General features: G+C 39.8%; 6 protein-coding genes across 17 annotated transcripts in view; all 6 read left to right on the top strand.

Annotated features, from left to right (window-relative positions):
* zfp64 (zinc finger protein 64 homolog (mouse)) overlaps positions 1-5,305 on the top strand; it is a 6,403-nt gene extending 1,098 nt beyond the window's left edge. The window contains exons 3-6 of the mRNA XM_077512809.1: positions 1-73; positions 1,381-1,443; positions 1,526-1,777; positions 3,170-5,305. The exon at positions 1-73 is cut by the window's left edge and continues 62 nt beyond it. Of these exons, the coding sequence (XP_077368935.1) occupies positions 1-73; positions 1,381-1,443; positions 1,526-1,777; positions 3,170-4,317 (1,536 nt within the window). The 3' untranslated portion in view covers positions 4,318-5,305. The remainder of the gene's footprint in view (positions 74-1,380; positions 1,444-1,525; positions 1,778-3,169) is intronic.
* Positions 5,306-43,312: 38,007 nt separating this feature from the next.
* On the top strand, positions 43,313-50,007 carry sall4 (spalt-like transcription factor 4). 2 transcript variants are annotated; one of them, XM_077512807.1, is made up of 5 exons: positions 43,313-43,453; positions 45,128-47,554; positions 47,630-47,766; positions 47,842-47,925; positions 48,211-50,007. In XM_077512807.1, the coding sequence occupies exons 1-5, from the start codon at positions 43,387-43,389 to the stop codon at positions 48,646-48,648; spliced, it is 3,153 nt and encodes a 1,050-aa protein (XP_077368933.1). In that variant the 5' UTR covers positions 43,313-43,386; the 3' UTR covers positions 48,649-50,007. The 2 variants fall into 2 exon arrangements, with proteins under 2 accessions (XP_077368933.1, XP_077368932.1); XM_077512806.1 differs by having other exon boundaries at positions 47,630-47,925.
* A 532-nt stretch (positions 50,008-50,539) lies between these two features.
* Positions 50,540-80,711, top strand: atp9a (ATPase phospholipid transporting 9A). The gene is made up of 28 exons (XM_077512808.1): positions 50,540-50,735; positions 53,042-53,186; positions 54,372-54,485; positions 54,612-54,720; positions 56,230-56,288; positions 57,662-57,713; positions 58,927-59,021; positions 59,286-59,366; positions 60,411-60,486; positions 60,617-60,693; positions 60,902-61,062; positions 61,189-61,331; positions 61,532-61,644; positions 63,372-63,581; positions 64,921-65,082; positions 65,417-65,509; positions 65,776-65,859; positions 66,949-67,119; positions 68,851-68,949; positions 70,588-70,677; positions 71,002-71,146; positions 71,729-71,793; positions 72,180-72,335; positions 74,250-74,314; positions 76,006-76,114; positions 76,201-76,258; positions 76,585-76,788; positions 79,666-80,711. The coding sequence occupies exons 1-28, from the start codon at positions 50,668-50,670 to the stop codon at positions 79,800-79,802; spliced, it is 3,141 nt and encodes a 1,046-aa protein (XP_077368934.1). The 5' UTR covers positions 50,540-50,667; the 3' UTR covers positions 79,803-80,711.
* Positions 80,712-84,315: 3,604 nt separating this feature from the next.
* nfatc2a (nuclear factor of activated T cells 2a) lies at positions 84,316-114,261 on the top strand. 4 transcript variants are annotated; one of them, XM_077512803.1, is made up of 11 exons: positions 84,316-84,456; positions 87,135-87,184; positions 90,442-91,360; positions 91,434-91,602; positions 95,468-95,670; positions 95,903-96,075; positions 97,323-97,463; positions 100,019-100,074; positions 100,158-100,290; positions 101,673-102,341; positions 113,165-114,261. In XM_077512803.1, the coding sequence occupies exons 1-11, from the start codon at positions 84,356-84,358 to the stop codon at positions 113,218-113,220; spliced, it is 2,670 nt and encodes an 889-aa protein (XP_077368929.1). In that variant the 5' UTR covers positions 84,316-84,355; the 3' UTR covers positions 113,221-114,261. The 4 variants fall into 4 exon arrangements, with proteins under 4 accessions (XP_077368929.1, XP_077368928.1, XP_077368930.1 ...); XM_077512802.1 differs by having other exon boundaries at positions 101,673-102,347; XM_077512804.1 differs by lacking the exons at positions 84,316-84,456; positions 87,135-87,184 and adding an exon at positions 88,815-89,134 and having other exon boundaries at positions 101,673-102,347.
* Positions 114,262-126,393: 12,132 nt separating this feature from the next.
* Positions 126,394-141,838, top strand: kcng1 (potassium voltage-gated channel, subfamily G, member 1). Its single transcript, XM_077515231.1, has 3 exons — positions 126,394-126,595; positions 138,344-139,175; positions 140,670-141,838. Exons 2-3 carry the CDS (start codon positions 138,399-138,401, stop codon positions 141,447-141,449), a joined length of 1,557 nt encoding a protein of 518 aa, XP_077371357.1. The 5' UTR covers positions 126,394-126,595; positions 138,344-138,398; the 3' UTR covers positions 141,450-141,838.
* Positions 141,839-143,884: 2,046 nt separating this feature from the next.
* The window catches only part of src (v-src avian sarcoma (Schmidt-Ruppin A-2) viral oncogene homolog), a 33,108-nt gene continuing 32,813 nt past the window's right edge, over positions 143,885-144,179 (top strand). For 4 of the 8 annotated variants that reach the window (XM_077512797.1, XM_077512798.1, XM_077512794.1 and 1 more), the window contains exon 1: positions 143,886-144,179. This exon is cut by the window's right edge and continues 144 nt beyond it. The gene's annotated coding sequence lies outside the window, so the exon portion shown is untranslated. The other 4 variants (XM_077512795.1, XM_077512796.1, XM_077512793.1 and 1 more) reach the window with 2 other exon arrangements.

Raw genomic sequence — 144,179 nt, 5'->3', positions numbered from 1 at the left:
CTGACCAAACCACAGAAGACCAAAAAACTAAAAGGCGCGCTGACATCCAAGAGGTACAGCTGTTGTTTCTCAGGTTAGTCATGTCTTATTCCAGTCAAACAAAACACAAACGTTACAAAAAATTTATTGCTACTTTCAATTCATTATAAAATTTGTAAGGATGTTCGATAGAGCTGTTTTTTGTCTTTTTCATAGCAATACCATTACGAGTATTTACGTAGGAGTCACTGATACCGATCAGCAATACAACTTGTACTTTTGATGCATAAAATTAAAGAAATGGGAAAAAAACAATGACATATAATTCTAAAAAAAAAAGACATATGTCACAAAATAGCATTTTCCCTTAAAATTGTATGAAATTAATGGAAATATTCTATTCTTGTAATTTCTAGTTTGTCATCATAAAACTGTCACAAGAGGGCATCCGCTGTCGCATGTCCTGATACTTGAAATAAGGCCTGGTATCGACCTGGTACATTTCGTTGGCACACTTTTTTAGGAGACCCAGAAAATGGCATGTTCATTCAGCCATTAACATTGCATCATGGAAGACACAAAGCCATTTTCAACACTTTTGATTGGTCATTAACACTTTGACCGCCAAAAATGTTTCATATCGATGATTAAAATCACCATGGATGCCGCCGTAAATGTTAAATGACGTCAATTAAGTTGTTTTATCAATGGGAAGTGCAACATCGAAGTGCAGCGCTGCCTGGTCAATGGGTTGTGGAATCAAAAACAGCCACTAACGATGGCCAGCAGATGGCAGCATTGTATCTCTAGTCAATGGGCTGCTTGGTGGGTACATACAGTTTTCGGGACAGTTTTAAACTCCCTCTTGATCACAATGGCATTTTTATATTCATATTTTTGTATACTGGATAATTTTATCACTATAAAAATCGGAATGTGTCAAATTTGCCACAAATCGTATTTAAAGTTCAGAATCTACTCATTGTGTTGACCCCTAACTCATTCAATGCCAGCCCAGTTCAAATGAATCGTTTGACGTCTATAGCCGTCAATGGCAGTCAATGAGTTAATTTGTAAATATAATACACACTGACTGACCAATAGTATCAATGTGAAAAAAAAAATATTAACTTGACTAAATTGTGACATAGGAGGATTCGGCCCTGGGCCAGTGATGTACTGTAATATACTTATTCTGTACTTACTGATTATGTATACTTAGTTGTAATGAAGATGGATCAAGTTTACTATTAGAAACATTCACTCTAATAAATGTAGTTTGTTGCACTTGCATGACAATTGGCTATGCAAACAGCAGCTTTTTAATGCTACATACAAATACAATAGCATAAACAATTGCAGAATTACATTGTGTCACATTGCATGTTTTATTTCCTTCAGGTTGCAACTTTAAGACACAGTATGGCCAAAAAGACATGGAGCGACACCTTAAAACTCACACCGGTACGTCCTTGACTCACAACTAGACTCCAATTAAAAGTTAGCGTAAAGCTTAGGCATACTGTGATCCTATTTGCCCCTACAGGTGAGAAGCCGTTCGAGTGCGAGCTCTGCCACAAACGCTTTAGCCGGCGGGACAAGCTCAACATGCACAGCCGCTCGCACACGGGCGAGAAGCCTCACAAGTGCAAACTGTGCCCGTATGCGGCGGCCGACAGCAGCAGCCTGAAGAAACATCTGCGAATCCACTATGACGAGCGGCCCTTCAAATGTCAGATCTGTCCCTACGCCAGCCGAAACTCCAGCCAGCTCACCGTGCACCTCCGCTCCCATACAGGTAGGTCGAGAGTCATCTCCACCATACATTTCGTCCTAATGTAGTGGAGTGATTATGCATCTGTGCCCCATGTTGAAGTTGATGGTATTGATGCATGCGTCAGATGTTCAGTGCAGTGTTTGACCTGCTGCCTCCATGAGTCAAAATCTTTTTATTGTCTTTTTGGGCATTTGCTCCCACTAAAAGAGTAGAAATTACTGAGAATATTTAATTAGCATCTTGGAAATAAATAAGTAAATGCTTCCACATACCTCTGCTCGTGCAATGTGCTTCGGTACCACTAGGGGATGCTGTTGTAGTGAATGAAGCTGGACCGCTTTATAGTGCGTTCACACTAGCACACTTGGCCCTTTTGAATTAAACTCTTAATTATTTTTTCCTTTCCTCTTGGTACAGTTCTTCGATCAAGTCACAGTGTAAACACAGTACCGGTAATAACATTTAGGTGCTGCTGCTTAATCCATTTACCATTAGGAAGGGCTCAGTTGTTGTCATCATGGTGATGCATATGCATGTAGTGGTAGTTGGCACACATTATTAAATGAAAATATCACAAAAAGTGTCGATACTGAAATATTGATGATCTCGTCTTAATTTACTCATAAATTTACTTATTTAGAATGAAATCTGGGCTTGTTAGCCAGAACACAAAACTATTATTTTGCTGCATGAATGCCCACAGCTGGTTACACGGGTTGAATGTACCATCCACTATCGAGTGGAAGAGAATTTAATAATAATTGGGGTGTGAATTGCCTAGTACCTGGTGATTTTTTTTAACTCAAATTTAGAAAATACTAATCAGTAAACTTGTACATGTTGCACACTGTAAGATTTGTATGAAAATATATTTATCTGAAAATTCAGGCTTAAAGCTGAGCCACTGTATTTAACAGTTAGCAGTCTGTTTGAACATCACTGAAATAAAATATTAAGGCTTAATATTCCATTAATATAACATTTTTCCATGTTTAGTGTGAACACTAACCCTAAATAAGACGTTTTGTTGAATATTTCCATCAAAAATTGATGTTTAAGCATTGATTTGCCCGCATATTGAATTGACTTGAGAATTGCGTGCTATAATATGACAATATATTGCCGAATCGATTTTTTTGAAACACTCCTATTTGTGAACAATTTTCGGATTAGTTAAGTGAAATGGGATAAAAAAAAAATTCACACATTATGGTGATATGTCATGGCAGCATAGTGGTTGGAATCACTGCACATGTCAACGCTGACATTTTTGTGACCAATAAGAGAAAAGAGCAATGTCACACGGTTCGTGATTTTTCCTGTTGAAGGAAGCATGATTGTGATTCGGACAGTCAAAGGACAAAGCAGTTGTGAGAGCGCCTTTTTGACTTGTTTTATTTTGTGTTCCCCAAGGAGACGCACCCTTCCAGTGCCAGCAGTGCGATGCCAAGTTCAAGATCAACTCCGACTTAAAGCGACACATTCGGGTCCACTCTGGAGAGAAACCTTACAAGTGCGACCTGTGCGAGTACCGCTGCGCCATGAAAGGTAACCTCAAGTCTCACGTTCAGATCAAACACGGCACCCAGAACGCCTTCCACTGCGCCCATTGCGAGTTCACGTGCGCCAACAAGATGGCGCTGCGGCAGCACTCGCGCCAGCACCGGCCCGCTCAGCCCATTCAGTGCCCGAAGTGCACGTACTCGTGCGCCAGTCGCGGGGCGCTCAAAGTCCACGAGAGGATCCACTCTGAGGAGCGTCCCTTTAAGTGCGACTCGTGCAACTATGCCTCCAAGCAGCGCAGCAATCTCGTCATCCACAAGAAGAGGTTCCACTCGGACACGCCCGAAAAGGGCAGCGGGAAAAGGGCGGGCGACGACCCCCCGAAACCCATCAGCTCGCGTTACCGTGCCAAGCTGGACGCCACTCGAGCCTTCAGCTGCGACTCGTGCAGCGCTTCGTTTGTGAGGGAAGACTCGCTGAGGAGTCACAGGAAGCAGCACAGAGAGACCCTGAATCCACAGCAGGGCCAAGTGGCCACCCCGTCGCCACATGACGGCGCTCAACTCGAACTCCCGGTTCACGTGGACTCATTGACCCCTTACAATTCCACGCAGCTCAAAATTCTCGTGTCTTCTGCGGAGAGTCCCAACAAGATGGTTCTGCTGAGTCCAGAACACCAGGACATGGTGGTGAACTCCATGATCCAGCAGGTTAATCTGCTGGCACCTGTGCAGTCACCCGGGTTGTGCCAAAGCGCAGAGGCCACCTTCGTACCCCAGACGGTCCTTTTGACACCGCTGCTCTCCGCCGACGACACAAACAGCCCTCTGGTCCACTCGGCAACGGGCGCTCCGGAGTCAAGCGTCGTCCCTCAAACTTTCATCACCACCTGCAGCGAACTGGAGGACTTGAGCGCCTTGGTTCAAGAGGGCGGAGCAGAGGTGACGGTCGTGACGGAAGGGAATGCCGCCACGGTGACCTCGAAGGATCCGGCCGACCCGGCCGCGGAATCCACTGTAGGTGTGGGGGAGGGTCGAGGGCAGTGCCTTAGCATGTGACCCATGTGACTCCGACCCAACCGGAACTTTTTAAATGGACACTTACTGCAACATAAGCTACATGTTTCCCTAGAAATAACTTTTTAGGGGTCTGGTGTTCATTTTAGTCAGGTACTTGCAATGATGCTAGATTTAAAAATATCTTTTTTCTTCTTCTTTTTAGAATTTAGAATATCTAATTGATTATGTGGTGCTGTACCAATAGAGCTTGGACTCATGTACTCTCATAAGCAGACCAAATTTAATATAATAATGTCATGTATTATTATTATTATTATTATGTTAGCAAACCATAACCCTGGATTGAAGATAAATTGATTCCGTATTCTGCAACTGTGTGTCATGTGACTACTTTTTCCGGTGACATCATCTAACATGAGTGAGTAAATCTACCACTAACGCATAAGGCTAATGCTAGTAAAAGCAATGTGACATAATGCTAATTCTGGCTGGGACGGCCACTCAATCCTGGGTGCAACACCAAGAATTATGAAAATTAGATGGCACATATACATCAACCTAAAGTTGTCGGTTGTGCTCCCAACAGTTTCCCAAAAGTGTTTTTATTCCAGCCAACAGTACATTTCTATAAACAAATAAAACCTTAGAGGAAGTTAACCCACAAATGCTCAACAATGGCTTTTCCCTATTTCCATAAATGCATTGTGGACCTACCTGCCCATTGTATGACGGAAGCAGCTGGACTGCAGTTCCTTAAAGGGTCCACAAGAAGGCAGCAGATGGATAGAATACAAGCTCGTGTTCACGCTACGTAATGCAGTCATTCAATACAGGCTTTCAATATCGACTCCCCCGCCCCTCCCCTTCTTTTAACCTTCAGATGAATCCATTCAGGTCCTTTTCATAGTGGTTCTTGGAAAGCGAAAATCTAATAATGCACATCAAGGTCTGACTTTCTTAAAAGCTCTGTCTCTTTCCACGGATTGATTTTTCAATAAAATGTTGTTCTTCGAGCTTTTATCATCTGGCCTCTTGTTCCTCTCTTGACTTCAGCAATTAGTGTTTTCTTTTTTTTTTCTTTTTTTTTTTTTTAAATAAGTGAAGGTTGCACTTGAACATATGGCCATTGATTTATTTATTTTTTTATTGTCATTTTTTTTTTTTTTTATACACATCTTAGTCCACATCTTATAGTTCTAGTGGACGATACTCTTTGGGCATCAGGAACCTGTGACTCAGAGCAAACAAAGTAATGAGCAACCAAACTACACTTGACATTAAATTGTTACATAAAACAATACAGTGTACAGTTATAGGCTTATGTTTTGGAAATATAACCACTTCAGCACGGTGCCACAGTGGTTCGCACGTCTGCCTCAGATTTCTGTGTGGTCTGGATTTGAGACTGCTCTGGCCGTTCTCTGTGAAGATGCATGTGCAAGTTCTTCCCATGCTTGTGTGGCTTCCTCCTACATCATTTTAACTGTGCAGGTTCATAACTGAAAACTCAATCAAGCTTGTGCAAGTAATATTTTAATCTGGGCTGCTGATATTTACATTTTAAAGAGCACTGTAGTATTTTTTTTTTTTTCATTGATTCAACATTACAAATTTTCCATTAATTTAATTTAATTAAAATTGATTTATTCCATTTTAAAAAATCATATAACTGGTTAGTTGAGTTAGTGTAAATAAAATAAATAGTAATCAGTGTACGGTGTATTCACTGTACTATTAATGTATGTTGTGCATTTTTATGAACAAATAGTTTGATTTAATGGATTCATAATAACCAGTAGAGATGTGACAAGAAGCACATGTTAATGCTTTAGCAAATAAAGTCACCAACATGGTCCACCGGGTTGTTCCCAAGGACCACATGAGTTGCCTGCAAGTCTCTTCAAAAAGTAGCCAACATGTGATGAGGCATTGTGATTTCCTAGAAACTTGCAGAGAGTTCTAGAAGTGTTGCCTATTGATATGTATGTTTCTTACCTTGTTAAATTGTTGGAAATCATTAGCATGCGATCAGTGTGTTCATATTATATGAATATCATTGATTATTCATAATCACAACTGGAAATTAGAGACTTTTTTTTTTTTTAATGTGTGCATGAAACTGGTAGTCCTACACTTGAATAAATACTAAAGAAGTTGCTCTCAGTTAAAAAAAAAAAGAAAAAAAAAGTTTGGTGAGTCCTGCTTTAGCATATTTATTACTTTGTCCTCAACTACTTCTGCCATCTTGTTATTCCTCCAAACCAGAGTTTTGACAGTTTAACAAGACAATTTATTACACTGTAAGATGGAGTAAAACGAGCACTAACAAGAAATGTGTATCCAGTGATCTAATCTTTTACATCTCTATGTCATATTTGGGTTTTGCTCAAGTAATCATTCTCAGTTTTTAAGATCAACTAACACATTTGAATGATGAAGTAGTACAACAAACAACATATATTTGCATTTTTCCCCCCCCCCTTTCTTTTTGATCTCATTTGATTGCGAGTATTCCGGATCAATCTTGAAAGATTCTGCGTGCGCATGTGCGTGTGTGCGCATGTGTGTTCCTCTTAGAGAGTGCAGTTTGATATTGTTTTGGCACGTCTTCACTTCCTTCCTTCCTGTGTTTGAGTGGGGTCATAAATGCCACCCCCTACCAAAAAAAAAAAAAAAAAAAGCCATTTCCACTCACCAGCTGCTTAAAGAAATCGTAAGTTTTGCGAGATGCATTCTTCCTGGACATAAAGAACAAAGTGTCAAGAATAGTGAATGATGATGTGTCAGCTTTAACGCCAGCATTATGACCTTTGCATTTGTTTGCATGCAATGCACCATCCAGACACTAATGAAATTAACTGATTGTTGACTTGATCAGATTGGTAAAGGGATACGACCCATGCTGCGTTTTTGTTTTTGTTTTGTTTTTTAAATGTGGCACAGTCTAAGTATGTACATTTGTAAGAGTCGTATAATATTTGTTGCATTCATTTTTGTTCCAAAAATATTGTTCAATTAAAATGTATTTTGTTTTGTGATATCTAAATGCAAATGTTTAATAAATACTGTCTCGGACAATTAGAATATTGGGATAAAGTCCATTATTTTCTATAATGCAATTAAATGAGCAAAAATGTCATACATTCTGGATTCATTACAAATCAACTGAAATATTGCAAGCCTTTTATTATTTTAATATTGCTGATTATGACTTACAGCTTAAGAAAACTCAGATATGCTATCTCAAAATATTAGATTACCTCAGACCAAGTAAAAAAATAAAATAAAAGACTTGCAATATTTCAGTTGATAACATAACATTTTTGCTTATTTAATTGCATTACAGAAAATAATGGACTTTATCACAATATTCTAATTTTCTGAGACAGTTGTATATGAATACTTTTACACCTCATCTATGAATGACCTGGCAAAATTAAACGTGGCCCTTGAGCACTAAACTTTAAATGTCACTCTACAGTACGTTGAACATATTTTTTGAGTACTATTATTTTGTACATTTATTTTAATGATAAAAACATAAGAGACACATGACGGGGTCATTTTGTTTGTTTGCAACGAATACAGTCGGACCGCTACTGTTGAACACAATCTGATGGTCTCCCTCCTGCATAGGTTTAACTCTTCCAGGGTTCAATTATCACTGTCACAAAACATTTTATTAACTCTACAGGCATAGTTCATAACATGTTAATATTTGGATCTGTCATAAAAGTATAGAAAGAAGTTAAACCCTGCTTGCTACAAACCCTGGGCTAGATGTTCATCCTGGTCACGAGAAAGTTAATATTAAATCCCATAAACAATAAAGCACTCAATCTTAACTTCAATTACAAAGGCGTAAATGTCAAGGCGATTTGCATCACAAATCCACGTCCTGCATCTCTCTTGCTGTCTTTTTAATGTGCGAATTGTAAGACAAACAAAAATAGGTCACTGCTATATGGTGAGAGTATAACAATCAACAAAGAAGTCTACTCTTCGTTGATGTAGAAATTTGAGAGGAAGATTTTTCAAAGTGAGGAAACGTCACATATCACTCTTTTAACATTCTTACCCAATACTAATAACTCATTCACTCCCAGCCATTTTTACAGAAGTCGTCCCGTTCGCTCCCGGCTGTTTTACTAGATTTTGACTGATTTTGCAAGGCCCACAGAATATTGTGTTTTATGGCTATAAAAGCATGGAACCTATCAAAAGAAAGATTAAAGTCTCTTCTTACATCAGTAAAAAAAAAAAGTATGTTTCTATCTGTTTCCGTTTTGCAGCAATTAGCATTAGAAGAGAGCTAAGTTTCATCAGTTTTCACAAATCTATTTAAAATTGTAAGTAATTTAGCTCTTTTTCTACATGGCCCTGGTTGATCTCCTTTGCTCTGCTGCCACCTGCTGGCCGTTTGTGTAATAACTACCATTTCTGCAACCGTTCTTTGCAGTTGAGAGGCTAAATCAAAGCCTTCTGTATGCTCTAGCATAAAAAAAACAAAAAAAAACGTATAAATACGTCTTTGGGACACTTAGAACATAAAAAAACGTATTTACACGTTATTGGGAGCAAATGAGATAATAGTGATGTAAAAAAGAAGTGAACCGCTGTGGAATAAAACGTGCATCCATTCTATTTCTTTTCGTGGTGTTCCTAATTAGGGTGTGGGGTGATCTGCACCCTCTCAAATCTAATTTGGGCCAGAGGAGGGGTACAATCCCATTCACAACTATGGAGAATGTGGAGTCTTCAGTCAACCTAACATGCATGCTTTTGGAATGTCGACGTTAAAAGTCACACAAGCACTGGGAGAGCATGTCAACTCAAGATAACGGAAGGTCCCAGGCAAGATTCAAACCCTGAACCTGAGAACTGTGACGCAGACGTGCTTACCACTATCCACTGTGCTACCATAGTACTTACAATTAATAAATTGTGACTAAAATGTACTCTCGTACTGCCAAATGTATACATTGTGTACCCGGGAGGTCAGTCTTTTCACAAAACATAGTCGACCTTGTATTGCACAGTCCATTGTCGCTTCGTCCTTGGTGTACTGAGCAGCCATGACAGATATGTACCACCTTCCTACTAGGGGTGTGCCAAAAAATCGATTCATAAAAGAATCGAGATTCTCATTCATTAATCAAATCGAATCGATATTAATATCCCAAAATTTTATTTAAATTAGAAATGAAGAAGGAGAAAAGGCAGTTGTAGCCGACATGCTGTTTTTGTGGGATAAGGCACTTACAATGCAAAATTAGCCATCCATCCATCCATTTTCTTGACCGCTTATTCCTCACAAGGGTCGCGGGGGGTGCTGGCGCCTATCTCAGCTGGCTCTGGGCAGTAGGCGGGGGACACCCTGGACTGGTTGCCAGCGAATTGCAGGGCACACAGAGACGAACAACCATCCACACTCACACGCACACCGAGGGACAATTCGGAGCGCCCAATTAACCTGCCATGCATGTCTTTGGAATGTGGGAGGAGACCGGAGTACCCGGAGAAGACCCACGCGGGCACGGGGAGAACATGCAAACTCCACCCAGGAAGGTCCGAGCCTGGACTCGAACCGGAGACCTCAGAACTGGGAATGGGAAGTGTGCTAACCACTCGACTACCGTGCCGCCCAATGCAAAATTAATAAATATAAAAAATAAAAAAAAAGAAGTTTTTATTTGTCATTTTGTCTTGCAAAGCAGACTGGAGTAGATCATGACAATGTTGTGCATATCTGTAAATTGAAGCAGAAATCATTTGTCAATCAAATAATTTTGGATCGAAAATCGTTTGAATCGAGAATCAAAAATCGATTCGGAATCGAATTGTAGACCCAAAAATCGTAATCGTAATCGAATCGTGAGACAGTCAAAGATTCCCAGCCCTACTTGCTACCCCATGTTGTCGTGCGACTTTTACGATGCGTACATGTCATTTCACAAAGCTACACAAATATGTGCAGTGGGTGTGCCACAGTTTTGCCTTTCTCTTAAAACCAATTGAATGTTCCACTTAATTTCCTCAAAAATGCACACTCCTGTTTTACTGTTCTTGAATATATTTTAATACAAAATGCCTTTTATCAGACATTTTAGTATTTCCAAAAGTACTCAACTTTCTCAATTGGGGCGATCTTGCAAGGTCGCTGGAAAAGCCATCAGCTGGGTGATACTGCCCTCTAATGGATTATCCATGCAATGCATGTATCAGATCATATACGTTTGGGTTTTAATGGGGAAAAAAAATATGATAGTCATTAGTGTTGTTCCGATACCGATACTGGTATCAGCAGAGGCGCCGATACTGCACTAAAACAGTGGTATCGGTATCGGTGAGTACCCACAAGTAACATGCTGATACCATTAATTTCAACGCTAATATATAATTTTGGGTGCAGCATCTTGTGTCTTTTTGTGCACGACATTCACTGATATGTGACATGTTCACCTCATGCCGATCTAAGATATCCTGTTGGCCCTTGAATGCGCTGAAACAATGGCAGGACAGCTTTTTCATGTTGAGGAAAAAAAAAACTCAGTTATCGGTATGGTATCGGTATCGGCCGATACTGAAAAGCTGGGTATCGGTATCGGTATCGGGGACCAAAAAACGGTATCGGAACAACACGAATACTCATAAAGTAGAGTGCTCAAAATGTCTTGTATTTAATATGATACATTTGGCGTTATATTCTAAAGGTTCTTTTTAAATCACATTAAAATTTGAGATAATTTGAGTACGAATTGTTATTCGACTACAGTGTAATCTGAGATTTTTGGTACAATCCATATCCATATGCAATATGCCTTTGATATGGTCAAACACCACATTTCTAATTTGACATTTTGAGCAGAAAAAGTTTGGCAAAGCCTGCTTTGAAGGTGTGGTCTTTTGTCTTTTTTTTTTTTTTAATCTCACCCAGCTTGTCAGGAAGCATTATCTTGACAAGCTGTCTTGTTATTGTTTCTGCTTTAAGACTAAAAACAGCAGTTGAGAAAGTACTGTGGGTGGGCAGAAAATTAAGTATAATGTTGAGCCAATAGGCAAGTGCTGTGGTGAGAGCAGAAAATGCCATAAAATGGACAAAGGAATGCTAAAGTATCTGGTATGTGCGCACACTAGTGCGCTTCATAATGACACACCATTATGTAACATTATGTAACATTCAATACAAATATATCAGGTTTGGTGCTTTACTAACAGACAATACGTCGTGAAGTTGGTCTGCTATTTCATATTTTGGAGGGACACAAATGGAGTGTTGCGGTATCAGGTGTCACCTAGATGTGTCATTGTCACTTGTCAGCATGTTGCTTTGTGTTTCCTGTGCCCACATTTGCAGGACAATTGACCCCCACCAACCCATTGCCTCAAACACCCCCCACCTCTCTGTTCTTTGACTTGATCATTCCTCTTTGAAAAAAAAAAATCCTGTTCTCATTAACACATTCACTGCCAATCCAGGAATAAAATATTGACATTGACGTCTTTTTCCGTCAATGGCAGTGAATGAGTTAACGTGGAGAGATGATCTGTTTTTCATAGTGTAAAACCACTGTTGAAATCAAATCTGCAAGCAGGAAATATACTCACGTTTTTTTTTTTTTTAAAGGTTATTTTAGTTAACTAAATCTAACGGAATAACTAAAACCTAAAATAAAAATAAAAACAAATTTGTTAAAGGGATACTTCACTTATTTAGCTCATTATAACAATAAAAGGTTAATATTTTGTCTATAATTAATTTGATACTTTCATTATTTTTCACGTACAATTAGTTTTAGAAAAAATACATTTTGCAACTTGCTGTCGACTGAAAATGACATCACAAGGCTTCAGGTAACCAATCACAGCTCACCTGTTTTCTAGGTTTGGTTATGTGATATTCACAAGTTGATTTGATTTATTATATGCAAAATATTAATGTTAGACTGCCAAAAATGGCTAAATAAGTAAAGTATCCCTTTAACCAAATAGAGTAAAAATGAAAATGCTTTTTAAAAAACGAAAACTAACTGAAACTTCATTTTATGTTTACAAAACTAACTAAAACTATTATTATAGCAAAAATGTACTTCGTTTTAGTCTGTGGTGTGATTTTTAGTAGATTTATTTTGATATCAACCGGAATAATGACGTTTGAAAGTATGTCACACAGGAGTGACGTCATCTAGCAACAGCCAATAGAAAAAACACCTTCAGATGATGTCGCTCGATGGTGTTTTTTTAAATATTGCGCAACAAGTAATACACATTTAAAAAAACAAAACAAAAAAAACTAATATTGAAACTAACTAAAACTAAACATTTATTAAAGAACTAAAACTAATCAAAAACAGAACCACACTGAAAACTAATAAAAACTAACTAAAATGAAAAATTCCAAAACTATAATAACCCTACTGCCATATTACAAATAAATTGGTTTATATACTGTAGCATTTTTCTAAATATGCAAAAGCACAAATAAATTATTTGTACAATTATTAGGACTAAACACAATTTCTCGTCATGACATTATGTGGCCCTTGCGTCCTTCTGATTTTCTGTATGTGGCCCTCAAATGAAAAAGTTTGGACACCCCTGTTGTATTGTATATGTAACGAGTACAATTGCTTTAAATGAACTTACTGTATGTCAATCTTATTTGTGGTAAACCTGACCAACAAAAAAAACCTTCTTCCTAAAACAATGCTAGGAATTCCTCTGGTTTCAACAGATGGCTATTAGCAAGTAAAAATATTGTCTTTGTTCACACATGCCTTATCCTAAGAAAACAAACATGATGGAAATCTGATCTTTACACATGCAAGCCATTGTGTGTGGGTGTGTGCGTGTGAGAGAGACAGAGATGCATGAGTATGCGCTTTAGTTGCTATTTACCTCGTCTTCTTTCTAAAGTGCTTCGATCACACAGCAGCTGCCTTATCCATTCTTTTATTATGAAGCATTCCCACGTTATTGTGATTTTTAATCTCCACACTTTTTTTGCCGCGAAACAACGCTCACATTAATACTTCTAATTTACACTGTTCAAATTTCAACTAGCTTAAAAAATTGACGCCTCATGGGATATATATATAGTCTGATTCCACATTACGTACAGTATTTGCTAAATTGAACGTTTAATATCAACTTTTCCCCCATTCATTTCCAATGTATCATTTTCCACACCCACCTCCGTACATACAACTTACCATCATTACCAGGTGTCTGATACTGCTTGGTGGCACAGTTGGTAAAGTGCATTTGTCCAGTAATCAGAAGGTCAGAATTTCTTTTCTTTTTTTTTTTTTCGTATGAAAAAAAAAAAAAAAAAAAAAAAAAAAAAAAAAAAAAGAAGGTCATAATTTCATAATTTATCTCTCAATTTACTTCATAAGCATTCCACATGCATTCAAATCTTAGCATTTAGCTATTAGCGTTCGGCTTTCAGCATTCCCACACAATTTCTCCAGAAATTGCACTTAGTCTAGTTGCTTATGCAATTTGATCATACCAGCTATAAAAGGCAGTTGTACATTCTCTTGCAAATGAATGTTGAGAAATGATGGATGCTAAAAAACAAAATGAGGAATTGAATGCATGAATGTTAATACAGCACTTCCTGTTCTAACAATCCCCACCATACAAATTCTTGTGACTGTGAGCGGTATAGCGATGACGTCAGAGCTGAATGGACTCTTTGTAACTACTTGGCCTTGGTTTCATCGGATCATAACAAGCATAGAATATGGACGGGTCAAAAATAAGGTTGAACATTTTGTCTGTAATTGTAAAAGATCCTTTTGGCGCAAACACAACTTTGCTCATCATACCTGTTGTGAAGTGTGATGGCGGCAGCATCATGCCTACTTTTCTTAAGCCGGAATAGAAAAGAAAAGAAAAAAAAAAAAGCCAGTAAAAGTCTACTAGAACAGCTGAATTTTATTCGGAGTTAATCAAAGGCACTTTGAACGCTGCCAAGTGTAAGCTGACTCCCATTTAACATAAGTAGAATGCGATTCTCAAGACAAGCACATCTGAGTTTTATGATTTGGACTTCGAATTGGGAGGGGGAATTATCTTGATCTCTTTTTTTTCATATCACAAAAACCAGACATATTAATGTGGTATGTAGACTTTTTATACCCACTTTATTTGTTATTGCCATGATTATGCTAAAGTGACAATTGGGTGAGTTTTGTAAAAGCTGCTAATAGAGAAGAATGTGACACCCCTGGGTTTGAGAAAGTCATCACATTAGCTGCTTCTTTGTTTGAGCTTCAAGGGATAAAGCTGGGGGAAATGTTGCAGTTTATAATCAGAACTTTCTGGTACTTTAGATAACTTGTTGGGGTTGCATGCTTGCCTGTTGTCATGCTTGGTTATTATTAGTGAGCCGTCACTAATAACATCCTTGTTTTCATTGCGATAGGCTCGTTTTCAGGAATGGGATGGTGATTAGATTAGGTTTTTCGTCTCTGGTCAGAAAGCTAAAATTGGGACATTTCATTATTTGCTGCAGAGTATCAAAGTCACAACAAATATTTTGCTCTCCTTATGACAAAGCAACAAAACATCAACATGATTTTGAGACGATGCTAAAGCTTCTACATTAAGTCAGTGTTGCATTTGTCATGGCTGCCATTGCCAAATATGTGTTTTGTTACCATGACAATCAGGGCTGACGGCCACTATAATAATGAAGGGGAAAAAATGAGCGTCCATGAAAAATGAATTGTATTTTCACTCATGAAGTCACTACTTCAACCCGCCAAATTACACCAATTAGTGTTGTGGGTTTGACATGATTTGGTTTCGGTGTAATTCTTGAGTTGCTTAAAAATATCGGATCTTTGCCCAGCCTAGCTGCCAAGTCATGGATGAAGAAACTCTCTGTGGGGACAGTTGGATGGAAATTAGTCAACTTGAGACATCACAATTTGGATAAATTATGAAATTGATTCCTTACAGACACATTTACAAAAAAAACACAGTAGCAAAATATGTACAGTGGCACCCCATTTTTTTGTCCCTTAAAAATAAAGCAAAAATCACAAAAAAAAAAAAAAAAAAAATCCTGTGACTGCTATTCATTGATGTACACTTTAGTCAATGTACCACTTAGGTGTGATAATATATCGATATCACGATAAATCGTGATACTTTGTGTCACGATAGATTATTGATACGCCAAGTATCGATATATTTAGTTAATATACACCCACTATAACGGCTCCATTGTTCATTACTTATTGAGCAATTACTTGGCGGGCCGCTAGGGGGAGCACCTCATAAGAGTGGCGGGGAAATGGACGGAAGTCTTCAGGCGAAGAAGACTCATGAGCTTACTTTTAAGATATTTATCTGTCCAGCAACTTAGTTTTGCATTCGTTTTTATGAAAAATGTGTATTATATCTTCAATTTTAAAGTTTTAAAATGTATTTAATAATTAATTTTATTTATTTATTTTTACTTTAGCAATGTTACACAAAAAATGGTGTCACACATTTATAAAATGTAACAATTGACTATGTGATTGACGGATACGTTGCATGACAATAGTGTTTAAGAAAGACACAAATTTGTTCACAGAAAATTGTCTGTTAAGAAGACATTTGTATTTGTTTAAAAAAAAAATACACTCAAGTACTCACTGAAGAAGACACCATTTTTAATATTGTGTTTCAGTGATGGTACAAAAAACTATTTTCTCATTGAAAAAATATCAGTTTATGTCTTGATTATTTTTATCGCGGATTTATTACCTGACTAATTGATCAATAATCGCAGTACCATAGTACCACTCCATTTGATTGTTTCAATTTACTCTTAAAAGCTGATAGCATGCAGTCCAGTCCAATTCATATATTGCTCCACAGTGCATACGTGATCTTAATACCAAAACGAGAACACTACCAGTATTATGCACACCAAAACGTGGCTAAAGCTAGGACATATACATGTTTCTTAACGGCCCTCACATGGGGCAAACTTTTATCCCACATCCGCCCAACCCCCTCCGCTGAGCCGAGTCATATTTGCTGTTTGTTTGACCCCGGCAGGGCACAAACGCCGGCTGATCCTTCATCGGAGGACAAAGCTTATGTTTGCAGTGACATCATAAAATGCCTGCGCTTGGAAAACAATGGCTGATGGATTCCGTGAGACTTCCAGCACAGTTAGTCAGTTGGTCAGACAGACAAACAGCCGAAACTTCAAGTTTAGTGGAAAGTTTCCGATAAGGACCACACCTTGGTCAAATACGCTTCCCAAAATGAGGGGGGCTTTCTGGTTGGACGGGATGCAGTGGCTGCTCTGTTTTGTAGATGTTAAATACTCAACTGTTTATCACAATATTTTTATCAACGACTTATAGCATGGTGTGACGATCAAAATCAGTTTTTGCAATTGAGCTTACATTTTTGGGAATAAAAAGATGAACAAATGAATAAATCATTATTTATTACAAAAACAGTCAACCTTTTTTAATATGAACAGTGCGATGAGTCATGAAGCATTGGGCAACAAAAGATAAATACTGCATACAGTACATTGATATTTTTTGTGGTGATTGAATCAACATTTCTTTGGAACTTAATCGTGGAGTTTTTAAACTATTTTCGCCAACTTTGAAAGTTCAGAAAACAAAATAAGAAGCAATTTTATTAGGACAAAAGTTCTGATTTAGAAAAAAAAACTGTTTTTAATTGTACTAGCATAAACCTCTGTTGAAAGAAGATGAGGTCCTTTTTTCAGGAAAAAAAAAAGAGATTAAAATTATTTGAGTAAAACCTTGGAATTATTGTAAAATCATCAAATACAAAGTATATTTTGATTGAAAGACCATTTTCAATAGCTTTCTTTGTCCTTGAATACAATTCTTCTGTAAAATAAAAAGCTGCTGAAGGGAGAAAAAAAAAAGATCAAAACTTGTTCAGCTTTAAAGGCATCCTTCTTATATTCTTCTCATAGAAACAGTTCTCCAAATATTTTGTGACAGGTTTCGATATGACTGCGAGCACCTGCACTCCACAACAGTGTTGATTTGCAAGGTCCATGGAGGTAACTTGAGCACGGGATTTTTCTCTGAGATGATACAGCATTTACGTACAACCGATATGATATTTGAGTTTGGCTTCGCAAAGTGTGCAAATTACTTTAGATTTGTCCAGCAAGCGTCAAGAATTTTTTTTTTTTAAACTACAATTTAAAAGATTATTAAACTCATTCGCTGCCAACCATTTTCACAGAAGCAATCCCGTTCGCTCCCGGCTGTTTTACTGGATTTTGACTGATTTTGAAAGGCCCACACAATATTGTGTTCTATTGGTATCAAAACATGGAACCTATCAAAAGAAAGATTATTAGAAGAGATTAGAATAGAGCTAAGTTTCATAATTCTTCACAAATCTATTTAGAATTGTAATTGAGCTTTTTTTAACATCACCCCGGTTGGTCTCCTTTGCTCTGCTGCCACCTGTTGGCCGTTTGTGTAATAACTACAATTTCTGCAACCGTTCTTTGCAGTTGAGAGGCTGCATCAAAGCCTTCTATATGCTTTAAAAATAAAAAAATACACGTATAAATATGTCTTTGGGACACTTAAAACATTTAAAATAAAACGTATTTATACGTTTTTGGGAGAAAATTAGTTAAAAAAAAAAAGCGTCCAGCATTTTTCTTGTATAATTTTTTTTTTCCTTGATTGATTTTTAACTTTGGGTGCCCTGATCGACCGGTCAGCCGATCAATCGGCCCCGATTTACTAGTGTTGGGGTATCGGCTGATCCCTTATCAATAAACGGATCTTTTGCACCAATCTCATCTCTCACCTTAGAGTTCTGAAAAGTCAGTCACTGTCTTCCTTCTAATAGGCTTTTCAATTTTATTTTAGAGAACACGCCATTTGTATGGTTTCAGAGTTATGTGTTTTGCAGTAAATCAAAATTGGAAAATTGAAGGTTTACTCCTATTTGTAATGTATATACAGTATGGTAATCAAATGGAAGATGCATTGTGCTTGGCTACAACCATCCATTTATGCTCTGATGAAAAAATACAGTATGTCACTTATGATGATTTTGCTACTGTAATACAGTGTGCCTGTCCTAGTACTTGTATGATTGATTAAGTCCAGACTGGATTTTGGGGTTCGGTGTCGAGGGTGAGAGTGTGAGAGGGTGGTACTTGTCTTTCAAGGCTGCCTGGAATGTGTCGCAGACATCTCTTTTATTAGCATTTGTATTTCCACCCCCAGCTATGAATCTGCTGGTGGTCTGATAATGGCCCTCAGATTGCATCAGTTTGCAAACTTGATGAATGGCTCCTAATCATATTTTCACACAAGCCAGTGGGTGCAAGGTGGGGGTGGCCGGCGGGGTCTGTCGGCGCAGGAAGCCGTCTTTCATAGGTGTGACGTTTGTGAATGTTCTATCTGGCCGGTATGAATGTGAGAGGCTTTCATTACACATGCATCCCACCCATGCTGGATTAGCATCGTCTTTGTTAGGCTTATTGCATCCTTGTGGGGGAGGTGATCTGTGTATGGCTGTACATTCATTTATTGGTGGGAGGCTTCAAATGGAAATGAGGGATTTTTTGGGGGGGAGGTGGAAGGTGTGGGTTAAATGTGATTATTCCTGGGGGGGGAATCATTTTACCTGGACTCTTTTGTCATGATTTGACCCTCAACACTTCCTGTTGTCACATCTCAACTCTAGATAATTAATTACTTCATGTATTTGATGTTATTATTATTATTATTATTATACTATTTCTCAAGTGACAATGATCACAATTGCAGACAGATGTCATCTAATAATTTCACCCCGAGTAACCTGACTCCTTTCAGGGAATGTTTTCAATCAGGCCAATTGTTTCTGCTCACTCTAGTTCCTCCCGGGAAGATAAATCTGGTCTGGCCTTGGAGATAAGAGCACAAATCCCAGAGACGAGACGAGACGTTCACTGTCGACACGTCTGCTCGGGATAATTCGAGTTGGTCCGCAGCAGCCGACCGCATTCTGGATATGAGGGAGGTGTGACTCAACATGTGAGCGTCTCGGAGGATGTGATTCAACTCATTTCGTCAGGAAGTTGCTTTTTGGGTCATTTCCAGTAGATTTCTCACTTTTAGGAAAAGGAATGGGTCTGTCTGGGTTGGCAGATTTTTCTTATATATATATATATATATATATATATATATATATATATATATATATAATTTTATTTTTATTTTATTTTTTAATGCTGAGATTGGTTGTAGCTGAGTAGAAATGCCAATGAAAAAAAAAAAGTAATTCCGAATTCTAACACTGCTAATACATACAGAGTAAAGCCCAGATACCGTGCAAATATGACCCCTGGTGGCTTCTCTTCCCTTTTACCATTTGTTGCGGCTACTGTGGAATTATTTTTTGCTCTGTCGCACACAAAAAAAAAGAGAAAAAAAAAGCAAATCACCCAAAGTTAATGATTGGACACACACTAAACTGAGCTTGGTTAACGTGTTGGCCTCGTGGTTAGGATGTCGGCCTGATAGTTGAGTGTGAATGTTGGCATGTTGCTAAAAAGTAGCCCCCATTAACTACAATATCTATAGTTATCCAAAAAAAGAAATACCTAAAAGATTGGTTCTAATGTTAACATTTTATTCACGGCAGCAATTTTTTTTTCCCCCCCTCTCACAATCTCACTACCATTACACTTATTAGCTTTTGTCCTGCTCACACTAGCATGTGAGAGTGCTGACTCATCTTAGTGCGCCTCCTGAAGGCGCACTAATCCTCCACTAGTGTGCTCTTGTTGCACTGCTGCTTGTTTTGATAAAATAAGTACCAACCCCCTCCCAAAGCCACGCCACCCCCGTTCTCTTCATCCTCCTCTGCTGTGCTTTTAAATGACCTCGCTGGCATTAGGTGTGGCTGCAAACATCCAAAAGGATAGATCACGATCACGACAGCATGACAGCGCACAATATAATACTAAATCCATCTACATTTTTTTTAAATTAATCTTTCTATTTATCCAACTGTCTTCTTTTTTTTTTGTCTTTTTGATGACAGCTGCTACATTTTGTCCAAAAGAAACTCAGTAGTCTCAAAGTGTATTCTGCCCCTCATTGGTGGCCTTTCCGCACGCAGCCACCGGGGTACGCCCCTTCCCGAGTGACCTCGAGTTGCGGCGACGGGCCGTCTGCCAAGTACATCCTTCTTAAGCCTACTCTTCCACTCTTGCCCCCCCCCAAAAAAAAAGAAGAAGAGTGAGATGGCGGAATAAGTTATATAAGTTATAAGTATATATAATTTAAAGCCTTAACTAATTATCACATTAATCATTTAATCAGATTAATTACACTATTAATTTTGACTGCAGATGGTTACGTTAAAGGTAGCGCAGGTTCTGTTTGGGCAATAAAAATAACTATATGTATTAAAGTAAAGCATTTTGTAACTTCAGAATATTTGTTCTAGTCAAAGTATTGGTGTCATTTTTTTCCCATTCTAAATTACCGTATTTTCCGCACTATAAGGCGCACCTTCAAGGAATGACATATTTTCAAACTTTTTCCATATATAAGGCGCACCACATTATAAGGCGCACCTTCAATGAATGACATATTTTCAAACTTTTTCCATATATATGGTGCTACAGTTGAGGCTGGGGTTACGTTGTGCATCCATTAGATGGTGCTGCGCTAAAGGGAATGTCAACAAAACAGCCAGATAGGTCAGTCAAACTTTATTAATAGATTACAAACCAGATTTCTGACAACTCCATTCACTCCCAAAACGAATAAACAGCTGTTTTATTATTTTCTCTGAGGCAAAGTATTAGTATTAGTTCACGATCCAAGATGGCGGGATCTTCTGCGCATGCGTGTCACCGATCGTGCAGGGTCACCGATAGCGCCTTGACAGCGAGACCTGTTGCGGCTCAATATTGATCCATATATAAGGTGCACTGGATTATAAGGCGCATGGTCAGCTTTTGAAAAAATTGAAGGCTCTTCGGTGCGGCTTATAGTGTTGAAAATACAGTATGCAAGTGATTAAAGGGATACTTTACTTATGTAGCCATTTTTGGCAGTCAAACATTATTTCTGTGATTGGCTGGCAACCAGTCCAGGGTGTACCCCGCCTACTGCCCAAAGCCAGCCTTAGATAGGCTCCAGCACCCCCCACGACCCTAGTGAGGAATAAGCGGCCAAGAAAATGGATGGATGGATGGATGGATGGAACATTAATATTTTGCCTATAATAAATTTGATATTTTCATTATTTTTCATGTACAATTAGTACCTTTAAAAACACGTTTTGCAACTTGCTGTTAACTGAAAATGACATCATAAGGGCTGAGGTAACCAATCACAGCTCAGCTTGTGAATGTCACATGACCAAACCTAGAAAATAGGTGAGCTGTGATTGGTTATCTGAGCCCTTGTGATGTAATTTTCAGTCGACAGCAAGTTGCAAAATGTGTTTTTAAAGGTACATGAAAAATAATGAAAATATTAAATTAAGTATAGGCAAAATATTCACTTTTTTATTGCTATAATGGGCTAAATAAGTGAAATATCCCTTTAACGTTTAGAAGTAAATAAAAGAGGAGGATGAGGGCATGCAGTGGCTCAAAAACTGTGGAAGACATCCTCATAACGTGAAAAGTAGAAAAAATTAACACATAACAGGTGCTCTATAAATTTGGCGGGCAAAAAATGTTGATGAATATGATTAATTATGATTAATCAAAATTCTAAAATGTGATTACTCTGATTAAAAATGTAATCATTTGACAGCTCTACAATAATATAATTTCTAAAATCTAATATATATATATATATATATATATATATATATATATATATATATATATATATATATATATATATATATATATATATATATATATATATATATATATATATATAGCTAAATACTAGATGGTTGAAATAATGTGTTTTAATGAAATAGATAAGCACGTGTAGTGTGACCTCTGTATGTAAATGCTTCCAGCAACTCCCAAATTCAGCCCTCCTAAAGTCAAACAAACCCCATCCCCCAATTCTCATGTTCTCTTGCCCCATGGGAGGAGGGGTGCTTGCACAGAGTGATCCCAAAGCATCTGAGTCCCTTTTAACTAAGTGGCCGGAGAGGAGTGAGAGGCCAATTATTCTCCCATGATGCATTCCTTCTTCCAAAGAGGATACCATCACTGACCACACCAGTTCGGCTCGCTCGCGCAACACAACCGGCGACCTTCTTTTCGTCACTTCCTGCCAGGCAGAGCAGGTGTTAGCCAAAGACAAATCCACAAGGGTTTTGATTTATTCCAGATCGAAATGTCACATTCATACTCGGTGGGAACCAAAAGGCTTTTGTGATGATTGGGGTGAAGTTCCTGGCAGTATAAACGCAGGCTTAGCGACCGTAAGTACAGCTGCAGGACGTCTGAATAGAAGAGGCCGCAATTAGCTGAGATTAATAACAGTGCGCTAAGATGAAGCCCCTCCCTAATGCAGACCCCCAGGCACAACTCTGTTTGTTTTCACCCTTTATAGTCATGTTGATTATGAGTCATTGGAGAACTTAACATTCTTTTTGGCATCCGGATGACCAAAAGTTGACTCCACAGAATATGACAAGCAATTCATTTTCCTTCTGTGTACTGTATTCTGTAAAGCATTTATGTCAACATTGGCAGGTTGTACACATTAAATATCACAATTTCCTCTACCTCCTCCACCATAAACAAGCGGTTTAAGTACACATGCTAAGTGGGGTTCATTCCAACGACATATTTAAGTTGATATAAATGTTGTAACCAATTTCACAAAGCTTCATATTCACAAATGTCCGAATCTGCTACTCTTGTGTCAATACATATTCTAACACACATAATAGTAGGGATGCACGATAATGCTATTTTCAACCGATACCGATAAACCAATAATTTAGAGGTGCCGATGTCGATAACCGATAAGTAAGCCGATAATTGTTTGTAAAATTAATTTGTATACAAATATGCTTTCAAGTGCTACTATAAGTCTAACAAATACATTGAAACATTGTATAAACTTTGCACAATGTTTCAATGTATGTGAAGCACCATGAAGCTGAATTTTATTGATATGAGCCACAAACACAACAGATGGACCAACGTTGCATGTCTATAATTATTGATGGATTTCTATCTTATCTGGTTTATCTGTATGAAATCAAATTGCCTGCCGATAATTATCGGCAGATTTCTCTATTATCTGGTTTATCTGTTTGACGTCAAAATGGTCGATAAGTGCCGATAATTATCGGCCACCGATATTATCGTGCATCACTACATAATAGTATATAAAAGTTAAAAACTGTTAATTGAACATCAACTTGAGTTTAACATTAAATTTAGTTATACATATTTTGTTAAAATTTGGGATCATTTGAGTGAGAATTGACTGTATTATTAGCCCATGAAATGTCATCACAGTTTTTGCAACACGCATTGTGTTCGACGGTATAGGTTACTTTAGACATATTTCCATAATTAAGATGGTTAATTATTTGCTTATTGGCAAATTTCATTTATGGTTATCATTTTTTTTTTCTTGCAATCTTGCAACATTAGCATTTTATTGCTATTGTGCATCCTGACTGACTGAATCTCAGCTTTTATTGTCCTAAATTGAATCAAGTACTGTACTAATTTTGAACAATTTGCTTTATTTGCCAAGCTCACAAATGCTCTTGTTTAAACTTTGAGGGACACTCACTCAACATAATTTTATTTATAGAGCAATTTAAAACAATGAATGAGTTAGCCTGCTTTTAAACACGGGATAGTACAGTAACTTGCTAACATTAGCTGTATATGATAAAAAGGATTGCTGATATTCAGGCATGGATTCTCAACCAAATACAAATATGGTTGTTTGCAGTGCAAAACAAGTTTTGATTGACACTCCGATACGAAACAATTTCTATAGTCGTGTTATGAAGTGGTCTTAAATGACATATTGGATAAATAAATTGTCTAATATCATTATCTGACCTTAATGGTCTCTCTCTTGAAGGAAAAAAACAAAAAACATAAGACTTGACTTTAGATAACCTTTGACTTGACTTGACCATGAAAAATGATTGCTTGAGACTTGAAGGTTCGGACTTGAGAGTTTTTTTTGTGTGACCTGATCATATATTTTTTTGAGTAATTCTGAGAAGACTACATTGAACCAAATATGACTTCTGTGAATATTTAATGTGAAATATATTTTGATTCCTCCCCAATTCTCGTGAAACTTCTGATTGATTCCCACCTGTGGCATATGCAGTATTGATGGCCTATCGCTGGGTCGACTTGTTCAGTCGTGTTCAATGGAGCTTTTTGTTCCCAACTATTGTCTCAGTGGTTCTACCTGAAATTGGACACTCGTGTCCATGTATCATCCAGCAGAACCTTTTCTCGGAAGCAAGTGGAGCAAGAGCATTTAATGTGTCTTCTCAAAGGTCACACAATGGTTGCAAGACAGATTTGCATCTGTGCAGTGCCAAACACTCGGCTTTGTCTCGCAGAGGCCGTCATATACCCACCGGCATTTAAATGGTTCTTTGAATGCACGTGCGCCGGAACCAAAGAGACTCGCGCACGTTGAAAGTCGACCTCTGACGAAGGATTCTGCTATTGTGTGTTTTTGCGCTCTTTCGTCCACGAAAGCTTGACTTGAAAAATTCATTTGACTGCTCGTTTGCATGCGTCCACGATAGGCGCTACTATGACTTTAGCATCATACACATTTTTTTTTATATTCTGGGTTTCAATATAGTTATGGGTTCTTTCAGAGGACCATTATGACAGTGAGATCATGTAAATGTGATTCGTCATTTGCCTCATCATGTTATTAAAAAAAATATAGAGTTTGGGATTTGTTCAGTTTACTTAAATAGGTTTGAGATGGACTCAGACACTGATTGGAGTGATGAAGATTCAGGTGTTCAAGTTCAAAAAGAAAATCTACCACCCGCTGTCTGTTCTGTGCAACTTATGACCAAATGTAAATTGAGTTGCAAATTACCAAACATGCTCTGTGACAGGAATCACTAGCTGAAAAAGCAGTTTTTCATTAGTGATAGACCGATATAGGTGTTACAATGCCGATACAGATTATTATTAGTCAAGGAGACTGATAACCGATATTTCAGGCCGATATTCATTTGCAGTAAAAGAGAAAATATATCCATCCATCCATTTTCTGAACTGTTTACTCCTCACAAGGGTCACAGGGGATGCTGGAGCCAATCCCAGCCAGCTCTGGCCAGTACGCGGGGTACACCCTGAACTGGTTGCCAGCCAATCGCAGGGCACACAGAGACGAACAACCTTCCACACCACAAGCACACCTAGGTACAATTTGGAGCGCCCAATTAACCTGCCCTCATGGAATGTGGGAGGAGACCGGAGTACCCGGAGAAGACCCACGCGGGCACGGGGAGAACATGCAAACTCCACCCAGGAAGGCCAGAGCCTGGACTCAATCTTGTGCCCTCAGTGCTGGGAGGCGGACGTGCTAACCACTCACCACCGTGCCGTAACTAGAAAATATAGTGTCAAAATAAAAAATAAATAAAACTTTTTCATTTAATTTTCAAAATATAAAGGATTGACAGCTTTGTTTAAAAAAATAAAAACTACAGGAATCGTACAGGGTCATCAGCTTGTGTTAAGTTAAATTAAAAACGAAGCAAGTAAATAGTTCCCTAAAGTTTTCTACTGTAAATAAAGTTTTCCAAATGGGAAATTTAAATAAATCCATACATGAAAAGTTGTGTGTTTCGATAAATAGTGATAAATACATGCAAATGTAGCTAATTTGGGATTTTCGTCAGGGATTTTAGAATGTTTCAGACAATCTTCGTAGACAGTGAAAAATTGTCTGAATATGTTTGATGTCTTTGTGACAAGTAAAAACTGTCTGTGAACATCTGGTGAAACCCCAAAATTTGCTACGTTCGCAAGCATTCACCTCTCAGTGAGATATCAGCTTTATCGGCCTTCAGATTCGTAAAAAGGCCGATGCCGTTATTTGTCAAAATGTCAAATATCTGCACCAATAATTCACCCGGGCGATAATCGGTCTATCCCTATTTGTCATTCCCAATACTGATTTTTCTTGTCCTGGTACCACGACTCCTGCCGTTTTCCTTTCTCACACCTCCTGGAGTACTTCCAGAAGTTATTGTCAGAAGACATGATTCAAGATCTGACACAAAACACAAAGGAGTACTGTTTTTAAAAGAACGGAGCATCTAAATTATTAACACAATAACAAAAGAAATTGAAAACGTGATTGTCATGTAGCTAAGGTTAAGCCTCGTGCAAATGGAGTCTGAATGTGTTGCGAGGCAGACACCCGGTATACGCCTCTTTCTAGATGTAATGCCACGCAACAGATTTTAAGATCTTCTGACATCACAACATTTATAAACAACTTGACAGTGTCAGAAAGAGACAAAATAAATACATAAATAAATAAATAGAAGACCATGGCTTAATTCATTCAGAGAAAAATGCCTGTCGGTGATACCCCACTGGATGGACCTAAATAAATAAATAAAATTTTCTGTGGTCAAATTGCAAATTGCATAGCTGAATAACTCTGTTTGTCCAGGTCTTTTCATCTTAGTGGGAATGTCACACTGTCTGTTAGCATGTCGAGTTTGTGCGCTGACACAGCCTGCAACCCTCTAAAGGGGTCTAAGAGATAAGTTGGGCAGTCGCCTTTCATCCTGTGGACATTGGGCCAAGAGACAAAGACGGGTCAGGGTTAATGACAGGCTGTCATTGAAACTTTAATGTACTACGTGTTAACTAAATGCTCTTTGTTGCATTTGTCTAACGGGAAAAAAAATGAAGTAAAACTAACATGGAGCGCTTAACTCATTCACTCCCAGCCATTTTCACAGAAACAGTCCCGTTCGCTCCCGGCTGTTTTACTGGATTTTGACTGATTTTGCAAGGCCCACAGAATATTGTGCTATAAAAGCATGGAACCTACTAAAAGAAAGATTAAAGTCTCCTTTCATCAGGGAAAAAAAAGTATGTTTCTATCTGTTTCCGTTTTGCAGCAATTAGCATTAGAAGAGAGTTAAGTTTCATCAGTTTTCACAAATCTATTCAAAATTGTAAGTAATTGAGCTTTTTTTCTAGATGGCTCTGGTTGATCTCCTTTGCTCTGTTGCCACCTGCTGGCCGTTTGTGTAATAACTACCATTTCTGCAACCGTTCTTTGCAGTTGAGAGGCTGCATCAAAGCCTTCTGTATGCTCTAGCATTAAAAAAAACAAAAAACAAAAAAAAACAAAAAAAAAACGTATACATACGTCTTTGGGACACTTAGAACTTTAAAAAACATATTTACACGTTATTGGGAGCAAATGAGTCAATTGCAAGGGAATCATGTTTGGTCACTTATGGGGACGTTTATGACCAACACGGTTCTACCACCATCACCATCACTTTGTATACAGCAATGTTTGTTTTAAAGTGATTTATAAATAAAGTTGAGTTGAGTCAATTTGATGTTCTCTTTGACTTTCCCCTCTGGAGATTAATAAAACATGGTCGTATTTTAGAACTGTCCAAAATCTCCATAATTGAAAGATGTGTTTGTAGTGGGAAGCGAAGTGTGAAGGGAAAGCAAACCTGTCTCTGTGATTTAAGGTTGTCGGATTGTTTGCTGCTTGCATGCCGGTTGGTTGAACTGGATTGCCAAAAACAAAACAGGGATGACATTTACAGCCATTTGGAAATTGAGATTGAGATTTTTTTGGTGCATTTATCGGATTTTAGAAAAGATCTCTTCAAATGTTGATCATAGTAATAACATATTAGCAATCAACTGATTAAGTAAGTTTATATCATAATTTTATCATTTCAGAAATATTTATTGATGAAACTTGATTGAAACTTTATTGATGTGTATTCAGTTTTTGTTGTTGTTTTATTAATTTCTGACTTCTCAAAGAACCCCTGTGAAATAACAGATTCTTCTTCACAATTGTCAGAAAAATCAAGTATTTATTTCAACTGAAATAATCTGCATTAAAGAGATTACTTTATCATTTTTGATGAATTTGCATATATTTGTATGTATTGTTAAAAAGGTTCTAAGGAGTGCAGATGCACAACTGTATGGTTTATGGGTGGAAAATGTGCACTTTGCGTGCTCGTAAAGCAATTTCCTCACTGTAAGGAAATACTTGTTAAAAGACAAGAATGTGCTTTAATTTGTCAAAAAGGATCTGAGCTGACAACTTTCGTAAAGTCCACTAGAACAATCTTCCAAGGCCCCTGACCTAGGGCGGGAGTGACCCCTGACCTTATTTAGGACTCTTTTATGAGGACCTTTTTTGCTGTTGGGCCAGATGGCTAAACTATCAAAGGGTTTGTTTATGAGAAAAATCTGCAGGCAAGAGAGTAGTATATTTATCTTATTGTGTGCGGGGGAAGGATTGGTGTAAGTGTGGGAGGAGGCTGGGGGGGGGGCGTCTTCTGATAATTCCAACCAGTATGTTAGGCAGTCCCCTCAACCCATCCACCCCACCAAAAAGTTCTTAATTAGAGATATAAAACAATAAATTCTTGCAAAAATACTTTTGGTGAATGTGTTATTTTTCTCCTACAGAATATTTGATTTGTAGGGAACTCAACTTTAAAACATTGAAATGTGCTGCTTTCAAATACTTTTAACCTCTTTCACCTCCGCTAGCCTCAATTCACGGGAAATCAAATCATGGGAAAAAGCATGACAGTCACATGTATGTTTTATTTGTCACATTCTGTCAATAAGTTCCTCATCGATAAATTGTAAATCTATTGAGCTTGTCCTTACTAGGGGCACTCTGGGTGATCTGCACCCCGTACATTCACACCTATGGACAATTTAATCCATTCCAATGACCCCTTTTTTTATTTTTTATTTTTTTTTAATGAAAAAAAGATCTGCGCTGACAACAACACAGATGAGAAGCTTCTGACAAAAGCATGTGCTGCAATAAACATGAGACAGTGGCACTTTCACTATTTTTTTCCAGTCCCACACAAAAGACCAAATGATTTTTTTTTCTAATCTGAAAAGATTGACAGGCCTAAGTGCAAGTTATGTGTCGGAGCATTTGGGGTAGAAGGGGTAAAAATTGTATGTCGCGGGGTCGCTGTAACTCGCTGGCCTGTCGTCTTTATGAGCAATGGCCTGCTCGCTTGGATTGAGGTTCTGGTGAGCTGTTCAGGGTCCTGATACGAGCGTAGCATCACCGAGGGTGATCAACTTCAACCGGGAACCTGGTGATGTTTTTTTGTTTTGTTTTGTTTTTATTACAGACACACACAGACAGCTGCTGCAACCATTCCCCATCATCAGCTCCCATTGAGCCCGTCCATCATGCCTTTTCCTCAAGCTTGCAGGAGAGCAGTACAGTAGAACTTTAGTGTGGTTATTGGAGGTAGAGGGGTGTTTTCCAACTCAACGTTGTGATCAATCAATCAGATTGCCCTTTGATTTTATCATATGTTATGTCCATGCATTCAATGAACACCACAGTGGCCTCCCTGACCAGTTTTTTTTTTCCTGGTCTAATCAATTTTGCAGGGATGTCCAGTTAATGATGTGCTCTATGTTTTCCACTTGATGATGAGCATTTGAACAGTTTTCCTTGGTAAACAAAAATAATCAATAGTCAACACACATTTTTCACTGGACTAAAACTAGACTAGACTAAATTAAAACACTCATTGATAAACAATAACTGGGACTAAATCAGTATACATTTTTGTAGACTAATGAAGACGCAACGAAAATGTACTTCACTTAATAAAAACTGGACAAAAACTATGGACATGAATAAAAACGAGATGAAAATGATGTAATTTTGTAAAATCTTGTCTCTGCTAGGAAGGTTTAAAAAAAAAAATAATAATAATCCGACGGCTATTACGTTCCAACAATAATGTTAATCCGACCGCTAACTAATGCTGGCTAATTTACTAGCTAATAGCATAGAGCTATAGTAGCCGCTTGTTGATATACTGTAATTGTGTGTGAAGATTTACCCCGGGTTTTCACCGGTTGCGGTTGCGGTGCGGTTGCGGTGCGGTCCGGCGACGCAAGCAATTAGATTCCATTCATTCGAATGGTGCAGTTTACACCGCTTGCGGGTGCGTTGCGTGTCGACTGCGGAAGGCCTGCGGCGTGCCGCAAGCCTTCCGCAAGGATAGACCTATTTTCTATTTTTGCCGGACGCCGCAGCGGTAGGCCTCCGGCAAATGGCAAGCTAGCACAAAACACATCGAGCGGGACAGGAAGACCAAGGCAGTTTCAAAATAAATTTCCGGTTACCTTTCAGAATAAAACACTCGCCAGCTCCTATTTCGCAAGTTTTTCAGCAAAACGTGACGTGGGCGTCGCCGGGCCATGTGCTCATTCACGGTTTAGACACCAGCGAACATGGACGAGGAGAGGTTTATATTGGAGGTGGAAAACCACAAAATAATATATGACACGGCACATCCTTTTTATAAGGACTGTAATGTATTGTGAGTTTGATGTTCGCGATTGCTTGTTGTGCCCGTCTCGCTTGCCGTACTGAGCGGCAGCCGGACGCGGAAGACAGAAATAAAGAGTGGACCCGCACTGACCCGACTCTCGTTATTAATATACTTTACAAGGACAACCAAAAAAAGGATGCTGCATGGAATCTCATAGCAGAAGAAGAAGAAAAGGTTAAATCAAAAGAAGTCCACCTCTCTTTCTGCTTCTCTGTTGAGCACAGACTTTCTGTATGTTTGTCGTTGTGAAATGCCACATGATCGCGCGCGCGCGGTCCCGCGAGACACGTTGGGAAGTGGGCGGCGACGCAGCTGTGCGGAGCTGGTGTGGATTGACAAAAAAATTGACCCGTCCGGAGCACGCAGTCAACACGCACCGCACCGCAACCGCACCGCAACCGCATCCGGTGAAAACCCGGGGTTATAGTCGGCTAAAAATAGACTAAATAAAAACGGGATGAGGTTGACTAACTATGATTAAAAACAAAATAAAACAAGCGTGATTGAAACTGGACTAAAACTGAGACTAAATTTAAAATGGAAAACATAAAATTAACACTACATAGAGAAGGGGTTTTTGTGCGTGTCCCACCCGCCACTGTGCAAGCACGAAGATGGGTGGCAGGATCAGAGGCTGTCGGCACGCTTAAACGAGCCAAAAGTCAGAGCGCAGGCCTGCATGGTGGTGGTGGGGTGGGGTGCAACCATGAATGGACTGTTTCCCCCGGCCTCTATAGCCCCCCGCCGGGCATTTGTAAAATGATTTGTGGCAAATTTGTTGAATCGAAATAGATGTGGAGGGTGAGGGTACCCCTTCCTCCATCAAGTCGGTGGCCCACGCGCACGCAAATGCTCACTGTTTGGCCCTCAGAGCTGACAGCAATGACGGTTATTGATCAGCCATTCAAACAAGTCACACAGGTTCAGAAATTCAAGTAAGGGAAGGACAAAAGACATGTTCTTCACTCAGTCCAGGAGGAGGGCTTTTTGCTTTTACTCCCTTCATTTGAAAATAGGTGTTTATAATTTCCCATGGCCTTATTTTACCAGTAGGCTACAAGAAATGTTTGATGTCAGCTTTAGGAAGGATTTGTGGCATATGCATACACCAGCCTAAAACCCACAAGCTTCTGGTGTTTAAAAACACTCAGTCTAATCAAAAAACAAACAAACATAAAAGTAAGGTGTATTTTTTTTTAAACAGTTATCATTAGCTATTAGCTAATGTTAGCAAGGCCTTATTTACCAGTAGGCTACGGGAAATGTTTGATGTCAGCTTTGAGAATGATTTGTGGCATATGCGTACATCAGCCTAAAAACCACAAGCTTCTGGTTTTAAAAATAGTCTGGAATCTGAAAAACCAACAAACAAAAAACATAAAAGTAAGGTGTATTTTATTTTTTGCAGCTATCATTAGCTATTTTAGCAAATGTTAGCAAGGCTAGCAAGTCGATACATTGTTTTGACTGCACAACAGAGACAACACTAGCTTGCTAACATGCTACATGTCACGTTTTTAAAAAAAAATGTTTTTGTTTTCTCAGTACGAGAAACAAGCGAAAAAGTAAAAGTGAAACTGTTTCGTGTGCAACAAGTTGTGTTTTGTTTTGTTTTGTTTTTTTGCTGTGCCAAGTTATTCAATTGGTATTGGTATTGTTGTATTCGTATTATGTTTTCCATTTTGTACTGAAGTACAAATATTTTTATTTTTATCATGACTTTAAATTTGTAACTTTTTTTTTTTTTTTTTTTTAATAACACAAGTTGCACTTGTATTCATATACAGTGTGAAACCTAGGACATAGGACCAAGGTATTCATATTTTAAATAATGTTAATATTTTTATTTTTATTTTTTGCACGTTTTTGCATTTGAATTGTTCAGCAGATTCACTCACTTCCTCGTCAGGGTTTACAGACAGATTTTGGCAGAATTCCTAATTCCTAAATCCTCTTCTTTGGTTTTCCTCCACCAACTTGTCAGCTCTAAAAAAAAGGGGAATGTGGGACAGGAAAAGTAATTGGCAGAATATCCCTATAAGTCCAGGTGTTGGGGTGGGGGCATTGTGGGTGCACAGCAGATGTTTATATTTGGTGGGTTGGTGATTTTGTCCCCCCCAGTCCTAACTATTGTTCCACTTTGAAGCCATTTCTGTAGTTACCATGACGGCCACAATACACTCACTTCATCTGCGTGGCTGAACCACACTCCCGCTCACATTGACTCTTTGAACTTGAGTGGAAAAAAGGGCAGAAAAATTCTTCTGGTGGCTTTCGTTGCCCCAACATGGAGATTCACAACATTTTGAGGATGTTGTTTTCATTTTTAAAGCAAGTGGAGCTGGTCTTGAATGATTTGAACTACAGTGGCAGGGATTAAAATTTGCTTTCAGGAGATTCTCAATGGTGGCTGCTGTAAAGCATTGAAGGGGCTGAAAACCCACCAGGTGTCTTTTTTTTTAAGCACATTGAGGGCCAAGTGCTTTATGTTGCTTTGTGTTGCTTTTGTATGGCAGGCAGGTTCACCCCCGACACACTTCAGCTGACAATAAAATTGGAGCCCAGCATTTTGCTCATGCTGGCCACTAAAACAAATCCCCGACCCCCATTGTTGATCACTATGTTTCAATAATTTTATTTCTATATTTTTCATTAATTCCTTCATTTTGATATTTAATTAGTTATTTTGTATTTAGATTTTTAATGTTTTTTATGTTTTGTTAAACATCTACAATTGCTGGAGAGTCTTTTTGCTGATGCTCACCTTTACAAGTAAATTTATCCCCCCTAAATGAATGAATGAATGAATGAATGAATGAATGAATGAATGAATGAATGAATGAGTTATTCAATATTTGGTAATAAACCGGCAATAAGTGTTTTCTAGAACTGGGGTTGGCACTTAAAAATAAATAAAATGCTCACGTGGGGGTGCATCTACTTCATAATACAGTTTTTGTTCAGTTGGCCTTTTTGGCGTCTTCAGTTGAAATGAAAGCATGGAAAGAACCCATCAAACGGCGTCCAGTGTGCATTCTGGTGAGCTAATTAGAAGGAGAGAACTGTGTTGTCTCCCCAGTTTTTCCCACCCTGTAAATGTTTATGACCCAGCAGCAGATTGCATCTCTGGATGGAGGGATTGCCCCCCTGTTGACTCACAGCTTGACAGGGACTGCCCAGTTCTTTCTATCTCTTTGTTTTATTGGGACTCCAATTCTGCCAGTTTCACCTCCACTCCGCTTATGACGCTCTCTAAACCATCACTTATTTTGTGTGCGTTTGTGTGTAGATTCTAAAACGCATCCTTCATAATATCCATATGACTCAAGCTTGTTGTGTGTTAAAATTGTGTAATATTATCATTACTTTAATTGTTCATCATTGTAATGGTTAGCATGCCTGCCTCATAGTTCTGGCTCGGAGTTTGAAACTTGGCTCTGGGCTTCCCATGTAGAAATTTCTTCCTGTCATGTGTGTTTTTTCTGCAGGTACTTCCTCCCATATTCCAAAAACATGCATGTTGTGTTCATTGAAAATTCTAGATAGCTATGCAAAAACGACAAATGAGAAGTTGGGATGCATTAAAACAAATGCCCGTACCGATGCTCTAAATCTTTACTAGTACCCTGACTTGGAAGAAATGCTCAGATACGACATAATTTTAAGATATTTTAAAGGGATACTTGACTCATTGAGCCCTTTTCAGCAGTAAAAAGCTAATATTTTGCCCATAATTAATTAGGGATGTAACGATAAGCGCGATATCGTGACATTAAAACTGCCACAATATCGTCATCACGTTCACGATATTTAAATGCAACACATCTGTTAAAAAAGTCGGGTTGATTTCCATTTGTGCGGTTCTAGCACCCTTTGGTGGCTAGTTTTTTGTTAGTATAATTGAATTTTCACAAGGCATGTTTTGGCCCTTCTATGTTTAAAATCTACACTAATTGTCAGATGATGGGGAACATAATATGCCTGTGAAGCAAGTCAATATGTGGAGGAACTCAATGTGTGCATGCATTAACAACATAACATAATAATAATAATAATAATAATAATAATAATAATAAAACATAACATTGATGTTATGTACAAAAGTACAATATTGTGCTTTTTTTTTAGTATGAGCTTTTTTTTTTTTTTTTACAATATTGTGACCTTTTTTAAATATCGCAAACATCACCACAATATCGTGATAATTATCGTGTCGTGAGCTTCATATCGTGATAATATCGTATTGTGACGGTTGGATATCGTTACATCCCTATAATTAATGTGATAACGTAATTATTTTTCTTGTACAGTGAAAACTAATTTTTCCATTTGCTGTCGACTGAAGATGACCACCTGTTTTCTGGGTTTGATCAGCAAACTGAGCCATGATTGGTCGTTACCTACTTCCTCAGCACAGGTGATGTCATCGTCAGTCAACAGCAAGTGGAAAAATTTGTGTTTAAAGGTATTAATTGCACGTAAAAAATAGAATAGAAATTGTTTTATTGTCTAACGAAATTGAGAAATCAATTTAATTAATTTAATTTCGGATTTAATGGATGACAAAACTTTTAGGAAATAAAAATTGCAGTTGGCTGTTAAGTTGTTACTGCAAAACATACAATTTTTGAGAACATGGTATAAACAGTATTCAATTACAATACAACACTTTATCATTACAATTGCACGATGTAATGGCATTACTAAGTATCAGCACTCAGTATCGGTGAATGATCAAATTTAAGAATGTGTACTCGTTCTGAAAGTAGCGGCATATGTACAATAGTGGCCCGTCGCTAGTAATTAGAAGCTTACTTGACCGATGAATAAACAGCTCATTACATCAAACAAACGTCTCGATTAGGTTAGGCCACCTGTTATTCATTTATTTATTTATTTATTTAAATGATTAATTATTATTATTACACTTTAACATGACTTCATGGTCCCCCTCTACACTGCTTACCACCAATCAGGGCCATGTTTTTTTTTTCGCGGTATCTTAGGAATGATAATGCTGTGCTCAACAGCCACATAAACTTGCTGGAATCGGGCTAATTAAACGCAGCAGATTGGAGGCGGTTGTTGAATTTTGAAACAATGTCGAATGCGAGTGTGACCATAAGTGAAAGCGAGAGGCGGACACAGGTGACTTCTCTTCATACAGTGACTCTTTGTGCCCTTGCCCCACAACACAACACTCTATTGTTTATTGATGGAGGCAGTTGTCATAGTCCTGCAATAACAAAAGGCTGACTATTGGTGTGTTTACCTCTGCACAGGAACCGCTAGGCAATTCTCCATTAAATTACAGCCATGTGTGGCCCGCTGATGTCTCACCCGCCCCTCACCCGCCCGCGCAAAACCTCCAGCAGTGACAACAGACTTTTTCAGCTGAAGTGCCAGATTAGAAATGTGGCTCCTCCCTCGACCCACATTTCATGAAATAGATATTGCCATAATGTTGACGTGCACACAAATCAGTCAAAAAAAATTGCATTTTATATACAGTAAATGTACATATGCTTAATTTTTTTTGGGGGGGGGGCACAGCACATCAAAGGTTTTCACTAAAAAGATGTGAAACTTTTATTAGAATGGTACAAAAGACCTCAAATGATAATCAGTGAAATGGCTAAAACAGACCAATTTTGGCCCCAAACTTTAGTTTGGCTGCTGTTAAGCTTCCTGCGCTACAGCTATGCAAGAGCTTGGAGCAGTGTATCAATAATTAGAGGAGCGCAGTAAAAGTTATGTTGTGGAATGCCTCAGCACACCAATTCCACCCATCCCAACCCCCTTCTCTCCCCCACCAAGGCTCTCAGTTAACGGCGTGAGACAAATAAGCAGTCATCTTGTTATCTCAAAGGGCTCAGATCTGGTTTAAAGACGCGCACATTTCATACTTCCTGTTTCAAGCCAAGTGTGAGCAGCATTTCAGCCATGCAAATTCTTCAGCTGCATACACCAAAGTAAATACGGTACTGCGTAAAAAGTATTGGGCCACAATTTCAACTTGTCTGAATGTTATAATGAGCATATATAACACGGGAGAGTGCACACATTAATCAAGGTTTACTTCTGTTTTTAACTTTCAATAAGTGTGTTTCCATTACCCTCAGTTTTGCGCAAAAGGCAAGTTTCGCAAAAGCAGGCTGATAATGAAACACTGGATTTGTGGGGGGGGAAAAACCCTCTCAAATATCGCAAAAAAGTTTGTTGCGCTCTCATGAGGTGTTTTTTGAGACGTGTTGAAATAGAAGTATTTTGCCAAAGTGTAATGGAAATGGTTTGCGCATTTCCAGTCATGTGACCCCGGTCAGTCACGTTTGTCTGAAGTCACATGACGAGCATTTCTCTTGTTTTTGGAGTCATGGCGGCTGCACAACGCTACACGTGGACCGACGAAGAGACGGAAGTCTTTATAAACCTCATTAGAAGTTCTATAAATAAAACTTTCGTCCATCTTCGCAAACTTCTACCTCTTCTCCCTCCGCTACTATTTATACTATTTCTTCTTCTTCCACTATTTATTCTTCTTGTACTACTTCTTCGTCTTTCTATTATTGTCGGGCGGTAAGCCGCTCACGAGAACATTTGAGATTTTACGAGAATTGTCAGATCCCGTGAGACGGGACGTTACGAAAATTGCGCCCGAAGCAAAAAACACTCTGCAATGGAAACACTGACCATTTCGAAATTGTAGAAATGCCGCTTTCATTTTGCGAAAAACTGTAACGGAAACGCACTTTATGGTCAATAAAAGACATAGTCATGTCACTCACCATACTAATAAAATAGTCGGTTTACTCCTCACTCCAAAGTGTGGTTCTTCCCTGCGTCGCCATATTTGTGTTTGTTCGCCATACAGACAGAAAATAGTGTGAAAGCCATGGAGAAATCATCGTATTCAAGTGGAGCTTGTTTAGCGAGAGGCAACCTAAGATGGCCGCCTCACATTCAAGTAGTTTAGGCTACGTTTCCTTGTGAATAGTACATACAAACAACACAAACGAAAGGTGATGTTCTATTCAAAGGAAGTGCCCTGGTTGCGTTTATTTGACCAAGTATTCTGGTTAGAACAGGAGTAACCGAGGGGTCTTATTCAGGATTTAAAAAAAATATGAGCATATTTGGGTTTTGTGCGTGTTTACATGGCTTTTCAAAACCTCAATTTAGCCAGTATTCGTGTTTTGAAAGGGTTATTGACTGCATGTAAATGTAGTCTGTGTCAAGAAGCTGTTGAAATGTTTTTCATCCTCTAAAGCCAAACGTATCATATTAAATACAAGACATTTTGAGCCCTCTATTTCATGAGTATATTTTTTTCCCCCCGTTATAACCACGTGACAAACATTGAACAGCTTCCGACAAATCAGCGATGCCCTCTCGCTGCACAAGAGCAGAAGCTTGTGAAAAGCGGAACATTTGATAAAAGGCAGCTCACCGATCAATTGCCATAACAATCTGACCATATTGTTGTCCATCCATCCATTTTCTGAACCGCTTATTTTGCTGGAAAATATCTTTCAATGCTCAAACCCCTTTCCAAAGAAAAGAAACAACAACAAGCCAACGAGCTGCATGGACAATCATTATACTAACCTGAACTTGTCCAAACTGTTTATGCATATCAGGACTCAAAAAGTATAAAATGTTCCTTTCTGACCCATAGTAGTGAAAATAAATACTTGAAATTTGTCGCTTAAACAGCGAAAGGAAAAAAAAAACTGGTTACGCAAGTGTTTAACAAATAAATGCAATGCACATACAGGACCTAAATTCGCATCTTACTTTGGCGACTTCTCACGTCAACGTGAAGTTGTTCATCCTTTCATCTTTTACGGTCTTCAAAAAAAAAACATGTTACCTCCACAAGTGGATGACTGTCATTGGGTTTTTTTTATTTTAAGCCAGTGTTGTTCTCCAATCTTTCCTCACAGTCAATGTGAATTGAACATTGTAAGGATGGGTGACCTTGTCAAGGTGTCCGTGAGATGTTTCTTTCTCAGCTTTGCACCACTTTTAAGTGTTGTTCTTGGTTTTTTGGGGGTTTTTTTTCTTGTAATATGTTGTAACAAAATAGCTTTTATAGGTGACAAAAGACAGGTGATTTATGGTTATTGCTTGATACCTCTGACAAGTTTTCATCACTGTCCCTGTATTTGTTAGCGGCATTCGGTAGAAACTATTTTGAAGAGGCGCGGCTTTAAGCAAGAATCCATATATATTTTGGTGAGGAACTGGATATACAGGAATGTATTTCAAGCAACCAGATGGACAAACAAACACCTGTTGAACAATCCTACCTGGGCGGAGGTCTACATGGCTGAGTGACATTCTATTACAGCATTGCTAAAATAACAAATCCAATGGTGGACTACGAATTTTGCTCCAAGGCGGCGGTGGTGGGTGTGGCTGCAAAAGTTTTTGTGCTCAATTCCATCCATTTCATGACTCTATGTGCTGGTCCTCATGGGAAATGTGGGTTTTTGTCCACATGGCGCCACCATGTTCAACAAAAAAAAACAAATGTTCTTGAGTAGTGCTTTAATGTTGTGTTTATGTAATATGAATTAAGCAGCAAAATCCACTTGTTTTTATCCATCTCAGTGGGCGGCCATTTTGCCACTTGCTGTCGACTGAAAATCACATCCAAGCTTGCAAACGTAACAGAACTAAGCCCAGAAAACAGGTGAGCCATGATGGTCGTTACCTACCCCTTTAAGGGGAAGTCAAGTCAAAAATGCTTTTTGCAAGAATGTTCTACACACCCACACTAGTCTATATATCGCATTCTGATTATTATTGTGTTTGTGGAATGTGAATGAATGTCAAATTATACTCAGATCAGACTGTTACTGTTTGATTTTGTGCATATGCAAAACTACCAACACTCGGTCTAACCCGCCTCCTTGCAGATACTCACCGTATCGGACTTTGCGCCACTCACAAAAATAGAACCCTTTGGCCTCTATTTTCATAGACAGGCGCTCATGTGCTCAGCATAAAAACTGCCGCATCTTCATTTTCACCACAACTGCTGTGTATGTCTGTGTGCAAGGAGGGGTGGATTGCCACACGACAGGGGGTGAAGGTGGTCAAGTGGCTACTTTACAGCGGTCAACATCATCTGCTAGTTCAGGTCTTCTTGCAGTTCTTTCTAAACATACTTTGTGCATGCTGATCTCCTCAATGGACATCAGCAGGTCCGTTTCTACTTACGCAATGTAAGCTGCAAGCCGCACCTGTACTGAATTAAGAGAGATTAAGAGGAGCCACTTCGATTGGCCGTTAATCAAGTTGGCTGTGTGAACTCCTACAACAGCGCAAATGTACATTTCTAACTGGGGCCATTTACAATAAAAATACAAAAAGAGAGAAAACTCTACCCGTGCACACGATTAGACTGCAATTTGCGCTCAACTTTTGCTGAGCATGAAAATAGGCTCTATGGTCTTAATTTGATCATCAAAGATGTAGTTTGAGGGGAACTGCCATTGCCAGAAGCTTGAAAATAAGTTATTAAAATTGTACAAAGTAAAATAATAGAAATTGATAAGTGATGACACTGGTGTCCACAAATAACTTACTGTGTTTGTTCTTCTAATGTTCTTAGCCTTGGGAGGCCATTCTTTACTTTGGAAAACTGTAAGTGTTGCAAAAAAAAAAAAGATACAAAGTAAAACAGGCAGAAAGTTAATCATTTGTCGCTGACTGAGCTGATGCAGTCCAATTGATGCCATACAAGACAGCGGCTTAGGCTTTAGTAAAAGGTAACTTTTCCCAGAATTAAAAAAAAAAAAAATGCTTTTGTCCAATTCTGAACAACAGACAGCATTCCGCTTTATAGGTTCCACTTTTTATAAATGTAGATCAAGAAGTGTTTGGGAACTGACAGAGTTTCTAGCATATTGCATTTTGCACACAACTGCAATATATTACTGACTAAAAGGTTCGGGTGAAATTTTAGGATGAACATAAATTGCACTATAACCCTTACAGGTGAACTTTATTTGACCTTTTGAAATGGTTTCACAAAAATGTCTTTTGTATCATTTCCAAATGACCCCCATTTTATGAGGCTCAAAAGTATTTGCACAATTGATATATTTGCAAATACATCTATAATTTGTAGTATCTGGATGAAAATGATTTGCATTTTACTATACATAAAATTTCATGAGAACATTTTGTTGCTGTGGACATTAAGTATTCCCTATGGGTGGTAAGGGGGCACGGTTGTATGAGTGCACACAGACGCAGAAGAAGAAACAAAACAGCGTATTCAAGCATACTTTCTTATTGGGGCCATAAAGCGTCTAGACAGCACTCCCTTCTTTTTCACCTTCAGCCGAGACCCTCAAAGAGCATTTGGTCGTCCGTGTGTTTGGGCCACTCTTTGTCTGCAGGGTCATTATGTACCACTTATAGGACTCACGTTTGAGTCCTTGCATGTTAAATGTAATTTGTTCATGTTTTTTTTGTTTTGTTTTTGTTTTGTTTTGTTTTTTTAGCATACACTATCAGAACTACAAAGATATGCAAAAATAAAAACAATGTGTTCGAAGTTGCTCACTGTTGACCATATTCTGACTGACACAAACCACAGGAGTCATTCCATTCCTATCGAAACGTTGTCTTGTGTTGAAAGGTAAACACAACACCGTACTGTAGGTCCTGGAGAATCTTCTCCCTCTCCTGCAGCTCATCTTACAACAATGGCCGTTCCCTAAAAGTTCCCACGCAACGCGTTTGTTCACAGCTGACCCCTCGAGTGTCTGCGCAGCTTGGAATGTCACTGGTATGCCAAAAATAAATTCCTGTCTATATGCATGGGCAGATTGGGAGACCGTGCATGAAAAAGTTAGTGTTTGACGCAATTGTGAAGAACAAGTCATTTTGTGTGTCACTGATTTTTCAGATGGGCAGTGTGCTTATTACAAGTAGTCAAATGATTTTAATTGTTTATATTCAATTGAATGTTTGTGCTATTGGGTGATTGTTGTGCACCACTTGATATGGATAACACTTGAACAACAACATTTCTTTTTGAGGAACTTATATAAAGTTGTTCCCTTCTCTCCAGTTCTGTGTGGTAAATTTCTGGGAATTCTTTTTTTTTCTCTTTTGGTGGATGGTCGTCTATGCCCACAAGGTGAATGCTAATGAGGTGCAGCAGCATATTAGCTCCATTCCAGTATTGTGTATTATTGCATGTTGTTGTAATGGTAATACTTTTTGTTTTAGTTTGCAATTTATACCCTGTTCAACTGAGGGAATTCATTCTATGTTTATTGTGGTTTCAGTGCTCTAATGACCATATAAAACTAGAATGACAGTAAGTAGAGCGAATCCTCCTGCCAAGGCCAAACTGTTAAGTGAACAGAAAAACTGAAGATTGTGTGGCTTCATCTTTGTGTTTAAACAGTTTTACTATTTCAATATAACTGCTGTAAAATATGACATCAAAAATTATTAAACTGATTTTTGCACAATACTGTTTGTCAAGTTATTTTATATTCTAAAGTTACTTTTCATGAATAGGTAATACCACAAAGCCAAACTAGACCTGTTTCTACTGCATGTTTTAAGTATTTGTCACTATTCTGGTAAACCAGTAGTATTAGTCGTCTCAAGGTTTCATGAGAAAAACAGACAATCAGACATCTTCTCCAACGTTGTGTGTACGCATATCCTTCGCAATAAAGCTGATTCAGATTTCCTTTACTTCTGCGGTAGGCTGTATTCCAACAAAGCCCCAAAACTCCTCAAAAAGTGCCTCGTGGTATGTATGAAGTAATCCCTTAAAATTAATCAAAAACAGTACAGTATTTGGTCATCTCAGAATAATGCATATTTATTGTTTAAAATATTTAATCATAATTAATAAACCAATTGTTTAATTTAAAAAGTTGAATGCATGTGTAAGTTTTTGTTATTTTATGAAATAATGTTTTGTTATTTATAAATAAAATATGTGAAGATCATAATCTGTTTAAAATTAAATAGGGCCAAGTAATTTGGTACTTTGCCATTAGAGAGAAATAAAGCATCCAGTTAATATGATGGGGGGCTTCATTGTGTATGTGTGTGTGTTTGTGTGTGGGGGGGGGGGGGGGTGATTTGGTGTGAATTTTGTGGACTACTGTATTTACTTTTACGATGCAGGAGTTGGCCAATGAGCTGGGCGTCATTAAGCCGGCCTCCGTGCCCCGGGCCGGACCACTGGCAGGCCTCCTCCCGCCCCCTTCATCGATGAGGTAGTGGGCTTGCTCATTTGAATAATGTGAGACTACTTGGACTGGAGCCAATCAGCTGTCGGAGCACCACGATAACTCGCAATGCATTATTGATAATAATAATTACGTTGACATGCGCATTTGAGGAGGTAGGAGAGTGGTGGTGGTGGGGGGGTGTGAGTATTTTTTTTTTTTTTTTTTTTTTTTGGCCAAAAGAATTTGTAGAAGAAGAGGAGAATAATTGTGCGGAACTCTTTTTAGCCCAGATGGTTGCAGCATGTCGAGGCGCAAGCAAGCCAACCCGCAGCACATCAACTCGGACGAGCCCGCGTCTACACAAAATGGTGAGTTTTACATGGGATTAATAGTTTTAATGGTTCCGCTCCAGCACTTTGACCTATTTGACGGTGCTGATCTGGTCGAAACTCGACAAATGTTACTCAGTTGTGGGTCTAAATATGAGGTAACTTGAAGTCGAAGCCACTCAAGCTTATTTCATTCAAAATAGAAAATACCTGTTGCTTTTTCTTCCACCCTTGGAGGTGGTTGTGTTGAATTAAGTCACCCGGACGTGAAATTAAACTTTTAACACTTAGAAGCCGGTTCATCCGTAAAATAAGTCATTAAAAAAAAATATATTGATAGCTTGTTTGATGTCGCCGCTTCGTGACGAATCTGCTCTCACGAGTAATAAATCGTCTTTTAATTTGATTTATTTACTCTTACTCAATCTAATGAAATTGAACTTAAAAAAAAAAAAAAGGATTTTCACATTCACTTGCCAAACGTTCCAACTTCGAAACAAATGTAACTACTACCTGAACAACAACCCCAAAATGTATGAAATGGGACTCGGCGTAAGCTGACCCAAGGCAATAAATCCCCCAGTTTAATGCATGACTGTTTCCTTTGGTACGTAAGTGGGGGGTGGGGGATGAAGCAGTGGCCCTTTTAGTGGAGCCTGTTGGGTGGGAAGGGCTGGGGGGGTCTCTCTCCCTCTCGCCCCCTACCTCCACCTCCAATAGAGGAGTGCTCACCCTTTTCTGTGAATGAAAAACTTCGAAAAGCTTTATTGGACTCTGTCGTTTCGCGGTTTTAATATATCAAAGAGGGCATGAGTAGGTGGAAAACTGGTAATCTGCTGCCTCAGTTTAGGAACTGCAGCCATGGGGGCGGGAGCGCACTGAGAATGTATTTGTGATAAGAGGTCATGCGTCGTATTGTGCGCAAATGTTCGCAGTTTCCCCCCTCGGATGAGTATGGTAATGCAACGAGTGCGTATGTGTGTGTATTTGTGCTGTGACACCGTTCCAGTACCTCCTGCCGAGCAATTATCAAGTCCAACAGTTTCTTTGGGCAAATGCAAACAGGTGGTCTGCCCCCTTTCCCCTACTCTCAAGGTATTAGCATTTAACAAATACACCCAGTTGTTGTGAAATGGAGATAAATTAAAATGCACATTTGTTGATGCTTGAGCAATCACACTGGCCTCGTTTTTTTTTTTAGTTAGTTAGTTTAGCGACCTGAAAATAAAAATGTACACTTTTTTTTTTCTGACAGTGGTTCCACTACACTCCTGTTAAGTGCTCATTGTTGTCATGTGTTTGTTCTATAGCAGCGTGATTAATTTTAAATACCAATGCTTCCTTGTGCTTTTACACATTGTTCAGATTCATGTTAAAAGTAGTTGGTTGCCCCCTGCTGGCCTTAGGGACAAAAGGTCAATTCAAATTGCCAAGGGCTCTTAATAGTGGAAAATAATCCAGAAGTTTTACAATGTTGTATAAGTGCCATTGTGTGTAGTCTGTTGTAAATCTATTTTTTGCAAATTTTTACAATTATATGACAATCCCATATTTTTATGATTTAAAGTTGGTTCAATGGATTTGTACAGGCCTCACTGTTTAAAAAAACCAAACAACAACAAAAAAAAAACATGCACACAATCGTTGATTGCTACATTGCTATGATCAGCAGAAACTATTATTTAAAGTCTTATATCTTCCAACCCTCACCAGGCATTCTACGAGATGATCCAGCCCAGGAGATTGATGAAGTGAAAAGGTTAAGAATGGACCAGACCCGGATCTGCAACAAGTGCTGTGCCGAATTCTTCGACGAAGCTGAATTTTTGGAGCATGAAAAGAACTGTATTAAGAGCCACCAAGTGCTCATTATGAGAGATGCTGATGGCAGTGAGGTTACAGAGGAATATTCCCAAGGTTCTCCCGAAGGACCCGCCAGTGACCATGATGACAGCCGGTCCAGCAGCCATTCCCTAACTGCTGCCAATTCTGACCAAATAGAAAGACCTGAAGATGAGTCTAACATACACACGGAGGAACAAGAAGATATGTCTGTCAGTCCTGAGACACACTTCCAACGTTCCCCAGAGATGCAGGATCCAAACACTTTTGAAGCAACAACTACTGACACTCAACTTTCCGTCTCCCAGACTTCTTCAAATACAACAGCTTTGTCATCGCAGGACGCCCTCCAGGTCATCCCCGTGATCTTGGAGCAGTTGGTGTGCCTCCAGCAGCAACAGCTACAGCAAATCCAGATCACAGAACAGATCAGAATCCAAGTGGCTATGATGACTCCACAAGGTCTCCGGTCATCTGTGGGTGCAGCCATGGACCCCCTGAAAGCCCTTGGTGCGCATCTTTCCCAGCAGCTTTCTGCTGCCGCAGCATTGATAGGAAAAAGGACCGGTAGTCAGAGCCTGTCAATGGAGGCAGTGAAGCAAGGTAAAGTGCCTCTACCCAGTGGCACACCAACCTCTGTGCCTGCAGGACTGAGTGCAATGACCTCTAAAATGGACATTTTGAAGGGCATTCCGGATCTGGCTGGCCGTTTACCAGCACTACTACCAGAGTCACCAGCCGTTGTAGGTTTCCCAGGCACCTTCAGCGGCATCCAAGCAGGGATTGATTCGAAAAAAGCAAAGGGGAAGCTGTTGAATCTTCCAGTAGAGATAAAGACTGGGGAATTGTACAAGCACAGGTGTAAGTACTGTGGAAAGACCTTTGGTAATGACAGCGCTCTCCAGATTCACCTGCGTTCGCACACCGGTGAAAGGCCCTTCAAATGCAACATCTGCGGAAACCGCTTCACCACCAAAGGGAACCTCAAAGTGCATTTCCAAAGGCACAAAGACAAGTATCCCAACATCACCATGAATCCTCATCCGGTTCCCGAACACCTTGACAGCATTCCCACCAGCAGCGGTATTCCCTTTGGTATGTCTGTGCCCATGGAAGAGTCAAATGAAATTAAGCCGATACTTGGTCATCCTGCTGCGCCTGGTTTCCATTCTTCATCACTCTCTGGATTCAAGACATTTGATGGCTTTAGCGGTGGAGACCCATTTCCCCAGAGACCCTCGCCATCAACAAGTGACGGCTCCCCATCCGTTTCGAATGTCTTTGTCCACGAGACCGGTATGGATCACCCCCAGAAGGATGCTAAGGAGCTCCTGGGAACACTGCATCACATGAATGGGAATGCCATGCCTGGAGAGCAAAGCTCTGGCACTGCAAAGCTTCAGCAGATGGTGGACTGCTTGGAAAAGAAGACAAACGATCCCAACGAGTGTGTCATCTGCCACAGAATTCTCAGCTGCCAGAGCTCGCTTAAGATGCATTACCGCACACACACCGGGGAGAGGCCATACAAATGTAAGATCTGTGGCCGTGCCTTCTCCACCAAAGGCAACCTGAAGGCCCATTACGGGGTGCACAGGGCCAACACACCTCTTAAAATGCAGCACTCCTGTCCCATTTGCCAGAAGAAGTTTACCAATGCTGTGGTTCTGCAGCAGCACATTCGCATGCACATGGGCGGCCAAATCCCCAACACCCCAGTGCCGGAAAACCACTTTGAGGCCAATGACACAATAGAGTCCTCCAACTCAAAAGAAAAGGCTTTGGACCTCAATGGTTTTGAAGCAAACAACATGGAAGCTCGAGAACCCGAGGTGAACTCTCAGAAGCCAAACGAGAATTCTGACTCTCTCCTGTCTGCCACAGATGACCAGAAGCATGCTGGCCCCGCCATCTTTTCCAGCCTTGATGTCTTGAAGAATCTCACTTCTGCTCTTGCACTAAAAGGACAGGGTAGCACTCCGTCTGACAGCGAGCGGACACCCAAAGAATCCCCGTCTGTTCCCAGAGAGCAGGAATATCAGAACGGTCGTAGCCCGGGTGTTTCTGACGCTACCATGTCATTTCATTGCACCTCTCCTATGAACAACACTAGTAGCCTCAGGTCTCCAGAATCTGCTGTGGAAGAGTTTGCCCGTAACGGGTACAAAGCAGACCTTGAAGGACCAACTCATGATGGAACAGAATCAAGTGGAGCTCTCGACCTCACAGCTTCAAGCAGCTTTATCCCAAAAGTTATCAAAGAAGAACCTAGTGTGCCGTTCACAAGTGGAGAATACGGTGAGCTACTCAATCTAGGAAATATTGTAGTTGTATTGATTTTTAATGGATATAATTCCTTTTTTGTATCAACAGCTGCAAGTAATATGTCTTTCATGAGGATCCCATCAAGTCTGGAGATGAAGCTTCCTCAAGAGAACCCAATCGGCACCCATGGTTTGTTTACATCTCCAATACCCCCGGGGACAGTCATACCCTCGCCAGTCCCCACGGTACCTCGTCGGTCCTCCAAACAGCATGTTTGTAACGTGTGCGGGAAGAACTTCTCATCTGCTAGCGCCTTGCAGATTCATGAGCGCACCCACACTGGGGAGAAGCCGTTTGCCTGCAACATCTGCGGCCGGGCGTTCACCACCAAGGGAAATCTAAAGGTATATTTGCCATGAGTGTCAATACTGCCGACTTCTAAATGCCAAATATCACTCTCTGATGACAACTTTGTATTTCCAGTCAAACCTAACTATATGTGTTTTTCTTAACCCCAATGACTGAAAATTGTCTTTGGCCTTATCTACTGTATGTGTTAAAAACACTTCAGTGAACATAACGATTGCTCTGGCAAAGCACATTTTCATTGATTGTTTATCATCAAATACTCACATATACTGTACTACATGTATGGGTTTGTCATTTACTTAGTTTTTTTTCCCCTTCAGGTACATATTGGTACCCACATGTGGAACAACTCCTCGAGACGTGGTCAGCGTCTATCCCTGGATAATCCCATGGCTCTTATGGCAATGAGCTCTGAGCCGAAGATGTTACCAGAAATGTTGCAAGCCCCCAAAGAGCTTGCTGCTCCCCCCATGAACTTTGACCCATCTATGTGGACCCAGTACACTCCGGCCTTTAGTGGCGGTCTGACCATGAAGACCAACGAGATCTCTGTCATCCAGGGGGGGGGTATCCCCCTCCCCGGGAGCCCTGCTGGCGGCGCCCCGCTGATTGGATCCACCGGAGGCCTCATGAAGATGGACGGATCCCACTCTGGCTTGCCTGGCTCCATGGCCGAAATTGAGAAAAACAGCTCTGACAGTGTACCAAAATCCCAGTTTCCACATTTCATGGAGGAGGGGAAAATTGCAGTTAATTAATCACCTGAACTCTGACCCTGAATGTCTTCTCACAGATGAGGTACATTTGTTGAATTCAGCATAGGTATTTTCCCCAGCAAACTTGTCACATCACTCATTCAATTGATTCTATAGTATTGCTTTTTAGTTGACTTAATGTAACTACTGTAGTTGTATTTTATATGAATATATACGGGTATTCCCCCTCCCCCCACTCAAAAGTTTGAATGTAAAACTTTACTTGAAACTGCTTTAATTTCAACTGTCTTTTTTTTTTTTTTTTTTTTTTTTTTTTTTAAATATATATATCTATTTTTTTTTGTGAAGGATTTGGACTTTAAGGGCTTGACTTTTCAGGTCAGTTTCTCAGTGCTCATAACTTTGGCGTAGTTAACCGTATTGGTCCATAATGACTACTTTCCCTCCTCTTGTGTGCCAGTTATTTTATGACATAGTATGTTTTTGTAGTGTAGTAGTTGACATTGAATGGGCATTTGGACTGGTTACTCTAATATCCTGCCTGTTGCATACATATTAGTTTTGAACGATGTAAGTAACAGATAAATGTCTAATGGGTTTACTTGCCAAGTGCCTAACTTGAATTGCGTGTGTTGCTGTTGTCTTTCAATGCACCAGAGGGTTAATTTAACAGTTCTGGTAGAATTAATTATTATTTGTAGCATTGCTTGTGTATGAGATTTACATCCAGAACTCTGTCTGCTGCCTTTGTGTTTTCTTGTAAAGCAGTGTCATAATATAGTTGGCTGAGCTCCAAATGCAGAATATTGTCCAGCCTGCACTTTATTTGAGGTTTATACGGTTACATTTATTGTTGCATCTCAGTCTCACTGCTTAAGCTGTCTTAGTGGGACAAAGGGCAGAATTACAATGTTGTCTCAGAGGTTTGCCAGCGCTCAGATGAAATGGTCTTCAAATTGTAGCATTTTAATTTATTGATAATACACAAGGCTTGAGTTTTGCGGGTTAGATCTACCTCATTTAGATTTTAGTTCTCTAACATCTCCTTTTTCTCAGCGTTAACTACATTTCTCCCACAATACATTCTTCAGTACATATATATATTTTCTACTCTAAATCTGCTGTGTTGAACTCCAATGAATGTATCACAGGACACTTTACACAAGTCAGAATGCTCAGAGTTCCATTGAAGGTCCCTGCTGTACATTCCTTAGTAATTTTACATTTGCCAAGTTGTGCCTTTTTTGTTAGCATGTCAAAACTGCTTTTCAAAGATGTCTCTACAATTCAACGTTGAGCCAGTGTGGCTTGTTTACAGTTGTGCATTGTTTTGTTTTTTCCAAATGTTTCCTTCAACTGTGTTTACTGGTTTTGAACAATAAAGTCCTCACTTTTTTTTTTCAGACAGACATTGTCCTTCACTAATGATTGAAAATACACACATATTGAAGTCCCAGCAATGGGGTTGTCTGTACCGGTAGCGCGTTTAAATTAATGTCACCTGGTAAATCAACTGTAAAGTACACTTTTCAATTAATATTATAAAAAGAAAAAATCATGTTGCATCTTGGGTGTGATTTTTGCATCCTCATTTGTTATTCAATTTCAGTGCGTCTTAGTTTCCCAATATTGACTGAGCTAAGGCATATTATTTACATATGAAAAATCATAAAGTGACCACCAAACAAACAAAAAAAATGTCACAAAAGTATGCACGGGTTAATTCGCCGATGTAAATATGTACCTTCGGCCATTTTGTTTAAAGGGCATATAATTGTTCTGATCAAAAGTACATTATATTTGTATTAGTCTAATATACTTTTTGAAAGAGTTAGGTGAAACTTGATCATTTGCAGTGATTGCCAATTCAGTTCTAAAAAGTAATGAAGCAACAGTACCGCATCTTTCAAAGAGGGAGTCTCCCCCACCCCATTTTCTCTTTAGTGTGTCCCACTCGGCTCTCTGTCAGCCGCACGGTGTGAGAAGTGAAGTGACAGCCTCCGCCCAGAACATCAGAAACGCCCCAGCCAGGCTGCGTGCCCGCGGCGGCTTTTCTTCGGAATGACCGACAACATCCCCCTGCAGCCCGTCCGACGGCCAAAGAGAAACAACAGCAAACACAGACATGGGTAAGGCTCGTAGAAATGAGGCGCACTCATTCATTTTAGCAGCCCTGACGCTTTCGTTCTTCAGCCATCTTCATTCCACACAAACGGCTGCTTTGTTTTGAAACGTCAACGGGGAGGAGAATGTGCACACTGGCTGGATAAACAATTGGTCATATACAGTACTCTTTGTTTATTTTGTTTTTTAATTTAAAAGGGAGTGTTGTTCTAATGTGACTGTTTAGCAGCTAGCTTTAGCTTTAGCTTACATCCTTGTTCCGGGGAGAGCGTGCAGCAAGTGCACGAGAAGACTACGTCAATATTTGCCTCTTCGTACTCATGTCGCAGTACAAAGAGCAGCAACATGCGGGCCTCGAGCGATTATTATTAAAAATAAAAAAGCTGCCTAAGAATATGATTTTTACGCTAACCGTTTTAAAAAAAGGGGTGAAGGCCTTGTTCAGATGTCGTTTGTCTCTCAAAGTGATGGCATCTAATGCAGCAGCATGACATCGAACGATGTAATGACATCCGATACTGATACAATCCAGATGGCTACACTTAGATTAGATTTACAATTGCACTTTATTTGTGGCCATTTTTATTATCTACTACTACTAAAACAATGATACACGTCCATGGTTAAATTAAATTAGACTGTCATGAATTATTAGTTTAATTTGTTCGATTTACCATGCGCAGAACTCAATGTATTTGTATATCTGAGCAATTTTTGCCATTAAAATGTGAACATTCTTGTGTTAATTCTTATTAGTGAGTCACAGTGTCCCATCACTGATGAGCTATTTTTAGGACAGTACCATACTTACTGATGTTGTCCTTGGGGCTAACTAGTATCCACTGGCACCATTTTGCAGCCAATTTGGAGATATACAGCCATATCATATTGTCCCTGCTTAGAAGTCCTCTCACCCTTACTGGTGACAGCCAATATTGGTGCATTTGACACTGGTAGAAACTTTGGCTTTTTTTTTTTTTTTTTTTTTTTTTAAAAGGTAAACAGTTAAACCTTTAATCAAGCCATGACTAATCTCCACAATTGAGTACTAGTTCTTTTCAGCAATTATCGTCAAACATACAACATCTTTAGATACAGATCTTTGAATTAAAATTACAGGATCTTTATAAAAATGCAATAAGACAAAGAACACTATCTTCGCTATGCCCAGTTATCTAAAGCTGCTGGACTGTGATGATCCACATGGTACTAATCAACAAGTGATCAACGAACTACCGGAAAGAATCTTTTGACATGATCTATATGCGATCAAATCACTGGTGAAGAGGATCTGATTGACTTTCAATAATCCATTGGCCTAATCAAAAGTCTCCGAAAGTAATCATCTCGACAACTTGCTACTTGGACTTGATGAACTGAGTGAACTTTTAATAATCCACCTGCTTGAATCAAAAGTCTCCGAATGAAATCAACTGGAAATCGAACTTCATGGACTTGATGAACTGAGGGAAATTTTATCATCTCTGTTGATTTTTATTTTTATTGCTTGATCTTTTGCGTCCTAGTTTTGTATGGGGGCGGGAATTTATAAGCTTTATGCTTCTTCCTGCCAGGCCTTTTTCTTTTCGGTTATTATATGTCTAAACTGTATGATGTAATGTTTGATTGTCATCAATGCTGTCCGAAAGGAAAAATGAACAAATAAATCAAATCAATCAACACTCAGTTAATTCTATGGTGCTCGGTGACCTGAGCTATGTACGTGATGGCTCACACGACCTACAGGTTTTTGTGCTGTTTAATAGCCTATATTTCCTAGATATTTTGTTCAAATTCTAAATTTGGTTACACTGTATTTTTTTCCCCAGGTTTATAACTCACAATGTAGTTATTAATTAATCTTGAGGTCACTGAGTTCATTCATGTGGAACGTTGGCTTGAACTTTAGTAGTGGTCACCCATTTCCTGATGAAATTACTTTTTTTATTCACTTTATGGACATGCAGTTGAACCCTCTGTGTTGTTTTTGTTTGTGGCAACACATTAACTCAAGATGTGACGGTGAATTAATTAGCAGCAAGTCTTGAGTTGAACCATGTACACAGCCATACAAGTAAAAAAATTTTTTTAATTTAAAATTTGAGTTATTCTATAGTATTTTATGTGTCTGAGTTTGTGTATTTGCTTTAAAGACGCATATTAAATTCAGTGTAGTGGTTATCATTCTACATTATACATTTTGCAGTGTCTCAAATGCATGAAAATCAAGTTTATTTATAGCTGTTTGAAATTTGACATGTTGTGTGTGAATTATTGACAGGAAAGTTATTAACTGGCTCCTTCGTCTCAGGTGCTGCCCATGGTCCAAATGCTGCGGCATGTGCGACTTCCGTCCCCGCACTGTGTGGCTCGGCCATCCAGAAAAGCGGGAGCAGAGGTACCCCCGGAATGTCATTAACAACCAGAAGTACAACTTCTTCACCTTCCTGCCTGGGGTTAGTTTCACTCAACGGTCACCACACGATTCCACCTCCCAAAAAACACTTGTATATTTCCATCCATATGATTCAGAAGTCGGACACATACTGTATTACAACAACAAACCAGCTTAGGAGGGTACCTTGTGCCTTAGTATAGTGATAGTCAAAAACCGATGTGCCTGAGTAGGAGTGAAAGTAGGGACTCTAGGATGGGGTTGCTGTGCTGTTTGTTCTTGTGATTCGTTTGTGTGATTTGCATAAACATTTGCTTTCTAGATATGCTCAGTTGTCTTAAGAACTTCAGTAAGATAGTGAAAGTTGCTATTGTTTTTGTTTGCCAAAGAAAGAGACAAGAGCAAATTGTTTTTTTGCAATGCAAAATGGTGCCTTTTTTTTCTTTTTTTTCTTTCCTCTAGTTTGTTATTGTTGTCTGTGTTTTAGCATTTGGCCTCTTTGCCTGCACTCAGATCTCAACTTTGTCATGCTAGTAATCTCTCACATTGGTGTCAATCGAACTGAGTGAGGTTGTAACTTTAGTGTTAATTGTTGTTTTTAGTTCACTGTGAATTGTGTGTTCCTCGGGGTCTTTTTATGTTTTTGTTTTTTTCAATTATTTATTTATGTATTTATTTATTTGACCTATTCTATTTTAGTATTTTTAGTGACTTTTTTTTTTTTTTCTAATTGTTTTTACTAGACTTTATGTGTATGGTCAGTGTGCAGATCTCAATGTGCAGTACTTTGGAAACATTTGTTTATAAAATCCATCCATCCATTTTCTTGACCGCTTATTCTTCACAAGGGTCGCGGGGGGTGCTGGAGCCTATCTCAGCTGGCTTTGGACAGTAGGCGGGGTACACCCTGGACTGGTTGCCAGCCATTCGCGTTTGTTTATAAAATGCGCTATAGAAATAAAGTGGATGCCTGTGTGAGTGTGATACTGGTGGAAGATGATGCTCTAGTTCCTAGATAGGGAGACACATTTTAGTAGTCTACTCTGGTCATTTCTGCAATTAATGTTAGTTGAACCTCTGAGCACAATGCATTTCAGTAAGCTGTTTTGCGTATTGAAATCATTTAATGTATTTTCAGTTTGAATAATAAGTGTGAAAGCAACCCCACTTTATTGTCTCATTTAGAGCTGTCAAAATTAATCAACAACTATTTTAATAATCGAGTACCGTAATTGTTTCCCTACAGGTGCTCTTCAATCAGTTCAAGTACTTCTTCAACTTGTACTTCTTGCTGCTGGCTTGCTCTCAGTTTGTGGATGAGCTACGCTTGGGTGACCTGTACACCTACTGGGTCCCTTTGGTTTGTAGCCTTTCGTCAACTCTTTTGGTCAATTAGTCACTTTTCCGTCAATGTGATGATTCTTTCTTTTCTTTTAACAACAGTTGATGTCCATGAGTCATCTTGGAAGTGTGATTTTCATTTCAGGGTCTGGTCTTGACCATCACCATCATTCGAGAGGCCGTTGATGAAATAAGATGCTACATCCGAGACAAAGAAGTGAACTCGCAGATCTACAGCAAGCTATCGACAAGAGGTGGGCAAAAAAACATTTCAGTAAAATACTCTCATAAACACAACTGAAATGCTCTTATAAACAGTACGGAAATAGTCAGTAGTGTGTGTGTGAGCAAAAAACATTTCAGTAAAATACTCTCAGAACAACTGAAATGCTCTTATAAACAGTACTGAAATGTTCACTAGTGTGTTTGTGACCAAAAAAAAAATCAGTGAAATACTCTCATAAACACAACTGAAATGCTCTTATAAACAGAACTGAAATGCTCACTAGTGTGTGTAAACAAAAAACATTTCAGTAAAATATAACAACTGAAATGCTCTTATAAACAGAACTGAAATGCTCACTAGTGTGTGTGAACAAAAACATTTCAGTAAAATATAACAACTGAAATGCTCTTATATACAGTACTGAAATGTTCACTAGTGTGTGTGAGCAAAAAACATTTCAGTACTGTTTATAAGAGCATTTCAGTTGCGTTTATGAGAGTATTTTACTTGTATATATGATTGTATTTCACTAGTGTGTATGAGAGCATCTCAGTGGTGACTGTGAGACTATTTTACCTGTGCGTATGAGAGAGTTTCAATGGTGTTTATGAGCATATTTCACTAGTACGTATGAACACATTTTACTAGCGTGTATGAGCAAAAAACATTTCAGTGGTGTTTTTAAAAGAGCTTTTCAGTTATATGTGTGAGAGCTAATCCTGAAATATGGCCCAGACGGCACCTCATACTTTTAAGTCTGCTCTCATGAGAGTCGACAGGAAAGTTGTCTTATAATATATATCGGACTGTAAGAATGCTTATTTCTGCACCCATGCTGCCACCTGAGCCGCCTTTCCTACTTTTCAAGTGGCCCCGTTTAAACTTATTGGGGCGGAGGGTGTGTAATTCAAAGCAGAGACATAAAAGTGAGCATACACGGTATAAAGTGCGAGCAACAGTAAAAAAGCAGAAGACCTCTTGTGGTTTCCATCACTCGGCCACTTTGATGTGGCAGCTTGTTTTAGCCATAAACACAATGACTGCCCGCCCCTTGCACACTTGTTTTGCTCCAGTCACCATAATGTGTGCAACACATCGCCATCAAACCTTTATGATGATAATCTTAAATTATTTTAATTTCTGATTGAATGCAATTGTGTGCACACGTCTTAGCATAACTCTGGTGTCACAATGAGACAAAGAAGAAATGTGAATTCCCATGAACCCCGACGCATAGTGATATTATATGTGCCTTAATGTCTTGCATATGCATTGGCCAGAGGTCACGACAGAGGTCAGGGGTCAGTGATCTCCTCCAAACAAATTTGCCTGTTAATTCCAAATGGAATGAGAGAGAAAAGCTCAACTCCCCCAGCATTCCTTCAGATCTGCATGGAAAATTACTTCCCCCAAACTTCAGTGGGGTGACCGTTGAAGCATGCGGGAAAGCAGCTGGCACTACTACTATTTGATTTCCGAGATATGGTTTATACGTTTTACCGCTTAATGAGTTCTCTATTTTTTTTCCCCCTATTAGGCACAGCAAAGATCAAAAGCAGCAACATTCAAGTGGGAGATCTTATAATCGTGGAAAAGGTTTGTTAAAAATACTTGCACATGGTCACATTCTCACATAATGCCTACAATCAAATTCGCCACTTGATTTACATTCAACCAGATTTTTTTTGGTAGGGTTAGTATATCTTAAATTGGAATAGATTTTCAGTGGAGATGTGTGGCTGTTCCTGTCGCAGTTGAAATATGAGAAGCACACTTCTGTCTTCAGTTTCCAATGGCAGGCGTCTTTCTGAAACACTGGTCGCAACACGGCCGAAGGAAAGGTCACACATGTCGACCGCCACATCTCATCAACATGTTTGACTGATTGTGAGCTGTCTGGAAATATTAGGTCGCTGAATGTATCCTTCTGCGATCCAGAAGAACTATGTTGGGATTTTAGGGTTGTGGGGTCACCTGCGATTAGTGTTGATTTCATCAGCCATTTTGAAATTTAGTCTTAGTTTTCGTCCACTTTCAGTAACACTTGTTAATTTTTAACTTTTAGTGAACTATAAGTTGATCATTTTAGTCATTATTTTAGTCCACGAAAACAATTTCATTCATCTACAACTGTCTACATTTTAGTCTTATTTTAGTGAGGACAATAATTTTTCACCCTTTTACGTTTTTGTTGTCAGAATATAATTTTGAAATTTCCATCTAATCTAAAACTGCATCACATAAAATGTTCTGTCATCTTTTTATTTAAAACAGCTTCACACACAATAACAGCGACAAGCTAGTAAGTTAGCTAGCATTAGTTAGCGGTCTAGTTTGAATGTTAGCCTATAGCTGTTGCATTAATGATACATTGTACTCGCTAGCTTTTTCATCTCATCTTAGGTTCGTGAACTAAATTTGGGTTAAATTTTCATCTTGTCTTTATTAGTTGACGAAAATGCATACTGATTTAGTCCTAATTATTGTTTATTAATGGAGTTGTAGTCTAATCAAGTCAAATTTTCGTCCGATGAAAAATGTGTGATGACGAAAATATTTTTATTTAGTTTTCGTTAGCAAACTTAACACTACCTGTGATAAAAAAATTTAAAATTTATATATATATATATATATATATATATGTATGTATGTATATATATATATATATATATATATATATATATATGTATGTATGTATGTATGTATATATGTGTGTGTGTATATATAAATATATATATATATATATATATATATGTATATATGTGTGTGTGTGTGTGTGTGTGTGTGTGTATATATATATATATATATATATATATATGTGTGTGTGTATTTTATTTTATTTTTTCAATGAGTGTTACTAATGTGCACGCAACGAGATAAGTCAAACATTTTAAGAGCAGGAGGAGGGTGGGGCGCAGGAGCAGGAAGTGATGCTGAAGTGATGTTTTTCTTTCTGCCTGTCTTTGTAGAACCAGCGTGTTCCTGCTGACATGATCTTTTTAAGGACCTCGGAGAGAAATGGTAAACATCTGCTGGTCATTCATCCAGATCTGGCTGGGGAAATGACTTGTTTAAAAAAGGCGCTGAGGTGCAGGGATTAGCCCTGAGCCTGGACAGGAAGTCTTATAATGTCTGAATTGTAATTGGGTCCAGTACTATACTATCAGTCAAAGTTGCTGTGGTTGGAGGGGAGGGGAGGGGTTGCTGCCGTGCTGCTTCCAGTTATACATACACGCAATGTAGACCAAACACTGACCTCTCTTCCTCATGCTGGTTTAGCAGATGAAATTATGCAACACAATAAAAGTTATAAGTCACAAACAATGGAACTGCTAAGGTTGAACACAATACATTCTCCAGTTGACCGTAACTATTCAGATTTAGCTGTTTTCCAATAATGTAAAGGCTAAGTATCTGTTCCGTGATCAAACTAGTCAGCATCATACACAGTAACTACACCAACAATGTTAGTATTGGTTAATGTTAAAATGAAAACATACCAACACGCTATTAATTTTTCTGATGCTGGTGCTTCTCTGAATACCCATTACTAAGGTTAGTCATTTTGGAATAGTTGTCACAAGAAAGCCAAAGAAAAAGCAAATACATCTACATTTTGTTATATAATCGAATTAGGGAAAACCATTGTTCAGGCAACCTCTATCTTTCTGTAAACATAAACTTTAGAAGTTTCACTATACAAAGGCATCTCACATGATTGATCACATGGGGGATTAAGTTTCACTAATGCAACAGCTGCATTGCTTTGTTATTGCATATGGAGTGCAACATAAGTGTCTTTAACTATGTTTGAGCATGTATGTTGTTGTTGTGACTACTTTATGCCTAAGGGAAAACGAATGCAGCAGCTTTGTTTTACTGGAAATAGTGTATGGTTATCTCCATTCCATGTGGAGGCCATTAGGTCAATTATGAAGAGCCTGAGCCCAGACTGAGACTTTTTTTTGGGGGGGCACATGACTCATGTAGGCTAAATGTGAATTTAGTGGGAGTAGGGTCAGGTTTCCGGTTAATGTGGCTAAATCAAATGACCAAAACTGCCAATGTTATTCAAACGATGGCTGATAGAATAAACCTTGCACATCTGCTAGTGTCGCATGCATCGGCTCACAGATCATGAATAGAGATGTCACTTTATTGACACATGCGGCTTGACCTGTTGTCACCCCCTGGTGGTGCAAGTGTGTGGCATAAGCTTTTTTCTTCTGCTCAGGCTCCTGTTTCCTGCGCACTGACCAGCTGGACGGGGAGACGGACTGGAAACTGCGCCTCCCAGTGGCATGCACACAGAGGCTGCCGACTGCTGCAGTGAGTACATAATGGCATACAATAGGCCTACATTTACACATCTTCAATCAGTTAGTCAATCAGTGAAGAAAGCAAGGTCCAGAAAGGCATGTTTGGATGAGTTTGGTGTGAAAAATAAGATCATCAAACAACTTTGGGATGAACTTGAAGGGAGATGGACAAAAATGTACTCACAGTGAACTATAGTGTTGAAATGAGTCTTGATTGAAATTCATTCTTCTAACTCAAGAACAAATCCTAAGTAATGTTGTTGATGTTTCTTAGGACCTTCTACAGATTCGATCCTACGTATACGCAGAAGAGCCAAACATCGACATTCATAACTTTATTGGAACTTTCACCAGGGTGAGTGTGTAACAATAAGGTCTCATTTTTGTATTGGATTTGTGTTAACTCATGACTTCTTGCCTCATGGAAATATTCTGTTTAAGAAATAACCCTTAAGATAAATTCCTCCCTGTGGTGGTCGGCTGTCATCCCTCTGAGTGTGGATGAACTCCTCCTGGGTGCCTTTCCTCACAGGGTTCTTCTGTGCCCTGCCGTGCTGTGGTTTGCGTGTGTGTCTGTGGGTACGATCGTGGGGATATGGGAGGGAGGGATGGCCTTTTCTTTTTATTGTATTATGGATGTTTTAATTGTTCACCTCTTTGAGTTGCATTTGAATGTATGAAAGGTGCCATATAAATAAAGCTTGATTTGATTTGATAAACTAACTGAAATTAATGTAGGTTGTTTTGCTTCTGAAGTTTAGTATGATGCATCCTGGACCGAATGTGTTCCACTCAGATGTAAACATAAACATGGCTAACAATCACAATAAGGTAGTACTGTACTGTTTTGCTTTTGTTTTTTTTCTGAAGAGTTTATTTGTCTGTAGGCCGGTTGGCAAAAGGTAACAATTTAAGAGCACATGGATAATAATGACTTAGCTAGCAGGCTGACTGCAGTGCGAATATATTCTGAATTTTATAAAAGTTTTTTTAATGAATTCAAGTGTCAAGCTTGACATCTAAATACACACATAATATGAGGGAAATTATGAAAATTAAGTGTAAACATTTACTTAGCAACCAGCCTCTATCGGCCTCCATTGAAGAAAGATGTAATTCTGGTAGTAAAATAGCAGAGGGTATTTTCAAGGGGCAGCGACCCAATTTCAATGTGGTCAGCAATTTCAGGAACAAGAATACTCATCATCAAATGACTTGTTTTATCAAATAACTTGAGCTCGATAATAATATTGATATAAAAAGGGTTGATCTTTGTATAATTTTAACTACTTTACACACACTGTAGTGAGTGAGTGATTGCATACATCCAATGGAAAAATTGTATTAAATAAAGGAAATGTATGCAAATGGTTGGCTACTTCTCTGTTGTCTTTCACAGGAGGATGGTGACCCTCCCATCAACGAAAGTCTTAGCATTGAGAATACACTGTGGGCCAGCACGGTGGTCGCCTCAGGTGATTACATAACATGCTGGTCAATGTACTGAACAGTTGTGTATGGAATGCTGATCTTTATTGGTTGTTGGCATGCGTTGTTTTACATGGTGTGTCGAGATAGTGTTTAAATGTGTTTCCCTTGTAATAGGCACGGTAGTGGGGCTGGTGATTTATACTGGCAAGGAGCTGCGCAGCGTCATGAACACATCCAACCCAAGGCACAAGGTACGGAGGCTGAAACCAGGCATGCATATTAGTGTTTTCAGGACTTTATGGGCAAGCATCGTTCTGACAAAGTTCTTGTTGTATATGTTTAACAATACCAGGTTAACATTATGCAAATTGGAATACTTGAAAATATCAAATGACCATATACAGTCCAATCATGTTTGCCAATTTGAATACAGACATCAATTTGTTGTGTTTATGTCAGGTGGGCTTGTTTGACTTGGAGGTGAACTGCTTGACCAAGATCCTGTTTGGGGCGTTGGTGGTCGTGTCTCTGGTCATGGTGGCCCTGCAGCACTTTGCAGGACGCTGGTACCTGCAGATCCTGCGCTTCCTACTGCTCTTCTCCAACATTGTGCCTATCAGGTGGGACATAAAATGCTCCCTGCGGTCATGCCAGCCTCATGGCTTTGTTAATTTAGATTTTTTTGCTTTTCGTCTTTAAGATTGTGTGTACTCTCTGAGTCTCTTGTTTTCATTCATTTGATCTAGCCTACGCGTCAATCTGGATATGGGAAAGATGGTTTTCAGTTGGATGATCAAGAAGGACTCCAAGATACCTGGCACGGTGGTGAGAGCCAGCACCATACCCGAGCAGCTGGGCCGCATCTCCTACCTGCTGACTGACAAAACAGGTTTGACTGGATAAGCTACAACAACACAAACATTCAAATCAGATCAACAACAGATACAAATAGCAAAGCAAAAAAAAATAAAAAATACTGATTTTATTTATTTTTTTATTTATTTCATGCTTTATTCAGTTATTCAAATGTGACACATTTAGCAGAATTGTACTATAAGTAAGTAAGCTGTATCACTATTTAAATGGCAGGAACTCTCACCCAAAATGAGATGGTGTTCCGGCGCCTCCACCTTGGGACTGTGGCGTACGGGATGGACTCTATGGATGAAGTGCAAAGCCATGTGTTCAGTGCCTACACACAGGTACAAACATAAACAAGGGGTAGAATCTTATCACTCAAATTTCCTGAACAAACTGACTGCTGAAAAGCTGAGAAAGAAAAAGCAGCCTGAATGTTTAAAAACAACAACAACAAAAAACATCAATTTGTGATTGCTTCCCTCAATTCTTCCTGACCTCTGATCATAGGCTTTGTCCCCCTTGACACCATAGGTTAGTGAAGCAGGAAACAGGATTAACCCAAACGCCAGGCGCTGCCCCAACATGTTTAATGACTTTGCCATTAACCTCTGCAACATGCAGACGGCTATTATTAGAAAGGCTTCAGTGCAATATTATTCATTTTTAGTTGAAAACATCTGGTTATTCTTGTGTAACGCTCTGACTCCAATGATTATAGGTTGCGTTTTTGAGATGTCTCGTGACCTAAGTGATAGAATGAGTCAAATGGTTGATTGATTTGCTTAAATAGGCTACAGATTTGCGTTTGAAGCTCGGAGATAAACATCTGCATATTCAGTGCAATGTAAAAGCCATCTGTAACATTAGGAGTTGTTTACATCGTGTGAAACAATCAGCCAGATATAATCAAATGCTTCCAATAAACCACAATTGTGTGAATTTATTGAACAAATTTTTTTTCTTGCAATTTCTACAGTTCAGTTTAGTCACCTGGATGTTTGCTGTTACATTGTGACATCATCTATTATGCCTTCAAATCACAGATTCAACATACTGTAACATCATTGATATGAACTTTAGAGCCACTAAATTTCCTTTTCACAATCAGTCAAAAAAAAAAAAAATCATGTCCATCTCTTGGGTGATACTGGTGTTAATTGTATCCGCCATTTTGAAATTTAGTCTGTTTTAGTCCAATTTCAATCACGCTTGTTAGTTTTTATCATAGTTATTCAACCTCATCCCGTTTTTTATTTAGTCCATTTTTAGTCGACTATAAATCGAGCATTTTAGTCTTTATTTTAGTCCAAGAAAAGATCATTTTATTCATCTCAATTTAGTCAACAAAAAACGGTCTCGTTTTAGTCAGGACAATCATTTAAACCCAGTATTTATTTATTTATTTATTTTTGTCAGCATATGATATTGAACATTTCGGATCTAAAACTATTTCACATCAAATTTTCCCTCATCTTTTTGATGAAAAACAACTTGCCGCACAATTAGAGTACAGTATATCAACAAGTGGCTACTATGGCGCCATGCTAGTGGTCGGATTAACATTATTGTTGGAAAATTATAGCCATTATATTAATGTTGTATTATAAATACAATTTCTTTTTTTTTTAAACCGTTCATCGTGAACCCACCTCCTGCTGTCCCATGTGTTTTTGCATGTTACACTCACTAGCTGCAGATTTGAAAAGTGTGCGTCACATGATGGTGTCACATGACAGATTAGCAGAGACAAGATTTTATGAAATCATATTTTTCGTCTTGTTTTTGTTCCTGAACTAAAATGTCCATAAATTTTAGTCCAGTTTTTATGAAGTGAAGTACATTTTCGTCTCGTCTTCATTAGTTGACGAAAATGCAGACTGATTTAGTCCAAGTTATTGTTTATAAATGAGGGTTTTAGTCTAGTCTAGATTTAGTCCGGTGAGAAATGTGTTGACGAAATGATTGTTGTTTAGTTTTTGACGACGAAATTAACACTAGGTAATACTATACATGGAAATCGCCTTCATTCCCCATCTGTCCTCATCTGTGGCCTGTGTGTCCTCCCCAGCCCACTCATGACCTCCCGGCCTCCAGGACCCCAGCGGCCACGAAGGTTCGTAAGACCATCAGCAGTAGAGTTCATGAGGCGGTGAAAGCCATCGCATTAGTGCACAACGTGACGCCGACGTACGAGTCCAACGGTGTGACGGACCAGGCCGAGGCTGAGCAGCACTACGAAGACACCTGCAGGGTGTACCAGGCCGCCAGTCCCGATGAGGTACTGACACACCATCATAGAACTATTCCATCTGTTCTCGGTGGATTTCCTTTATATCCTGTGAAGATGTCTACCCTTTGATCTACACAGGGTCTTATCAGTCTAGATGTCAGGTCATGTCATTCACTCCAAATTTCACGACTTCCCAGAGTTGAGGTTCCACTTTGTGTTTGCACTTCATTGTGTACCTTGGGGGGGGCACACAAGTTGGACATTGTCACACATCCAGCCATGATGACTGATTTGCTTGCATGTTTCCCCTCATTAATTTGATAACACCATCAGATGATCCCAACATGGACCGTTCTGTGCTTGTCACTGCGGGTCTTTCACTCGGCTGCTTTCCTCCTTGAAGTGTCACAAGCCAAAAGTCATCTCACATTTACGTCCTCGATGGTGCGCATTCTTTGAACACCAGGAAGAGGTCTGCTGAATTCAACGTGATCCACATCCTGCAGCGTAAATACGGATTTCCTTTATGTGCTCCCCAGCCTCTTGCACTTATCCCCTTTTGGGTTTCCTCTGAGCATGTTTCACGGGTCAGTGCTTTTGTCATTGAAAAAGCCACCTACATTTGTTGTTTGCAGGAAATGACTGCTCTTGTCTCTTTGTATGTGACGCTAATGAGGACTTTGTTGCACGGTGCACATTCCAGAACTCGACAAGCTGGACTGCCTTCGCTTTCTCTCCTTCCAGAAGGAAGTCTTAATATAGTGCCGATTCACGTCATTGACTGTTGAATGTACATTTTAACTCGCACGGTTTGGTCCCGCTCAACCGCTAGATAAAGGTCGATGATGTCACATTCCGGCCATGTGGTTTCACTATTAAGGTCACCTCATGATCCAAGAATTGAAGATTTATTTCTTTCATGAGCACAGGAATTCCAACTAATAACAATAATACTAATAATAAAAAAATATGATAATGAGAACATTAACTTGATCGTGTGTCTATCATGTATTGTTTCTCTGTGCAAGAATCCTATTCATCCTGAAGGATTTCTTTTTAAATTCATTACAATGCATTATACGCCTGCGCTGATCAGGTTTACTACTTTTGGGTCCTACAAAAGTTGTTGGGATTTTTAAAATGTCTACCGGTTCACAATTCCATTTTCCTCTGAAGTTTATCAATCGATGCTGTTGAGTGCTCTTAATGCTTCAGACATTGATTAATGTTGAATGTGACTGAAATCTCAGGGAGCCTATTCAGGCTACGGCTCCCATTCCCTTTGAAATTCAAGTAATGGAGCATTGATGTGACACAATGGCATTCAGATCAATAGTCTTCTGTCAGTCCAACCGCTTTCAGTGTCTCTCCCACTCGCTGCCTGCAGGTGTCGCTGGTGCAGTGGACTGAGAGCGTCGGCCTGACACTGGTGGGGAGAGACCAATCCTCCATGCAACTCAGGACCCCTACTGGCCAAATAATGAACTTCAGCATCCTGCAAATTTTCCCCTTCACCTATGAGAGCAAGAGGATGGGCATCATCGTGCGGGTGAGTGCCAATATAGTTGTTGTTCTTCCATGAATGTTTCCTGAATGCAAGTTCAGAAACAGATGAAAGTTTTAGTGTCAGTTTGGGCTGTTTTAGTTGCTAGGGGATACATTGGGGTTGGCTTTAGAGGAAAACGTCAGTTTAATATAAGTCCGTACATGGTGACAAAGGCACAGTTTGGGAACTTATAATTTGCATATAGGTCAGATGACTAATATTGTTTTTGACACAGGATGCACATGCATTTGTCTGCCCATGATAAAAGTTTACTTGACTACAAAACATATTTTTAGTGGGTACTCCTGTTAAATTAAACATATTGATTTAATTTCAGGATGAATCAACTGGAGAGATCACGTTCTACATGAAGGGTGCCGATGTGGTGATGGCCGGTATCGTCCAGTATAATGATTGGCTGGAAGAAGAGGTAATCACTTTTTTGTTTCTTTTGCCATTCTTTTATTCCTCAACAAATAGCCAGTTTACAGATTTGTTCCTACTGTACTACCATTTCTTTAAATATGGATATGATTTTATTTTACCATCTTACATCAGCCCCCGTTGGTCTTAGTTCCTGTTGGTAGGATCTTGCATTGGCTGGCATGTTCTACTTTTTTTATATGATGTGTGTTTGTAGTAGAATTGATGTTGGAAAATAGTGTCTGACTCTGAAATCTGCTGAATGTTTTTCAGTGTGGGAACATGGCGAGAGAAGGTCTTCGTGTCCTGGTTGTTTCCAAAAAGTCCCTGACTGAGGAACAGTATCAGGATTTTGAGGTACATTTGTGAGTGTGAAACACGGACTCCCTGCAGTTAACTGTTTGGTCTTGTGTTTATGGTCCAAAGCTAGCTTCGGTTACATTCTTCTGCTACTTCTGCTACATTTGTACTTTGCCTGAAAACACAAACATTTTAAAACGGGTGGGTATTTTTTCAAATATTGTTGTTTCTGTGTGGGCGGGGCGGGGCTGCTTATCTCCCATTTGTAACCCGAATCCATTTTAGGTCCTTCATAACAGACTTTTTGAAAGGTTCTCTTTCCATGACCATTGGCATAATATGTCAATTTGTCCCATTGGAGCAACCTAAAGTAAATGATTCTGATCCATAAAGTACAGTGAGGCTATAGTGTTATTATCAAGCAACTGGTTGCAGCTGTAATGTTGTAACAACACAGACGCCAAAGTGAAGCGGCAAACAGGCGATTGAGTGTACGCGGCTAATCATGTACAAAATGTGCTTTTGTATATGTACACTCCAGAAACTGCATTTCAAACGTTTATGGTACAACACAACAAAGATGAATACTGTAGTTTTCTTTTGCAATGGTTGCCATGGGAACTGCAGCTCAAAATACAAGTGTCACATTTTTGTCTTGGGATGTTCAGTCCTAATAAATACGATTGTTGTTGGGTGATTAGATTAACCTTTGAACCCTCTAGTGACCCCACACCCCGCTCATTGTTTGAGAAGGGCGGGGTCGCTCCCCCGCAGGCTTCACATACTGAACTGTATAATTGTGTGTTTGAGGCTGGTGGGCAGCAGTGAGTCACAAACACACGCGCACACACACACACTTTGTGTTTCCTGTATGAGTCACCGGCGGATTGTTTTTGCGTTATCTCATTGGCGAGTGACCCCGGAGCCGGAGCGGCAAAAAGCCGACACACAACACACTCATTGAAGTAGTTTTGGAGGCTACTTGAAAGAACAGGCTTGTAGTTTATTTAATTATAGCTGAAATATGTTGAATGTTTTCTCAGTTCAGCCTACTGCCTTCATGTGTTTTTTATGCATCTCATCTCACCCTCCCAAAAAAACAAAATCACTCCATCTGCCTCTGTCTGTCCCCTTCACTCCCTCCAGGCACGATACGTCCAGGCCAAGCTCAGCGTGCACGACCGCTCCCTTAAGGTTGCCACTGTGATTGAAAGTCTGGAAATGGAGATGGAACTCCTGTGTTTGACTGGCGTGGAGGACCAGCTGCAGGCCGACGTCAGGCCCACGTTGGAGATCCTTCGCAATGCAGGCATCAAGGTGGACGCCCTTTTCACATTAACTACAAAACATCACCAACATAACATAAAAGAGTGGCCGGAGGCCTTTATGTACTCAACTGTTGTTCCATAGGTGTGAGGCCTTGACTTGTGAAAATTTTAAAAGAACTCAACACTTTGAAAAACTAACCCTATTTTGTGAAACGGTTCATTTAAACTCTTCCCATAAAAAAAAATTGTCAATTAATGTTGAGTGAGAGGCCAACCCACACGGAATGACATGAAACCTGACACGCTGATGATTACACTGATCAGAATTGGCGCAGTATTTGGGGTAGAAGACGGACATCTTCTTGCCCAATACGTCAGCAAACTCCCATTCAAATGAACGAAGGCTGCTGTCGTTTATGCACGAGATACGTCATCACGATTATGTGACCAGGATAATGGTGTATTTTCTTATTTTGAAACTTAATCGGTTTAAAAAAAAAAAAAAAAATCAGGGAATAAGATGCCAGATATATTTGCACTTTTTTTCTTTATACACAATGACTAATCAAATACTGGCAAATGAGTAATACGTCTTGTGTTGCTTTAAAAGTAAAGGAAAAGAAAAAAATCATACAATTATAATTAATGTAACTTTTAATATTTCAATTGAAATGCAAAATATGTTAATATTTAATCTGTATACTGCTACTAGCATGGACCGATATTAGATTCGATGAGCAAAAATATTGCGGTATCATGGTATTAAAATTTACAGCTCAAAAATTAAAATTTTGGGAATATTTAGGTAAATGCAAACATTTTTTCCCCATTTAACCCTAACTTATTTAAAAAAAAAACAGGAAATATTTGGTAGAGGAGAAAAACGTGTACCATGTTATGTTTAAAGAGTAACAGGAAATCATACTCTTGCTCCACCCCTCACTAAGATTTGAACTCGGTGCTCAAAGAGGGTGTTGTATTTTTTAGACCAGACCATGTGGGCTACTCATGTTGTCCTTGGGGCTAAATAGTACCTGCTGGCCTTGTTCTTTGTTGTTGTTGTTGTTGTTGTTGTTGTTGTTGTTTTTGTATATTTTTCTTTTCTTTTTATGACAATGTACATTAATCATTGGAGCAAAAAGGAGAGAGGAGAAAGAAGAGGAGAAAGAAAAGATAATTAAAAAAAAAAAAAAAAAAAAAGTTGATTGGAGGCATCTACCTTCAAAGAGATGGCTGTTTACTGAACTCTGCAAGCAGCCAATCATATTGTGTCCTGCTTGGAATTCCCCTCACACAAAAGAATTGCTCATTACCAGTGACAGACACTGGTAGCAGTTATTTAAACCTTTACTTTTTAAAACCGCAGTTAGCTGTCAAATCGGTAAAGAGACCATGCTCAACTAGTAGATTATCCAACTCCTCACTAATCTTCCTTCTCCTGTGCCAGCAAGGGCATGATAACTTTTTGCTTTGTTTTTTTTTCCCAGTCAGCTTTAAAATGTTTCGATTTTGTTTTTTTGGGTCCCGAATGATCCATACTGCATACCGCAGTAAGTTCTCTTTAAACTCCATATCATACGTCAACTTTACAGATGCCTTCAGGCAGTGTGTACTGTATTGTAGAAATTACCAATATTTTATGTTGCAATTGTACTGCCTTTAAATTTGGTCTTGAGAGTGCTTGCTTCTTTGAAGTTATTTGACCCTTGCTACCGATTTGTAGCACGGTCTTGGTTTGTATGTCAATAAATGACATAATGATTATTTGCCCCCTGCAAAGGTTTGGATGCTGACAGGAGACAAGCTGGAAACGGCCACGTGTACCGCCAAGAATGCCCATCTGATCACCCGCAACCACGACATCCACATCTTCAGACCAGTAAGTGTGCAGATTCTGCTAGCTCGGGTCATCCTAGGTCAGACGTCAACCCATGGCCCCCTCCAAAGCCCGGTTAGCGAGCGCTCTGCTGCTTGCGCGGGCCCAGCCAGCATCCACAAAGCATCAATCACTCCCCACTGCCGACCGCATCCAAGCCACTGTCAGGGAGAGCAAATTGAAGGAGAAAACGAGCAAAGCGCTCCCGCCGGGAACATGCTGAGGCCTCGTTTCCTAATTTGTTTTTCAGCTTTTGGGCTTTGATGGTCCCTTTGCAGCGCTATGCCTGGCGCCGAGCCACCTCAGGCAGCGGGCCGGCCACTTAAGGTTACCGTTTGCGTACAACCGTGCTTACTGGAAGAGAATAACAATGGTTGGCACGCCTTGAAAACCTGACTCCCAGTGGACACTGTGGGAGTGCTGACTGGGCCTGTGACACGCACATCTGGATTAGTTTCCTGGTCGCCACCAAAGTCCTGATGCGCGCTGACGTCTGAGGAGTCAGCGGCTGGCGGATGTTCTGGCCTGAGCGTAACGTTTCATGACAGATTCACTCCACGCGCTGTCAGGGATGAATCTTTGCTCTTTTTCTGTCTCAATTGGAAGCTGACACAGTTTCCTCAGTCAAACTGGCCAACGTCCAGGTTTACAAGCTGTAAATTTTAAGGTGGAATGAAGTCCAGAGAATGTGTTTGTTTACAGCGCTTATGCAACATAACTTCTTTTTATGTTTGTTTGTTTTTTCTGCAAAGCCAGAATATCAGGATGCTTATTTTATCGTTTTCAAATCTATTATGTGTTAAAATTTGACAGTATGGCGGAATTTGTGGTTGGCACTTCTGCCTCTGTTGCATATGTGGAGTTTGCATGTTCTTCCCCGCAATACAAATAGATGCATTTTAAGATAATTGAATTGATCGCCCACAGGTGTAAGTGTGAATGATTGATTTCTCTATATGTGCTGTGCACCTTCTAGCTACAGTCAACTAGGATGGGGTTAAGTAAGCAGTTGACCCTATTAGACACAAGCATGGAAAATCGATGGATGGCTATTTTTTATTTTTTATTATTATTATATATTAGCAACAATATTATTTTGTTAAATGATTTAAATATAACTTTACTTTTTTAACTTTTTAAAACATTTTATTCAATTTGAAAGCCAATATATTTTATATAAGTCGAGGAGTTGTGTTTTAGTTTTTTGGTCAGTGCAAACTCTTCACGCTCTTCCAAAATTCTTAAAACGTAGGGAATAAGTTTTTAAGAAGAGCAACTATTGTAATGGTTTGTACTGACTCGATGTTGGTGATGAAGCATTGGTCCGATCATTACTCGACCTGGTACAAGCTTAAACCACACATTGAATGACTTTCATCCGAAAGCAAATCAAGAGAAGGTTCAAGTAGCAAAAGCCAATACTGTAGAATATTATACATGTTACACAAACCATTCTTTGTCAATTTTAATTTTACCACAAAGGTACAATTAATGAATAATAATAATAATAATAATAATAATAATAAACACCAAAAATTACACAATTGGAAATTTCCCAGACTAACAAACAGCAAGGACCGCCAATTTTTGTGTATGTATGCACTCAAGTATAGGTGTTAATCTGGTTGCCATGACTTACAGGTAACCACACGAGGAGAGGCCCATTTGGAACTGAATGCCTTCAGGAGGAAACACGACTGTGCCCTGGTGATATCAGGGGACTCGCTCGAGGTAATCTAATTTCTTGACAGCAGATGTTAGGGCATGCATTAGTGCTATCTGGCAATGAAAATTTTTTTCCTGGTTGACAGGTTTGATCATAGGGTAGCAGAGGTAGACAAACCTTGGCCAATTTCATTCCTCTCTTATGCATGTATGTTAGAACAACACAAGTAGTCGTAGTAGATGTCATAGTTGATTTATAGCGGCAGCTCCACTATGCTGTTGATTTAAAAAAAAAAAAAAAAAAAAAAAAGCAATCCTCATTGTGATGGTATCAAGGTAACATATCTGACAAACCTATTCAACACTTTGCGTCTCTCCTCTCCACTGCAGGTTTGTCTCAAATACTACGAATACGAGTTCATGGAGCTGGCGTGTCAGTGTCCCGCTGTGGTATGCTGCCGCTGCGCCCCCACCCAGAAGGCCCAGATTATCCGGCTGCTGCAGGAGCGGACGGGCAAGCTCACCTGTGCTGTAGGTATGTAGCGAACAGAACTAGACAAGCTGATGTGATTGATCGCACGTGGGCTCTGGCAAAGCTTTTAACTGACAATCACAATACCAAATTTGATATTTCATACTGAGCATCTGGAAAGTATTTACAGAGCTAGACTTTTTCCACATTTTGATATGTTGCAACGTTATTCCAATATGAACTTAGATCCATTTCTTTTCCTCACAATCCTTCATACAACTGTCTCTGTATTTTTGTTATTCTTGTATTAAAAAGACAAAATACTGTCAATATAAACAGATGTAAAACCTCATAAGGTTGGATGCAAAGTGTTGTTTTGTATTCATTTGGTGATGATAAAACAATTCAGAAATACATATCTTCCTCTTCTTTTTTGAAAACATTGGCACACGGATTAGGCTTAGAGTAATTTTAATATGTAGCAGGTTTTGTGAGCATGTGAGAATCGGGTGCCTTCATCACATTGTACTCTCCATGACTGGGGTTCTGATCTCAAATTAAGGGCGTGTCTTGAGAAGCAGCCGCTGTACTGGAGCGCCGACGATGTGAATCCTGACACCTCTATGGCTTTTTGTTTTCTCTTAGGAGACGGAGGAAACGATGTCAGCATGATCCAGGAAGCCGACTGTGGCGTGGGAGTGGAAGGAAAAGTGAGATTCAAACCAATCAAACCTCTCTCACAGCTCGCCTTTCCTGTCAAAACCCCTTGCGCGTTCACGTAATATGGAGTCTTGTGCACACGCATGAGTCCATTTTCATTGTCTGTTATTGGAGAAAATAGTTTCTGTTAAAAATCTCTTTTAATGGCAGTCTTATGAATCGCATGTGATTTTTATCCACTTAATTTGAAGGTGTCATTGCTGAGGTTAGACTTTTCATGTGATTTCATGTTTTTTAACTGCAGCAAGTCAGATGTTTTTCAATTACTGTTTTTTGTGCACAAAAAAGGTGATTGTTTTCGAGTACGATCCACTTGGCGGTGCCTCAGGTGGACAGAATCCTCACTGGCCTGCCTGTTGTTGCTTATGTGTGACAGGAAGGCAAACAGGCCTCGCTGGCCGCAGACTTCTCTGTGACTCAGTTCAAACATTTGGGTCGTCTTCTGATGGTTCACGGACGGAACAGCTACAAGAGGTCTGCAGCCCTCAGCCAGTTTGTCATCCATAGGAGCCTTTGCATCAGCACCATGCAGGTATCAACGCCCTATGATAGTCCACATGTTCGAATTTGACCTTTTGAATGCTTCCATTCATCCATTTTGGAGCAACCGCTGCTCCAAGGTTATTTTAGTTGACTCATTCACTCCCGGCCATTTTCACTGAAGCAACCCCCTTCGCTCCCTGATGTTCTACTGGATTTGGACTGATTTTGCAAGGCCCACAGAATATTGTGTTCTATTGCTCTAAAAACATGGAACCTACCAAAAGAAAGATTTAGTCGCGTCTTGCATCAGGAAACAAAGTATGTTTGTATCTGTTTACGTTTTGCAGCAATTAGCATTAGAATATAGCTACGTTTCTTCATCATTCACTTTCCTGGTGAAAACACAGGCAAAAAGAGCTTGTTGCAACATAGCCCTGACTGATCTCTTATACTCTGCTGCCACCTGATCGCCGTTTTTTGTAACAAGTACAATTGCTTTAAGCCACCTCTTCATGGCAGAAGCTGCAGCGAAGTCTTCTGTACGCTCTTGAATTAAAAAAAAAACAAAACAAAAAAACATCTAAATATGTTTTTGGGAGTGAAGGCCAAAGTATTAAAAAATGTGTATAGAAAAATTAAACAAAAACTGAAATCCAAAAACAATTTTGTGAACAAAATAAAAACGAAAATGCTGTTTAAAATTTTATGTCTACAAAACTAACTAAAACTAACCGTAATTCTTGTGAAAATGTCCGTGAAAATGTCCGTTTTAGTCTTTGGTAATTAATTTAATACATGAGCTTTGGGATGATTTTAAATGTGTTTTTAAGTAGATTTATGTCAATATTAACCGAAATGAGGACGTTTGAAAATGTGTCACACAGAAGTGATGTCATTTAGAAGCAGCCTATAGAAAAGCACCTTCAGATGACGTCGCTCCTTGGCGACAAATTCGACTCGCTTGCTTTTTCTTTTAACTCAATGAAAATGCAAGGCTAGGTAAGAAACCATGGTCTTTATTAAATATTACACATAAGTAATACACTTAAAAAACTAAAACTAATACTGAAACTAAGATTAAGCATTTTTTTAAATAACTAAAATTAAAAAAAATAACAAAACCACTTTGAAAACTAATTATAACTAACTAAATAAAAAAAATAAAAAAATAAAAACTCCAAACGAAATCAAAACTAACTGAAAGGAAAATTCCAAAACTATAATACCCCTGTGCTGCTCAAATGCTTTTATTTGTCAGACTAGAATAAGCATCCGATGTGGGGTCAGAAGGCGTGTTCGTGAGTCAGAGCGCCCCCACACCGCCGCTACTGTATCCCAGTCCAACCTTGGGGCCGCCACGGAGGGCGAGCCCATGACTCACCGCCTCAAGGGGGAGTTGGGGGGGGTGGGGGTGCTCCTCCACATGTCTGGACAACCACAACCACAGCTGGGAGCAGCCCGGCGTGGCGCTTGACAGCTCAATGCTGCATCAGCCGTGCCAACCCCGCACGCCGAAATTAGTTGCAGGGGCTTGGCGGTCAAAGTGCCGCGACTCAGCCAAGAATGTTCACGTGGAAGATTTAGCTTCTTGTTCACTTTCAGGATTTGTCTTCTTACATACCTCGCCTCGCACACAGACTACGCACTTTTTGGTTTTGTTCATGTTCCTTGTGGGTTGGATTCAGAATAACGCAGCTATCCCAGTTGATGTTAGGAGAGGGGCGGGGCGCTGTACGTACACCCTGGACTGGTCGCCAGACAATCACAGGGCACATATAGACTAACAAGCAGTCACATTCACATCTATGGACAAATAAGAGCCTTTTATCAACCCATGTCTCAAAATCAACAATGGAAAACTGAGCAAATGTATAGAACTGAACTGATTGTTATTGAATGTCATGACTTGAATGATTATAATATTGATGCTCTTAAACAACAACTTCTTTCTCCCGTTACACAGGCCGTCTTTTCATCTGTCTTCTATTTTGCTTCGGTGCCGCTCTACCAAGGATTTCTCATTATTGGGTGAGTGCACATGTGGCCGCCATGTTTCTTCTGCCCGAGTGGCAGCATGTACCGATGGGCCTGACCATACACTTAACTCCTTCACTGCCTTTCTCAAGTACGGTCTAGGGCCCGACCGATTAATCGGCTGATTATTGGCCTTCAAACGTCGGTCCAAAACAATCGGCCAGAGGTCCAAATGGACGATTATTTTCCCCTTAAACCGCCGTTTCTGACGCTCTGAAAGTACCCTGATTGCATTTTGCTTACTAGCAGTAGCAACTAACAAGTGTGTAGCTGTTGATTTTTTTTTATTATTATTATTTTTTTTTTTATTATTTTTTTTTAACACACATTTCCACATGACATAGCACGGAATACAATCCCGAGATCCCAGGTTAGCCCAGTAAGTCTCAAGACTTGGGAAAAATAACACAAGATAAAATATATATAAAAGAAAATGTCAATGCTTTATAGCAGTTGTAAACAAGTAAGAATGGTTTTATAATTGACACATATCTATACAATAGCCTTGTCTACTTCATGATTTTTTTTTTAATATGGACTTGTCATTCAAAGCAGAGAATCTTAATAGCTAAAGTTTGTGCATAAGTGGCACCCATTGAAAAAGGAATTGGGGAAAGGGTTAATTTTATGCATTATATATATTTTTAAATAATCGTCAGCTTAATCGGCAATCAGTATTTTTCTATGCCAATAATCGGTATCGGAATCGGCCTCAAAAAAATGAATACAGTACCGGTCGGGCCCTAGTATATTGGTCAATTACATTCTTTGCAATGGGACTAGGTGGGTTAGAATCTGATATTCTCCACTTTTAATGTTAAACTTTACTTATGCACAACCACTAGTAGATGACATATTTGTCTCATTTTATACAAAATGAACAGTTTGAGAGTCCATGGGAGTAATGACAGCATTATGTGCAACCTACATTTTTCTACAGTTGATTATAAAAGAAAGGAACAAGGCGGAAAGGAGAGAGTCTATTCTGTCATTTGGCAGATTCGGTTTATATATAATTTAGGGGTGTCAAGCGATTTAAAATTTTTAATTGTAATCAATCGCTTGGCTCATGATTAATCGCAATTTTTATATCTGTTCTAAAATTTACATTAGATTTTTTTTTTTACTAAGTTTTCATGCTTTTAACATAAAAGTGGGGAAAAATGTTAAAGTTAGAGAAATATGGCTGCATCTTTTAGTCAGTGATATAGTAATTTAATAATGATTCATAAAATTTAGTTAAAATTAAAAGATGTACTGTAAAAACGAGTGTGATTGATTTCTGTTGAAGTCATTTTCTGCCACTAGATGGCATAATTGCATTGTACATTGGTGACAGCTCATTTTTCTTTTCATATTAAGAGCGATCTAATCTTTAACGTGAAGTAACTTGTGAAATTCTACACATTTTTAAAATACAACTTGACGCCAGTCTCCACAAATATATGCATTATTATTAAATTCATTACTGCTAAATTTTGACGTGGACTTGTCTGCTGACTGTAATTCGCCCAGTACAGCCTTTCCAAGTAAGGCGGTCATTAATCGTGCGTTAAAGGAACTATAAATTTACTTAGAATTAATGCACTAATTTTGACACCCCTAATTTAATTATTGAACATAATGTGTGGATATTGAAATTTTTTAAATTGTCTAAAATGTCTGTCATGTTGCACATGTTTCAGCTACTCATCCATCTACACAATGTTCCCCGTCTTCTCCCTCGTGTTGGACAAAGACGTCAAGTCTGAGGTGGCCATGTTGTATCCCGAGTTATACAAAGACCTGTTGAAGGTATTTAACGAATTTTTACGCAAATGTGATATTTATATTATAAAAATCAAGGTAAAAAAATGTTTTCCCATGCTTTCTTTTTACAGGGTAGACCTCTGTCCTTTAAGACTTTTCTAATATGGGTTTTAATAAGTATTTATCAAGGTAAGTTCTCACCAAGCCAATGTTATTTTATTAAACTAGTTTGACTTTCAGTCTCTTTTGCCACATCACATCTTTAATAAATAGGGAATGTTCTTGTTGGAGAGATGCTAACCTGCTACTGGCGACCAGCGAGATTCCCTTGAGCAAGGCACTGTATCTGTTAACTGATGATACCTTCTTACGTGGCGTGATGAATGTACATCAACGCCACTGTGCAAACTAGCTTACTGCAAGACATTTGTAACCACAGAACCGCATATGTTGGAACCATTGTAAGATTGAGGACCCCCGACATGACTCCCAACACTCAACTTGCTTCCTCACAGGCAGCATCATCATGTACGGGGCGCTGCTTCTCTTCGAGTCGGAGTTCGTCCACATCGTGGCCATCTCCTTCACGTCGCTGATCCTCACCGAGCTGCTCATGGTGGCGCTGACCATCCAGACGTGGCACTGGCTCATGATGGTCGCCGAGCTCCTCAGCTTGGCCTGTTACGTGGCCTCGCTCGTCTTCCTGCACGACTTCATCGGTGAGCCGTCCTCAGTGGGCAACAAATTGAAAAACACCAAGAATCAAGTTGCCTTGATACAACCTTTGCAAATTAGTTTGACTGAAATCTACACAGACATATATAAAAAAAATAAAAATAAATAAAAAACTTTGATAAACAACAAACTGAACTAGACTTAAGTGCAATTTCTGGAGAAATTGCGTGGGAATGCTGAAAGCTGAATGCCAATAGCTTATGCTAAGATGAATGCTTCTGGCGTAAATTGAAAGATAAATTATGTAAAAATTACATTTTAATGGAAGATGAAAGATAAATGAATAAAAAGAACTGAGCAGAAACCACAGCTGGTAATGAGGAAGTGGGCGTGGCAAGTGGGACTTAGAAAAAGTTCAATGTCAGTCCCATTGAAATGAATGGCGAAAAGTTGATATTTAACGTCAAATTGTGCGACTACTGTAAGTAACATGGAATCAGACGATATATACCCCGGAATGCGTTAATTTTTTAAGCAAGTTGAAAATTGAACAGAGTAAATCGGAAGTATTATGTGGGAGTTGTTTTTCGTCAAAAAAGTGAGGAGAATAAACATCCGAATAACATATGTGGGATGCTTTCAGCATTCCCACAATAATGAAATTGTTGACTTTTTTTAACGATATGGAAGAGGGTGTCCGTACAGTAATGTTACCAAGGAGTTTCAAACAAACGAGCAAACAATAGTTGCTTCCTGATGAGATGACACGCTGAGTTGTATTGACCAGTAACACCCAAAACGTTACTCGACTTTATTTTGGGGTTTATGTGGGCTGCGCAGCTCCATTTTCAGCCCGCGATCTCGACCACTGCAAGTCATGACTGGCATGCGGTCAAGTGTACCCTTTTTGGATGCTTTTCTTCGTTGAGGTGCACAAAAATAGATTTTAAAGGTTAGCCTTCACGCGCCGTTTCAACTAGACATTGTGCTTACTTACCCAGGAGGTTTGGGTTTTCTTGATTGTTGGATGGATGGATTAAGCTACAAAAAGGCAAAACATTTTGATGGCTTTTTATGTCTATAGTACATCATGGAAATAGAAATGTATTCCACAATGGAAAGTTTGGCATCATGTAACGCTTTATTATTGCATAAAAGGGATGAAATGTATGGAGGACCAAAACTGCCAAAATTCAAAATAAATAAATGAATTAGTTAATTATATTTTTCCTACTTGTTTTTATTTTCACTTTTAGTAATTTATTTATGTATTTAGTCATTTATTTATTGATTTATTTAGTCATTTATTTATTTTGAATTTTGGCAGTTTTGGTCCACTATCCACTGTCACCTCAACTTGCGACTTGAGTTGCTAGACAACAATTCGAGGTGACAGTGAACAAGATGGTCGTCCATTGCTTGAGCTCTCCACTGCGAGCCGGCGAGACTTCCTTGTTCACAGAGCTGCTCACTCGACCAATGACAGGCAGTTTGCAACGGCAGAGTCCAACCCAAGACACGCTTAGCACCGCCCCCCTCATTTGAATAACATTTTGACTTGGCAGTACGGACCAAAACTGCCAAAATTCTAAATAAATAAATGACTAAATAAACAAATAAAAGTGAAAATATAATAAATAATAGGGATGTTCGATACCACTTTTTTTCAGACCGATAGCGATACTCACCGATACCGATACCAACTGCCGATACCAGTAGTACATTTTGACAAATAAAAAAAAAAAAATCACAAAAAGATATTTTTAACCAAATATATTTCCTTTAATTTTGACAAAAAAAAACAGCACAGTCACGCTTCAATAGTATTAACGCTCAAAATAAAACACAAAAATGCTCTTTTCGTTTAAGATTCACAATTTTGAAGTATTTCCAAACCGGTGAAGTTTTGGTGAAAAACTGCTGCAAGCTAGCGCCAGTTACAGGCAAGGAGGACTCACTTAACGTCTTCCCCCTCTGCCATCGGTCACTTGTACTCGTCTGCGTCTCGAGTACTTGAAAAAAGGCTGGTATCGGTACTCGCCAATCCCTAATAAATAATAAATATAATATAATATAATAAATAAAAGTGAAGATAAATACCGATATAAAAAATATAATTCAAAAATGAAATACAAATTTTTTAATTAGAATTTTTTTATATCAGTTTTTATTTTCACTTTTAGTAATGTATTTATTTATTTAGTCATTTATTTATTTTAAATTTTGGCAAAACTGGCAAAATTAAAAATAAAACATAATACGGATATAAAAAAATAGAATTAAAAAATTAAATAAAAATTTTCGAATTATATATTTTTTTTTTTATATCTGTTTTTATTTTCACTTTTAGTCATTTATTTATTTAGTTAGTTAGTTATTTTGAATTTTGGCAGTTTTGGTCCTCCGTAGAAATGTGTTTTGTATTTATTGTTAATACCAGAATGAGTGTAATGTGCATTTCTCGTGTGCACGTCCCTTTAAGGTCAAGCAGGCAAGAGAGAGTGTGTGAGTGAGGAAGCTGCACTTGGGTAACCGTGTGTGCGCAACATGTTGCACGTAAACAACAAAGAAAAAGTGAATTCCATGGAGAAAATAGCAACCACTCATTCCTTCTGTAACCTGAGGGAAACTGGGCAGTTAGCCCTGAAGTGCAGGTATCGCCTAACAATTCACTAGAAAGAGCTCCGCTAAGATAGATAAATACGTCACTTAATCAGCACAGTGATTTGCAGATGACTTGTTTTGGGGGAGTGTATCTGCAGTTTTGTATGTGCTTATTTTTTGTGTAATATTGTGATAATACTGATAATTTTGATCATTTTATCACAACCCACAGTATTTCAGCATCACAACTCAACATTATACACTGAATATGTTAGTTTTCTTTTGATGCAATCATCCCCCTCCTCATCGTTCTCCAGACGTGTACTTCATCACCACGCCGTCGTTCCTGTGGAAGGTGACGTCCATCACGCTGGTCAGCTGCCTGCCCCTCTACATCCTCAAGTACCTGCGTAGGCGGTTTTCCCCGCCCAACTACTCCAAGCTCACCTCCTAGGGGGCGCCGCCACCTGACGGGCGCCCGCCATCATCCAGACCAGTGCAGATCTACATCATGTGACATGGACACGTTTAACAGCAATGTCAAATCCGAAGTTCTAAACAGTTGTGGGTGTTTTGCCTGTATGTAATGACTACGACACATCTTGCTAGTTACTTTATGCTTATGACATTTGTTTAAAAAAAAAATAACCCAGTGAAGTCAATTGCCTTTTAATGCATTCTCCACCGCTAGTAGCACTACCAGTTTTATTGCTGGCCTTGGGACTTGATTCACACTCCGCAAACTGCGATTTCTAAAAGGAGTTCCAGAATTATACACTTGGAAACCAGTTGAGTGGTCATAAAAGTCACGTTTGTTTATGCGTCAGGCAGTGGAGGCGGCCGATGTCAGCGGGCCCGCAGCGTCTGGGGCTAAATTGGACCTAGCGTCTTTCTATACAGCCCCCGCACCCCCAGGACTGATGGTTATTTTGGGCCGCTTGCCACCTTTCATGTGGTACTAGTGACCTAAAACCATTTAAAAAAAAAAAAAAGAAAAGAAATACCTAGCAGCCCTTTTAGTGGCTTCAACAAGAAGGGATAACTACATGAAATATTGTGAATATTGTCAATATGTTTGTCTACTTTCTCCTGGTGATGCAGTGAATCTTGTGTCTGACCTGTTTTCTGAAATTATATATATATATATATATATATATAAAATACTAATAACAATGTTATTACGTTGCCATTAAAGTGGAAAGCATGATTTGGGTGCTTGTAAATAATTTTTTTTTATTTTAATGTATTAACTTTTGGTTTTGTTTTTGTTTTTTTAACGTTTTTACCAGGAGTTGGAAAGGGAAAAGCCAAACAAAAATGTGTCGTTATTGTGTTGATGGTTAATAAATTTCTTGCTTTGTTATCCTGGGACAATTTTTTGCCTCCCATGCTAGTTTGTGTATTACAAAAGAGTCTCCAAGTACGAGCAGTCATTTCCCTCAAAGTTGATGGTGAGTGTGCAGTTTATCAGTTTGAAGATGTAATGTCTTGCCATTAACACTTTTTTTTTTTTTTTTAATTATCCGACACTTCCCAGACTCAGCAATCCTCGGCTCCCTCTCGCCACATAAGGAGTTCACGTATGACATCAAAGGGTGAGAAATTTTGTTTCAGTTTTAACATTACCAGTGGAGTTACCAAAATATTAATGATGGTGATAGTTATCTATTTTTTATTAGGAAAATAACGAGCTGTGTCCCTGAATACATTGTAATCGTTGGAGGTTCCACTGTATAGAACAGAGTCAAAAAAAAAAAAAGTAGCTAGCAGGCCCTTGGTCATCATCATCATCATCATCATCAGTCACTTCTGATCTCACAAATGCTTCGAAATTCCCATAGACGCACTCCAAAATCATGCAGAAAGTCTTCCCCCGGGAGTGGAAACTCTTCTAGCAGCACACGAGGGGGACACTTTGTCCAAGATGTGGACGAAGTGTGGACTCGCACGAGGAGCTTATTACATAACATCCCGTCAAATAAAGAAGGTTGGTCCGTTTCATGTCTGGGGCCTCAAGTCAAAACGAGCGAGTTTTCCATCCGGCTCGGAAACATCTGCATTCCCAGTGGCAGTGAACAAGCCTACGCACCGCAAACTGTCCCGTGGTCGTGATTGGAGTTCCTACGGATGATGGCATGGAACCATGTTGGATTTGCACCTGATGCCAAGTGTTTACATTCAAATTGCATTCAAGCCCTGCTGTGGTGTACAAGTTGAATAAGGCAGTACTATAGGAAGTAATTGGCTTCTTCGAGTTATGATCTGCGAGGGGCGGCATGGCTCAGTGGTAGAGTGATTGTCTCCCATACGTGAGGTTGTAGGTTCAATCCTGAGCCCAATGTGTCGCAACCTTATTGAAGATAACAGAGATGAATGGATGGTAAATAAGTAAAAGACCCATTTTACCTTTGACATCCACCACGTAAGCTAACGTTAGCATCGACACTTATGCTAACACATTAGAAGCGTCCACGAAGTAACACTAATAGGAACTTTTAGTTTGCAGTGATTATGGCAGCGCCATACGGACAAAAGCGGTAATGTTATTCCTGAAGGACGACCTCATTTCCCATAAGGACAAGCGCATTGCTTTGTTTTTTAGCTCACGCCAGCAAGTGAAAGCTTGATCCTTGACTCTGCTTTTATCCGGCTAGCTTCCCTTTTTCTTTTTTGTCTCCTCAGACAAAACTTTTCCGTTGTTTTGCAGCTTCTGCCAGGAAGGTAGTAATCGTGCGTCGACATTCTAATTGACGTCCGTCTTTGTAATGAAAAAGAAACTAGGAAGTGACGTATGCCATAAAGCAGTCAGCACATTTGCAGTTTTTTGTGTGGCTGTGTAGCTACCATCCTCCTCGAAGTTGTTTAGTGCCTATAAAAATAATACTGACGCCCTCAGGTCATTGTAAAGCTAACATTCAACTAGTTTTAAGTCGATGTTTCATCAGTTAGGAAAATATTTTATCAAGGTTGAAAAGTTCCCAAGTGCTACTTTAATATTACTTGTAGAAGCCATGTGGTCCCAATGTAATTTCAAGGCTAAGCTAACGCTATCATATATTGTGCGCAATGAATGACGCTCTTACTAGCTTAACGTGCGTTAAGCTAACGTGCAAGTCAGTTTCATTGTCACCGCGGGTGCCAATGAGTTTTTAACAGGTTGTTGTCACAAGTCACATCAGCATAACCTATATTGTTAGCAAGACGGGCTAACATTTGTATCAGACAAGAAAAAAACAGTGAAACCCACGTTGCATTGTGGTTCGCTCTCCTCAAATTCACATTTGCAGTTTACGTTATGTCTTTGTTTATTCGCTGAAAACCTCACAGACCCCCCTCCCCCCAACCACTTGTATATAAGACATTATTTTGTAGGTTAGCGTAAAATGCTAAAATATTTTTGGGATCATTGTTTGTGGTATATCTACTGTTTTAAACTATTAATATAGGCCAATTACTCCTGCTTTTTCACTTGTGGTTGGGCTCGAACGTCAGAACACACCCTCCACTTCCTATTTATAACTCCGCACTTTTAACAGCCGCAACCATTGGGGAAGACCTCCAGATGTGTTTGATTTCCAGTTCTCAGAGGAGTGCAATTGAACAAAAGACCTGCGTTTGTGTGTGTATGATTCATTGTGAATGAGTGTAAGCATTAATGAGGTTGTTCCACGTTGTTTTGACAACCAAATACCTTTTTGCTTCCTTACCAAGATAACGTGTCAAAGTTATGAAATAGTTGTGGATGGAGGTGGAAACCTGGAGCAGCCATCTTCAAAGGGGGCGGGGGGGAATAGTGGATGGATATTGTCCTCCGAAGAAGGAAAATCCACAAGCGAGGCTGCCACTTTTCCACTGGAAGCGCGGACACTTGAATTCTTTTCGCCGACATGTGAGGATCGATCAGAATCCAGTTACATAAGCAGGCGAGTTCCATCAGGATGTATGGAGTTTCCATGTTGATGGAACATCTGACCTCACACACTTTGGAAACAAACAAAAAAAGGAAGAAAATGTTCTCAGAGGATCTCAAGTTGTGGCAGGAAGGGAATTAGATTCCTTCTTGTACCAGGACATGCCAGCGCAACAAGCTTGGGATTGCTTTGTTAGCATGTCATGACCACTGAACAAAGACTATCAGCATTGCTTGAAGCTCAGTGGCCAACTTGAAGGGATATATGCTTTGTTAATATGACAACCGAGTACAAACCTGAAGTTTTTTCCCTTTCATTCTTGAAAAGCAATCCCTGTTCATGAATACTATCTGAAAACACTGTTACATGCCTGCCAAGCCTGTAATTGGTGATATCACTAAAGTGAAAAGGGTAAAGAAAGTAAAGCAACGTATTTTCAATATTCTTTGTTGATGTATATGCTCTGCTCCAAAAGTATTAAAACAATGACACTAGCTCCTTTGGGTTGGCAAACATTTGGTTCATCATGAAAAGCTGAATATGTGAAAAGAGATCAAAGTTTCATCTTTTATTTCCAGGCATTTACATCTGAATCTGATACGCAACACCTTTTATTTGAACCCATCTATTTTTCATAAAAAATAAAAGCATTTCAATATCTGACTGAGGGGTCCTATTATATTTATTATTCAAATAATAAATTGCACTGTGTCATGTTTGGGTTGATTTTATTACTTCTGTCATGGCTCGGGTTCGAATTTTGTTTAGTTTGATTTTGTCCTCATGTTTCTTTAAGGTCTTGTCATGATTTGTGTTTTGTCATATATTGTCCTTGCCTGTGTCCAAACTCACAAAATGGGATCCTCTGAAGGCAGAATTTGTCGGCTGCATGACGTCACTTCCGCCACGACTCGACAGCACGCACTGACTTACATATGAATGGATTGTCAATGTTGCTTGTCGGTAGTGCGTTAACTGACAATCCATTCATGTGTAAGTCTGTGCGTGTTGTCGAGTCGTGGCGGAAGTGACGTCATGCAGCCGATAACTTCGGCATTTGGAGGACCCACCCTTGTGAATTTGGACACAAGCCTTCATGGTTCCCCGTCTCTTCAAGCCTGATTATGTCCACCTGTGTTTGCCTGTCCCTCCTCGAGTCTACCAATCAGTGCACTCAGCCACTTGTGTGTCGCCTAGGTGTGTCTCGTTATGTCATTAGTGTATAGTCTGTTGTCTCCCCACTGTGTAGATTTATTATAATTATAATAATAATTAATTAATATAATAATTATAATTATGATTTATAATAATTCCATAAGACAGGAGTTCCGTATCCTTGTCTCACCGATTGGATTTAAGAGCGAAGGGCCACATGTTACACTAGGAAAAGTCAAAGAGGCCAATTCTGTAACCCAGACAAGTCGACCTCAGTTTGAGTGAGTTTTACAGTGATGGAAAGTGCCACATCAGACAGAGTTCTTTGAGACAGAGTTTAAGAAAAAAAAAAGGCGGGTGAAAGCGGAAGTGCAAACTGGGCCGTCTGGACACCAGCATTTTTCCTCTCTTAAGCGTGTGCCATATTCATTTAGTCATTCATAGTGTGAGTTGTATAACCGTGCAGGACAAGTTCATTTGGATGCTTGTTTGGTCAACACGTCAGCTCGTTTCTGGAGGTTAAGTCTGGCCTTTTGGATTTAAAACATCCAGTTAGAGGAAGTTTTTGTTTTTCGTGAAGGCAATATTGCAAATGGCTGCATACACACTGACAAGGACTATCTATGAGTCAGGTTAACCTTACACTGGATAAGACTAAGTACTTGTAGGCCCGATCTACGACTGACAAGTAGCTAGAAGTGATCGGGCTAATTTGGGCTATACGACTGACTGACACATTACAAGAATAACTAGAAAGGCTGAATGAATGTAACTGGGACTGGCTAAAAGTGACCTAGACTCAAGCAGCATGTACCTGTGGCCTAATGGCATGTCCATAGACCATAGCCCTACATGTTCTGGCTATAAAGCTAGTTCGAATTGACTAGAAGTATCTTGTACTAGATAGGTTTGATTAGCGCATATGAATAATTATTAATAATTTTGACTAGAAGCACCAGTTGCATTGAATTGGACTGAGAAGATCAGAATATCTGACTAGGACTAGATAGGATCCAACTCTTGGATAAACTTCGAACCAATTCTGACCAAATAGGTATTTTTGGTTTGACTAACATGACAAACTAGCACAGTGATTCTCAACCTTTTTTCATTGACATACCTCTGTGAAATATTTTTTGGGGCCAAGTAACCCCTAACCAGCGCAAAGAATTTTTCGTTGAAAAACAGAAAAGGCTTAAAATAGTGTTTAGCCATCATTGTATGTTTTATCAAACTTTGGATCTTGGAACTCTCTCTCTCTCTCTCTTGAGAGAGAGAGAGAGAGAGAGAGAGAGAGAGAGAGAGAGAGAGAGAGAATAAATTACTGTATTTATAAATATTTGTGCATACTGTATTTATAAATATTTGTGCACATTCAAATTATCACCACAAACTAACTTTATTTGTGATCATATCAAAGATCTATTCTCAAACAGAAATCACAAATTTCATTTTAAATTAAGTTTTGAAATAATTGACAGCTGATACTAGGTGGCATATAACAGGTTGGGTCAAACCATTGTCAAACCATAACCGGCATCTAGTTTCAACTGGTCTTAAGCTATGTGATGTCAGGAGCTATGTGATGTCAAGAATCTTTAATCTCTTTATTTGTATCTGTGCTTTTGGGATCCAACCTCAGAACATAACAACATCCCCCCTAGATATAGACTTGAGTAGGACTAGACGGGATCTAATTGAGAATAGAACTGATTTAGAACTCTGGCCGTCACAAATTAGAACAATATCAACAAGCTATAGCAAACTAACTTTTCCTGAATAGTGTTGAATTAGGACTAAATAGGTCTAGCTATCACATTCACTTCCACATTACGACAGATGAGCAAAGTAGGCACTAAATCTGCCTGAATATGATTGATTTAGGACTAAATGGGTCTGACTATCATCACATAGTTGGATAAATTAAATTGCAAAGTATGTACTAACTCTTCCTGAATAAGTTTCATTTAGCATTAAAAAGCTGTGGCTCGCACATATAGTACTGACGAGACCTGCCTATCAATGCCTGAATAGGACTGAGGACTAACTGTACAATTGACGGCAGGACTGTACTTTGTTGCGTATGTTTCTGTTCAAAAGGAAGTGGTTAAAGTAACTCTCAGCCGCGCAACATCCAAAGACTAGATTGACCATTCCATGATGAGTATCTTGTAATCAAAGAGCTCGTCCCTCTTTTGTCACTCACTGGTGTCGCTCCTGAGCAGAGTTCTGGGGTGCCACAATGGGGTTCTTGTGCGCTACTGTCTGAGAGAAAGCCACAGAAATGCTTTGGCTCAGGAACGGGAGACGTCATGGATTCCTGAGTGTGGGTCTTTGCAGGAAAAGCCCTGAGTCTCCCAACATGGAGCGGCTCCAGGTTTCCATGGCGAGGGCGCCCAAACAGGAGGAAACACTGAGGGAATCCCGTTATTTTACAGCATTGCACCATTATAAACACTCAGAGCAGGGCAGGGAAGCCGCTCTCGCTACTCCAAAGGAACAACTGGCCGGCTCAAACTCCGCCGATGCAACTCGGACCAGACTTTTTACAACTTGGACTTTTTCTTTGCCTTCCCTTTCAGCATTTTTTAACTGAGAAACTAGTTTGCCATGCTTGTTAGACCTGAGTGACTTGAATTTGATATTTTGTTTCAACATTTTTTTTTTTTCACTTTCTTACTTTTTTTTTGTTTTTGTTTTTTTGATATCCTGATGTTTAGAGGAACTTGGAGGCTGGCCCAGTACCACGCCATGAGGTCCATGGATCAAGGTACTGCTCAAGTGTTGTGATATCTATGGTAATCAAAACATTTTGATTATTTATTACACGTTGCTGAATCAATGCAAGTCTGTAATGTTTTGACTAACAGTCCACTAGTGAACTTATTAGACAAAACGTTTCGATACATGTCCATGTTTTGGGCCAGAGACAAATGCTTTAGAAACATTGTCATGTTGAAGTGATATAAATGTATAATTCTTGTATTGTTATAAATGTTGATACTATATGTGAGTATTTTGTTGAAAACGTATAAATCTTGTATTATTATTTTATTGTCAAGTGAAACACCTTGGATTATTTTAGAGTTTTGTTTCCACATTGTATGTAATACAACACATGATGCACTTATTGAAAGCAGTTTTCTGACAGAGGGCAGTCCTGGTGCATTTATTCCCAAGAAACCAGAGGGTCTGTTTGACCAGGATTTTGGGGGTTTATTCCAAATGCAGTTTTATTTTATGCTGGAGAAATTACAGTACTATACTGCACTGAATGTTGCTATGTTGCAAGCTTGTGTCAATGCAGCATTTCAGACACCAGGGTGCAGCAGAACAATGCAAAGCCTGTTTCCAATATCAAAACAGCCAGGGCTGTCACGTTGCAAAATGATTTTTGTTGTTATTATATTCAAAACCTCTACCAATTCTCTTCTTTATATAAGCTTGACTTTATTTATGTGTGCATTTAAAGTAGCTCACTCGCCATAGTTTTTATATATTTCAACCAAGATTTTGGCCAGAATCCAAAGCATTGTAGTTTTTGTATTGCTTATTATTGATGATGATGATGATGATGATAATAATAATAATAATACTGCGATTAGCTGTCAACCAGTCCAGGGTGTCCCCCACCTACTGCCCAAAGCCATCTGAAATAGGCTCCAGCACCCCCTTGGGAGGAAGAAGCGGTTCAGAAAATGGATGGATGGATGGATAATAATAATGATAATAATAATAATAATAATAAGAAGAAGAAGAAGAATTTATAGTGCCCTGCGATTGGCTGGCGACCAGTCCAGGGTATTCCCCGCCTACTCCCCAAAGCCAGCTGAGATAGGCTCCAGCACCCCCCAAGCGACCCTTATGAGGAAGAAGCGGTCAAGAAAATGGATGGATGGATGAATAATTTATAGTACGTACAACGAATGGCCAAAAAAAGGTCGTCACTGTCATTGTCGAATGATGAGATTGTTATTAAATGTAAGGTATGTAGAGTCTATTATATTCACGTACGTTATAACTGGGTATATGTTAATTAAATATAATCTTAAATAGCCTCCTTGTATTGGCTTAATCTAGCCAGACCCACATGAATAAAAAAAAAGAAAAAAAGAAGCAAATATTGTGTGTCGGTACTGAAAAAACGTGGATTGATATTTATTTCAAAACACCTAGTAGAGTATTTTCCACATTAGACATTCTAGTTAAATTTCTTGTGAGTGCATCAAGCTTTACTAGTTTTTTTTTTTTTTTTTTTAAAGTATCTCTCCGCATTTTTTCAGTACCCCAAGGCATATGCTAATATATACTACACGCCACTATATGGCGTATGTTATGTAAGCCTTGGCGGAGGTACCAAAATACTAGAGAGGCGGGGACGGGCGTTGTGCGTTGTGCGTTGTGACAATAGTTCCGCCGTCACACGCAAACAACCGAGACAGGAAACATGCGCACTCCTCCTCCCCGCTGAGACTTGTTTTATTTATTTATTTATTTTTTATTTTTGGACTCCTGAGTGCGCGCTCAACTTGCTCGCACCCCCCACCCCCTTTTCGTGCCGAACCCGGAGTAGACGTAAGACAGATGAGCTCCTTGTACGACCAGAACCGCTTGGAGGAGGAGCTGAGCCGGGTCAACTGCCCCGACGAGGACCTGGACTTTGAGTACTTGTTTGAATATGAAGCACCTTGCAGCAGCGAGGCTGAGGGAGGACGTCAAGGTTTGTGAGACGATTTTGGCGCCATTGCGAGCGCCCCCTCCTCCTCCTTCACACCATGACTTGGGGTTTATGGGCCCCAATGTGCGGGGTGATCGATTGTAAGAGGTTGTTTGAGCCGCTAAAAGGACACTCAGACGCAAAAAAAAAAAAAAAAAGTCAAGTGTGCATTTCCTTGCCAAAGAAATAATAGCAAAAAACAAACATTTCTTGAAATGCAAATGTGTTGCACTTAAAAGTTAAATTCAACTGATTGTTACTTGTCATTAATTTCCATGTGTTTGCTTGTAAGATGGCGCTTGAGATGCAAAGTTTTCATGCAGTCATTGCTAAGAACTTTACCACAGACCAAACACAGTAACATAAGAGTGAGGCCGCCTATCACACTTGGAGAATCGCTGTGCATAGAAAATGTCTCAAAATTCGGGAGCAGCTTGGGGTGACTGCTCTACCACTGAGCCATGCCGCCCAGTGGCATAGTAGTTTAGATAAACAATGGATATTTGTCACTCCTCGCCAGTCTGCCACCTGGCACCTACACTACTGTCTAGCCAGGCATTGTTTTGGTTGCTAGCCAATCACAGGGTACATCTAGTCAAGCATTGGATTTGTTGCTAGACATTTACAGGGCACATGTAGTCAGACAATAGATTGGTCGCAAGATATTTTGCTTATCAATCACAAATAAACGATGGATTTGGTCCCTTCTAGCCCACTGGTTCTCAACCCCGGTCCTCGAGTACCACTATCCAGCCTGTTTTCCATGTCTCTCTCAGCCAACACACCTGAACATCGTTATCAGGCTACATGCGGAGCTTGCTGATTAGCTAATTGTTTGAAATCCCTGTATTGGCTGTGGGAGACATGAAAAATAGGCTGGATAGAGGTACTTGAGGACCGCGGTTGAGAAGCTCTGTTCTAGCCAATCACAGGGTACATCTAGACCAGGATTCACCAATTCTGGTCCTCGAGGTCCTGATAACTGCAGGTTTTAGATGTACACACCTGATACTAAAGATCAGGATTGTTTTCAGGCATGCTGATGATCTGTTTATATGAATTGGGTGATAGTGGGCGGAAACATCTAAAACCTGCAGGACTCCGTACCTCGAGGACCGGAATTGGTGAATCCTGATCTCGACAATACATTTGTTGCTAGTCAATTTCAAGGCATGTACATAGCCAGACAATGGATTGTTGTCAGTCTGGCAGAGAAAGAGCATCCTGTAAAGGTGTAGGTACTTTTAAACGCATCACGATTGTAATATTGTACACATAAAATGTGATATTTGTCTTCCCCTCCTGTGCAGATGACCCAAATCTTGCGTCTCACAAAGTCCTCAGTCCCGAGTCGGAGCAAGCCTTCCCCCTGGAGGAGGTCTCCCCGTATGCGATCAAATCCTGCAGTCGCGCCTACATTGAACACCAGACAGAGGTTCTGACAGGATATGATGCCCAGGAAGCTCGGAACTACCTGGACAGCACGCGGCCCCCCGGCTTGGCCTTGAGCCCGCGCATCGAAATCACGCCGTCCCGGGAGCACTACAGCCACTCTCGCGACTCCCTGCAAAACCACCACACGAGCGTCAACAGCCCTCGACCCACCCTGACCGTGCCCGGACATGAGAACCTCTCCTACCGCGAGCCCCAGTGTCTGAGCCCTGCCAGCAGCAACTCGTCCACCAGCTGGCACTCGGAGAACTACTCGCCCTGGGCGTCCCCCTGCGTGTCCCCCAGTAGCGGCCACAACCCTGGAGACCTGTGCCCCCGATTACAGAACATCCACACTGGCTCGCCGCGCACCTCGCCGGGCACATCGCCGAGCGCCGGCCTAACGGAGGACGGCTACCTGGGAACGTGCTCGCCCTCCCCGCGCCCCGGCTCCCGCTCCACCTCTCCGCAGGGCAAACGTACCTACGACATGTACAGGAATCCCGCTCTGGTGCCCGGCATCCGCTCCCGCAGCCCTTCCCCGCAAGGTGGCCATGTGGATCCCAACATGGGGGCCCACTATTCACACAGCGCCTTGCCAGAAGCCACGAATGGTTTCAGTTTGCCCACTAAACTAGTCAAGACTTCCAACCAGGTCTACACTCTGTATCCGGAGCATCACGCCGAGGGGAACTACTTGGTGTCCTGTGACCAGGACTTAAAAAGCAAACCTGCTCCGGAACCGTTCTTTGTCATCCCTCCCATCTGGTCTAAGCCGCTAGTCTCCAGCATCTGCAGGTTAATTAGAGAAAACGCCGCAAACGGTATGTGTAATTCCAATCTTCTAATCCGTGCCCTTTGTGTCCCATAGTATCCCGTTGGCGTCTCTCCCCCCTCTGGAATGGCCCATGCCCAGCCGCACAGACCACTATGAGCTCCATATTGAGGTGCAGCCAAAGCCGCACCACAGAGCTCACTACGAGACGGAGGGAAGTAGAGGCGCCGTCAAGGCCCACACAGGAGGACACCCTGTGGTGCAGGTACCGCCGCGAGCGCCAGTTTACCTTTTAATCAGCCTTCGCGCGAAGCGGCGCAGATGATTTGAATCGTAAATAAACCAAACCCTCCTCCATCACGGGGGTTACCATCCAGACCACCCCCGCAATCAGTGAAATCCATGATATAGAAACACTCCCTTTAAATACTCGAGCTCAGACTCGCACCCAAATCTCAGTTCGTCATTCAATGTTAACGTCAGCGAATGACATTCGATCAGTCCGCATCTTGCACTGTTTCGAAAACAAAACATCATAGTCCAACAAATGAAAAGTACAATTTCATATAAATGATGAATGGAGTGCTCTTATATAGCGCTTTATTTTCATCATCTCATTCAAACGTATCGGAGTATAGCCCACACCAGCGGGTTGACACAGCGTATCAACTGTCAACCCATGGAAAGTTTTTTTTTCCTTTTTAGTTTAAAATAATTTACCTTCATCCCCAGGATTCTGCACCATTCCCTGGCCAATGGCAGAAGCCAGGATGTTTTTTGTTTTTTTTCCATCTCCGTTGTGTTTTACTAGTCTCGTCCGAGCTAGCGCTAAGCTAGCTCATCCCTCAGGTCCAACGTCCAAGTTTGCAAACTCCTTTTCATTTGTTGCGAGGATTGTGTGAGAGGCGAACAGCGACGTGTTCATACGCTGCATACAGTATTTGGTCTATTGACTGACGGCTTAACAGTTGAATTTAAATACTCATTAGCCAGCCAAATGTTCCTATACACACGTAGGCCTAACTACTTCTGGGCATCCGCTGAACGTATGTTCCGCAAATGTAGCTTTCACGCATGTATACTTCTCACGTACACACATAACGCATACAGAGACGTGAAAAAACAAATCTGATTCGGCATTTGTTTTCAACAACAGCCAATTCACAACTCAATTCAAATTGTGCACAGGGCACTTCATTTTTTTTCTGGTCTTTAAACACACTTAATCGGCACATTTAAACACATATAATAAGACACAATCCAACAAACTTATCATCTCACACTCACAGTACACATCATCAATAATTATCGCCAAAGATGTACATTATAAAATAAATTTATAGCTTTATAGCATAAAAATGAGCATTACCACAAATGACGTTCAATAATTTTCAAGAAAAGCTAGGCTATGATGAAATACAGTACAGGGAGTCCCCGAGTTACGACGCACTCGACCGACGACATTTCGACTTTACGACGGCCGTGTGTCATCCGCCATCTTGTCTCTCGTCCGCCATTTTCTCCCTCGTGATTCTGCTTAGCTAGTGCTAGCGCTTGTCTGTGTTTGTGCACCGGGACTAACTTTGGCTTTTCCATCCACCTCGAAGCAGTAATAGTGTGTACAACCACATCCTATTTTTTAGTTTTGATTTTAATGTATTTTAGAAACCATTATTACAACAGACCTCACAACACATCATTTTGCAACATCCGAAAAGAAAAAGGGGTTGAAGCCGTGGCTTATAAAACCCCATCCCCGGGGTTATCATTCTCTTCTCAGAAGTATTTTCTAGGGTGGACTCGTAACTTCAAATGCACATATTCTTTTTTTGAATATCCGTCACGCAGCTTTCAAGTGGTTCAACCACACAAACAAGCTGACTTCCTCTGCCACTGCTTTTTGGGTCACATTTCTCTTGATATGTCAAGAAATGTTGATAGCGGGCCTCACAGTTTCAACTCTACTTTTTAGCTCAGGTTTAAACTGCAAATTGGTGAAAGTGGCATTTTATGGAGTTGCGTTTTATATATATATTTCTTTTTACGGACGGTCGTAATTAATTGATTGCTAAAAACTCAGTCGATTGTGTGCTACAGTATTGATTGATTACAGTGCAAGATTGAGCTCTGCCATAAATAGTAAAAACAGTCCTAAAATTGTCGATGTTAGTAGTTGAAACCGAAGCTACACCACAATTATTCCAACAGTTTTTTTTTGTTTTGTTTTTTTAATCATTTCAAACTCATTTTGAAATAGCAACCTTTAAACATAAATGGCTTACAGATGATTTGATTTCCGTCACTGATGACTTCTGTGCAGGCAGCATAAGTTCAATTTCAAAACTTTGCACACAGTAATGGTGTGAATGTGAGTGTGAATGTTTGTCTAGCGACCAATCCAGGTTGTAATCTGCCTATCGCCTAAAGTCATCTGGGATAGGCTCCAGCTCACAGCCGCATTGAACAGGAGAACCGGGATAGGAAATAGACGGGGATAATTTGGTTTTGAAATTTTGATTCAAAATTGCATTGCTGGGCCTGTGCTCCACCGAGTCCCATTCCCGTTTTCACAGTGTAGACTGTTTATGTTGTTCTTGCATCTTTTCCACACTGGCCAAAGGCCTCAGGTGGGTTCTGCCTGGCTGGACACGGCTGCACTCCACGTTGTTACTCCTTCCTCCTGTCGTCCTTGTACCCTTCCCTCCATGTGACCACCCCTCGTGCTTTACTTTTCCTACCCCCGTGCTCAGTCATGACTCACTGCTCCTGGATGTCGCCGTGACAACCGCCCGACTGCTCATGTTTGCGCTTGGTTTCTCCTCTGTCCACTCCCTGCTGTTGCCATAGTTACTGGCCGTCGTCAAAGATGTTACAAAGATGTGAAATGTCATTCTCCCGGGAGGAAAAAGTACATTCTCCTGTCTTTTAAGCAGACATATATAACTCATAATACTGATTGTCATTCCAAGAAGTGTCATTGATTTTGACATATTGGCTACAACAAAACTATTTACAAGAAGGCATTGAAATTCAATTCTCCCGAGTCCCACTCAGTTTACATACCTTAAAAAGTGGACCATTTTAATTAATGTGGCAGCAAAACCTGAAGCTAACCTTCCTTCTAGCTAGCTAGCTAGCTAGAAGGAAGGTTAGTTTGTTTCTGTGGAACCGAACCTTTGTGAATTGCTGAACTCAACTATTTGCCCTTTATGTTATGCCCTAAGAGATTCAGTTCAGTGATGTTATTTTATAGTAATCTTAGTTCAAGAACTTAATTCATTCCGGGACTCCATTAGTGAAGAAATATTTCCCATTGAAATGAATGGAAATAGAATGAATCTCTTCTCGTCAATAAGTAATGTTTACCTTTTTGCATGGCAAAGGCAAGGTAAAGAGGTGTGATCAGCAACAAGCACTTTTTTTCAGGTAGCTACACCAAGAAGAGTTGTTTGCCAAACATTTTTCCTTTCTGTCTGGTCATTGGTTATCACTCGCTGGCTGGGAATGCTTTGTCCTTCTTGCTAGCTAGTTAGCAAGCACACTAAGCTAGCTAGCTCCGTTTGAGTGTTGAAAAAAAAAGTGTGATTCAATTTTATTATTTTTGTTAGTATTATTATTATTATTATTATTATTATTATTAACTGAGCCTTCCACATCCATGCCAAGACCTGAACCGAATATTATTGTTTGTATCTAAATTGTTCCTGAATTGGTGCCTTTATGATCTTGGGTTCCACTGCACTTTTAATCAACATTTATGACAAAACAGCTTGAAGAAAGAACACTTTGCGTCTAGATTAGCTCTCTGCTGAACTAACACTTCACATTCAAGGACGTCAGAATACAGACAAATACAGTTTGAAATAAAAACAGATGACATACAACAACACAAATTGAAAATGCTGTCGTGCCACAACAAAAATACTGCGGTTTTAGTTATGGACTGACCTACTGTTGGCCTAGCCTGCGGCATTTGAACTCTTTTTTTTTTTGGCCTATCATCATATTTGTCGTTTTGCAATGCCAGACACACAACCGGTTTAACGTTTTGCATACACTTGCTTGCCATGTGGCAATTAGTTGTTAATCGTTGTGCAACTGGAAAACCCCTCTTTGCCGTCTTCCCGCAGTTGCGCGGCTACAAAGGCAAAGAGGCGCTGGGCCTGCAGATCTTCATCGGCACGGCGGACGAGCGCATTCTCAAGCCGCACGCCTTCTACCAAGTGCACCGCATCACCGGCAAGACGGTAACGACAAACAGTTTTGAGAAGATTGTCAATGGAACCAAAGTCCTGGAGATGCCCCTGGAACCAAAGAACAACATGAGAGCAATGTGAGAACATCATCAGATATGGTTCTGCATTTCTCCAATTGAAGTCTGAATTAAATCCAAAGGTTGCACAAGGTGGTTAGAATTAGGACTCTCTTTCATCTTGTCTGTAAAAAAATTACCGTAAGCGTAACGATTCATTTCTAGCATGACATCTACTTCGGCTGCTTCTAACATTAGCATCCCAACACGCCGACATTGAACCAACACTGCGCTTATTCATTCCGTCACACAGAATCGACTGTGCTGGTATCCTGAAGCTGCGGAATGCCGACATCGAGCTGAGGAAGGGCGAGACGGACGTCGGGCGAAAGAACACGCGCGTCCGCCTCGTGTTCCGCGTGCACATACCCCAGCCCGGAGGACAGCACGTCTCTCTACAAGTGGCCTCGCATCCCATCGAGTGTTGTAAGCGAAATTAGCTTTCAGTCTCTGCCATAAATTTTTGATCCTCCAACTAACACATTCAAATGAGTTTGGAGCGGCGTCCAGCAATCAAAGATGTCTTTATGCTGGCGCGGCAGCGTGATTTACTGTGTTTGCTCGACTGTGTGAGTGCAGCTTGGCTACATCCAAGTATGTTTACACAGTCTTATTAAAGCGACGGGTGTAATCAAAACGCAAACAAGAGTGTCTTTTTTTTTTTAATCCAGCTTTGCTAGGAACACAACAACCCCCCAAAAATTCACATTTACGAGGCGTCATTTCCTGTCTGTTTTCTAGCCGGGAAAATCTCGCCTCTACCTGTCTGCACGCGAGACATCTGTCGGGTGGGCGTCATCGTTAGCCTCCTGGGTGCGCGAGGGTTCAAAGGTCGCGGGGTTGTTTGTTGTCAAATCCCCTTTGCCGCTTTTGTTTCACTTGCATGATGATTAAGTGGAGGAAGAGGAAGCGACACGTTACACAGCAGTTGTTTTCTTTTTTTTTTTTTATCATTGAAGCGCCATTATTATATGATATGCCATCTTGTGATAAGCAAAAGTGCATGTCTAATGTTGCCATAGTAACATCAAGCTGCCTTCTTTAGTGTACCAGTGGTCCTTGATTTAAGGCGGAGTTAAGTTTATATAGTCGTGACGTAGCATGAATTAGTATAAGTTTGTACAATTTACTACAGACCCCTGTTCAAATGTCAGGTTTTTGTTATATGAAAATGCCACCACGATAAATCATTTAAAAACTTTTTCCATCATTGATGTGACCAAAAAAAAAATTCAAAAAGATTAGAATTGGGGAAATACAAAATTAAACAGCAAAAATAATCTGGCTGCTCAAGTGTTCACACCCTCTTATAACTGGCTGACGGGGTTAACCGCATTCAAAATTATGATAAATGACCATAACACTTTTTTCCCACAGATTTTATGATTCAGGGTGAAACTAAACTCCTGGCAACATTATTCATAAAATGAAAAACAGTAGACATATTTAACTTAAGTAAGGTATAATTTCTGTAAGCAATCAACAAAATTTTAAAGGCAGTAAAGTGAAGCTCGACTGCATATATAAGAACTCAAAATATCTATCTGATATCAAAACATTTTGGGGGGAAGTTGACATATTCATATGTTGCACAAATGATGTTTTTTGGCACTTAATTTCCTGAATTTGATAGCTGGTAAATAATGTTCCTAAGAGGCGTGCCTCCCTTGCAGCCCAACGTTCGGCACACGAGCTTCCCATTGTGGAGAAGCAGGACTCGGACAGCTGCTCGGTTCTAGGAGGCCAGCAGATGATCCTGAGCGGGCAGAACTTCAGCGCCGATTCCAAAGTGATTTTCATGGAGAAAACGCAGGGTGAGTGGCATCATTTCATATTCTCAAGTCATTTCCCAGAGGGAGCGCTGACTCAGCAAATCACTAATTTCACTGTATCTGGATGTCACGTTGTCTTGATAGTGTTCATTTTATCATCCATTTTTAAATTGAGTCTATTTTAGTCCACTTTCAATCCCACTTGTTCTTTGTTATCACAGTTAGTCAACCTCATCCTGTTTTTATTTAGTTTACTGTTTGTCAACTATAAATCTAGCATTTTAGTCTTTATTTTAGTCCAAGAAAACATAATTGTATTCGACTAGTTTTAGTCAACAAAAGCTGTCAACAATTTAGTCTAGTTTTAGTCAGGACAATCATTTTACCCCTGTATATTTTTTTTCTCAGCAGATTTAGTTAAATATTTCGGAGCATTTCTAAAACTATGTCACATCAAATTTTCTCTCGTATTTTTGATGAAAAACAACTTTACACACAATTTCAGTGGCTACTGTGGCTCCATGCTACAAGCTAGTAAGTTAGCCAGCATTAGCTAGCGGTCGAATTAACATTATTGCTAGAATGTTATAGCCGTTGGATTAATGTTACGTTTTAAATTATAACTATAATTTCCTTTTTTTTTCTTCTAACCTTTCACTCTGATTTACTATGCCTTTTATAGATGCATGAGTAACCAATTTTTCACATTATAAGAGTGGGCATGTTGGTATAATAAATTGAATAAATCAGTTTCACAATCAACACATTTCATAATATTATTTTTGATTGAATGGGGTCATCTCGTTCTGAATATTCTGAAGTGTTTCAACATCAGTGTTGTTTTAATCAGAATAATGTGGCCAAAGGAAGGGATTGTATGTCTGAGTCTGAGTGTCATTAGGGTTCGAATCATGCTCGTTGTGGTTTGCACTGCACCAGCTACCTCAACTAAAATGACAGTTTAACAGATGAATCCGATCTCATCCTTTTTTTTTTTCTTTTTTTTCCACAATGGGTTTCCCTGCCGCGTGTTACGACATGCGGCAGAAACGGATAGTGAAGCAGACATGGAAAAGGAAATCTTTCGGAAAGGGATTGCCGGTGTTGTGGAGGATTTTGTGTATGACATCAAATTGTGGACGGGTACAACTGCGGAATCCCTCTGAATTGGAGACAGCTGCGTCTGTCTGGAGCTCTGCCGGCGTGTGTGTGATGCCAGGACCAACCCCCTTCTGATTTCCACTTCCTCTCATAATCACGTCCAGAGTGGCGAACAAATGTCGGGGTCTCCCTTAGTGGAGTTACAACACAGTGCAAACAAACGCAAGTGCCAAGAGAGAAGTCATCGAGAGAGAGTGGAGTTGATGTTTGAAAGTTGGCAACACGTGTGGAATCCCCAACAACACCCACCTCATTTCTCCCCATCTGACTCATTTAAGCCGTGCGTTTTTAATTAGCATGCTGACAAAAGGGTTTCCCAGCTACAGGAACATTTGGAATCATTTTAGGAGCACCACATGTCAGGTCGCGTGCTTTCACGTTTACGCTTGCGATTTTTTTTTTTTTTCTCTGATGATGGTTACGTGGCAGCCAAAATGTGATCTCTCTGAATCTTTAAATGGTTGTTGATGTGGAGCGTAATTCCCAGTCTGTCCCTGCGGGAGCAGCGCCTATGCTATGTTTTTAGGAAACATACGCATTTTGTTCACGAATTTAATACAGTTCCTGCTTTTCTTGATAGTCTATTGACACAAATAACTAGGACCTGACCGATTAATCAGCCACCGATTATAATCGGCCGATTATTGCCCTTCAAACATTGGCCAAAACAATGGGCCATATTCCCTTTAAAATGTTATACTATAAGAAAACTGAAGTTTCCGACACTATGAAAGTACCCTGAATGCATCATTTTGCTTGCATAGCATTAGCACAAGCAAGTGCGTAGCGTATGTGATTCTGTTGTCCCTGAGCGTCCTTTAAGCTGTTTAATGACACCCCAGTTGATGTTACCTGTAAAACTAAACACACGGCAATAAGAACATCCAATGTATATTTAAATACAAAATAAGCTTCGTTTTTAAAACATTGCTAATGCTAAAGTGAATGGATGATCCCATTCAAATCCTAAAGGGATGTTGGCATCGACTTCAGGAGTACGTTTACTTCAAAAAACAAATATTCACACTCAAATGCTGTGGTAAGACATACCTGCAGGTGAGATAACACTAAGTGAAGGCACAAATTATTCCCAATCTTTGAAAAACAAGATATTTTAGTATATCGTGGATATTTTGGAGCAGGGTGAATTTGTGTACTGGTGTGCATTGACGAATTCATATTTACCATTTTCCACTGGAGTTTTTCTCCATGATGGACTAGAGTGAATGGAGCTGTCTATTATGTATAACATCTACTTACATCATCCTACATGAACCAGGAAGTAGCCTTCAAAGTCAAACAAACACGAATGTAGCATTCCATTTGGCAGAGGTCGGCAGTCAATTGAAATTGTGTTCAGTCCAGATGTCAGATGAGCTCAACTGCAACATTTAGGCTGGATAGACTCGTAACCAACTTCTGATTTCACCTCTCAGATGGGATGCAAATTTGGGAAATGGAAGCGACCGTGGACAAAGATAAGAGCCAGCCAGTAAGTATGACATCACACTCATGAGGTGGTGGAGCGAGTCCAGGTAGAATGGAGTTTTTTGAATGATTGCTGTTGTGTTGAAGAGCATGCTGTTTGTGGAGGTACCGGCCTACCGCGACTCGTCCCTCTGCCATCCTGTCAAAGTGACCTTCTGCGTGGTCAACGGGAAGAGGAAACGGAGTCAGCCCCAGCACTTCACCTACACACCTCTGCCATGTAAGATCAGCACACGATACTTGGGATTTTTTTTACATGCAATGATGGAGTCCACTGCAATGCAACGATTGGGGTGGGAAGGCGGTCTCCAAGAAGCATTTTACTTAGATAAACACGGCACGCGCTAATATCACGATCAGACTCCAGTGAGTCAATTTCTGCTCCTGCAACGTCAAACATGTGTGTACTTCATTTTAAAAGGAATGGGTGGAGCCGCTTCGATTGGCCCAGAGTCTGCTGCATTCCATTCCACAATTGGCCCTTATTGTTGAGTTGGTTCACAAATCTAATTTATCTGTAGATAAAGAGTACCTGTACCTGGGGATAAATATTGCCTTTCAAAGTAATTCATAGTTCATTTGCCTTTCTTTTATTTTAACCTATAAGACCAAGACATTTATGTATAACAAATCTGTTGATGTTGTTTATTGTAATACAGATTAATTGAAAAAATAATTAAACCGCAATCACAATACTGAGAGTAAAACAATAAATCGTAATTAGATTATTTTTCAAAATGGTTCACGTCTAGTCCAAGGTGGCCTGAAACAGAAAGCATAGTGTAAATTAGAAGTCAAACTGGAGACTGTCCAGATTACCTTCAGATCACTTGTAGGAATTTTCTAGCATTTTTACATATTTTTGTCTGATTATGTACAGTGGTTTCTCGCTACTTCGAGGTTTACTTATTGCAGATTCACTCACAGATTTTTATCCCACCCGTTTTCAGTAGCGAGTACCCCAATAAATTTTTAAGTTTTTATATTTTTGTCGGGGGTTTTTTGTAATATTTGAGTAAATATAAACAGCTCTTTCTTTCATTTAACACAATCTTTTACACTTTTACATTTAATCCAAATATAGAATATTTCAAAATGTTTTGACATATTTTAATTCTCCAACGCAAGTCAGTGTCCAATAGGTGGTGAGCTATTTTTAGAACAGATCGCAGTGTTCAACACGTGCACTTGCAGCAGAAGTTAATTGAAGGCAATTAACTTCAAAGATGCTGCTCATTTACTCAACTCCAAGGAGAGCTCATTAACTCATTTGCTCCCAGTATAGTGTAAATACGTTTTTTTGTATGTCTTAAGTGTCCCAAAGACGTATTTATATGTTTTTTTTATGCTAGACAGTGAGTTAAGGTGACAACTATTTTTTTAATGACCTCTACTTTGCGGAAATTCACCTATTTACGGGTGTCACCCGTGAAAAGTGAGGGAACACTGTATACTGCATTTATTCTAAAATTCAATTTTCAGTCCAGCTAACCAAACAAGTACATTTTTTTTTTTTGCGCAATACAAACAAAAAGACAGTGTTGACAATACTTTTTAGTCAAAACCATTCTCTCACAAGACGGCCCATATGTTTTTGTTCAGCTCCATCCATCAAGACCGAACCCCTGGACGAGTACGACTCGGACCACATGAGCTTCGCCGTGCCCCCCATCATGGGCATCCTCCCTCACTCCTACTACCACAACCCGCACGGCGTCCTCCACCCCGAGCACGGCCTCGCTTCCGACATGGCCTCGTGCCAGCGCCTCGGCTCCAACCTCCCGGACCAAGAATCCCGCTTCCCAAACCAGAGCCCGGCCATTGTCTTCTCTCGTGCAGGGAAAGGCCTGAGCAGCAGCCCGGGCACCTATCAGCAGACCGGGCCCATGATCCCCGACCCCCACCGTTCCGTCCTGGTCCACACGGGCTCTCAGGCACCACCCGCCGCTCCAATGGGTACGGGCCAGCACCCTCCCATCATCCAGTTCTCCCCAAACAACCACCACCTGCTTCGGGCGGGAGACCAAGCGCAGCCCGACAACCAGCCCGTCGTTTACTGCGAAGGCTACTCCCCACAGGGGACCCACCCGTCTCCACCCCCTCAGATGGCCGGGAACCCCCCTCAGCAATACCCAACCGTCATCCAGCAGCAGGCGTACGCTCACAAAGGGCAGCCGAAAGCCAGCGTACCTCCCGAGGGAACGCCAGCCGACAGAGCGAGGAGGGTGACGGTCAAGGAGGAGAACCTGGACCAGGCCTACCTAGATGATGGTGAGTGTAAGTTCATGTTTTTATTTTACTTACTCTGAATGTGTGTGGTAGCGTTTATCAGCCGAGACGCAGATGGCGATCTTAACCCCCTCTCAAACAATTGAAGGATATTTACAATATCATCGCCGTCTCCTTGTTGTGATCAAACGGCTCATTCTTTTCAAACATGAGGTGTAGTGACACTCCACTCCAGGGTGGAAATAACACTGATTATGACTCATATGTTTGCGCTTGAGCCTGTCCACCCCATTACCCCCCGACAGAATTAATGTCAGGCGGCAGCAGCAGCGGGCGGGATGTGCAACTTCCTTATTTTCAAGCAAATGGTTTTCCAAGCTTTGCTGGGAATCTCTTCTTGTAGTCGGGTGAGATGTTAGCATTAGGGGTGGGAAACTCTGGTTACCTCACACAATATACAGACTCACGATAACGATTATCTCATGATATGACGGTATGGGACCTGAGAGGACAGGCACCAAGACTTGACTGGGAAAGGGGAAGCTGGTTGACATGACTGGACTGAACGTGGACAGACTGGGCATGACGTGGACAGACTTGGCAGGATGTGGACAGACTTGGCAGGACGTGGACAGACTTGGCAGGACGTGGACAGACTTGGCAGGATAGACTTGGCAGAACGTGGACAGAATTGACAGGACGGACTTGGCAGGACGTGGACAGACTTGGCAGGACGTGGACAGACTTGGAAGGACGTGGACAGTCTTGGCAGGACAGACTTGGCAGAACGTGGACAGACTTAGCAGGACGTGGACAGTCTTGGCAGGACAGACTTTGTGAAATGTGGACAGACTTGGCAGAATGTGAGGGAGACACTTGGCTTGGACGTGAGGGAGAAACTCGACCAGACATGAGGGAGAAACTTGAACTGACATGAGGAAACTTGACCAGACGTGGAGAAACTTGACTTGATAGCAAACGTTACTAACAAAACACATCACCACACCAGGACAAGACAAGACAATGATACCACCACGCGTGACCAAACACCCCTAACTAAATACAACACTAACGAGACACTAACAAGACACACCTGGGAAACACAATAGGCTGAGGGCACTGATAGGTCACACATACTGGGAAGGGAAGACACAAGCAGGTGGACAAGGTTAACAATAACGAGACACGGGGAGCACTCAGGACAAAACACTACAAACATCTAAAACCAAACAAAACAAACATGAAACAAAACATGACAATATGTCTTCATAAAAGAGACAACTTTCTGTAAACAAATTTGTGTCTTTCGTAAACACTATTGTCATGCAACATGTCAGTTACATTGTCATTTTTTTCATTTTATAAACTATGACACAATTTTTTTGTGTAACATTGCAAACGTAAATAAATAAAATTACTTAAATATTAAATCAACGTATTCCTCAGAAACTGTGTGCTTCAAAAAGTCCAACCATAAAATAAGTTTTAAAATGTTAAAATTGAAGCTATAATACACATTTTTCATAGAAACGTATCCAAAACGGAGTCAGTTGCTGGACAGGTAAATGTCTTGCACAAGTAAAAGTAAGCTCATGAGTCTTCTTCGCCTGAAGACTTCCGTCCATTTCCCCGCCACTCTTATGAGGCACTCCCCCTAGTGGCCCGCCAAGTAATTACACAATCAGTCATGAACAACAGAGCCGTTAGTGGTTGTATATTCATAACAAATATCGTGATACTTGTCAGGAGAAAAAGTATCATGATTTATCTCCATATCGATATATTGTCACACTTCTAGAAAGCATGGGTTTATCTAGCGCACGATTTTTTGGTTTTTAAAGAGAGGAGAATAAAGTGTCGCCCCGGACCACCGACACTTTGATACTGTTATGATGTGAAAACAACTTCCATGGAAACCATTGTCAAAGAGTGGAACGGTCTGCCTGGGAGAGCCGGGGAAAGCCTCTTTGTTTGTTGTAGTTGGCCGGGGCTTCTCCTTGGCCTCATATCCCCCTCACGCCCCCTCCAGATCCTGCGGGGGAACCCACCAGAGGATTCACTTTTTCCCAACCGCAGGATTCTGCCAATCTGGCTCTCCAAATTGCTTTTTGCAGCTGCTCTGCTCCAGCAATCCGGCACGATGTGCGCGAGATAGACGCCAGGGCGGAGGGTCATTTTTTAGGAAAAAGGAAAGGGTTGTGTGGATTCGATGGAAAAAATGAAACCAGCAATGGAATTTGTGTTTTTTGGATGGAGCTCACCAGGTTTCCCTGCGCAGTAAACAGCAACAGGATTGTGACTTGTTAAATGAACACTGGGGAGAACAGTGATACTGTTTGACTCGCGTCCTCTCAAGCAGGTGACAGCCAAGCGTACCTCTGAGTGTTTGTTCAGCTTTGCCTTTTACATATTTTTCTGCTGTTACTGCCATGGCACTATGTTTGTGCTGAAAAGATAGTATTTTATTTGTTTACTGTACTGTCGAACCATCGCAGGCAGTGCAGCTGACGTCAGGAAGCCTTCAGAAAGGGCAGCCGTTAAAATGAGACGTGGATGCTAACACTGTACTGTGTGTGACAAGACAAGGGTCTGTTTGTCTGTTTTTGGTTGTGTCCTTGCTACTTGAACACTTTATCATTTAGTTCGCTAAATTTAGTATACTTGCTAATAGAGATGAAACAATGCAACGTTTCCATATCACGTTTATGATGATGAAAATTAGCATGATCTGTAGTATCACAATCACAACAAACCAAAAAATAGAATCATGTGCATAAAACTTTGCAAGGCGTTTTGTATCAAATACAATCACTACAAAATGCACTTTTTACACAGGCGATTTTAAATTTTAAAATAACTAATTTAATCAATTTTGTTTCATCCAAAAAGAAACTTGCATAATTATAGTGTTTCAAAGAATTTTATTTGTATTAATCTTTTTTATTTGTTTTTTACGTTTAAAATTTTTATTGATTTGTAGATTTTGTACCCCAAAAAAAAAAAAAAAAAAAAATGATCGTCCTGCTGCACAGGCAAGTGCTGCACTCCAACTTCAAGTTTTTGCCAACACAAGTAAATAAATATATATTATTACAAATATATATTATTATAAATTCTGTTTGGTCCAAAAGGAACTTACATAATTATAGTGTTGTTATTTTTTTAAATTGGTTAACAAGTTCTTGTTTTATAACAAAATAAATAATCGTGATTACTATTTTTTCCATAACCGAGCAGCCCTTAGGTCAAAGGTTAAATTCTTCTGCAATTTTTCGATGAGACCATCCAGTACAAAATCAATTTGTTCTTCTTGTGACAGAGCCATCTTCATTCTGGGGTGGAAAAATAATTAATTGTCACAGGAAAGTTGATTGAAAATTAGACTGGGTGGAAATTCAGGTAGAGTTAACATAATCTTTGACGAAGTGGCTAATTTATTAACACTGCACCGTTGTCTTTTAGGAGGCTATGCTAAATTACTCAAAGACAAAAGAACCAAACCTTGTATGCGTATACCTATGAGAAAATGCTAGATGTACATTATGGTGAACTTACTGCACCTCTTTCTGTTGTGTGCGACTTGGCCACAGGGGGCAGTATAATATAATCATGCAGACACAAATGAAGAAGAATTTTAAAACCACTGTTAGTGACTAAGCAAACTTCAGTAATACTTGTCTTTTTTTTCTGCAGTGGATGAAAATTCCTGTGAGTATTTTCATTGACTGTCTACATGTGTTGCTACCGTTTGTGTTCAAATATCTGCTGCTTATATTATTACAATACCGCCACATAGGTAATATATATATATTAATATACCATAGTGTGCTTTTGTTACACACTTGAAAACAAGGAAAAAGTATGGGGGCATTCCCCGCATTTGCAAGATTGCCGGCAGCAGTCACGCACGTGTTGTCATTTTGGAAGACGTGGGAGGCCACATCCTGGTATACTGTAAGTTTATTTTGCGTGGCGTTAACTGTCATTTGTCTGTGGTATCTCAACTGGCAGCGTAAAATGAAAGTCAGGTTTTTCCTCTTGGGTGCCGTACACAAACCTGGTATGTTTCTCCCTCCTACAGAGCGCTTCTGTTGTCAGCCCACACGCGCGTTCCCATGCTGCACGCTCCTGTTCAAACTTGACAACGCGCTGTCCACCTTCGTCGGTGAGCTAGTTCAGAAGAAGCAGGAAAGGCGGCTCGACCTCCACGGTCGTAGTGGGTGGGTGTGGAAAAAAATAGTCAGAGGCAGCGGAGCAGGTGAAACGGCTCCATCAGGTGAAGATCGGGGGAGATAAAGCACACAGTGACAGCTTGGACACACATTCGTCTTAGCACACACACAGTAGGCCAGAGGCCTTATTACATCTTTAGGGCCAGTTTTAAAGGATTGGTACCTTTTTCCTAGCAGGAAACCAAAGGTTGAAAAGAAGTGCTTTTGTGTAAAAGACAAAATGTGCATTTTGTGTCTCATTAAAACATATTGAATAGCAAAACTGAGAATCAACCGCCGAAATGTCCCAAAAAGCTTCAGTATCACTCATGTCACCCACTCTGCTTCTTTCGTGAACTAATTGAAGCAAATTGAGTTCAAAAACTGCTTGTTAAAGAGATACTTGACTCATTGAACAATTTTCAGCTGTGAAAAGTATTATTTAGTCATATTTTGTCCAGAATTAATTTGATAACTTCATTATTTTTCATGTACAATGAATACGTTTAAGAATTAATTTTTCTACTTCTTGTCGACTGATGATGACATCAGCTGTGCTGAGGAAGTAGGTAACAGCCAATCATGGCTCACCTGTTTTCTGGGTTTGGTCAGTAAACTGAGCCATGATTGGTCGTTACCTACTTCCTTGGCACAGCTGATGTTGTCATCATCAGTCGACAGCAAGTTAAAAAAAAATTACTTTTTAAAGGTACTAATTGTACATGAAAAATAATGGTTACCACATTAATTATAGACAAAATATTAACTTTTTACTGCTGAAAATGGCTCAATGAGTGAAGTATCTCTTTATTAAGCACAATGCAAGCCGCAACAATGTATTGCTGTATCGATTTTTTTTCTTTTTTTTTAAAGCACACCCCAAGTATATACTGTGTTAACTGAAGTACTTCCTGCCGACTCTCCCTCTCCTTCCGTTGCTAAATGAGACAGCAAAGCTCTCTACCCCAAGTTACCAAAGAGTCAACTTCTTTTGATCGTTGGTGCTATGCCAGCAAACTAGCAAAAAATTATGTTTCAGTTGTGAAGTTTAATCATGATAACATGAATTTTTGAAGATAAGAAAAAAGTTCAAATGTAACAAAAAATGCATGTAACAATAAGATACCAGACTTTTTTTTTTTTTTACACAATTTATTATTATTAGTAGTAGTAGTAGTAGTAGTAGTAGTAGTAGTAAATTAATTTTTTTTTTATTCATTAGTTTTTCACACAATCATATTTTGTACTTTTTTTTTTTAATGTTCAACTTGTTAATATGTGTACAAACAGTCTGTTGTATTGGCGTGGCTCAGTGGTAGAGTAGTCGTCTTCCAATCCACAGGTTGCGGGTTTGATCCCATCCCATTGTGACCATGTCGAAGTATCCTTCAGCAAGATACTGAACCTGATGCTGCGTCATCAGTTGGTGAATGACTTGTCGAATGTAAAGCGCTTTGAGGGCCTTGGAAGATGGAAAAGCGCTACAAAAATGAAGTAGCATTTAGCATGTTTGAAAACATAGAGTGGCCCCCTGCTTCCTTCCATTCTTATGTATTTGGCCACTTGGAAAAAGTTTGGACATCCCTGCTTCAAACGGTCCATCATGTATGTGTGGTTTATCTATATGTAGCCTGCAATTAGTTGCCAACCAACCCCAGGTGTGCCCCGCCTGTTGTCCCAAATCATCTGTGGTAAACTCCAAAGTAAGTTTTGACACAGACCCAGTTAGCTGCCAATCACTTTTCAGTGCTTCCCACCTCCGCAAGCAAGCATGAGGATGCACAAACACGTCAATTCCAGCTCTCAGCAGGCGTGTGCTGCCGCCTGACTCGGCTACTGTGCAGGCCGCTTGTGTCTCCGGCCAATGGCGCCGGTCTCGGGAGCCAGACACTCTTCTATTGAAGAGAGCGACCGGAGTGCCAAGCCTTCATTAGATGGAGTTAAAGCGCCACTTTGACGTGTTTCATGCACCGGTGGGGGGTGGGGTGTATCGCGGCTATGGCGGTGAGATGATAGTGGCCTGAAGGTGTCTAAGCAAATTCCACTACTGACTTAAAAGAAACATGGCAGCTGATGTGACGACGACAGCAGAAAATCCAGTTTGGCTACTTGTAAATCTCACCCGACCAAATGTGCTTAGATTTCACTGTGTTGACCTTTTACAAGGCGAGGATCCAACTTTTAATTAGTCTACAACTTTTTTTGTTTATTATTTAATTTATTCACTTGAAATTATTACACAATACAATTTTAAACTCAGTGCTCATTAACTCATTCACTTCCATCCATTTTCACTAAAGTAACCCCCTTTGCTCCTGGCTGTTTTACAGGATTTTTGACTGATTTGGCCCACAGAATATTGTGTTCTATTGCTAGAAAAACATGGAACCTACCACAAGAAAGATTAGAGTCTCTTCTTTCATAAGGAAATATATATGTATATTTGTATATATTTCCGTTTTGCAGCAATTAGCATTATAGCTAAGTTTCATCATTATTCACAAATCTGTTAAAAACACTGGAGAAAAAAAAAGCTTGTTGCAACATGGCACTGGCTGATCTCTTATACTCTACTGCCACCCGTTGGCCATTTTTTGTAATAACTACTATTGCTTTAAGCGACCTCTTCATGTCAGAGGCTTTCTTTATCCTGTAGCATAAAAAAAACAACAACATAAATAAGTTTTTGGGACGATGGCAATATTTAAAATAGAACGTATTTATACGTTCTGGGAGCAAATGAGTTAAAGGGGAGATCATTTTGTTTCCACAATTGAAAAGAGTTATCTTAATAGCATGTCTGTGATGTGCTTTAAATGATTTCTTATCTTTCTGAAATCAGCCGGTTCACGGTGCTGTCTCGTGCTGACCCATTCGACTTTAGTCACCATGACAGCGGGAGGACGGAGTCTGAACTTTGGTTGGATCTCGCCGGCTGCTTGCTTCTACTTGTGGATGCAGCAGGTCACTGTGTGTATGTGGCGCATGGACACATCATTAATTGTCGCTTATCAAAAGCTAACACTGATCTGTCTCGGGATGTCACAAAGTTGAAAGTGGCACTGGATCTTGTTGATTCTTATTTGGTTGTTTTTAAAATCACACTTGATGGGTGACCCTGCTATTTGTATACAAGTCATTTAACAGCCACATTTCCATAATAAGTCCCCTTGTGGTTTTGCTTATTTTGCTATTAATTGCTATTTATATGAGTGAGCTGTTATGGAGGTGTTTGTTTGTATTTTTAGTTACACCCATTGACTCACCACGATGTTGCTGAAGGCTTTAAATGGAGCACAACAGTGAATGATGTTACTTTGTTAAAAAAAAAAAAAAAATCTCCACTGCTCTTCAAAATAGGGAACATGTCTGTGCCTTGTCCTTGGCATGTTTGTAAAATGCTCCTCCCACATATAACACTTGCTGGTTTCGAAGTGTGCATTAAAATAGTTGTCATAAATATAAATGATGATTCACTCCTTATGCATTGATGGCTGTTTATCAAATAGATTTGGGTGGCCAGATATCGCCTTTTATCAAAACATGTTGGCTTCTGTGATTATTAATTTCAAGCATGTCTTTGTTGATCTATCTATGCCAGTGACGTATTTTGGCCGGCAGAACAATTAATGTGCTTTAGTTATATGGCAGAAGGTACAAGTAACCCACGTGTCCACCTGTTGGTATTCATGCAACATAAACTAAGTACATTTCTGAGTCAACTGACTGAGACAAGATCATCACTTTTTGTGACATTTTATTGGCGGTATGCTGTGAATTTTTTTCCAATGAAAATATAGCTAGGGAAATACTGGTCTACCTTAGAGGAGCAGAGGAATGTGTACTATATTTCAGATAACATTAGCAAAGCTGTGCGTCGCCATGGTTACCAAAGGCACAGACACAACATGCTACGTCATGGCCTGAATAGCAAGCAAAGAGCTTTTTTGGCCCACTTCGAAACGCCGGCGTTAGTCATCGGACCTAATGAGTCGCAAGTGACACAGTGGAAGCAGTGGCGGCCCGGAACGTCGCTAAGCGCCAACGTACACACGCACGCACACACGCTTGACCAGCGATTACGTGAGCTGTTTGTTTTGACAGCCAATTTGGCTGCTGGTCTCCCGTACTTCCGACCCAACATCACAACTACATGCTGGCCTTTGTAGTGTAGCGTTAAGCTAGCAGTGAGACAAATGTTGTTGTTTTATTAATAGTATGTTTTGTTTGACTTTTGGGCCATATTCTTCCAGATTATTTTGGTTGAACTCTACATTGCATTTCATCGTATAATTTGTGCTGAAATTGATGACAATGAGTTTGACTTGTTTATCTGTGTCCTATATGTTAAGGTGTAAAATTTACAATATGAAGAGACCTTATAAGAACTTTTTCAAATCGTTTTACTCCTTCCACATAAATTTGTTAAAACATACTTGTAATTGATTGAATACATAGAATAAAGTGTATTGGAAGTACTGTACATATTGTAGTGCCTGTGAACATGCGTATACTTTGAAGAGGCGGGGCTTTGTGGGGTAGTGTGTAAACTCTGTAATATTGGCGTGAGTGTCATGGTGAGAGCTGTGGCTGACAGCAGCTTCTGTGTCGTACTGTTCTCCCGGCGTTGCGCAGCGGCAACTGTGGCTCTCCTTTCTCACATGCAAGGGCATCACATAATTCAGTATACTGCAGAAACCTGTAAATATTAAGCATATATATAAGCATATATAGGTCAGTGGTCTGCAACAAGTCATTCAGAGGTCCAAAAAAAATTATTCTGGAAAACAGAAGTTGGTGCTCTGTTTTTTGGAATATTTTTTTTTTCTGTTTTTCTAAATAATATTCCCCCCCTGTTTTACTGAGTAATTGTTTTCTGTTTTTCTGAATTTTTTTAATGACAAAAAAAAAATATTCAGTAAAACACAAAAATATAGTCAGAAAAACAAAAACAAAAAATTACTAAAAAAAAAAAAAAAGCTCCCCCCAAAAATTAGTCAGAAAAACATGAGTTTTTTTTTGTTTTTTTTAAGTGAATGCAGTACGAATCCGTACCTGAAAGCAAACAAAAAAACAAAACAAAAAAAGGTCACGGTTTTGACTCGTGTAATTTGAAGCATGCTGTGTAATTCCAACTTTACACCACAGATTTTCCCCATGCCGCGGTATTCGATGCTGGAGGTTTTAGCCACACCCTCTCATGTAAAATCTTCACCGCGAAATGCCCCGCGTATCGTGCCGATCTCTATTACGCGCTCGTCATTGTTCAAGCAGGCTGACTGACAGCAAGTTGAACTTCCTCGTTGCGTCAGGCCAGCAGGCAGCAAACACTCGCTGTGGAGCGTTGCAAGGAATCTTTCTCATTCAATCCTGATTGCAAGCCTTTTATTTTGTAAGCACCCTGTCAAAACACTTTTGCCGCCCGTTCCATGCATTGGGCTTCTATTTTTAGAACTTTGGTGTGAACAAACTTTCCATTTCAACGCCCATGCTTGTGGTGTTATGTCATCAGCAGGAAGTGACATGAACACACCTTCTATCTTTTTATGTAGCCTACATGTATTGAATTTAGGTGATTTAATAAATTGGGGGGGGGTCCTTATTTTTTTTATTGAATTAAATCATAACTAAGATAATTGGGGGGGGGGGGGGATAAATAACCAGGCATTAAGAATGCAATCTTTTCCATGTTACGTGATGTGATTTAATGACATTTATAACTAGGAAGTGGACTATTTACCCAAACTTTTAATTATTTTACAAAAGATTACTTTTAAAGAAAGAGCAAAGTTGAAGTTTGGACTAGTTGTGTTGCATATTTTATATACCCACTATTAAACTATAAATTAATTGTTTAACAATGAGCACAACTAACTTTCCACTATTTGCCTCAAGCTCATTTGCTTCTTCTGACTGGAACCTAATGGAGACTGAAACAACAGCGCACTCTTCTGTTTACTACTGAGTATTGCATGCCATTTTGTAGCCGTTTTCTCCTTTAGCTTGATCACGTTCAACATTCCTGACTTCATTCTTCCGTTCCTCCATTTTCTGTGGCGCTTTTCCTCATTTGGGTCATGATTTTGGGTGAGAGGTGGGGTTACACCCTGGAAGGTCTTCAGCCAATCACAGGGCACGTACTGCATTCAGTGGATATACAAAGTCTACACATCCCTGTTGAAATGCCTTTTTTTTTTTTTTTTTTACATTAAATAATAATTCTTGTGTATTCATGGGACCTAAGACAGAGGTTTTTGGAATGGGAGAGAAAACGGTGAAAAATCATTGAAAGTCCACACAATATGGCCGCCGGCATGCAGAGATTCAGAGCCCCAGGAACTCTTGACTTGAATTAATATGTGCTCATCACTCGTCCACACTCGTTGACTTAATTTTTTTTTAACAATCAGTAATGATTGATGAGCGTGATGGTTAATACATCACGCATGTCATAGCAATCTACAGATATCGTAAAGCAAATATGCCCTCTGAATGCAGAGCATAAACAAAAATATAGTAGCTGAGTAAACCACAACAAATTTGTAAGTTTCCGTTTACAATCAATATTTTAAGGCATCACCTGCTGCTGTTTTTATTAATTTATGTATTTATTTATTTGCTTCTGAAATATTTCTTTCTTTCTGTGCTTTGCAGTGAATGAGATCATCTGCAAGGACTTGACTGGCGTTGAAACTGGAGGGCAATCCTAGAAGTGAAGCTCCAAAGCAGAAAATGACGTCACACATGCTGCACCAGGCCCTCCGATTTGCGCACCAACGCCGCGCCCCGCTTGCCCAGTACATAGAATGCACAAAAACTGTGCCTTATTTTGGTGATTAACCTGAGCTTGTTTACTCATGAATGAAGAATAAACCATCTTAACCAGTTGATCATCTCAAAAGTACAGTTTGTAATGTCGAATAAAGGGATGCCTTCACCAACGTGTGTGCGTGCGAGTGCCTGCGACGCTGCGTTCATGATTGTAGTTTGTGTTCTAATTCTAAATTCAGTCGGTGACAATCTGCACTTTGACACAATTTAAGTGGCCTTTCGCAATGACAAGCGCGTCTGTTGTATTTGTACTTCTCTGAACCTTTTCCTGTGTGTATATAGCAGAGTTTTTATACAGTATAATGACAGTATATTCAGTTTGCCAAAGTCTTGCCTAGGCGCAAATATTCTTGCAGGCATTTGTAAACAGAACTCGACCTTTGTTATCCTAAAATAGTTTGCTATGTTTGGAAAAGAAGATATTTTTTTTTCATACATGTTCCAACTTAATTTGATTATTTGCCTTATATGTGTTAATAAATTAAATGCTTTTATATGAAAAACTGCAAATGGGAAAAAAGCAGAAATACATAGCGAGGTAGAGTCAGACCTATTTTATAAAACAGAATATTCTATTTTGTGATATTGCATTGATATGTTTGCCATTGAGCCAATACAGCACAATTGCAAGTTGCCTTATCTTGAATGTAATCTCCCCCTCCTTTGTGTGTAAATGTAAACCTCAAAGTGTGATTTCATGCTGAAGTATATGTAGCTTGTTATATTGTCTCATGTCTTTTATGTTTCTATCATGCCACATATTGTTCATTTTGTTTTGTTTGTTACAAGGAAAACTGAAGGGAGGCCTCATTTATATCTGGAATATTGTGTTTTTGTTCACTTTTTAATTATGCATTATTTACTGTTGAAGTTAAAAAGTCTTACTATTTTTTTTTATTCTTGAAAGTAGTAATAAACTATATCCTTACAAAATCTGCATTGTCTCATCTGTTGTCAATCAAAATATAATAAAATCTTTATTCATCAGTGTTTTGAAGAGGAATTGTAGCCCTGATTAATTAGACACATAAGAACATTTTTTTTTTAGTAGTAGTATTGGCACCTATTTTTTGACACCTTCACTTCACACTCAGCCTTTTTTTTTTTTTTTTTTCAGGCGACAAATGAAAAATGAACGGCGCTGATAGAAACGTTTCAACCAGATGATAAGACGTTGAATCGGTAAGACTACCGAATGAACAATTCTGAGCTCTTTAACCGCTTCAACCGCTGGAAAGTTGCTGTTTTTTTTGGGGTTTTTTTATTAGCATGCATAGCACGTGGTTTACTGACATCGGGGAAGTTGACTTGCAAGCTTTAAAGTGTTTCTCCACGTCTTGCCGTGCTTACCCCTTTTGGACTTTGTTGTTTTGGGTTTCATAGTTTGTACCTAATTTTTGCCTCCTCGTGTTTGTTTATGAAACATTTTTTACTTCATCCTCTGCCTCCCTGCTTAAGGAGGATTTGGGTCCTCCACCACCACCCCTGATGCTTTCTGTATCACAAGTCTTATTGTATTGACTATTACTGTGTAATTTTGTGACTCTCAGAATTAGTGCACCTGTACATGTTTCCGACACAAGGCATGAAAAAACTATAGAATTTGAACTGGTGGTTCTGGTGGCATGCCTGCCTCGAGTTTCCAGGTTCAAATCTGAACCTTCTAATGTGGAGAGTGTGTGTTCTTCATGTGCTTGCATGGGATTCATCCCACATTCCATAAATATGCATGTTGGGCATTATAAATTGTCCACAGGTGTCGTATGAATGGCTGTCCAAATGTGTCCTGTGATTGAGACCAGTCCTGGGTGTAACCTGTCTCGCCCAAAGTCAGCTGGGATAGGCTCCAGCTCACCCGCCACCTTCATGAAGACAAGCGCCAATGAAAATATATGGATGGATGGACAAGACTTCTAAAACTGAATGCCACTTACATTTTATCACTGCCTGAAATGACAGCAAAGGGGGTGTGGCAGGGGGATGTGTTGGTGAGGCCGGGGGCAACGGTTGCCATGGAGACAGCCTGTTTGGTGCTTTCCTTGTGAATGAACCTTTATGTTCAGAAAGTCTTTGGTCTATGATGTCAGCGCCAGTGAAAAGACGGCACATGGGTCTCGTCTCCAGCCGACTTGCCCGAGTGCACACATGCACAGTGCCACCATGACTCATGCGCCATTTCAGTGCTTAATGCCTCACAGGCTCTGGGGTACATGCAGAAAACACACATGAATGAAATACATAATGATCCTGGCATTTCATTCATCCAGATTTTGGTAGTTGTCAAAGACAGAATCGCAAGTCAAGCTAAATGTCAGCATGCACGGTGGTTCACTTATTGAATTTCATGTATGCCATGAACTTCAATTCTGATAGAAACACTATGTGTGCTACTAAAAAGCCATTTAATCAAATGAATAATAACAGTATAAGAGAGTGTTTCCCATGCCTACTTAGCAAATGTGAAATTAAGCCTTCAAGTAAATCTTACTCTTTGAAAAAGTGTCCTTGAATTGGCCAATATTTTTCCAAGGACGTCTACTTCTAGCCAGTCTCTGTGCGTCCCTGTTGCAACATACTGATGACGTTGTACGACATTCTAAGATCAGTGGCCACTTGAAGAGAAATGTTGATTTTTGGTCAAGTCTGGTCAAATATGGCGGACCGAAACGGCCAAAATTCGAAATAAATAAATGACTAAAAGGGAAAATAAAAATGAATATAAAAAATATAATTCCAAAATTATATCTAAAAAAATTAATATAAATGGAAATAAATCCGTTTTTATTTTAACTTTGTTGTCATTTATTTATTTATTTAGACATTTATTTATTTATTTAGTCATTTATTTATCTATTTATTTAGCCATTTATTTATTTCGTCATTTATTTATTTATTTATTTATTTATTTAGAATTTTGGCACTTTTGGGCCGTACAGCCAAGTGGAAATGTTATTCAAATGAGGGGGCGGTCCTAAGCGTGCCTTGGGTTGGACTCCACCATTGCAAACTGCTTGTCACTGGCCGAGTGAGCAGGTCGGCGAACAAGGAAGTCTCGCCGGCTTGCAATGGAGGTCAAATTAAGTTCAGCATTGTGAAAATTTTCCACGAAAGCCCATGTTAGGTTAATTGAAGACTCTAAATTACTCACAGGTGGGGATGTGTTACTGTTATGAGGTGTAGAAAATGGATGCCGAGCTATCAAAGAGCAGTGTTGGTTGTAACGTTTGACTGTAGGGGGAAGCAATGGACCTTGGGAAGAATCACAGGACGTGTTAATTGAGCAGAAAGAATCAGGGTTGCTAAAAACGTTTCACTACTGTGATGCAAGTTCACTCAGTGCACAACTCAAGTCAGTGAAGTACATGGGGAAAAACATTTACCGTAATAACAGCCCTTTAATAAGTGAAATCTGAGGTACTATTTTTAACTTCCAACCTTGCTTGAACAAAAATAATGCTTATGGTTTGGTCTGTTCAGTTTAAGAAATTCATGGTCAGCGAAAACAAAAGGATTTCGATTGGATCTGGGAGTTGCAAACCGCTGATCCTTTTATGTAAACATAAACCAAACGCTCACATTACAGTTTGTAGTACAGTGAGTACAGATTAATTATTATTCGGTTGACAATTTAAAACAGGAGCGGCCAAATTCGGTCTTCGAAAGCCCTTATCCAGCCTGTTTTCCATGTCTCCCTCCTTCAGCGCAGCTGAATCTAATGATCAGCTAATCAGCAAGCTTGGCAGAAGCCTGATAACGATCCTGATCATGAATCAGGTGTGTTAGTGCAGAGAAACCCAGAAAACAGGCTGGATAGGGGCTCTTGAGGACCAAACTTGGCCACTCCTGATTTAAACAAACAACCTGTGTTAGTGTTACACTGTTATGCAATTGTAATTAGGAACTAGACTAAATGTAATTTCTGGAGAAATTGCGCGGGAATGCTGAAAGCTGAATGCTAATAACGGAATGCTAAGTTGAATGCCTATGAAGGAAATTGAAGGATAAATTGTGTTAAAATTACAAAGTAATTACATAACCAGTAAGTAATAGTAGTAGAAGTAGTAGTAGTATAGAAGTTATGTATTTAATGCACGTTTTTATTAGAGATTGCGTGAGAATGCTACTAGGAAATCAATTGATTTCCGATCATATAAGTAATTAATTAAAGTCTGTCCGTCACGTTATTTTGACCTTAAAAGCGAGATGTGGTATCGGTACTCACCCATCCCAAGTGAAAACCCACACTTGTGTCGAGATCACTGATGAAGTCAGCTCATCAGCTGGTGGTGGCATCTCATAAACAGAAGAAACATGAATATTTAGCAGTAAAAACAACTGCCGCCCACCACAAGTAACACTTTTCTGGTCCCCACCAACGCTGGTGTCAAAGTTCTCGGATTTACGTAATTGTTCCTGCTCGCATATGTTTACTACTGACTGGAGAGTGAATGTGCAGTTTTATTTCGAGGGCAGTTTTGTTTGTTCAATGTGGAGCTGCTGCATGAGCATACACAGCTGTTCAAACTAGGGCTGGGTGTGATAGAGCCCTCAAATGAAATCTCAGATTTTTTTTTTTGTACACATTGTAGGGAATTCTCAGAAATCGCAATGTCCTGTCACCGGTTAGCTATTTATAGAACAGCGCCAAGAAAAATGGAAAAAAAAAAAAAAGCGAAATTTATTTGAGTGCACGTACGAGCTTGACACAGAGGCTGCAGTTACGTGTTAGGCCAGAGGTGGCAGTCGTGAGTTTAAAAAAAAACAAAAACAAAAAACAAAAACGTGACAAATTCCACAATCTATATGACAAACTGATTCCGCTCATGTCTTTTCCTTAGTCTCAATTCTCAGTAGTTGCTTTGTTGAAAAGTATTCGGTTCGGAAATGTGTCTAATTGTACCGACCAAAACGACCTCCTGTCTTTTCACTGCCTTTAAGTGGTTGAAAAAATGAATAAACACAAATCGTCCTAACATATAAACTAGAATTAGGTGATTAAAATGACTTAATCGCTCAACCCTTTGTTTTGCTTTTTGTATTTTATATTTATTAATTAATTTATTTACATACTAAATTTTTATATTGTATATTAATTATGAGTTATTTAATTCTGAGGTGAATGTACAAAATCAAATAAAAGTCAAGAGGGTCATGACGTTCAGTGAGCATTGACGCTAACTCTACTTTTTCTTCTTTTTCTGTAGCTTTTCCTGACGTATTCCAAAACAAGGGGAATCCTAAAAAGGGCTGCTCGGATTAGACCGCTCGGTTTAATGTGACGATCTCCCTGCATCTCACGTGTGTCAAAGGTCAGGTCAAGTCAAGTCATCTGTATTTATAAAACGTCCAAGATAAAACGTTCTACCACTTTAAAATAACAGTAATGACCTAATGCCTGTATCATGCTGGTAATTAATCATTCATATGTTGCCATTTAAAGGTTTTCTAAATGCGTATTAACAAGGTACACAGGTTTAAAGTGTTAAATTGTTTCCAGTCAGAAGCCCTTGTGAAATGTTTGAAAGTACACACTGTTGCTTTAACGTCTGCTAATATTTTTCGAATCCCTTATAAGAACAGAATAAATTGATAAATATCCCACTCATGGTCACATGCAGAAGCTGAGGTTGTCAATTTAGGTGATTTTAAAGAGGCTTGATGTAACTGAAGTCAAAGGTGGGCTGTTTTCCTTCACTGCTCACGTAAACCAAATTACTCGGCTGCATTTGACAGCTGCAGAGACGTCTCAGAGGAGCGAATCGAGTGGCATCAGTGGTTTCGTGTCCGAAATTAGATTTCCACACTACTCTCATCCATTCGGCACACCAAGAACACTTCTTATCTGATCGGCCCTTTTCCTTTGTCGTCATTATATTTCTCCTAGAGGCTTGTTAGCCAGATTAGTAGCATAGCTATTAGCTAGCGAGATCCATCCATCCATTTTCTTAACCGCTTTCTCCTCACAAGGATCGCGGGGGTGCTGGTCCCTATCCCAGCTGGCTTCGGGCAGTAGGCGGGGTACACCCTGAACTGGTTGCCAGCCAGTCGCAGGGCATAGCTAGAAACAGAAACAGTGTAAAAAAAAAAATTTAAAAAAATCATACGACTACACTTGAATTTATACATTCGTAGAATATGTTCAATACTGTATGTTGTATTTACATTATCCCCATTTTCAATGCTTACACTTATGTAACATTTTTGCCAAAGAACTCATGAAACTGTAATTTACCTACTTCACCACTACTGTAGGTACTAGGGGTGTGAATTGCCTACTACCTGACGATTCGATCCGTATCACGATTCATAGGTCACGATTCGATTCGATTAATCCCGATATGAATTTACAAGTAGATTGTTGCGATTTTTTTTTTTTTTTTTACTCAAATTTAGAAAATACCATTCAGTAAACTTATACATGTACACTGTAAGATTTGTATGAAAATGTATCATTTATTGATCTGAAACTTCAGTCTTAGAACTGTATTTAACAAACAGGTTGTAACATTTTTCATGTTTGAACAGCATTGAAATAAAATATTAAGGCTTAATGTTCCATTAATATAACATTCTTCCATGATTAAGGTGTGAAACTTAGACGTTTTGTTGAATGTTTTTCCATCAAAAATGGATGTTAAAAAATCGATTCGGCTGCTGATTGAATCGATTCGAGAATTGCGTGCTGTAGTATCGCGATATATTGCCGAATCGATTTTTTTTAACACCCCTAATAGGTACAGTTTCACATTTATTATATTTGTGCATCGACCGCATGAGGCATTGTACATTGCTTTGTACTTTAGAAATTCTGGGTTCAAATCTCAACTCAGACCTTCCTGTGTGGAGTTTTTATTAGCTGCCCGTGGAGGTCTGCCTACAGGTCCATCAGTGTCTTCTTCTGCTATGACAAGGACTATTAGTGGTCCTGTTTAAATTTAATTTAAAAGTGAATGAGAGGAGGAGACGAAGTCAGCTGTGTTCCTGCCCACAATGGGGAAAAAGGTCCTTTTTTTGAAATGTGCCGCACTGTGCTGGCTTGCACCGTCAAAATACCAAAACTGAGTCTAGCCTGCCCCTGTGCAGATTTACACTGGACTTCTACAGTAGTGCGAATATAGAGTCCTAATTCTGTGCATTTAATAATTAAATATGTAGGTTTAATAATGAATTTATAATGTGACAATTTGACTCTGAAAATTCTTATTTGCTTTATACCAGAATTCTTGAATGTGTTTTGTCCTACTGAAGAGCTTTGATTTAATATCAGACAGTAGTTTTCAATGGTAAAAAATAAAATAAAATAATAATCTACTGCATACAGCCGAACGATACCACAGCATATAATCATATACAGCATTTCTCTGTTTATGATTGGCATGAACACAAATGAGGTCCTGTCAAACTGCCCTCATTAAGCATTTGTTAAATCTCCATATTGTCTTTGAGAATGAAGTGTGAACCATCTGTCACCAAAGCTTCCTGTTTCAGTGCCAATGCGGTGCCGCACATTTATAATCAGCCAACTGGTGCCGGTAAGCTTGTACGTGAACAAATATCTTTAAAATATGTTAAGCATTTTCATTCCCAAGTGTTGTGAATTATATAAATGGTGATGAGAATGATAATACATTCAAATAATCTGCTACTGCTTGTTCGTTTCCACACTGAATAAACCAAGCAGGAAGGCTTCCCTGCAGTCAGACGTGTGAATGCAGGAATTTGAAATTGGTTCGTTAATAATAGCAGCTGGGAACATTGTTCTTGGAATGCATCTCTAATAATAATCATGGCGCACGTCACAGGGAGGAGAAGGCCTCATTAAACGGCACACTGCAGAGAAGAGAGCCACCGTTTTGTGATCAGCCATGCCGAGCTACGAGCTGACATCTTCGTTCATTGAAAAGTCATAAAGAGAACAAAAAGCAACAACGGTTAAAAAAATAAAAAAAAAAATAAAAAAAATCCTATTATTCTGATTCGTGTTTAATTACAGTGTTTCAATAGCACGTTGGCGCCCCGTGAGTGAATGAATGAACCAGCACTAATTTTTGTTTTGAATCAATCTAAACCCTCTGGCAGACTGGCAAACAGTGGTCACCTGAAGCCAAATGTTTAATCCACATTCCACATGCCACACATTCCAAAAACATGCATGGCAGGTTAATTGGACGCTCCGAATTGTCCCTCGGTGTGCTTGTGTGCGTGGATGGTTGTTCGTCTATGTGTGCCCTGCGGTTGGCTGGCAACCAGTTCAGGGTCTAACCCCGCCTACTGCCTGAAGCCAGCTGGGATAGGCTCCATCAACCCGCGACCCGTGTTTAGGAGCAAGTGGTTAAGAACATGGATGGATGGATGGATATAACTGTACCTGCACCTAAACTGACGGCACTCTATCATCTTGACATAGCAACCACACAGTAAACATAGAGACGGAATTAAACTAAAGACCAATGATATTTATATCTTCTTTTTTGTAACAAGACTGCAATTTGTCACTTAACAAGGGCTTCTTCACTTTATTGATTGGTTTGTGAAGACACTGCAATTGCGTGAATGGTGAGAGACGTGTTCACGCTAAATCTGTTGCGCATCAAACACAACTAGTTAATCAAAACACAACTAGTGGTCCTTATACGAGAGTTTGACTATGATGGATGGATGGATAGATAGATAGATAGATAGATAGATAGATAGATAGATAGAGTGTGGAAATTGCTTTTATGTCAGAACATGTTTTTGGGGCTTGACAAGAAGAAGCTGAGTTTAGTTCCCGGGGACATGACAATCACCGTTGTAAATACACAGCCTCCATGATGCTTTATTGTGACAAAGCGCCAGCAGGGCTCAGACCTTAAAGCTATTTTTGGTTTCGAGTCATGCGAACTTACGACATGTGAACGTGTGATGCCAAAGCCGTGGATCCACCACAAGGTAGATTACCATGCCAACTGCATTTCCTCCCTCCTGCTTTGTTTTGTGTCAGGCTGTGTGTATTCACATGATGTTTCTGTTAAACAAACAAACAACAACAACAACAACAACAAAACATTCTTAGCAACTTTAAAGGCAGCTGTTCTTATGTCTGGTTATGGAGAGTCTAGAACACGAGATGAAGTTTGATGAGATATTTGAGGGATGTTTTCGTAGTTGTCTTTCCTGCTTAAGCAAAAGCAACCATTTTTATTCAAAGCACGCCACTTCCTCAACTCTGTGGATTGCGTGGTGAACACATCTGCCTCACAGGTTAAGCAGTTCAGGGTTTGAGTCTCTGCTCACATCTTTCTGTGTGATGTCTGAATAGTCTCCTCGTGCTTGTGTGGGTTTTCCCCATCTACTCCAGTTTCCTTCCCCATTTAACAACAGGACTGGTATAATTGCAAGAACCGGTACGTGAAGACTCAAAGGTGTTAATTTCCTGTAGGTGTGAATATGAATGATAATAGGCTACGATATGTTACTGTACCTGTAATTGACTGGTAGCCTCTCGCCCAAAGTCAGATTTGCTGTCATTTGGCTACTCTCAACAGAGCAACATATTTTTGTCTTTACACAACAGGATAGTAAATAAGAACATTAGGTGATCTCATCGTCCTCCCACGCTAGCAAAGCCCGCAGAGTTCAAATCCTGCGAATGCCGAACGTACTCCACAAAGACTTCAATTCGCTCGCGGACAATAGAAGCCGACAACACATGTTCACTCATGGAAATCATAATGTGTTGTTGTTTTTATCATCTCTCGGTGTAAAGTTTATTTTCAAGAAATGCCTCCCACGTGTTGTTCTCATTGTGGCTCTTCATGCTCACTCACACAATGATAGAGGCAAAGTGGGCAGATGCTTTGTTATCATGCTTGGTCCACTACATGTACAGTACATAAAAATGTCAAAGAATCATCGCAAGCTACCAATGATAGTAACGCATGAAAATGAATACAAGTTTTACAATATAACCGTATGCCTGTGTTTTTTTTCTTTTCTTTTAAAGTGCTCGCAAACAGGCTCATGATGCCAAATATGAATGCTGTTGGGTGAAGATTGCTTGTGAGGTCGAGTATTTCCTGGAAACAATGTGCGCAATTAGCCTGTTAACACACTCATTCCAGGAAGCGGTATTAAGACTGATGGAGATTGTTGGGTGTTACAGATCTGGCCACAACATTTAACATCATTTCTGGCAAGAAATTTTCAAGTAATATTCGTTAAATAAAAAAAATAGGCAAACAAGTGATGTGCAAGTATTTTTTTAAGTTTGACGTCAATCACATGAACAGGAACATAAGTTAAATATGACTCGTTTACGGGAAAAACAGTTGGGTCAAAAGTAACTCAATTATGGATTAAAAATGGACCGACAAACTTTATGGTTAAATTTGACCCAACTTTCTAGGCTGTTTTAATTGCTCAATTTTTGCCCCAAAGTTGGGTCAAATTAACCCAAGTAGAGGATCTGTCCATTTTGACCCATAAAAGGGTTATTTTTGACCCAAGTGTTTTATACTTTTGGTGGTTAGAAGTGTCTTATTTGCTGCTACCTATTGGACGTGTGCAAGTCACTCTGCAAAAACAATGAGACACAGTCAACAGTGTTTTTTCTACCCCTGGGAATGTGAGGACCAGAATTTCGATTACTTTGGATGTTTAGCGCATGTTGATAATTAGGGCTGGGAATCTTTGACTGTCTTACGATTCGATTACGATTTTTGGGTCTACGATTCGATTCAGAATTGATTTTCGATTCTCGATTCAAACGATTTTTGATTCAAAATGATTTGAGTGACAAATGAATTCTGCTTCAATTTACAGATATGCACATTGTCATGAGCTACTCCAGTCTGCTTTGCAAGACAAAATGACAAATAGAGATATTCAAGTGTCTTTTTTTTTGTTTTTTGTTTTTTTGTTTAAACATTTATTAATGTTGTATTGTAAGTGCCTTTTCCACAAAAACAGCATGTGGGCTACAACAGCCTTTTCCCCTTCTTCTTCATTTCTAATTTAAATAAAATCGATTTTTGGATATTAATATCGATTCGATTCATAAATGAAAATCTCGATTCTTTTATGAATCAATTTTTTGTCACACATCTATTGACAATAAAGCGGACTTTGAACACAAAAACCTGGCATTTGAAGAGGGGTGTGTAGACTTTAAATGTGTCCAATGTATGTTGCTGCATCTTCTTTTTAAGTGTTATAATTAATTTTAAGATATATTTTATTTAATCATTTTGTTGTACAATTGAAAATCATTGCAGGGCAAATGGCATACAAACTCCTAAAATCTAAACTGATGCAATGGGATTGGAGTGAAGTTCCTGTGGCTGGTGAAATTAGTGTATTGTTAATGCATCGTAACATTTATCACTTAGGAAATTTATATCCATTAATATCCATCCAGAGTTGAAACATCACTATGTTAGTAAGCATGCAATGTATAATGGAAGGAAAGCAGTGTGTGTGTGTGTGTGTGTGTGTGCGTCCGTGTGTTTCTGCGCACACATCCTGTAGGCCCATTATGACAGTGTGCGGTGAAAACTACACTAGTATATTAAATGAGCTAAAACTGAGGATGTGAGTGCTGGCCTGAGTGTTATGTTGGTTCTATTGAAGCGCCACAAATCCAAAGCAGAGTAGGAGAACAACATCCTATCATATACTTTATACTAATGTACAACCATTAACAAACACATGTAGAGTATCCAGTGGCAGTGTTCTACTAACCTTGCTCTGCGAAATAAATTCTCACGGTATTTATAAGTTAACAAACTCCAGAGAATACATCTTGTACCGCGCACGATGACTTTCACCGATCCGAACCACATGCCGACGTCTGGGCCGACGCCACAGGAGGTAGGAGTCGGTCACATTTGGCCAACGTCGGATTGGTGTATGTATTTTATATGCTAGAGCATAGAGAAGGCTTTGAAGCAACCTCTCAACTGCAGAGAACGGGTGGGGGGAAAAAAATAGTAGTAATTACAAAAACGACCAACAGGTGGCAGCAGAGTATAATAGATCAACCAGGGCCATGTTGCAAACAAGTTGTTTTCCTCACAGTTTAAAACAGATTTGTGAATAATGATGAAACTTAGCTATATTCTCATTCTAATTGCTGCAAAACGGAAACAGATAAAAACACTTTTTTTTCCTGATGAAAGAAGAGACTCTTTCCTTTCTTTTGGTAGGTTCCTTATTTTTATAGAAATAGAATAGAACACAATATTCTGCGAACTCGTTTTTTTTGGGAGGGAACCTAGCTAGCTAGCTACATAGCATGACATGAGTTGGATATTTAAGACAAAAACTGAATTCAGAATAAATTAAACGTGACAAAATGACACTATTTAAACACAAAACGTACTTACCCATGGTAGAACTGCCATGGTAGAAGTCCCAGAAATAATGTACAAAAAGTATATCGATGTGACAACAGGCAAGCGTGGCTATTGATTACAAATGGGACTACATGGTTGTTATTGGGTGAACTCAACTCTCCAGCGTGAACCCCACGTGCTCATGTGGTCTGTCGGGAGCAGATTTCCGGACACACCGGTGTGAATTGCAGTCCTTGCGGAAGCCGTGTGGAAGCCGTACGGAAAACGCAACGTGTCCTTTCTGCAGTCAGTGTGAATTGGGCTTAACTGTAATGTGCTAACCACCCAACCACCAAGCTGCCCCAAAAAAATTCCTTAGCATCACACAACTACAAATCATTAATTTCATTTACACTTGGCTAGGATAGCCCATATAGATAATGGAGGTTGCCACACACATGCTTGCTAGACATGTTGTAATTGTCATGAAATGAACAATTACATGCACCACTTTTGTCCACTGACTGGCTTGTCATGTGTGTTTACTTCCAATCAATTCAGAGATCACTAAACTCAGGCAGTAGAAGGAGACCAATTTGACCCCTTGGTGAGTTGAAAATGGTTGCCTCCTGAAGCTACAAACAAAAGCGCGTGATTATTCTTATTTAAAAGGTGGGGCGGAAACGGCTCTGCTCTCGAGAAGGCGGTTGCCATGGATTTCTCTCCAAAAGCTTGCGGTTGAACGGCACATCCCACTTCTGATGTCAGCGCTCGAGAGTACGAGAGAGAGAGAGTACGGTGCTGAAGGGAAGGAGGTGGCTGGAGAGAGATGAAGGGAGCCTGTTGCTCATCATCATCAGCCGAGCTGCTGTTAAACATCCTTCTTGCTTCACCTCTCAGCATCTTTTAGCCAACACACTTCTTTTGGATCAGGATCACAGTGAGACAGTGAGTATGCTTTGTTTTGTATTTGTTTGTGGTAGCACTGCTCTGTACTCTCAACCTTTTATATTCTTATGTCACATGGTGTATTCTCACAGCCAAAAGTTGATACCGTTGATACTGAGACGTAAAAGTGACAGAGATTTTTGGTGTGGCATCTGCCATGCCCTTTACACATGTCAGCCATTTGCATACTGGATGCAGTGCGCACACACTCCGTGGTAACACATTAAACCGCGTCTCATCTCACGGCACTCAGTCATGATGCTCAGTCTGTTCCTGGAATAAGTCAAGTTTGAAATGGTTGTGTTCTTCCCTTGGTTTTTAATATGATTGCATATTTTTGTTATTTGACAGTGGCAGAAAGGCTTTATTGCGAAGCTGGGCGGTGATGTTCTGATTTTGTACTGCAGTGATAATTCCACACAGTTCGTCAGTCAACAACTCCCCAAACCCAACCTGATTTTAAGACAAGCACAGCTCCTCCTCATCATAAAGTCTTGCATTCAGTGTGTACCGAACCGTGACCCCCGTATCGAACAATTTAAAGGGTATGTATCGCAGTATTTTAAGCCCTTCCACAGTTAACTATAGACATATAATGATTAAATCTTACCTTTGACTCCTTGGCGACGTAATTTTTTATGAACTATGAGGTATTTTACTGGCTATTATTCTAACACGGAAATAAAACGCCCAGTTCAGTAAGACCCCGCCTCTCCCCGTGTGGTTGCCGCGCCCCTCTCATCCTAAGCCGGCTGCTGTTCGCACCACCCACAAAACTCCGGAGCGAGTGCTGCGTTTGAGCAGTCTTCTGAGTGGCCACGCAAAACATTCAAAACAAAAGAACTCCTTTGCTGCAAGAAATTGTAAGGGAGGAGGAGAGAAATAAAATAAATTAAAAAAAATCCTGAGTGGGTGTCGTGAAACCACAAGATTCTGCTTATAAGGGGAGCGCGACAGCCACTAAACCATTCGTTCAGTTAGGTTCAACAGCTCAGAAATTTTACTTGTAGTTTAAACAAGTGTCAGCCACGGAACCTTTGTGAATTTAAGACAGCAATTTGTCATTGCACTTGTGCATTGCAAATGTGAAGGAAAATTGATTGCTTTAAATTAATTTGGACAGAATGCATACTGATAAAGGCTACTTTTATCACTATCCTGTGAGGTCTCAGAGAAAGTGGGCATGTGTTAGGCGGTCCAGGGGTGGGTCCGCACCTGATGGTGTCATTGAGTGAGTACCAGCTCAGCAGAAGGACCTAAAATTTCTCATAGAGGGGTGAATGGAGGAAAACGCCATTTGTTTTGGTGATGTTTTGGTGTGGAATTAGCATTTTAACATGGCTAAAAGCTCCAAAAAGTTGATTTTCCACGATACACCCCATATATATATATATATATACACATACACACACTTTTTTTTTAGGTGCTTAAAGGTACTTAAACTACAAAATTAATTAAATTACCCTTAATCCCAAAATATTCTGTTTGTAGCTGAAAATGCAACATTGATGTCTAATCGTCAAACCAGTTGGTGAGAAAAATAAAAACACAACTCAGTGTTTCATTTTGTTGAGTATACACAGTATGCACAGTTGGCGCAAGATTTAAAAAAAAGAAGAAGAAGGTAAGTCCCCTATTTACACATTTCCTTATTCTATTATAGTGAGCACCTATGGAGAGGGTTAGTTATTGTTTTGTTGGTTTCTAATTTCCAAAGAAAAAGAGGGATTCCAAGATTAGTCATTTACTAATTTCTCCAAAACAAATTGATATAATTGAAAATGCATGCTTGTTTCATTTCCCTTAACCAAAAATCCATGAAAAGAGTTTTTGTTGTTGTTTTTCGTGATAGATGGGACATGCTGGCAACCCTTTGAAGCTGGATCACATTTGTCAACTCAGTGAGAGCATGGGCAGGACTTTTAAGTCTGAGAAGCACTGTGGGGAATTATTTGTATTTTCACACCAGAGAAAAGTATCTTCCACCCCAAACACGCCTCCCGAAGTTTGAAGTCAAGATAGATGACACGTAATAGATCATTTGCTCTCCCTCCTGCAGGTAATTACGGCTACAATGAGACCAACTAATGACTTGTTCCACTTTTACCTACTAATAGTGACTGTCTGATTCCCCTCTATTAAAAAAAAATTGACAAAGTAATTAAAATGTGCTATTCACAGGTGTCTGCTATAGATATACCCACATGCAATTAAAGCAGGGGTCTCAAACTTAACTTAAGTGAGGGCCGTGGTAGATGAGGCTTGCATTGCGTATTCCATAAGAAACGGGTTCACATATTCAAAAAGAGTACAACTAAGTCAGCCTTCTCAATCATTATTAATAGTTCTTCTGAACGTGAACAAGATTGGTGAGGCGGTCCTCACCAATCAACGTGCATTGAAACCTCTAAATAATTGTAGACATAAATCATTATTAATTTTATTATTATTATTTTTTCAAATGTTTCCCCATATCTCAGTATGGGGATGCGTAACCGGTGTGGGTGGGGGTGGGCGGTCACACACAATCGAGAGAGCTTAACAGCGGCCAACTTCTTGGAGTTCCTTATCCTCGCCGACCTCCTGACTCCAGTGAGTCCGTTATGCTTTCGCCATGTGGACCGCGCGCCTCACCTGCACTAAATTTAAAGGGAATGAGGGAGCCTTTTGATTGGCCGAGAATCAAGTTCGCTGTGTTCAGTCCCATGAAAGTCGTTTCTAACTGCACCCATCTACGAAAATGCCAAAAGAAAGAAAATCCACCCACGCGCACAGTGAGACTAGTTTTGCACTAAATTTGCACTCACATAGGCCCCTTTATCTCCTGTTTTTTTTTTTAAACGGGCTGTTCTTCTTGCCAACCTTTCTTTTCACAGCCGGTTTTGAAAAAGACAAGACTAGGAATTGGAGACAGAATATCTTTTGTTTCCACTTGGTGTCACTTCAGAATTACGTTTCACTGAAAGCACTCATGAGCCTGAGCTCTGGTAGCGCATAAGTGACAAAAAACTTTCAGATCCCTGCATTAGAGGAAGTCAAAGAATGACAAAGCACCAGTGGTGCACCATCATATATCAGTGAGCACATTCGATTTGGAGCTTTTGTAAAGACTGTACAAATTTGAAAGTTGATATATGAGAGGAGCTTAAATTGCTTATCATGGAATGCATCTCACATTTTAGTTTTATCACGTAGTGGGCTAGCAAACATATATGGCGCAAATAATGTCAAATGTATATAACTGTCTGCGATTGGTGGGCAACCAATCATGGGTGTACCCCGCCTACTGCCCTCCGCGACCCTTGTGAGGAATAAGCGGTCAAGAAAATGGATGGATGGATGGATGGATGGATGGATGGATGGATATAACTGTACTGTATGAAAATGAATGGATGGATGTGAATCTGTCACAGCTTGAGCTAAACACATTTGTTGCATCAAATGTACTGGATGTATAATTGATATCAGAATCTGTCCAACTCCTTCAAATAATGACTAGTCAATAACCTTTATTGGGTGACCGGGATTCACACGTCCGACTTTAGTGCTGGCAGTGTGGGATCAATTCCTGTTCAGTGACATGACATTGGTGTGAAGATGAGTGTGAATGATTGTCTGTCTAAATATGTCCCATGTTTGACTGCCGACCAGCCCAGGGTCTAGTCTGCCTCAGTTACTTGTAGCTGGGGTATACTCCATCTTTCTTGTTGCTCTGAACAGGATAAGTGGTAGAATATGGATGGAATAAATTTATGGAGGCTGATTTCCCATCCGCCAGACAAAAGGTAAACCCTTTTGGTCCAGTTTTCCATTTCATCAATTCGCGTACTTTTACCACTGAAAGCTATAAAAGTGATATATATTTTTGGAGGTCTTCCTGGCTATCTGTCTTACGGGTTAGTGTTCTGTACTGTCTGCCACCCCATCCGTCTGGGACAGCGACTGAGTTTTGCCACACAGACCTTTCATGGTTGTGTTCGCAACAGGCCGACTCGTCTTAAGTATGAGGTGGTCTGCCCCCAGACTCAACGCTTCACGTAGCTCCAGTGAAGAAGGGGTTGTTTACACAACAAGATGCCATTTATTAGGTTGCATGATTGCAGCTCTGCGGGCAAAAGGGGCATCACACGATGAATTGTGAGCACTGGTGAATTTACAGAGAGAGCACTAGCTTGATGTCACCACAGCTTATTGTTGAGGACGAATTGAACTGAGTGTGAATGATGGTGGTCACTGTTTACAGTCAGTCAGTGTGTGAATTGCTTATGGAATTTACTGAGCAGTGAGGTTTTTTTTACCCTTCCCATGTGACGATGCTTCTTTGTCAAGCTCCTTTTCCACTACATAACAGTTACTTCCTCATCATCGTTGTACCTCCATTTGAACTGCAATCATTAGATTATCATTGCCTGATCAGATTTTGTTGCTATAATCAGTGAGTTTTCAAATCAAATGTATGTTCATATTAAAGCCAGCAGCCTTTGACTTTTTTTAATTATATAATTTTCATCAGTCTTTTAAATGGTGCTTTTTTTTTTCTTCAGGGTCATATAGCTTACCTGCGTCTGTGGGTTTCATAGCGACGGATGAAGTTAGATGTTGCAGTTGTTTCTAATCGTTGCGCTGAAAACCTTGCATTTTGCCATTTATCTTTTTTTTATACATTTATCTTTTATTTATCTTTTTTTAGCATTTATCTTTTTCCTGTTTTATTAAAAACAACAAGAACAGTCATTTAACCCAAATGTATTTTTTTTCCTTGCATAATATAGGACTGCAGTGCTGGATTGGCTATCTGGCATCCAGGGCAGATGCCCGGTGGGCTGGTCTCTTTCGGGGCTGATGCAATCCTATTTTATGATTATTTTCCTCCATTTTATCCTAAGACACCGACCTACGATTTAAAAAGAGCAGTCTATTAATCCATTTAGAATGCAAACAGCAATCAACTCCTGTGGCAGAGCTATGTGGTAGCCAGGGCTGGTCAGGATTTAGGCCGGCCGAAATCAAAATGCCAGAGCTAATTTATTTATATTTTATTATTTTGGTGCCAGTCCAGCACTGATTGTACGTGTTTCAGATGGTTGTTTCTAAAGGTTATTCAAGGTTTAAAGTAATTTCAAGCTACCGTACGCGTAACAGTCTCATTCCCTTACATTGTTGTCGCTTGTGTGTGTCTGGCTCTGACTGATGTGTCTGAAGTGGCATCAAATTTGTTAAATTTGTCTTGTTTTGCAGTGCAGTCAAGTACATCCATAGCAAACAGTAGTCACAATTTAAAAAGAAAAAGTCCATCCGTCCATCCATTTTCCGAACCGCTATCCTCACTAGGGTTGCGGGTTTGCTGGAGCCTATCCCAGCTAAAATCACAGTTTTTTCTTTTTTTTTTATACAGGCTCAAAACAGTTCTATTGAGCAGCCTATATGACACATACTTACACATTCTTTATCTGCATCCTTTAATTTAATTTAATGGCAATTTTTATGTGTTGTCGAGTATTTACCTTCTTGTAATTGTTCACTTTGAATTGCCTTGTGTGCAAAATGTGCTCTAAAAAAAAAAAAAGAAAAGAAAACAAACAAAAACTTTCCCTTGCTTTTTTTTTTTCTATCTTGGCCAATAAAACCATATTGGTTACCTGTTCTATGGGCATACTGTCAGCATCAGGAAGCAATATTTTTTATTACTATTTTAACATTCTTAAATATCACAAAAGTGTAAAAACAAGTTACCAACCACAGTATTAATTTATTGAAACAGTAAATCATACCTATTAAATCCTATGCCAGGGGTGGCGAGATCCGGTCCTCGAGGGCCGCAGTCCTGCAGGTTTTGGATATTCCCCATCTTCAACACAGCTGATTCATGATCTGCTCATCAATAAACTCTGCAGAAGCCTGATAACGAGCCTGTTAATTGATATCAGCTGCACTTCGAATAGGGAAATCTATAAAACCTGCAGGACTCCGGCCCTCGAGGACTGCAGTTTGCCACCCCTGTCCTATGCAGTATGTGGCGTAACTGCATGGGCGTGGCTTACACCAAATTTTGGTAATGTCGCAAATAAGCGCAAACCAGCGGATATGCGAGTTTAAGTTATACGCTGATGAGTGAAGTGACTCGTCACATTCCCATTAATTGAGCTACCCTTTTTCTGCCCAGTGGGATGATTTAAGAAATATGGAACTATGATTCAGAGCCGTCCACCCTACGCTGGCCATTTGGATGTGATTTGAGCAGGTGTAAGGTTTGGATTGACTTCCTGCCACCAAATTGTCACTCTGCCAGGCACATCTCCAACACACTCCTTTTTTTTTTTTTTTTTGTCTTACCGATTCAACGTCTTGTCATCATTGCTCTTTTTTTTTTTTTTTTTTTTTTTTTGTGTGTGTGTATGTGTACGTGCGTTTGCGTGCGTGCGTTTGCGTGCGTGCGTTTGCGTGCGTGCGTTTGCGTGCGTGCGTTTGCGTGCGTGCGCGTGCGTGCGTGTGCGTGCGTGCGTGCAAATACGTATAAATTTATACTCATTCATTCACCTAAAACCTTATAAATATCCCATTACCCTTCGCCTTAACCAGGTACTTCAGAATCTTGCCAGAGTCGTGAGGTTTAAATGGTCAGGAGACCAGAGAAAAGGTCAGAAAAAAAAAAGAAATAAAGAGAAAAGAAAGGTACAACACACTCCTACTCTTGCACCAGCTTTATGGACAACAGTCTGCCAAATTGGCAATCATGTGAAATGAGCCTTGCGTTGATATGAATATCAAGATCTGCCGGCATTTGTGCCACGGTGTAGATGTGCTGTCTACAAAAAAATAGTCTTGTGTTACCTTGTGTATCCTGTTGCCAGTCATGCAACCTGGCATGGCTCCAGGACTTTTTTTTTTTTTTTCTCTCCCGGGTGAAAGTGTGATTTGACCAATAGATAGGGGATATGCAACAGAAAAAATAGCTTTGTGTTCAACAGAGCAGGCCCAGATTACATTGAGTAAATTAATTGAGACAAAATCATCATCATTTCCAACATTTTGTTTGGTCGCATGCTATGATATTTTTCTCATATAAAGCGTCGTACCTTGTCTAAATAAAAGTTGAGAAATACAGCTCAATTGTACAAGTGTGCGTCCTGTTGTGGCCCATTGACTATATATGTGTGGTGAACATAGCCATTGTAGCCAGCACACATCATCATTATTGCATTACTTTTGATGCTGCACAAACATTTATGCACATTGTGGTGGACCACAGACAGTGTTAGGGAGTCACTTAGCTCCTTAAAGGAAATGACAACTTCTTTCGGGTTTGACAACACAATACTGTACAGACATACAAGTTGCTCGAGAAGTGTCTTTTTGGCATATAACAGGAAGTGGATTAAAGCGATTTGTGGTGTGGTTGGGATGGTCATTTTAACCTAAGGGACGGACCACAATACAGTTTGAGATGACATACAAAAACAAGCCCTATTGTAAGCAGCAGACACGGTGTAATGCGTGTCGAGTTGAATACACCTCAGTTCAAGTATACAGGTAGTATTTGAAGACATTAAGTAGAGGACGTGCCAGGACAAGCTATTGTCTCAGCTATGACAATACAATAGCCCAGGTCAAAGGAAATACATTCAGGAGAGAAAGTCACAGTCCAAACATTTTGGCTTCAAATCTTGAAATGAAAATAGTGACTTCAAATGTGTTCAGTTTTCGTGAGAATTAGCAACACGGGATGAGCTAGCTATAGCGCCGGATTATGAGCTATGATTGTACAATAAATCTTACCTTCATACTAAAGCTTTCTTTTTGCCCACTTTGAGGTCTCTGCATGTTAACCAACGTTTAACTTTCAGCTGTTCCACACTGTTTGTATCTTGAACCATGTTGAAATGTTTATGCCTGGGACGTCCTCTTCTTCCAAAATGACGTATATGTTGGTGTCGCTACTCTGTTTGGGATTCCGGACCTCGTGCATATTAATGAGAATAACGTGACCACTTCTTGAGATCAACCCACTGTCGTTCGCTGAACCAATGAGGTTGAGCTTCAGCCCGGCCCCTTCTCTACACGTACAAATCACTGACCTCTACAAGTATGAATCGTTTTGCCTCATCTGTAGTGAGAAATTTAGTGCAAAAGTCACGTGACCGGACAGCAGCAGAAAAAAAACACTTGTAACTTCTAGTGGCGACTTCTTTGACTACAAGTTGTCATTTCTACAGGTACAAATCATGACTTTTACAGATACAGATGTACACTTTTTTTTTTCTACAGGTACAATTTTTTTTTCTACAGGTACACTTTTTTTGTTTTTACAGGTACAATTTTTTTTAACGTACATTTTTTTATATATACAGATTTTTTTTACGTAAATTTTTTTTTAGTACACTTTTCCGTTTTTACAGGTCAACATTTTTTTAACATGTCCATTTTTTTTTTTTTTTTTTTTTTACATACACGTTTTTTTTTACAGGTACATTTTTTACAGGTACAAATCACAACTTTTACATATATACATTTGTACTTTTTTTCTACATGTACATTTTTTATTTTTTACGAGTTACTTTTGCACTATATTTACCTCCATACAAGTGTATGGAGTGGAAGTCCAGTGGAAGTCCACTGGCATGAATCTCAGGAGATTTTAATAGTCATTAAATGTTAGTCATAATTAAGCCTTTGTTCTCCTTACAACACGTGCAGTCTTTCTTTCTTTCTTTCTTTCTTTCTTTCTTTCTTTCTTTCTTTCTTTCTTTCTTTCTTACAAGCAAGCTAGCAATCTAGGTGAACATGGCACTGATACTCCAGATCCATTTAAATAAAAAAATCTTGCTTGAAATAAGACGTAAAATAATAATAATAATAATAATAATAATAATAATAATAATAATAATAATAATAATAATAATAATAATAATAATAATAATAATAATAAAGAAAACTGGATATTATCACGGGCGGCACGGTAGTCGAGTGGTTAGCACGTCGGCTTCCCAGTTCTGAGGTCTCCGGTTCGAGTCCAGGCTCGGACCTTCCTGGGTGGAGTTTGCATGTTCTCCCCGTGTCCGCGTGGGTCTTCTCCGGGTACTCCGGTCTCCTCCCACATTCCAAAGACATGCATGGCAGGTTAATTGGGCGCTCCGAATTGTCCCTAGGTGTGCGTGTGAGTGTGGATGGTTGTTCGTCTCTGTGTGCCCTGCGATTGGTTGGCAACCAGTCCAGGGTGTCCCCTGCCTACTGCCCAGAGCCAGCTGAGATCGGCGCCAGCAGCCCCCGTGACCCTTGTGAGGAATAAGCGGTCAAGACAATGGATGGATGGATGGATGGATATTATCACCTTCTCTAGCAATCAACCAACTTACCAAGCAGCTGGCTCATGAAGTGGTTTGTTATGTGTGCTCCACAATCTTGTGTGTTTATAAAGGAACGTGGCATGGTTTAAAATTGCTCAGGTTTTACAGTTCTCTTGAATAAAATGATCTTCCGCAGTACTGGTGAAGGCACTACGGGAAGCACAACACACGCAAGTGAGTCACCAGGCAATCTGGAGAACATGCCCCGCGGCCAGCCTGTGATCACACTGGCACACGGAGAGGCCAGACCGCCGCCGATCTGGTGGATGGAACAGCCTTCGTCGCCCTTGCTGCCTTTCATCCCGTGCTAGCACATTAAATATTCTCCTGGCAAGAGGCTTTCAAAATACAAAAAAAAAATAAAACTGCTGCAGTGAGTGTGGAGAAGCAAAAGCACAGTCTGTTAAAGTGGGGAATCAAATAGCCTGGAGGGGTTAAGTATGATTTAATGCAGCAGGAGAGTGGCGTAGGCCCGTGCACATCCATACTGGTGAATCACTGTGGGCGTATTGATAACCTCTGCTGCATCAATACAACTTGGAAAACTGGTGGACACTCTTATGCCATGATTCATTTTGCTGGCTTTTCATTCTGAGGAATAAGAGTTGTGATAGGTTCACCACTGAAGGCTCTGTCATTTGGTCAACGGGTCATATTCAAAGACCCATGATTAATAACCGGTGATGAGTCGTCCTCACAAGTCTGGTCTCATTGGTCTCATCATCACTCACTCTGCTCATTGCTTGATGACCTGACACAGAGGATATTTATATACAGTAAAAGCATGTCGGGTCAGGGAAGTTCAGTCACTTGCAAGAGAGCATAGATTTCGCTTACTGTAGTACTCTCAGATGATTATAATGAAGGGAGAAGCTTGCAGTTATGTTTTTTTTTGTGACACTTTTCTGACACCGCTCATATAATACGCACATCTAGATAATATATATATATATATATATATATATATTTTTTTTTTTTTTTTTAAATCATCATCAGCATCATTATGATAATCAATCATAATCATCAAGAAGCCAAAATTTTGGGGTAGATTTCCAGATAACTTTTTTTGCTCGAATCTCAGCTCCAGGCAAACTGTGTACAAAAATCATATGGAAGTAATTTAGCATTGTTTGCATTCTGCTAAATAGATTCCAAAAGCTTTTAAAGCCTCCTTGGCTAAGACGGATGATCTCTGCGGGTGGAACATTCTTCTGGCTGCGATCATATGTGACAGAGCAGGTGTCTAATAAGCATTCATCACTTCCGCACATTTCACTTAGAAGCCCACACCTCCTTCCGGAAACAGCACAATTGTTTCTATAAGCAGATCCAAGCACTGACATTTTAATTGCTGACTATTCAATGAAATTACTGGAATTGATTTCATTTGTTTGGACAGAAGCCCTTGAAGCAGCACCAAAATTTCTTCTTGTCTTTTCCACTAAGAACATGATGATTTTGGAAATGTGTTTGCTTAAATCGGGTTTTCACTGAATTTAACGGATAGTAAGCCTACATGGGTCGTGGGTGAAGACAGAGTCTTAAGTCAGCCGAATGTGTGTTTTTTTCCTTGAACATAAAATAAAATTTTGTAAACTTATAATTATTTTCTGTAAATAAGGCAAATGAGTTAAATTAACCTAATACAGCATACTTTTTATTAAATAAAAAATTGAGTCTATACCTAACATTCATGGTTTTGTAAACACTAAAGAAAGTTTAGTCATCAGTAAACTTAGCTGTAAAGCAATTTAGTTTTCATTGAGCCTAACAAATGTGTTTTAACAATACTGCGTAGTCTTCAAAACATTTTAAAGGGAAAGTCAACCTTAAATATTGCTTGACAATAATATGTTACATGTGACCTCACTAGACTAAATATGACATTCGGATTAATATTACATTTGTGAAATATGAGTTATGCAGCTAAATCTAGCTGTTTTTATCCATCTCAGGTGGCGGCCATTTTGCTACTTGCTGTCGACTGACAATGACATCACAGTTACTCATGGCTCAGGCAATGACCAATCAGAGCTCACCTATTGTCTGAAACTGAGTTGTGATTGGTTGTTACCGAAAACCTGAGCAACTGTAATGTCATTTTCACGCAACAGCAAGTGCATCTGATATTTCTTAAAAAAAAAAAAAAAAAAAACTGCTGGATTTAGCTGCTTAACTCATATTCCACTAATGCAATATTAACCAGAATACCTTATTTAGACAAGTTGGGTTGCATAGAAAATATTATTGTCAAGAAATGTGTTTTGGGTTGACATCCACTTTAAGATTGAGTCATGATTATGTTGTTTATGGTGAATACTCAAGACAACTTCAAGAACCTGAAAATGTTGCTCTTAAATAAAAGTCACGATTGGTTCGCTGATATCATTTCACAGGTGACAGCATACAGGTGGCAGGTGGAGGCTCAGGCATGCGAGCAGGCCAGTAAACATGACCCTGCTGGCAGGTGACGGCTCCGACTACGACTACAGTGCCCTCAGCTGCGCCTCGGATACCTCCTTCTACCCTCCACCCTTGCAAGAGCAGGAGGCCCGCAAGGGAGCCTTCTACAAGAGGGCGCAGCCGGCCCCCGAGCTTGCCCCCAGCCGTGACCCTGCATCGCTGTCTAACCTCCGCAAATTCCACGCCATTATCAATGTGGGCGGCATGCGCTACCAGCTGCCTTGGACCACTCTGGAGGACTTCCCGTTGTCCCGCCTGGGCCAGCTGCACCTGTGCAGCAGCTTCGACGAGATCATGGGCATTTGCGACGACTACGACGTCACGCACAACGAGTTCTTCTTTGACCGCAATCCATGCGCCTTCCGCACCATCCTGACGTTCCTGAGGGCTGGCAAGCTTCGCTCCCTCAGAGAGATGTGCGCCCTCTCCTTCAGGGAGGAGTTGCTGTACTGGGGGGTTTCGGAGGAGAGCCTGGAGTGGTGCTGTCGCCGGCGCATGCTACAACGTCTGGAAGAGTTTGAAGCTATGGAGCGAGCTGCAGAGGAGGAAGCTCTCCTGCAGGATTTGTCGGATTCCGACAGCGGGGGGCGTCCCGCGGAGTCCTGCTTGAGTTGCTTCATGACCAAGTTGAGGGACATGGTGGAGCGACCTCACTCGGGACTCCCTGGGAAGATTTTCGCTTGTTTATCGGTGTTGTTCGTCACCATCACTGCTGTCAATCTCTCCATAAGCACCATGCCTGCACTGAGGCAGGAGGAGGAGGAGGTGAGTAGCCTCCAAACAATTCACTTAATACTAGTTATAGTAGTTTTCATACTCAACATAAAAGTGTTAAATGTTAAACTAATAAAAATATGGCTGCATCTTCTTTGATACAGTAATTTCATAATAATTCATAAAATTGAGTTAACCTCCTGAGACCCAGAATACTCATGCGAGGACATTACATTCATGATTCTTGGACCAAACAAAAGCTTGGGTCTTAGGAGGTTAAAGTTAAAAAAAAAAGCTCTACTGTACTGTACTGTAAAAAATGAGTGTGATATTGTGTTGAGGTCATTTTTCTGCCACTAGATGGCATAATTGCATTTGTAAGACATTGGTGACAGCTCAGTGCATTTTTCTTTTCATATTAAGAGCTATCAAATCTTTAACATGAAGTAACTTGTGAAATTCTGCACATTTTAAAAATTGTAAAATACAACTTGACACCAGTCTCTAAAAATATATGCTTTGTTTGACTGGACTATTTATTACTGATACATTTTGACAGGCTTTCCAAGTAAGGGGCAGTCATTAATCGCACATTAATAAAATAAGTGCCGTTAAAGGAACTTTAAATTACCTCAAAATTAACAGGAATGGTGACACCAGTACTTCCATGAGCCATCACCGCATTGCTCTTTTCAGTGTGAAGTTCTGAACACATCCACATCCCCAGCTATAAGAGGGTGTGCACAGTTTTGCAAACACATTATCTTAGTTCATTCACTCCCAACCATTTTCATTGAAGCAACACCCTTTGGTCCCAGCTGTTTTACTGGATTTTGACTGATTTTACAAGGCCCACAGAATATTGTGTTATTTTACTATAAAAACATGATGGAAAAAAACAGTACATTTCTATGTGTTTCCGTTTTGCAGCAATTAGCATTAGAATATAGCTAAGTTTTATTATTAGTATTATTCACAAATCTGATTAGAATTGTAGGAAAACAGCTTCTTTTCATCATGGCCCTGGTTGATCTCTTATACTCTGTTCCCACCTGCTGGCCGTTTTTGTAATCGCTACCGTTCACAGCAGTTGAGAGGCTGCATCAAAGCCTTCTGTATGCTCTAGCATAAAAAAAAACAAAAAAACATTATAAAAACATATAAATGCATCTTTGGGACACTTAAAACATTTCAAATAAACCATATTTATATGTTTTGGGAGCAAATTAGTTAGTTTTTGTTATTTTCACATCCTTGCTTAAAAATACTTTTAAAAACATTTATTCATGTTGTACCAGTAATAGGTCGTGGAATAGTGGAAAAAGCTTTTAAATTAGTTGATCTCATTTTTTGTAAAAACCTGCCATTTGAAAAGAGTGTTTAGACTTTAGACTATAGTCCAAATTTGTGTTTGTTATGATTATGAATCACTGCCTGTATTATGTGAGACTATTTGAAGCCTGATCATTGTAGCTTTCACAATACAGTATCGCCCCCTGGTGGTTATTAAGACGCTGTTGTGGCTTATACTGTATCTTTGAACAGGGCACATGTTCCCAGATGTGCTACAACATCTTCATCGTGGAGACGGTGTGCGTGGCCTGGTTCTCCCTGGAGTTCTCCCTGCGTTTCATCCAGGACCGCTCCAAGCTGACCTTCCTGCGACAACCCCTCAACCTCATCGACGTGCTCGCCATCCTGCCCTACTATATCACACTGCTTGTGGACACTACCTCCAAGGGCGAGAAGCGCCCGGGTTCAGGCAGCAGCTACCTGGACAAGGTGGGCCTAGTGCTGCGGGTGCTACGAGCTTTGCGCATCCTCTACGTGATGCGTCTGGCTCGCCATTCGCTGGGCCTGCAGACTCTGGGGCTGACTGCCCGTCGCTGCACGCGCGAGTTCGGCCTGCTCCTTCTCTTCCTGTGCGTGGCCATCGCCCTCTACTCGCCACTGCTCTACCTGATCGAGAACGAAATGGCCGCTACGCAGGAGTTCACCAGCATCCCTGCCACCTACTGGTGGGCGGTCATCACCATGACGACGGTGGGCTACGGCGACATGGTGCCGCGCAGCATCCCGGGTCAGGTGGTGGCCCTGAGCAGCATCCTGAGCGGCATCCTCCTCATGGCCTTCCCCGTCACCTCCATCTTCCACACGTTCTCACGCTCCTACATGGAGCTCAAGCAGGAGCAGCAGAGGATCCTGCAGAGGAGGACGCACTTCATGCTGCGGGGTCACATGACCGGCCTGGGGAGCAACCTCTCCATGGAGAGCGACATGCTCTTCCCCATCGGGACGTCTGACACCCGGGACTTGGATGACTGAAACTCTTAACAACACGGACAAAAAGGACAAGAGGTCTTCCCAGCGATGCAGCCCTTCCGTGTAGCATCGAACCTGTAGACAAACAGGAAAAGATGACAGGATGAAGTGTAATTTACCTTCAACCATCTCTCTAAGATTAACACGGGTTGTACGTTTCAAGTGTATGGAAGCGTAGAGCTGCTAATGTGGATTAAACATTTTTGGCTGGAGAATATGTTTGAACATACTTTCAAATATATTTGAACATACTTGAAAATATGTTAGAATGTATTGAAATATGTTCGACCACACTCACAAATATGTTTGAACATGCTCGCAATTATATTCGAACATACTCGCAAATATGTTTGAACGTACTTGTAGGCTACATGCCACAAAGTTAGCATACCTTCCCATAATGCCACGGGGTATTATTTGCGAATGCGCAAGTGAAAACAAAACCCCATTTTTTTTAGGCATTTGGGCCACATTACCAATTCATTAGAGAATTAGGTAGGCAAAAAACATGAAAACAAACATGATGAACCTAAATCATGCACGGCAGACATAATAAATCGTAAAAGTTACAAATGAACTGTCTACTTAATTTTCTAATGAATTGCTAATGTGGCCCAAATGCCTTAAAAACATGGGGTTTTGTTTTCACTCGCACTTGAGCAGATAATACCCCGTGGCATTATGGGAAGGTGTGCCAACTTTTTAGCATGTAGCCTACAAGTACATTCAAACATATTTGCGAGTATGTTCGAATGTATTTGTGACTACGTTTGAACATATTTGTGAGTATGTTCGAACATACTCGCCAGCCAAAAATGTTTACTCCACATTGGCAGCTCTACGCTTCCGTAGTCAAGTGTCATTATCATACGACACTCATTATTTGGAAAATAAAGGTAGAACTCACCTATGAGGCCTGCCATCTGCAGTGTACAAGTTGGCATACACTCAAGGAAACTTGCACAATCTACAAGATTCAATACAAGAGCTGTATCAAAAATATCAAAAGTCAGCATTTACTTTACTTTCTGCATTTATTTACCTAACTGCAGAGTGTTGGCGATGTGTTTATTTCTCTTAACCATGAACTTCATCTTTACAGATGCTATGTCTGTCCTGCAAGGTTGTTGTGTCTAGTCGTCTACCATGACACATGGCAGTAAAGATAATTGCAGCTGCTTCACGAAACCAACTGTTGTTTTTATTTTCTTACGGGAAGCTTGAGATGTCTATTTAAGCTTCAGTATTTATTTATTTGAACAACAAACCCAGTGATTAATCATTTTTTAGAATCTGTTAGACAAAGGTCAGTGTTTGGGTAAATGTGGTGTTTTTGTAAAGACAGCATTTTTGATACAGCTCTTGAATTGAATTGCATATAGGCCTAATGCAAGTACAGCCTGGTGTACAATTATAACAGCTCATTAATATGAAATAATAACAATGGTTTCTCTGCGACCTGAGAATTTGTATGCACATTTTCACAACTGATGGGCATCTTGCAGATTACTGTTGTTATTGTTACTGCTCTCATTGTTGTACATCGCTCTTTCCGACTGTCTGCTTAAAGTGGATTTGGAATTTCTTTTGCACTGTCATTTTTTTTACCACTCACTTTATGGTCGTGTGAAAAAGTGAAGTGAGAGAAGTGAAGAATGTTCTTGCCAAACACTTTGGAGCACATGTAGATAAAGATGCAGATTTTTTTTAAAGACATATTCCCCACATTTTGAATTTTGAATGGATATATGGTATATATGGATGGATGGATGGATGGATGGATGGATGGATGGATGGATGGATGGATGGATGGATGGATGGATGGATGGATGGATGGATGGATGGATGGATGGATGGAATGCTTTTGGCAATACTGTATTCAGATATACAGACTATACTATTAACAGGGTGGGACATGTGGGTAGCCCCTTATGCAAAAATCACACGTGAAGACGGGAGCTAAGATATAAATACCGAACTTCAGAATTTTGAGACAGTTTTTCAAAAATTTGAAACACACATTGACCTCCATCGAGTGAAGTGAGATTTTTTTTTAGACGTACTGCAAATGAACAGCAGATGGTAGTGTTGCACAATATTGTAGTACTTAAAATACAGTACCTATAATATTAAAACTGGACAAACTGTTGTTCAGCGACAGAGTAAATGTTAACTTTTGTGTACCGTTGTTTTTATTTCAATTATGAATATAAGGACATTTTAACTTGTAATAGACATTATTTAAAACGACTGGTGTCCAATGAGAACGGTATATTCATCAACGAAAAATATTCAAAATGTTTTATTTATTTATTTTCTTTAATTATCGTAATTTTGGATTTGCAGGTGGACGGGGTCCCCAGGCTCCCCCTCGATATTTATTAAACGTGACAGGGGTTAATATGTATCCAGGTTCCACCAATCAGTGCTCGCCAGTCCACTAAGGCCACGCCCCCTCCTACTGCCTATGCTCTGACACATCCCGGTGTTTTGAACGGAACTGGCTCTTCCTGGCCTGACACGGACGCTATTCCACGCATAAAAGCAATACTTTTTTTTTTTCCCTGAGGGACGTGTTTATTTTTTGTTGTTTTTGCTGCGTGAAAATGTTTTTTGCACTGAGTGGGGGCTTCCCCGCGATATGACCTCGGCTCACCGGCGTCCACTCGTTGACTTTCATTCGTGGCACGGAGTGTAGCTGTTGTTGTTCTGCCCCCCACTCGACCCCTCCAA

This window comes from Festucalex cinctus, chromosome 2 (assembly GCF_051991245.1).
Source record: "Festucalex cinctus isolate MCC-2025b chromosome 2, RoL_Fcin_1.0, whole genome shotgun sequence".
Lineage (NCBI taxonomy): Eukaryota > Metazoa > Chordata > Actinopteri > Syngnathiformes > Syngnathidae > Festucalex > Festucalex cinctus.
Note: the sequence above shows the minus strand (reverse complement) of the source record. Positions and strands in the feature narration are given on the sequence as shown.

What these genes read in the sequence shown, in the direction of transcription:
- sall4 (XM_077512806.1), top strand. Translation starts at nt 43,387, where the DNA reads ATGTCGAGGCGCAAGCAAGCCAACCCGCAGCACATCAACTCGGACGAG. An exon ending in GCCCGCGTCTACACAAAATG is followed by an intron (nt 43,454 to 45,127) that starts GTGAGTTTTACA and finishes AACCCTCACCAG; the next exon opens with GCATTCTACGAGATGATCCA. An exon ending in CCACCAAGGGAAATCTAAAG is followed by an intron (nt 47,926 to 48,210) that starts GTATATTTGCCA and finishes TTTCCCCTTCAG; the next exon opens with GTACATATTGGTACCCACAT.
- atp9a (XM_077512808.1), top strand. Translation starts at nt 50,668, where the DNA reads ATGACCGACAACATCCCCCTGCAGCCCGTCCGACGGCCAAAGAGAAAC. An exon ending in TGTTCAGTGCCTACACACAG is followed by an intron (nt 61,645 to 63,371) that starts GTACAAACATAA and finishes TGTCCTCCCCAG; the next exon opens with CCCACTCATGACCTCCCGGC. An exon ending in CAAGCTCACCTGTGCTGTAG is followed by an intron (nt 71,147 to 71,728) that starts GTATGTAGCGAA and finishes GTTTTCTCTTAG; the next exon opens with GAGACGGAGGAAACGATGTC.
- nfatc2a (XM_077512802.1), top strand. Translation starts at nt 84,356, where the DNA reads ATGGTTCCCCGTCTCTTCAAGCCTGATTATGTCCACCTGTGTTTGCCT. An exon ending in CATGAGGTCCATGGATCAAG is followed by an intron (nt 87,185 to 90,441) that starts GTACTGCTCAAG and finishes CCTCCTGTGCAG; the next exon opens with ATGACCCAAATCTTGCGTCT. An exon ending in CTACCTAGATGATGGTGAGT is followed by an intron (nt 102,348 to 113,164) that starts GTAAGTTCATGT and finishes TGTGCTTTGCAG; the next exon opens with TGAATGAGATCATCTGCAAG.
- kcng1 (XM_077515231.1), top strand. Translation starts at nt 138,399, where the DNA reads ATGACCCTGCTGGCAGGTGACGGCTCCGACTACGACTACAGTGCCCTC. An exon ending in TGAGGCAGGAGGAGGAGGAG is followed by an intron (nt 139,176 to 140,669) that starts GTGAGTAGCCTC and finishes ATCTTTGAACAG; the next exon opens with GGCACATGTTCCCAGATGTG.